The 144,179-nt window shown below is 34.1% G+C and overlaps 1 pseudogene across 1 annotated transcript; it reads left to right on the plus strand.

The window, feature by feature from the left end:
* The first annotated feature begins 63,549 nt into the window (after positions 1-63,549).
* Positions 63,550-64,908, plus strand: LOC308496632 (tubulin alpha-1A chain-like; annotated as a pseudogene). Its single transcript has one exon. The product of its transcript is annotated as a tubulin alpha-1A chain-like (transcript).
* The last annotated feature ends 79,271 nt before the right edge of the window (positions 64,909-144,179 follow it).

A 144,179-nucleotide genomic window follows, 5' to 3' on the forward strand; every position in this document is an offset into this window, starting at 1 on the left:
GAGAGAATATTACTGTCAGCTTTAGCCATGATCTTAATTTCCCCAGTATAATCATTATCAATAACTCCTGGGTAAATTTGGAGGCCTCTCATGGTAACACTGCTCCTTCCTAGAATTAATCCAAATGTTTCAGGTGGTAAGGGGCCATATACGCCTGTGTTTAAGGCTTGTGTTCCCATTTCGGGGGTTAATACTGTGTGGGAGGTGGAACAGAGGTCCAGTCCTGCACTCCCTGGGGTTGCTCTACTAAGTCCTGAAAAGGATTGTTGGGTGTTGCTGGAACAAAGCTGACTGCCCCATAAGCTTGTTTCGGGGCCTGAGGCTGGCCCCTCCTCCCGTTTCCCGACTGCTGTGGCAAAGGCTGACCTTGGGCGTTGGTCTTGGATTTACAATCTCGAGCCCAATGTTTTCCCCGCTTGCATCGGGGGCAGAGGCCAGGGAGCTTAGTGGGGGCTGTATCAGGGGAAGATTCATTGCTTGATGGGCATTCTTTAGAATAATGACCCAGTTTTCCACACTTGTAACAGCCTCTTTTAGTTTCTGTCTTATTTCTTATGTACTCTGTAACCGATTGGCCGCTAAATGCAGCTGCCATGGCAAGCCCTTGTTGGTAAGAAGGATCAATCTCAGAGCAAATACGAACAAACTCAGTTACATCAGTTGTTCTCTTTTTGAAAGGCCTGATAGCGGCTTGGCAAGCCGGGTTAGCATTTTCAAAAGCCAGCTCTCGGACCAAGTCCATGGCGGCAGCGGTGGTGCCGAGGGACCGCTCTGCCGCAGTCTGTAATCTATCAACAAAATCAGAGAAGGCCTCGTTGGATCCCTGTCTAATCTTAACAAGAGAAACTCCAGCGTTCTCCTTGGAGGGGAGTTTTCTCCAGGCCCTCGTGGCTGCAGATGAGATTTGTGCAAAAAGCCCTGGGTCAGCCTGAAGCTGGGCATTCATGGTGGCATAAATTCCAGTACCAGTGAGCATTTCAAAAGTCCAGGGGGTGCCTGCCCTAGCATTGGCTCGGGCTAAATCTCGGCAAAGGTCTTGGAACTCTGTTCTCCACAGGAGGTGATCACCTCCAGCGAGCACGGCCTTTACTAAGTTCTGCCAATCTTGGGGAGTCAGCCATTGTTCAGCAATAGAGTCTAAAATGGTAAGGGTAAAAGGGGCACTGGCACCGTACTGAGAGACGGCTGATTTTAATTCCTTCAGGTGCTGGTAGTTATGTGGTTGGTGGTAGCGTTGGGGCTGTCCCTGAGCATCTTGAGCTTCAACAACCGGGAAGGCGTCGACGCCTCCCAGTGTGCAGGACTGTCTCTCAAAGATGTTTGAGACAGGGGCATCGGGTGTAGGAGGTACAAAAGGAGGCAGGATGGTGATGGCCTGATTACAGGCTGTAACCTGTCTAGCATTGTTATGATCTTTTAGATTCATCCCTCTCAGTTGTGCCACTAAGGACTGGCGCCTGGCTTGGAGGCGGACCCTTTCTTCCAAGGCTATAATCTGGGTTTTTAAATCTCGATTAGGATCCATCGGGGCCGCAGGCGGGGCAGAAGCCTCATTGTAGGAGGGAGGGCGGAGCAGCCAGTCAAGGTCATTATTTTTTGCCGCTCTATCAGCCAATTCATCCCAATCTACATCAGAAGGGTCGGGATCTACCTCCCGTGCTAGGAATGTCTGAGGCGATTGCTTATCTCTCCTCTTCTCTTTATTTTGTTGTCTACGGATTTTTGTCTTATGGGAATGTCTCTTTTGTCTTTTTTCATCATCAGAAGAGGAGGAATCCTGTAAATTTGTTTTAGTCTTGTATGCCCCTGACCTCTTTACTTCCTCCTCTGAATCATTAGCGATAGTCTTTAAAGGGGGGTAAAGTTTGGGTCTAACATCCACTGGCGGGGTATCTTTACTAGGAGGAGGGTTGGCTTTTGCCCCCTCTGTATCACTTTCTAAGGAGATCAGGTCTTCCTCGGCTTTGACCGAGGTTTCACCTGGATCGTTTCTGGGGCCCTCCTTTAGCAATTTTTCAGTGTGATGAATAGCGTTTTCAACCTCCGGACAACCTTCCCTTTTTCCTATCATTTCACCAATTAAATTCCAATATGAGAAGGCGGTTACAGGAATTTTTTCAGGTCCAAAGACCTTATAATAATCATTGAGTGCATCCCCTACTCTCCTCTATCGTCTACAGTCAATGGTGCCTTCCTGAGGAAACCAAGGGCATGTCTCCTTAACAAAGTCAAAAAACTTAAAAAGATCCTGACTCTTAACCTTTACTCCTCGCGTCCTGAGCGCATCTTTTAACTGCTTAACATAGACCTCATGATGACTTAATTCCTGTCCCATTTCGGACGCTTATCCTCTTACCTTCTGTCTCGGCGCGGCAGGCTCCCGCGGCGGCAGAACGGTTTACTTTCGATTCGCCGGCCTTGATGAGGCGTCCTCTCCCTCTAGGGATTTTCTCGTACCCAGGCCCCACGTTGGGCGCCACATTGTCCCGACCTGCAGGATCGACAACGGAAGACCTGGGGGAGAAATAGGGGCTCGGGGGGACAGGGGTACGCGAGAAATGGAGACAAGACAGGAATCTGATCAAGTCTCCCTTTATTGAAGGTAACAGCTTGTATATATAGATTTAGGCACATCAAAGAAACACCTGGTCTCCCAATATGGGGACCGACCAATCAGAGGGTGCTTCGTCATGGCGGGCTGTTTGAGAAATCGAAACTTAAACTTAAACAATAGAATCGAAACTTAAGCTTGGCCCAGGGGCAACCAGGTGCAGACATGTCCGGGCATGTCTGGGCGGGTCCGGGCAGGCCGGCCCCGGACAATGTGTTCTCATGTAGAGTGTGCTATCCATTTACTGAAAGGTCAATTTCTTCATAGCAGAATGTTTTCAGACTGTTTCCTTTTCAAGTTGTCATCTTAACAAAGGTTTTCTGTTTTGCTTTGTTTTGTTTTTCTTGTCATAAGAATTTTCCAAATTGAGTGTTTTGTTGGACTTCAAGTGTTTTGTTAACATTTTCTTATTTCCACTCCCTGTTGTATTAATAAAAATATCTTCACATACGGGTTTTAAGGGAAAAGTGTAAAAAAAAATAGTAATAATTTTTACTATGTCCGTGAGGACTTAAGAGTTTGGGGGTACAATATAATAACACCGGACATTGCAGTTCAATGTACACTTCTCTTACTAACTAGGGCTTTAGTCCTAAATATTTTATGTGGTTGTCCCTAGTTATGTGGTTATAGAAAGGAAGTGATAATGGCTGTGAAGGACACAAAAGCAGTAATGTGACAACCAGTAAACATAAAGGGAAAGGGGCGGGAATGAGGGGTCTGGTCTTATCTGAGGTTGAGGTGCTGTGCAACTGTAGTGGCAACTTTTAACTGAAGATGTAACAGAGGGAAGACATCATCATCAGTGCAAGGACTCAAAGGCAGTATGGCGTTGCAAAGACAAAGTTCTAACGTATGTGCTTGCTGAAGTAATGTAAGTGATACAGGGGAGTATAATTAAATAATGAATGAAGGAGTGATGTGGTAGGAAATCAAAGAGGTTGTATATTAAGGTAAAGAGATTAGAATTAATGTTATTAATAATATTGTTAATAGTATTATTAATAATATTATTGTAATGGATAGTCATTTAAGAGTTTTAAACAGAGGAATGAACTTATCTCAGTTTTGAAAATATTAGTCTTGCTCCTGCATGGAAAATAATTCATAGGTGGGTAAAAGTAGATTCATGGGGGACAGGCAGAAGGTTATTGCAGTTACTGAATTAAAGAATGAATGCAGCCTGACTTAGATGGATGGTTGGGAAGACAGAAAAATGTGGATGGGTACTAGACATATTTCGGAGACAGAAACAAATAGACTTTGTAATTCACTGACTATGAGAGATAAGAGAAAGGGGAATTAAAAGTGACTCCTGAGTTTTTGCTTTGGGTTCATTTTCTTATGGGAAAGAGTATGGGAAGAACAAGTTTGAGAGGAATGATAAAGGGTTCTGTTTCAGATTTATTAGGGTTGAGGTCAGGTGTATGACAATAAGAGATTTTTGTGTTTGGAATTCCTCACACCATCCTCATTCACATACCTGTGCTTTTGCACATGTTTCCATTAACCCTTACAGTATCCTTTCACTCCATTCCTGCCTTGGTGTACCCCAAATGATCCTGCAAGTCTTTGTCCGGTTGCTACCATCTTCAGAAGGCCTTCCTGATGTCTGCCTAGATGTCCGGTTGTGCACTCTATTCATTCATCTGTTTGCCTCTATTTTCCCAATATAGTAAATTTACCCAGAGGAGACATTGCCTTTTTATCTTTTTTTTTTTTCCCAGACACTAACCCAGGTATCCAATAAACCTTTGTTTTATCCAAACACCTTTCCATTTTCTATTCTTAGAATGAAACCAATTGAGGATTATAAAGGGAGTGAGTGCCCCAGTGAGTGCTGGAGCCCCTTCCCCACACTGAGTAAAACAGGTCAGTCCACCAATAGGGATATACCAGGATTGTCATCTTTTACACAAACGAAACCATGGATTGTGGTAGTAGTGTGTGAAGTTGTGTTGATGTCTGTGTACTTTTATATTTCTAGAGGCAGGAAGAATAAGAATTTGGTTATTTTGACTTCCCTAATTTCAAAGCTAAATAATCTTGAAATAAAGAACTGATGAGTAAATACATATTTGGAAACCATGATAGACAATGCATTTTGAAAACACTTGAACATAATCCAGGCCTTTGTAAATTTTATGACCTTAATACACCAGGAGAAAGTCACAGAATCTAAGGAATTCTAAGTTCCAGGATTTGTTGACAATCTCAGACTCACTCAGAAGTGCTTTTCCAGGATACTTCTGTCTCCACTGCTATGTGGACTGGGCACAAATGTTTCAGAGTAGGTTATTTTCTTCCAAAGGAAATTTTTGCTCTGTCGATTGCAAAAGATTTACTAAGGAACTACTAAAAATAGAGGAATGATGTCCTACATGGGAAAAGGCAAATGGTTTATTTTATCAGAAGCATAATGACTAGGGAAACACATTCCATATTTAATCTGTAAAATCTGATTTTTGTTTTCTTTTAAATGCATCTTTCCATTCAAAATGTTTTAGGTATTTTTTTATGTCAACACTTTTTAAAAGCTAAAATCAAAAGCAGTGGTTTGTAGTTTACTTCTGTTATCACATTAATTAGGTTAAGTAAGGATGAGTTTATAATTTAATTCATGTGAGAATGAAACAGTTGCAGGAGTTAAATGCTTCAGCCACACAAAACAAGATCAACTGTGATGGATTAATCTTTGGAGTGTTTCTGTGATTAGAATGTACAACCTAAAAAGAAACTTAATCCTAAATGTAACTTAACCTCAACAGTTTATTGCATCTATTTTCTTTAATTTTTATTGTTATTATTATTATTTTTTTTTTTTGAGTAGAATGATTGTTTCCTGGAGCTCCTGGGTTGTGTTTTCATTCTTTTCTATTCCTGTATTTCTCATAACTTAGCTTTGTACTTTCTATTATCTACAAAAATTCAAAGGAATAATTTCCTCTTAACCTTTATTATTCCTCTTGAAAAAATTATATATAGCACAGTAAGTTTATGATGTTTACAGGACAATATTTCACCCACAGTTCACCTTTCTTTTTTAATTAAAATTTATTGGGGTGACAGTGGTTAGTAAAATTATATAAGTCTCAAGTGCTCAATTCCGTAACACATCATCTATATATCACATTGTGTGTTCACCATCCAGAGTCAGTTCTCCTTCCATCACCATAAATTTGACCCCCTTTATCCTCATCTACTATCCCTTCTTCCCCTTTACTTTCGGGCAACCACTAATCTATTGTCTGTGTCCTAATAACTTCACCTAAAGACTTGATACAGTATGAGAAAAATGGTAAAAATAGGATGTCTGTAACCCTAGGAAAATAGTATAGTACTTTAAGTATGTATACATATATATCTTCTGATATATATGGTCTTTGAGATGCAAATTAATCATCCATTAAATATTTATGAAATAAAAAATGTCATACAGAATTAATAAGATTACTATTTTTTGAAAACTATTCTAATCCGTTTGAATTTATTTTCTAATCATGGAAAGTCTTCAAAGATGAACTTATTGCAATTTATCTTTGTCACTCTTGGCAGCAGTGTTTTGCTCCTGGCAGTCTTTAATTCTAAGATCAATATATATTTTCTTTATGAAGACACTTAATTATAATGGATCTTTACTGTGTGTGTGTGTGTGTGTGTTCAATTAATGCCTTAGAATTAAATGTAGTGTACTCTATTATTAAAACATTGAAAACGTGGCCTTTTGGTTGGAGGACAATTCTGTTTTTAAAAGCTAACCTGTATTTTAATTACATTTTTAAATGATAAGATTAAACATAAACTTAAATTCATAATACAAAAACATACCAGATATAATTTATCATCTTTTTGAATTCATGTTTGTGTGGGGTAGGTGGGGAGGGCGATTATATTATGGTTAAATATATATCACCATTATTATTACTTGCTTTCCTTACTAATAAAACAAATCCTGTCTAGTTCTTTTCCTCTTTTTTCATTTTTTGTTTTTGCCAAACCTCTCAGACTGGTGATCTCAATTTTCTTGTTTTGCATTTTCATTTTTAAAATTCCTCTAATTCTAATTCTAATTCCACACAATGGTAATTAATAACTTTTCTTCCTTGACACTTCTGTGTCATTCAACACAGTTTGTTTCTTTTTTTTCTGTTAATGTTATCTCTCCCCTTCAATGCCATAACCATGCTCAACTTATTAATTTTTACATGGGTTGGTCTTGTAACCACCCTAAAATGTTCATGTTCATATTTTTGTACTACATTCTGCTGCACTCTGTTTTTGTAACTCAACATTTTATATACACCCTCAGATTTTATCCCCGCTCAAGACTTCCGCTATACACTGATAAGTCACAGATTTATATAACTCCTCCAATGCCTGTCTCTCGAATCCAAAATCCATTTTTATGTTTGACATTACTATGAACATTCACTTGGAATGTCCACACGTACACAAAAATCATTATGTTCAGCATGAAATTACCCCAAACTCCAGTATTTCAATCCTGATGTCTATCCCCTGTGAGTCTTGAATAAAGTCGATCCATTCAACCAAGCTCTAGAGTGAGAAATACGTAAGCATCTCAACCCTTTCTCATTTCCCATGACAAGATGAAGTATAACTCATGTCCCTTCTTTTACTTGCTCTTTGTCACTGATAATTCAGCTTTCATTATTAATCTACACTGTTATAGCTGTTTAAAGCTCTTATCTCTGCCACCAGGATTGAAAGCTTCCAATGCACTGTCCCTTTTGGTGTCACAGGCTTCTTCATAATTGAAAATCTGATCTTGTCACTTTAGCACTCAGACACTTTCACCGGCTCTGCTTTGCTTTCAGGGGGAAAGAAAAATCTGAGTTATGGTTAACAAGGCCCTTTATGATCTTGCCTCTGTATTTAATATAGTCTCAGGTACATTTTCTCTACTTGTCAATTTAAAAATATGTATAGGAGTCCCCCTTATCCATGGGGGATATGTTCCAAGACTTCCATTCAATGCCTGAAGCCATGGATAGTACCGACTGTTATAGAGGCATACCTCAGAGGTAAATACCTGTGTTCAGTTCCCAACAACTGCAATAAAGCAGATATTGTAATAAAGGAAGTCATATGGATTTTTGGCTTCGCAGTGCATATACAAGTCATTTTACACTATACTGTTATCTATGAAGTATGCAATAGCTATGTATATATGCATACATATATATGTGTATATATATATGTATGTATATTTATAGACAATTAAGTTTGCGAACTCATCCTAGAAAAAGTGCTACATACCTCGTTGCTGAATATCACTACAGTCACCTTCGAAGTACTCCCCTTGGGAAACTATGCACCGATGCCAATGCTCAGTCCACCTTTCAAAGCAATTTTGGAATGGCCATCAGAGCTGTCATCGTATTGGATTCCCTGGATGTCCTGAATGTCATCAAAAGGTCTTCCTTTCAATATTTCAATATTCCTTTATTTTCAAGTAAAGAAAGATGTCATTGGGGGCTAGATCAGGTGAGTAGGGAGGGTGCCCTAATACAGTTATTTGTTTACTGGCTAAAAACTCCCTCACAGAGTGCCATGTGAGCTGGTGCATTGTCGTGATGCAAGAGCCATAAATTGTTGTTGAAAGTTCAGTTCATCTAACTTTTCACACAACCTTTGTAGAACACTTCCAAATAGTAAACTTGGTTAACTGTCCAGTTGGTACAAATTCATAATGAATAATCCCTCTGATTATATATAAAGGTTACCAACATTGTTGCAAGAAGTTCGTGAACTTAATTATCAGACCTCATATATCTTAGTTAAAATAACCATTGCCTGAGCCTTCAGCAAGTCATACATTTTTGTTGGTGGAAGGTCTTATCTCAATGTTGATGGCTTTTGATTGATCAGGGTCTTGGTTGCTGAAGGCTGAGATGGCTTTGGCAATAAGACAACAATAAAGTTTGCCACATTGATTGATTCTTCTATTCAATGATATTCATATTGATTGATTCTTCTCTGTAGTATGCAACTCTGTTTGATAGCATTTTATCCAAAGTAGAGCTTCTTTAAATATTGGTGTCAACCTCTGATAACCTGCTGCTGCTTTGTCAACTAAGTTTATGTAATAATCTACATAATTTGTTCTTATTTCAACAGTCTTCATAATGTCTTCATTAGGAGTACTTTCCATCTCAAAAAATTGCTTTCTGTGCTCACCCATAAGAAGCAACTCCTCCTCCCTTAAATTTATCATGAGATTGCAGTAATTCAGTCACATCTTTAGGTTCCACTTCTGATTCTAGTTCTCTTGCTATTTTGACCGCATCTGCAGTTACTTCCTCCAAGGAAGGCTTGAACCCCGCAACGTCATCCAGGAGAGTTAGAACCAACTTCTTCCAAACTCCTGTTAATGTTGATATTTTGACCTCTTCCAATGAATCACAAATGTTCCTAATGACATCAAAAATGGTGAATCCTTTCTGGAAGGTTTTCAATTTACTTTTCCCAAATCCATCAGAGGAACTGCTATCTATGGCAGCCATAGCCTTACAAAATATATTTCTTAAATAATAAGATTTGAAAGTTGAAATTAATCCTGGACCCATGGACTGCAGAACGGATGCTAATGTCAGCAGGCTTGAAAACATCATTAATCGGATTGTCTGTCTCCAACAGTTTCTTGGGTGGCCAGGTGTATTGTCAATGTGCAGTAATATTTTTAAAGAATTATTATTATTTTTTTTTCTGAGTAGTAGGTCTCACCAGTGGGTTTAAAAAATTTAGTAAGTCATGTTGTAAATAGATGTGCTGTCATCCAGGCTTTGTTATTCCATTTGTAGACAAAGGCAAAGTAGATTTAGCTTAATTATTAAAGGTCCTAGGATTTGGGGGATGGTAAAGGAGCATTGGCTTCAGTTTAAATTCACCAGGTGCATTAGCTCCTAACTAGAGAGTTAGCCTGTCCTTTGAATCTTTGAAACGAGACGTTGACTTCTCCTCTCTAGCTATGAAAATCTTAAGTGGCATCTTCTTCCAATATAAGGTATTTAATTTACATTGAAAATCCGTTGTTTAGTGCAGGCTTCTTTGTCACCTACCTTGTGAGATCTTCTGGATAACTTGCTGCAGCTTCTATAGCAGCACTTTGTTCACTTCGTACTTTTATATCATGGAGAGGGCTCCTTTCCTTAAACCTCATGAACCAGTTCAAACTTTACTTCTGCAACTTCCTAACCTTTCCCAGACTTCATAGAGTTTGAGAGTTTAGGCCTTCCTTTGAATTAGGTTTGGATTAAGAGAATGGTGAGGCTGATTTGATCTTCTGTTCTGACCACCAAAACCTCCATATCAGCAGTAAACCCATTTCACTTTCTTATCATTTGTGTGCTTACTGGAGTAGCACTTTAATTTCCATTAAGAACTTTTCCTTTGCATTCATAACTTGGCTGTTTGGTATAAGAGACCTAGCTTTCAGCTTACCTCGGCTTTTTACATGTCTTCTTCACTGAGCCTAATTATTTCTAGCTTTTTATTTAAGATGAGAGACTTGTGATCCTTTCACTTGAACACTTAGAGGCCATTGTAGGATTATTAATGGGCCTAATTTCAATATTGTTGTGTCTCAGGAAATAGGAGAGCCTCCAGGAGAAGGAGAAAAATGGGCCAGTGGCCAGTCAGGGAGTAGTCAAAGGATACACAAAGTAAGTTTGCTGTGTTATATGGGCACAGTTTGTAGCACCCCCCCAAAAAAAAATTACAATAGTGACATCAAAGATCACTGACCACAGATAACCATAACAAATGTAATAATGAAAAAGTTTGAAATATTGCAAGAATTACCAAAATGTGACACATACACATGAAGTGAGCAAATGCTGTTGGAAAAATGGCACCAATAGACTTGCTCACCTCAGTGTTGCCACAAACCTTCAATTCGTAAGAAGCACAATGTCAGTGAAGAGCAATACAGCGAAGCAGAGTAGAAGGAGGTATGCCTGAATAGCCTGCACTGTTTCCTGGACATATGTGCTATGATAAAGTTTAATTTATAAATTAGACACAGTTAGAGATTAATAACAATAACTGGTAATAAAACTACAATTATAACAATACACTGCAATAAAAGTTATGTGAATGTGGTATCTCTCATTCTCTCAAAATATCTTATTGTACTATACGTACCTTTTCACTAAAGGAGGCCCTTTACACCTTCTATTTGGCAGATTGGCATTGCCAGCATCACTACTTTTGCACTTTGGGGCTATTATTAGTAAAATCAGGGTGACTTGCACACAAGCACTGCTACACCTTGACAATGGATCTGACAACCAAAGGGGCTACTAAGTGACTAATTGGTGGGTAGCATATATAGCATGACTACAGGGATAAAGGGGTGATTCCCATCCTGAGCAGGACTTAACTGGTTGGCAAGAGACTTATCATGCTACTTCGAGTGGCACACGACTTACATCTTAAGAATTATTTATTTCTGGAATTTTCCATTTCATATTTTTGGAACTTGATTGTCCAGAGATAACTGAAATCACGAAAATCTAAACTGGAGAAGAGGGGAGGCTACTATATTCTAACCACACCACAGTGCTTAAATGATATTTCCAACATTCATTAACTTTCTCTTTGTTATGTCCTTATACTTATTAATTTGACAGAATGCCTCCACAACATACCACCACTACATACCTCTTTACTACAAGTACGAATGCTTTAAAATATTTTTCCAGTCTTAACTCTTTCATTTACCAGTTGTCACAGATTGATTAATTCATTATCCCAATTCTGAGCCGCTACTAGGTGCCAGGAACTATATAGGATAAGCAGTAAGCCACACATATTGCCTCTGCTGTTAACCCTTCTCCAAATCTGAGCACAGCAAACATCCCCTCTACTGCAATAATATTTATTCCACTCCTCTCATTATATTTATAGCCATTGTTACTTGCAATGCAATTCTTGGTTTGATTTTTCATGGTTCCCATTATACTGTAAGCTCCTTGATGGCAGAGGTTTTTCTTACTCTTCTTTTTCTCTTTTTCAATCAATTCAAGTCTTATCACAAAGGCTGATATAGAATAGGCACTTGCTAATATTTATGAATTGAATGGTAATTAGCAATTTCCAGTGACTTAATGTTATGCAAAACAGCTTCTATTTAATACTGTTTTGATTTCCAAACAGATAGTGGGAAACTATATACATAGTAAGATACAGTGGAGGCGGTAAAATTCTATAATTCTAATCTGCCCATCTGGGATGTCCTTCCAGATTGCTCTAACTGCTGCCTTTTAATGTCTACCTCAAAATAATCCTATTTCAAGAAGTCTGTGCATGATGCTGTAGTTATCCCTAGTTTCACTCTTCTGAACTTGGAGGACTGTTTGCAGGCTCCACTCATTTCAGCAATTAATCTATGTTGCTTTTTGCTACTTAAAAGGATTGCTTTCAATTAATAATGCTGGCTGTTTCTTCCCCAGCAATCTGTAAAGTGTTAAGATCTGCTCATTTGGTTCTTTAAGCTACCATTTCTCTGCCAAATTAACAGCTAGGTCCAATCTGTTTTTTTGTTGTTCTGTTTTTGTTTTTTTTGTTTGTTTGTTTTGTCTTTTATGTGAACCTGTTCCCTCATGGAAGAATTTGTTTATGGTCTATATCTCCAGTTTCTCTGCATTATTGTTCTTCCTTTTTCACTGGAGCTGTGTGGCTTTCAACAAAGAGTCAGCATCCAGTGAACTGTCATATCCAGCAACCAAGGATGGTATCTCTTTGAATTACTCTTTCAATTTCAGTGGAGCTTTGTCCCTTTGAAGAGCCATCAGCACACTAAATATGTCTTTGGGATATTTCTTGTATTTTGTCCATTAAAAAATTATTTAACACACCACCTGGAGAAACGAGAAAATCCTAAACATCAGTGCTTAAATTCTAGCTTCTATTCACTTTTCTACTAGCATTTGCATCTTTTCTTCTTTGCATCTCTATTTTTGGTCATTTCTTCCTCTTCAGAACTGCCCATTTGTGTGTCATTCAGATATAAGTCAGTGTACGAATATACACTCATACATGTTCTCACACTTCACTTTTCACGTCTGCATTTTTATCACAATTTAGGTTTTAAGATGTTGCTTTCCCTTTTAATGTACAGAGTTTTCTGTTTGTTTGTTTCCTTTTTTCTTTCTTCATAGGTGTTAATTACTCATCATGATATATATATGTTACATACCCAGTACCTATTTGTCTCACAACTGGAAGTTTGTAACTTTTGACTACCTTCAACCAATTCCCTCACTGCCCCTACTCTATCCCTTTGCTAACACAAATCTGATCTCCTTTTCTATGAGTGTTTTGTTTTGTTTGTTTAGATTCTATATATAAGTGATACCATGCACCATTTGTGTTTGTTAGGCTTATTTCACTTAGCATAATGCTCTCAAATTCCATTGATGTTGTGTAGAATGACAAGATTTAATTCTTTTTTATAGCTGAATTATTGTTTACACACACACACACACACACACACACACACACTTTATTTATCCATCAGTAGACACTTAAATTGTTTCCATGTTACTGCAATTGAAAATAATGTTGCTATAAATATGGAGATGCAGATAACTCTTTGACATAGTGTTTTCATTTCCTTTGACTATAATCCCAGAATTGGAATTGCTGGGTAAGCTAGTTCTATTTTTAATTTTTTTGAGGAGCCTCCATATTGTTTTCCATAGTGGCTGCACCTATTTATATTTTCACCAACATTGCACAAGGGTTCCTTTTTCTTCACATCCTTTCCAGCAGTTGTTCTCTCTTGTCTTTTTTATGATATTCCTTCTAACAAGCCCGAGGTATATCTCATTGTAGTTTTGATTTTCAATTCCCTGATGGTTAGTGATGTTGAACACCTTTTCATGTACCTGTTTGCCATTTGTATATCTTTTTTAGAAAAATGTTTATTCCGGTCCTTTGCCTATTTTTTTAATTGAATTATTTGTTTTTTGTGTGTTTTGTTTTGGATTTTTTTTTCTTTTTCTTTTTTGTTATGGAGTTGCATGAGTTCTTTATATATTTTGAATACTAACCCCTTATCACATGTATGATTTGCAGATATTTTTTTTCCACTCTGTAGGTTGTCTTTTTCTTTTGTTGATCATTTTTTTATGCTGTGCAGCTTTCTAGTTTGATGTAGTCCCTCTTGTCTGTTTTAAATTTTGTTGCTTGTACTTTACATGTCATATCCAGAAAATTAATTGCCAAGACGTATGCTAAGCAGGTTTTTTTTCCAATTTTCTTCTGGGAATTTTATGGTTTCCGTTCTTACATTTAAGTGTTTACTTCATTTGGCATTAATTTTGGCGAGTAGTGTAAGACAGGGGTCTATAGTTTCTTTCTTTTACATGTGGATGTCCAATTTTCCCAGCATCATTTAGTGAAGAGCCTGTATTTTCACCATTGAGTACTCTTGTCTCCTTTGTCAAACATTAGTTGACTATATGGGTTTATTTCTAGGCTCTTGATTCTGTTCCATTGTGTCTGCTTTTATGTGTTTGTTTCTTTCTTGTACTTATGGTAGCCATGGTTGAACACAGGAATGGAAATGTAACAACAAATCCAAATTTTAATTAATTTTGTTTTGAAATATGTGTTTCAGGATGTTGTTTTTTTCATCACAATCATTGAGAACCACAAGAAAAAATTATAAAAGTTGGGAAGTACTTAAAGACCATTTATTATACAAGCTTAAACATATTTAATTTTATGTTCTCTTTCTGTTTTGAATATATATATATATATATATATATATATATATATATACACACACACACGTGTGTGTGTGTTTGTGTGTGTATGTGTGTGTGTGTGGAATACAGGGAGCTAAAAGATGTAATGTGAGCTGTCATGTTTATGGCAGATTAAAACTGGCTGCAAATTCATTAATACTCCTCCCACTGAAAGGGAGAGTTTCTGTCTCCTCCCTCTGATGTCTGCTGGCCTGTGACTCTCATTGTTAGTGTACAGTGAAAATGACACACTGCCAATTAGTGGCCTAACCTTTAAGAAAATTGGCATCTTCTGCTTCCATGCTTTTGAACCTCTGAGCCTTTATGTAAGGACGCTAACTGCCTTCTTGGAAAGAGCACTTGCAGAATCCCTGAGACAACTCGAAGAAGGAGAAAGACAGTTATCTCGACCTTGTAGTTGCTCTTCCACAGAAGCACATAGGGAGGAGAAGCCTTCTTGAACACTCCACACCAGCTCAGTTACAACTGATTACAACCAAGATAGACCCGTTGGCAGTGCTATACGGAACAGAATTCCCCAGTCAATCCCTGTCCAAATTCCTGAATCACAAATCTGTGAAAATAACACGATGCTGTTTTAAGTGACCATGTTTTAATCTGTTGTGAAGCAATCAATAAGGGAAATGATAGCCATCGTATTTTACATATTATTACATCAATATATATTATAGTTGCATTAGAGTGATAGTCAATATTCAAATACATTATTAATATGTTATATAACATTTTACTTTGAAAGTTTAGTCTTCTGTCTTCCAAACAATTTCATCATATGACCTATTGTTTCTCCTGCTTTTCAGTATTCTGTACTCAAAATAGTTTAGATATTGTCTTGAGTCAATATTGTGACACATTGGATAAAGAGGTAAATAGAACATTTTAGTGTGATTACTAAGTTGAATTTATTACATAAAAGTAGTTATCAGACAGTTAAAAAATATGCTTCTAGTAGCCTGTGTTTTAAAAAGGGAACAGATGCATGAACAATTCTATAAAAAAAGAAAAATAGAGTAACAAAGGGAAGTATGCCAACGGCGAACAGTACTTGCATAAAAATTTAAAATATGCAGTTTTATGAAGCAGTTTTTGTAAAATTATATATCCCAGTCCTTACATTTTGATAAAATATGTTTCTGTCTCAATTGCAGCAGAGCAAATCCAGCTTAATATCCCTAGTCTGCTACTTCCTTTAGTTACAAAAGCAGAAAGACATATTTACAAATACTCATTAAGGCTTGGCTACTTCACTAGATTTTTATTTTTCTGAGCTCCTTTCTTTGTGCATAATAATAAAATGGGGAAGTATTTCTTTCTAATTTAAAACGACAGGCACATTTTCCCCTCTAGGTGGAACAAAAACAGTGAATGTCACTTATAGGATTAAAAAACATTAAAAAAAAAAAAAAGAAGAAGAAATGAATGCATTTCCACATTTTTAAAGAATACATTTTCTTCAAATGTTGCATATGCTTCATGCCAAAGGTATAAATAACATTAATAATAGCCAGTCATATTAGTAACAGGTACTAGATTTTTTTTCCCTTAAGGGGAAATATCTGAGTTTTCTTTATTTTAAATAATAGTTGATGATTAATGTTTAAATACTTTATTAATATTATTTAATTATAACATAACAAAGCAATTATTGTTAATGCTTATAACAAGTTTGTCTAGATTCTTTAAGCCAGAATACAACATCAGTCAAATGCCTGTGCATAAGTTTGTTTGTTTGTTTGTTTTTTGGGTTTTTTTTAGGCATGCTACTTTTCCGGCAGAAATAATGAAGTTATATTTTTCTGGCAGTCTTTCTGATTTACCACCAGTCCCTCTTATTAATCATAGTATCCTCATACAGTTTGACATTTTCTTGATAAATCTTGATAATCCAGAGAGATTACATGAGCACTGTTTTCTGCGGAGTCTCAAAAAATATGCTGTCAGAATTGACGAATCATCTACCATGTAATTTCATGTCAGTCTTCATGTTTTAATGTATTCATTTTTAACAATGGCCTTGCCGATATTAATCAGCAAATATGACTTTTGAATAATAAAATCAAGAATAATGCATTCATATGATGTTTTACATTTTACAAAGTATTTTATGGGACACTAAAAATTTCAAGAGAGAAGTAGAAATTCTAATAAGATCATTAATCTCTTTGATATAAGTAACTCAAGCTACATTTAGAGAACAGAGAGCAAATATTGGGAAGAGACACATGAAAACTCACAATAGCTCCCTCTGTGTTTAGTAATTCACAGTGACACATAAGATTTCACTAGAGGAAGGTACAAGCCAGACAAGTATGAGGTGCTGAATAACAAGTCATACTATTTGCATGAAACAACAAATGGATATTCATTCCTCATTTGTTCCAAATATTTATTTACTTCTAATATAATGCAAATGCCACAATGTGATTTCCCATGCCTTGTAGCCATGGGAGTTTTATTAAATATGAGTAAGACATTATCCCTGGCCCTCAAGGAACTCATTGTCATGTCAAACAAATAAGATTAAATGTCATAAAGGCTATATTATTGTGAAGTAAAATACGTAACACTGGAAAAGGAAGGAGTTTCTGAACCTGGTTAGGGCAAAACCTCAGAAAGGAATATTTTAACCTGTGTTAGGCGGAGTGGATAGGAGTTAATCATGGTAATACAGTGAAGAACAAGCAACAGAAGAATGAAAATGCATGTCTAACTGGGAGAAACTGAAGAATAAAGAGGGGCCTAAGGAGGCCTTGAAGATGGGGCCAACGTAGAGGATTGAATTAAGAGCATAACTAGAGAAACACCGTTTAAACGACACCTATAAATTTGTCAGTTTGCTGCAGTTCCTTCAGCTTTGAGGTTACTCTGAGACAGAAACTGAACTCTGATCTATCAGGCAACTGAATCCTACTAACTGGAAATAGAGTACCCAGTTGTAATGTGCTAATGATCCTGGCTAACAAATTCATCATAACTTTCCATGTCTAGATTGCATGCTTACTAACAACCATCTGATTAAACATTCCCTTTCTAGTCCTTGTGACGGAACGTGCTCATCCCTTAACATTATCTTTCATCTTTACATTCTGAATTATCTTTTTAAAAAGAAGACAAATTGTGTAACTGCTCTGCTAACAACACCACCTTCCCCTAGTATAAGAGGGAAAAGCCGAAGTTCTGACAATGGCCCACGAGCTCCTACACCACCTCTTTTCCATTACACATTTCCTCGCTGGCCCCTTCCTTACCACTGTTCATCTCTTCTGCTGTTCTAGGTACCCTAGCCTTTGATGTCTTTCTGCTTTAGAACATTTGTCCAGACTGTTCCCTTTGCCTGAGAAATTCTGCCTTTTCTTTCATCCTGGACTGCCTAGATTTTTTTTTTTGAGGGGGTGGAGGGAGAACATTTTTTTAATGTTCTCTAATGCATCTTTTAAATTAAAGTTTATTGAGGGATAATTGTTAGTAAAGTTACATAGGTTTCAAGTGTACAATACTGTAAAACATCATCTATATATCACATTGTATGTTCAGCATGGATGGATTTTGAGAGAACTATGCTAAGCCAAGTAAGTCAGACAGAAAAAGTCGAGACCCATGTGATTTCACTGATATATGGGATATAAAACTGAAAACAACAAAGGAACAAGACAAACAAATAAAGAAACAAAAACTCATAGACACAGATAATAGTTTAGTGGTTACCAGAGGGTTAGAGGGTAGGCGGGTGGTAGATGAGGGTAAAATGGATTAAATATATGGTGATGACTAGATTTTGTTGTAATATTTCAACACTGTCTGCTGTTTTAATATTTGGTCTTAACATTGTACTAATTTCTAATAGATTACTTAGAATGGATATTAAGTAAAAGTGTATCACATCTTCCCTACTATGCTCTCATCTGTTTATTATCAGCCAGTGCCATGCAGGCTGCTGCTACATAATGCAGGTGTGCCTGAGTGAGTCTAGACAAGACTCCATATTTGTTTAGGGCCAGGAGAGTGAGGCTGAGAGAGTGTGTTGGATTATTTAGGTTACAATGAACAGAAATTAATCTAGCAATTTATGTTAATGTGACAATTAGAAAGTGCTGTAATAGAAAAAAAGTTACTGAGATATCTATTTATTTGTTCTGAGATTAAGCCTGTGAATTTATATCACAACTGTAATAAGACGAGAATTTTGATAAAGTGGACAGGATTCAGGGGAATCTGGAGGGGAAGAAAAAAAGGCTTAAGGTAAACCTTTATGGGAAATACAGGGGTCATAACAGTGCTGGGCCTCATGAAGACCAGAGTATAATTCAGAAATTTTCACTTGTCTAGAAACTCCTGTTATCCACCCTTCTCCATCCTTCCACCCCACATCCAGAAAAGATTTCCTTATAACCTAAGTAGTACTTTGGCAGCTCTCCGTTCTCTCTGGTTGTCCAATTGTCTAGATTTCCTATACTAGTGTGTCCCTGGGCTTGTGATTTTTTTCAGAGATTCTCCTATTGCTAATTGCTGAGGCTTCGTGAATTCTTTAGCCTGCTGTTTCCCTAGCTGTCAGCGTGTACTCTCATAATCAATTGGGATTCTGTGTCTTTACCTCTAATACTTCAATTCTCCAAGTGCAATATTCTCATCGGTTCTCTTAATCCCTGTGTGCTGCTGGGAAAACATTCAGCCCCTGACTGCTGAGAAGCCATTAACTAGCCTCCTTTTAACCAGCTATCCCCTATCAGTGGAACAACTTCAGTTGAAGCATTCTCTTGGATCAGGCAGAGGGATCCACGGCCAGCATCATGAGCAACACTTGGAAATTTGATAGAAATTCTTAGGTCCCACTCCAAACCTGCTGAATCAGACACTGCGGGAGTGAGGCCCAGCAATGTCAGTTAGCAAGCCTATCCATGCTAATATTTCAGAACATCTTACTTAGGAGGAGGTGAAGGATATAACCTCTCAGGGGTTTATTTAATATAAAATAATTATGTGCTTTGTTTAATATGAAATAATTCCAATGGAGAAATTGAAAATAGGGGGATCAGGTTTCAAAGTAAGAAAAAAAGTCAGTTTGGCGCATATTGATTTCAAGTTTCCTATGTTATTCCCAGATGGAGGTGTACAAGAGCCGGTTTGGTGGACTTATTTCTAATTTATCAACTTTCATGTATATATATATATATATATATATATATATATATATATATATATGTATATATACGTATATATATATATATATATATAACCATACATATAGCTTTAAAGCATCACTATATTAACAGATTCCAGTTCACATTAAACATATATAAATGATTTAAGCTGTGAGACAGTAGGCAGCTTTATATATTCATCTGGAGCCAGGCAGGTGAAGAATGAAGATAAAAGTGAAGGAGTTATTTCAGATACACTGGTTACCTCATTTTACTGCACTTCGCTTGATTACACTCCACAGATGTTGTGTTTTTCAAAAACTGAAGGCAAGACCCTTCATCAGCAGAAGGACTATGATTTGCTTTATTGTGATACCCACTGTCTTGCTGGTATCTAGCAACCGGTTTGCTTCATTTTAAAGGAGTTCTACACTATCTCTGAGGTATGGCTGTAATAAAGGTCCCAACTCAGCTGATTTGAGTTAATCAAAAAAGCTGATGACTCCCTATGGGCCTGTCTTCTTCTTCTTCTTTTTTTTTTTTTTTAATTAAAGTATATTGGGGTGACAATGGTTAATAAAGTTACATAGGTTTCAGGTGGACAATTCTGTAATTCTGACTCATTGACTAAAGCGACCATGTTGGAAAAGCCCCCTTGGCTGGGAACTCTGGGTAGGTTCTAGAAACTTCGAGTGGCTCTATGGATCTGAGGGCAGCCTCTTGCCAATATCTAGCAAAAAACCAGGGCCGTTAGTCATATACCTACAGGAAAAAAATCTGCCAACCACCGACATAAACTGGAAGGAGGATTCTTCCAGCCTCCACATGAGAATATAATCCAGTTGACATCAACAGAAGAGCCAGATATGCGGTGTCTAGATGTGACCCCATGTGAGGTAATAAATGTTTGTTATTTTAAGCTGTACACGTGTGGTAATTTATTATGCAGCAATATAAAAGTAATATATCAGCTTCTCACTGCATGTAAACATTTGCATATGTTTTTTAAGTGCAATCTACATGTATTTGCATGCAGGAATAAATGTTGATATCTGTAGTTTTATCTTTCCTCTTTCCCACACTTTTTCTCCTGTTTTCGTCACCATGGGGGCAGGGAAACCTTAGAAAATAACTCTAGTGGTATTTTAAATTTTATTAGGATACCAATTGGCTGAGGGGGCCAATAAAAAAAATCGAGTTGCAGGAAAACCTGTTTTCTTAAACCTTCATAACACTCAGAAAACCCTTAGGCCAAAACAAATACTTTTCTATTGCCACATAGAGGCCCTTATGAAAGGTGAATACATGGCTACCAGGCTAGAACTCACACCTAATCAGTTCTGTATTAGAGGAATAAACATAATCTCACAGCAAACAAAGCTGAGTGTGAAAGCAGATTGTGGAAAGAACATATACTATACTTTGGGATCCTTATTTCATCCTAGAGTCTAAAGGAACAAAAACAGAGAAACTACTTTTTTAAATATAATTTTTAAAATATTTGTTTTATCCTCAAATCTTTCTCACTTAAAAATTGTCTTTGGAGAATAAAAAAAATCTTTAAATATGTCACCCTTACCTTTCTAATGAGGCAGTAAATCAGCTTGAAATTATTTTTAAGAGTTTAACTGCTAAGGAAATAGACAGTTCATGGGGGAAAAAAATGCATATGCAAAAATAGTAAAATTTCCAGAACTTTAAAAATGCCATATAAGCCCCTGATCTATAATTTATTCTATGTGCTCTTTTAAAGATTGATATCATAGTCTCCCTACATCCTGGCCTGAAACCTAGGTCTATGCCATTTATTATTCCTTTTCCCTTATGCTGATTTTTTGTTTCTTTCTCTTTATAACTTGAATTGTATCATTCTGCCAGAATCCCACTGTGTAGATATGTCTGCATTTCACATTTGGAGATGTTAAAATTGAACCCACATCCCTCTTCTAGTTTCTGAGCACATAAATTGGGATAATTTTCCATAAATATTCTGTGATAAAGAGCCTTTGCCTGGTCTGGACAACCAGAGTGGTATCAGTTTTTGTCCAGTTAAAATATCCTGTAACTTATGTGTTGGTTAGCCTCATAATTACATTTTTCTTTTGTAATTTCCAAAATTTTCAGTTTTGTAGCTGCCAAACTACTTCCATTATATACAATAGCAGCAAAACATTCAAGATGTCTAAAACTGAAATCATCCTTCTCAGCTACATGTACTAGTAATCCACCTGCCCAAGCCAGAAACCTTATACTCACCCTGGAAGTCCTGTACGTCTCAGACCCCAGTCTCCCTTATTTTCATATTGAATCCATCACTGGCACGGTCCATTTACCTCTTGAGTAGTTCACAACTTTGCCCTCCTCTCTCAGTCTCTACTCCGTACTCTTACTAAGTTCAATGTTGGCAAAAGCCTGTTTGGTACCTTTTTCTAAGAGAATCCACAATAACAGGCAAAGGGACAGAATCAAGTCCTAATAATGAGGCAACTATGTTAACCACCTTTTACAATGTTAATGTCAGGTGTTTTAGAGATATTATATTAGCCTGAAGCCAAGAATATTTTAGCATGCTCATCATTAAAACAAAAATGTTTTGAATATTAGCAGTAATAATTCAGAATTCTAATTGCTGATAACAGAAAGAATGAGCAAGCCGATATTCATTGAGCAATTGCTACGTGCAACCTAGATGCATTATCTTATTTAATAATCCTGATAATCATACCACATCTTATTAAAAGGAAGTGTGCTTGTGGCTCAGAGCATCAAGTTTGGAGTCAAGTTGGGAGTGGTTGAGTCATTTGCTACTTAAAATCTGTGTAATCTTAGATGATTTTTAATTCTTTGGTGTCTCAGCTTCCTCATCTATAAAATGGGGATAATGATCACTGTACCTACTTGAAAGGGTCTTTTCTGGGATGTAGTATGCACTCAATGGCTATTAGATATTTTTATTACCTTTATTATATACTTCTTAGACATTCAGATTTTAAGGGACATGTCCAAGGTTATACAGTTCTTAAAGTGGTATAAACTAGATTAAACTATGAGTATGTTTTACTCTAGAATACATAATTATAATCTCATTGTTTACAGCCTATATACTGATATAAAGACTTGGAAATACAATATCAAACTCTTTTCCCATTTGCAGTAAAATATATTTTTTTTTCATGTTGTTGACTTTTTGTCACAAAATTAGACATGTTTGAGATACTCGAGCATTACATTAACATTTTAGAAAAGTAAAATAAAATGTTGACTGATACTTTTCTTTATTGTTGTCCCCTAGAAAAAGATAATTGTGTTGATTGTATTTACTTAGAACTTAGTTATCCTGTACACTAATAAAGTCCAAGAAAATTAATCATCTCTTAGGAAATTATGTACAGTCGGTATATTTAGACATTCCCATTTTATAAAGAAATGGTAAGTTCAGCATATTTAAAATATAATGTGAAGTCTTCACTTTTGATTAAATATGATGAACCTACGGCTAAAAGATGAACTTAAGGCTTAACAGATTATTTTATAGTATTTAAATTTCAAATAAACAAATGACATCTTGAATTTCCATCCTCTTTCCTGTTCGTTTTACTTTGAATATTCTTTATCAGTTCCTGTTGTTTGAAGTCATAATGGAAGCCAGTTAGGATTTATTTGTTGTTTCTTATAATGCTGGCAACCATGTAGGTATAAAATATGTAGTCTGTATTGATCTGAGTAAGAAGGCAGGGATGGCAATGCTAATGACACATAGTGCAGGTGTAAGGATGGTTTATGGGGGAAACTTAGAGTCAGGGAGTCAGATAAATCCATGCAGTTTCTTATGCTCTTATCGTCTCACAACGCTGTGCATTTGCATTAGGCGTATGGTCAGTGTTGCCACTCTGCCTTTTGTATATTTATAGGGAAGTTGGTAGGGGACAAGGAAGTAGCCATTCTATAGTAAAGAAGTGGTTATTCTTGGAGACAGGCTGGTTTCAGAAATTAATATTACATATATTATATATGTATATATATATATATATATATATGAAATATGAAATCCAATTTTGTTCAGTTACTGGCTTATTATGAGTTTCATGAGTCCTATTCCAATTCTTAGAATTGAATGTTGATTTGATTATCGATCATCAATCATCATTCCATTCTCTTTGCCAGTGAATTTTTCAGATTATGTTGAAGTTAAGCACTTCTGGCTAATACGGAGAAATGGAGATTGTGCTAGGGAAAAATTTCCTAAATAGCTGTAAAACAGCAACTCACCGTTTTTTCACTTTGGATAATATCAATTGAGGACAAGATACTTGGATCTGCTACAACCCCATTTGCTAATATGAAAACCGCAATATAACCATAGATAAACTTTTCTGGATCTCTGAATTTGTAATCAGCTACAATAATATTCCTGAGGCTATTCTGGCTGCAGACTCTTATGTGACATAAACAAGAAATAGCTTCATGTTTATGCCTATTTTTTTCTGTGGAATTTTACGTTTAACAGTATATCATTTCCTTGAAAGGAGAAGGGATTTGCTTGACCTCATCAACCTCTATTTTCCATTATATTATATCTTGACATTTTGGTGTTATTTTGTATATATTTTACATTGCACTTTGTTTTTGGTATTCATTTATTTGGATAGCAGTGGGATTCATTGTTATTTACTTAAACATGTCTCATATTTTATTAGCTTTTTGTGAATTTATTCCTCTTATCGATGCAGTATGTCTCTGAAAGTGTTTCTAGAGAGGTTCTTCTCTGCTATGCTACCTATGATTGCCTGAGGGTATGTTTATTTTTTCTGACATTTAAATGATATTTTAGCTGGCACTAAAATTATATGGTCTGAGTTATTTCCCTTCAACACCTTACACTATTACTCTATTATATTTATACATCCTGGCTTGCTCCTGAAAATGTGATACTGATATAGTTCTCATTACTTTGGAAGATATTGGAAGTTGGGTTTTGTTTATTTGTTTGTTTGTTTGTTTTTTCCAAGTTTTGGAAGACTTTGCATTTTGTTTGAGACTATCATTGACACTGATGTTCTTAAGTTGCATTTAATTGGGATAGGGTATTTTATCTACGAGGAGTTTTATGTTTGTGTGTGGTTTTGTGGTTGTCGCTCCATAAAACATTTCAAAGTATTTTATTTTCTAATAAAATTTTTACTTTCTAGTAAATTTTCTCAAGGGAAAATTCTTAATCATTAGTGCAAATACAACATTAATATATTTACATTTTTCTTTTCTTATGAGCCTCTAAATAAATACAATACAATCAGACTTCCAGTTTCTGGTTGGACATGTGAGGAACTTGAAGTTACGCCCTATCCACACAAGAAAAAAGATGAACAAACTGAAAATCAACAACTCTCAGGTACCTCAGAAAATTAAGGTCACAAGAAAAGCTGCTGCCTGAAAAATTGGAGACACAGACACATGGGTAGGAGAATTCAAACTGTAATTGACATCACTGGAGGCTCAGTGTGGACAAGCTGGAGAGTTAAAAATTCCAGGGTGAGGCTACTCTGTGAGCCCCCTCCCCCGACACACATACACACTTTTATGAATTTTACATCTATGAGACCTACTAGATTATAGGACTAAAATTTAGAGAAAAGTCCCTACTTCTTCTGGCAGGGGGAGGAGAAAAGTAACTATTTAAAATATACCCAGAGCATTCTGTTCTTTTTAAAAGGAACATCCTAAAGGAAATCTATTTTACCAGATCCAAACCTTCTGGGGTTTTAGATCTGGTGGGGAGAGAAGTATATAATTCTTGCCCCTTTTAGCTTTTCACAGGTAGGAAATACCCGCCCTCATCCCACATCTTTCATGCTACAACTAAGAGAGGAAAAACAAAACAATCAACTGATAAACTCTAGTGAAGGTCACAGAGCTTATACTCACTAAAGCACTATGACCTAATTACAGAACTAGAAAACATAATGTCTTCCTGGAGACCTTCCTACCACATCAGTAGGTCTCCTGCATAATAACAGGTAAATACAATGGAGAGAACTGCATGTCTCAGTCCTTGTTTACAAAGAAATCTTTCTGGAGAAACCCAAAGAAAACAGGTAAGCCAATTTAAGGACACAGAGGACAATTCAGTCTCTGTCACCTACAATTTCAGCAAATAGTAAATACAACCTAACTCCTAGCCAGACAACATAAAACCTCACAGTATAGGCCTGTTTACCCAGCACATCATGTCCAGCTTGATCAACAAAAATTACAAGGCATACTAGGCAGCAGAAAATACCATTGGAAGATAGAGAGCATGCTTTAGAACAGTCTCAGATATGGCAGAAATTTGGGGATTATCAGAGTTGGAATTTAAGAAAAATTATTATTAACAATTAACTAAGGGCTCTAATGAAAGCAGAGGACAAGATGCAAGAATAGATGACTAATGTAAGCATAGAGGTGGAAACTCTTAGAATCAAAAGGAAATGCTAGAAAAAAAAAATGCAGTGACAATGTTGAACTAGCCTTGTCTACCTGAAATAAATTCCACACAGTCATGGTGTATAATGTTTCTAATATTTTAATGAGGATTTTGTGCATATGTTAATGAGAGTTCTTGGTCTGTAAGTTTCCTTTCTTGTAATATATTAGTTTCATTTTGGTATCAAGATAATGCTGACCTCATAATATGAGTTAGGCGAGGAGTCAGACTATGTTTACTGATATCTCTAGATGTATGTGTTAGAGGCTGAAATCTCCAGAGTCCTTGTTTTGTTCTCTGCTGTTGTCTTGTGTTTCCCTAGAGACTCCTTCTTAAATAGTGTCTGAGCTCTTCAGTTCTTTCAGATGTAACCCCTGTTATTATATAGAACCTTGACTGATGTAGTGGTAGGGTGGGGGTCAGTGGGAAGTGATCTATAATTCTATGAATAGGTTTCAGTATTGGAGTGAATTTACGCCCCCGAGTTTTGACCTACGTAAGTGCATCTCAACTTCTCTATACACACTTCACACATACTTTTATGTGAGAAAGGAAGGTAGTAAGGGCTCAAGGTAGATATTTCCCTAACCCCACATGGATTAAGCTCTGGTAAAATCCAATTTGATTATACTCTAGTAAAATAATTGCACTTGGTAGCAGGATTGTTAAGGACAACAGCATGTCACCATTCTATTTTAAAACCATTGCTTTCCCCTTCCCTACCATAAGCAGGAGGACTTTTCTCAAATATTCTCCCAGAGAACCTGGTGGGGCTCCATGATATAAAATTCATGAAGGATTTGAGGACCTCTTTGTGACTGGGCACCATGGAGTTATTTTATCTCTCAAGCTCACCCATCATTAGACAATCAATTTACCCATTAATGTTTTCCATCAGTTGCTAACTGTAGGGGCAACAGCTTTGATTCCAGGTACTTTTGATGCTCTGCATTTACCTGTCTTTTCAGTTTTGGGTGTGGACATTTGATCTGTGACCTCAATTCTGATAGAGTTGTTGCTTTTCATTTTATTCAGCTTTTTTGTTGGCATTGTGAGGATGGAAGTGACAACTTTTAAACTTTTTACTATGCTGTACTGGAAACTGAAAGATTGTTATTGCTTTTAATTATGGTTGAACTTCTCATGTCTCATTGTATTTCCTCCTGGAAGTAATATTCCCCTGGGATTATTAACCATCTTGGATGGTGAATTCTATTTAGAGAGATACACTCCACCATGCATGACATCTAATAGGTTAGATGATGGTGAAGAGAGCCCCATGAGAATAGATAATTTGATATTAAAGTCTCAGTCTTACAGTTTATCAGGCATATTTGATTCATAACATGTTGTTCAAGAGCTACCTATTTCAACTCTTGTTCAAGAGCTACCTATTTCAACTCTAATAATCTAGTTCTCTGGATAGAGTAGGGTTGAGGAAAGAAAAAAATGGGCTAATCAATAATTTTTATGTGGCCAAACTTTCTCCTTCCTTGCAAGATGCTAGAGCCATCTTAAAACAATTCAACCAACTTGCTCCCAATTTTTTTTCTGTTTTGAAATAATGACATTGAGGACCATTATCTAAGAAAAGAGTACACCTAGCCATTTCTTCTCCACCCTAATTTCAATCCTTTGAAACCATGTCCCTCGTATTCCTTTTTATATCGGTTGACTAACAATCTCTGTTCTAGGTCATTTCTTTAGAGTGCTTATTTTTGTAAGTCAGAAATACAAATTTACTTCTTGGTTTTCTGACATCATGTGGGCTAGTATTTGAAAAGGGAAATTAGCAATGCATGATAATTTTTCACTCTTCAAGACCTAGAAGTGTCGTGAGATTTTACCTTCTTCTTATTGAGTTAGAGATAGTTTCTAGGTCTCGATACTTTTTTGTTTTAAGGTCTAATCCCTTGTATTCTGGAGCATATATTTTAGAAACTCCCTGAGAGATTGTACACGAGAGAGATGATTTCTGAATCACTGCAAGTCTGAAATGTAGTTTTTCTGTCCTGAAAGTTATTTTCTGTGTTTTTTGTTGTTGTTGTTGTTTGTTTGTTTGTTGTTTTGTGTGTGTGTGTGTGTCACAGATTTTTGAAGTCATAGAAATATCTTTTTTCTGACATCCAGTGATATTTTTGAGAAATACTACTCTTTTTTTTTTTTGAGAAATACTACTCTTGTGTTCACTCATTTATATTGACCAAGTAACTATACTTGATTTTAATTTTTTTTTTCTACCTGTACACTTTTAACATTTTACCTTCACCTCCATTGTTCTGGAATTTAATGATGAAAATATATTTTGTGGGTATTTTTGTATTTATTGTGGTTGGCTACATAAACACTTTCAATCTGGAGACTTGAGGTCTTCAGTTCTAGGAATTTACTTTGCTTTTTTCCTTCTGTCATATTTAGATTTTCTTCCTCTTCAATAGATATTGCAGGTCTTTTATTTTTAATATACTTTATGTCATATTTGTTGCTTTCATTTTCCTTCAAATTTTTTTTTAACTTTACCTTAAATAATATCTATTATTATTTTTATTATTTTAACTTCAAATATCTGTTGTTTTTCTTTTATTAATCTTGCCCTTATTTAATGGTTTCAATTCTCAGTCAATCAAGTGGAGTTCTTTAAAACTTTTCATCTAATCCTCTGTAGGAGAAATTTATAAGATAATGATTATAGGGACATGAGATAGTCTCTCTCCCTCATCTGGTCTCCACATCACAGCTGGTACTCAATGAAGTTCTTCCTCTATCATCTATTGTATTCTCCTATCACCCTTAACTAGAACCTCTGCTGAAATAGGTGACTTTTCTGGTCAGGTGACCCAGAACCTCTTCCCTCATCAATCTTAGCCTTGTACTCAATGTCTGACTCAGGCCATGATGTTGTTGTTCTTGTCAGTTTACTATGACAATTAGAATGAACAACTGGGGACATGGTAAGTGGATCTACTGGGTGTTACATTTATTCCCTGATCTTATTGAGTTACAGCAAGCCGACCTCATCTCAATGATCAGAATTAATTCTCCCTGATTGTTAGGTGACTTCTCTTCTGACTGCTGGTATCTTGGCCCAAAAAGGTTGATATGAATGGACAGGTACTAGTCTTAACTTGAGGATTAATGGGACTTTGCTCTGGCATATGGTAGAATAATTTTTTCAAGAGCCCAGAATCCCAGGTTTGTGAAAGTATAAATGTACCAAGTGGATCACTGAGCATTATTATAAGTGCAAATCATAGGTTGAGCTTCACAGAAATTAGACTCAGAGTTGGAGATTGGCATGCATGAAAAGTATACTTGGCATCAGTGACTATGGGAAACTTAAGAAATAGGATTCAGCTGAGGGAGAATTAGGTATGATACATTGACAATAAAGGTTTTATTTAATTCCATTGGGACTTCTAAAGTGTGAAATAAAGGCGGACGGTAGTGTATTAGGTTATGTGTTGTCTAGATTTGCCCTGTAGGACTCAAACTTTAGTTTCCCAGCTAATGGGGATGTTAGCAACCAGCATTCTCAGCTAAGTCCCTCTCCCTTTGTCTCAACTAAAAAATATCACATCTCAAGAAAAATATCACATCTCAAATCACTGGAGAATCAGCTGAGGCCTTTGTTGTAACTGAACTGCAGTTCAACATTTCTTCTCTGCTCAATACTGCTTTCTTCTTATACCCTAGGTATTGATCTTGAGAGAACTACCCAATAAACTTTACTCATGTAAATCTACATGTCAGATTCAGCTTCCCAGGGAACTTCTAGTGCCACTAAGTTTCACTGGCACAACTTCCCACACTTATTTCATGAAGCAAGTGGATCTGAATATGAAAGCAATATTTGACAATGATGCCTTTTTCCCCCTGAGGCCATTTAATTTTTTAAATGGATGAAACTCCAAGTCCATACTACCTTTCTCTCTGAGTAATAAATTCACTTAGTCTGCACATTGGATGGGAAAAACAAGATCAGTGCTCTATCATATGCAGATTTTCACTTCATTGTCTTATTTTGACTCTACTTTTTATCTTGCCTTCTACTGTAGTTTTCAGATTCCATTGATACTTGGGGGGGGGGGGGTTACCAGAGAGTAAATCTCTGATCCACTGGCAAATGCTTTCTGCTTTGTAGCATTTTCTCCTTGGACATAGGAAAAGGTATCACCTGTTCCTAGAGATAGATTTTAAAACAGTTTTAGCCACATCTTAACCAGGCTTGTGTTGCTTCCAAATTCTTATCCTCTTTGTAGTTCAACAGAGATAAGTGTTTCTCTTTGATTTCTTTCCTCTCTGAAGCCTGAATTCTTCTACTGTCTACGCAGATAAAACTGTAATGTAAATTCTAAATGAAAATAAGTGCTTTAAATGCTATAAATTCTAATTGAAATCTAATTCTAATTCATTTTTCTATCCATCAAATAATCCTTGGAGTGATATATGTTTATGAAAATAAATTTGAATATAGGATGTGGATTTTAACAAGGCTTCTGGAAATAGTAAGGAATGGGTGGGAGCTGAAGGCAGCAGAAAGTACTTCATGGACAAGTATTGTGGTAATTTTACTAAATATAAACAAAAATAGCATATAATAATTAAAATAAAATTAAATAAATCCAGTTCTAAACAATTTGATGCCTTGGAGACTGCTATTTCAACTATCTTGATAGTTTTTTTTAAAAAAACTTTCAAATCGATACTGACTTTTTTCAGATTTTTGAGATTCATTTCAGAATGAGTTTCTCCAAACAGTAACGACAGGATTCTTTTTTTTTTTTTTTTCTTTTTGGCTCACTTTTAAGTATTTGAGGTGGTTTACATCCAGCCATAGAAGCTTAATGTTCTGTTTTACAAAGACAGTTTCTCATATGAAGCATAAAGACCACACTAGGGACAGTACCAACTATTTTTGGAACTGTGATTTTTAATCCTGCTTAGAAGATATGAAAAATATTTTTAATCTACATTTATAATAATCCAAAATTTTTCATTTGGTACTAACAATTTTTCTAGCACAGATTTCTCAAATCCAGAAAACATTTATAGCCCCTTGTGTGTCTACTCACTTCAGATAGTGTGTATTTATAACTGTAAGCCTTTCCGAAGAAGAAATGCTATTCTAAAAGGGTTCTGTGTGTGTCTCTGTTTGCATGGGTGGGGGGGTTGACTATTTTAAATAACATTTGAATATGAGACGGTATGACAGTCATAAAATCTGATTTTCCTTAGATAGTCACAATGACTTAACTACAGAGATGACAACATTTAACAAGCAGAAAAATGACGGATCAATTGATTATTTTTAGATTCAATGTTGACTGGTCATTTTGCAAGGATGTCAATTATCAAGAAAAATCAGATTGCTCTTAGAAACTGATAGATTTGTTTTGAATACATAGTGTAGTGGATATACTGAGTGTCCTTTCAGTAGATATAATTTTTTTTTCTTATTTTCTCTGTTATTTGAATCCTTTTCTTCATCATAAATTCTGCCTATACAATATTTGAAGAGATTATAAAGAATGTAAACTATCATATTTCTCTAAAATCTTTGAACTCTTAAGGTTAAGAAATATGCTTTCTTATTGAATTATCAAAGTAAAAGTTCACTATAAATGTTCCAAAGATTCAAAGTTATAAAATGAGAAAACTATGCTAAAGGTGTTTCTTTAGTGTTTCATTCTTTAGCCATATTCAGATGTCTTAGACTTTGAGTTTTCTTTTTTTTCTTAACATTCATTATAACACATTATTTCCTAGTTATTTATCTATAATTTCCTCTTCCCATAAAGTCAGAGATTTTAGTCTACCTTTTGCAGTTTCATGAGTTGCTTTTTTAGAGTAGGGTTTTTTGTATGTTTGTTTGTTTGTTTTTAGTTGTTAGTTTAGTTTTGTACATGTGTACAAAACAATACTTAGACATTTATACCCCTCAGAAAGTGATAACCCCTCTTCCCCAATCTACTACCCTTCTGATATCGTATATTGTTGTTATAGTTCCATTGACTCTATTCCCTATGTTGTATTCCACCTCCCATGACAAACGAACGAACGAACAATAGATAGATAGATAGATAGATAGATAGATAGATAGATAGATAGATAGATAGATAGATAGATGATAGAGTTGATACACACACACACACACACACACACACACACACACACGTATTCATTTTAGTTGACATTCAATAGTATTCAACTTTAGCTTCAGGTGTATAGCACAGTGGTCAGAATAGAGAGCCCAGAAATAAATCCATGCTTAATGGTCATTTAATCTATGACATTGGAAGCAAGAATTTACATTGGGTTAAAGAATTTGCATTGGGTCTATTTAATAAATGGTGCTGGGAAAACTGGACAGACACATGCAAAAAAATGAAGTAAGGTTTTGTTTTTAAATTAAATTTACTCTCAGCTTGATTTTTTTTCAATAGTAAAGTATGCATTCTGATTCTTAATTCTGTCTTTAAAGAAAATATTCCCTGCACAATTTATTTCCTAGGAAATAACTAACAATTCTGGAAGTCCTTTGGACACCTGGAAACTTTTGTTAGTTTTATTATTTCTTATAATTTATATAATATCAAAATTAATTTGCAAAAGTCTATTATTTAATATATTTTATTTAGTTATGATTGTAAGTGGCAAAAATAAAGTTGAGAAATCATACCCATCATGTACATTTTATAAAATATACTCTCATTTCTTTTTTTGCCCATTAACAAAATATGTTCAAACATTAAATTGGTAATTATTCAGGAAATTCCAAAGACACATGTGTAAAGATAATATCACATTATTTACAGAACAAAGTTAGTACCATATTCCACCCATCCCATCAATATTTTGGAGCAAGGAACGTCCACGGGAGTTTCTTTTAAAACAAATGCAAAAAAACACTTAAGAATTACTGGGGGAAAAATGGACAGGTGTTTTTAAATGAAAAATTACAATTTAATTACAGATTAATCAGCTGCCATATTATCAAGAGGACAATTAGTTTTCATTTCAGATGTTGTATTCTGAAACTCAATTGAGATATCTTCTCTTCCTTCATTTCTATTCTCTAAGGATAGGTAATGAAGAACCAGAACCAATCTCCACATTAAAATGATTAACATAAAGGCATGCAATTTTAGAAGGAACAAGTGGGCATGCAAAGTCTGGAAGAGGAAGAGAAATACAATAATAAGACAAGAGATAGTGGGTGGGACCAATTAGAAATAGAGATTCTTCACAAATGAAAGTATAATTGGTACTTTATGAATTGTCTCCAGAGCTGAACAGAGAAGCTTTTTTGTTCAATATAGTCCCACTTATCTATTTTTGCCCTTTTTTGGCAGTGTTTTTGTTGTCATATCCATGAAATCATTGCCCAGACCCATGTCATGAATCTTTCCCTTATGTTTCCTTCAATTTTTTGTGTTTTGAGGGCTCATATCCAAGTTTAATTCATTTTAAGTTTATTTTTGTAAATGGTGTAAGATATGGGTTCAATTTTGTACTTTTTGTTTAAGAAATCCAGTTGTTGTTTTTGTTTTTTTTCTTTGTATGTTTTACCAAAACCCTTTCTTGAAGAGACTATTATTTTCCTGTCGTGTATTCTTGGCACCCTTGTTGAAGGTGAGTTGCCTATATATGTGTGGGTTTATTTCTCAGCTTTCCATTCTGTTCCAATGGTCTGTATGTTTGTCTTTATAAGAGTACCATACTGTTTTGATTACTATAGCTATGTACTATATTTTTAAATTAAAAAGTGTAATGCCTTAAACTTTGTTCTTCTTCTCTTTCAAGATTATTTTTGTTATCCTAGGTCTTTTGTTGTTTCATATGAAATTTAATTTTTTTCAATTTCTGTAAAAATTCCATTGGAATTTAGATAAGAACAGCATGGAATCGATAGATCACATTGAGCACTATGGATATTTTAACAGTATTGTTTTCTTGTTCATTAATATGAAATGTTTTTCCATTTGTTTACACCTTTAATTTCTTTTTCAGTGTATTCATTGCACAGAAAATTTTCACCTCTATGGTTAATTTTATTCCAGGTATTTTAATCTTATTGATGCTTTTGTAAGTGGGATATTTTTATTGATTTTCTTTACATATATTTTATTGTTAGTGCATGAAAATGCAACTAAATTTTGTATGTTGACTTTTGTGTCATGCAACCTCACTGAATTCATTTATTAGTTCCCAGAGGGTTTTTTCAGTTGTTGCTGTTTCCCCCACACCTTTGGTATCTTTAGGGTCTTCTCTTTATAATCTCAAGTCATCTGCAAAGACAACTTCTTCCTTTTTGACCTGAATTATGTTATTTAATTAAGTTATTCACTTTTCTTGCCTAATTGCTCTATCTAGGACTTCTGGTACTGTGTTCGATAGAAGTGAGGGTGTGCTTCCTTGTCTTGTTCTTTATATTAAGGGAAAATCTTTTAACTTTTTGCCTTTGAATAAGATGTTAGTTGTGGGCTTGTCATATATGATCTTTATTATGTTTAGGTCCATCCCTTCTACACCTAATTTGTTGAGCATTTTTATTATGCATATGTTGAACTATCCTTGTATCCCAGGGATAAATCTCACTTAATCATGGTATATGTCCCTCTTAATGTGTTGTTGAATTTGGATTTTGGTGTTCTAGAATTTTTCTGAGGACTTGCATCTATGTTAATCAAGGATATTGGCCTTTAATTTGCTTGTGGTATCCTTATCTGGTTTTAGTATAAGGGGAATGATGGCCTCATGAAATGAATCTGAGAGTGTTCCTTTCTCTTCATTTTTTTTTTCTGAAGAGTTTGAGACGAATTAATGTTATTTCTTCATTAATTGTTTGGTAGAGTTCACCATTGAAACCATCTGGTCCTGAAGTTTTCTTTGTTGGAATATTTTTGAATACTGATTCAGTCTCCTTACTTGTTATTGGTCTATTCATATTTTCTGTTTCTTATTTAGTCTTGGTAGATTTCATGTTTCTAGGAATTTATGCATTTCTTCTAGATTGTTCAATTTGTTGTCATATTTGTTCATAGTAGTCTCTATAATACTTTGTATTTTTTAATCAATTATCATGTCTCATCTTTCATTTGTAATGTTGAATCTTCTTTCATGGTTTGTCTGGCTAAAGGTGGTGTGAATTTTGTTTATCTTTCAAAAATCTAACTCGTACTTTCATTGATCTTTTCTATCATTTTTCTAGTCTCTATTGCATTTATTTCTACTGTAATCTTTATTACTTCATTTCTTCTGATAGCTTCTGACTCAGCTTATTCTTCTTTTTCTAGGTCCTTGAGGAATGAAATTCTGTTATTTATTTGGGATATTTATTCTTTCTTAATGTAGGTTTTTATCATTATAAACTTTTGTTTTAGAACTGCTTTTGCTGTATCTCATACATTTTGCTATATTGTATTTTCATTTCATTTGTCTCTGATAGTTTTTTAACTTCCCTTTTTCTTTCTTCCTTGACTCACTGGATGCTCATAAATGTCAGTTTAATCTTACAGAAGAGGGAACAACAGAATGATTAGGCAACCTAGGGATGGGAGAAAATATTGGCAAAAAAATACAGATAAGAAACTTCTATAACTGAAAATATATAAGGAATTCCTACAACTCAATAGCAAAAACAAAACAAAACAAAACCCAGTTAAGGAAAAGCAAAGGACTTGAATAGACATTTAAACAAAGAAGACATATACATGGTCAACAGATAGATAAAAAAGTGCTCAGTTGTTATTAATCATCAGAGAAATGCAAATGAAAACCACAGTGATATATTACCTCATACCAGGTAGAAAGGCTATTAAATAAAATAACAGGTGCTGGTGAGGATGTGAAAACATTATAACCCTGTCTAGTGTTGTATAAAATGGTGTATCCAATATGAAAAACAGTGTAGAGTTTCCTTAAAACATTAAAACATGGATCTCTACATGATTCGGCAATCTCATATTGGGGTATATATCCAAAAGAGTTTCAATCAGAATTTTGAAGTGATATCTGCATCCTCATGGCCATTGCAGCATTATTTGCAACAGCCAAGATAACAAAATGACTCAAAAGTCCATCGACAGATCAAAATGGTGTATATATAATACTTACAATGAACTATTACTCAACTTTTAAAAATGAAGAAATCCTACCATTTGGGACATCATGGATGGATCTGGAGGACATTATGTTAAGGAAATAACTCTATTATAGTAGAACAAATACTGCATGGTTCTACTTATTTGAAGTATCCATAGTATTCAAACTACACCGAAACAGAAACTAGAATAGCAGTTGCCAGGGGTAATTAAAAGGGGTTCTGAGGAGTTGTCTCTCAATGGGGATAAAGTCAAGGTTATAAAGATGAATCAGTTCTGGAAACCTGCTGGACAACATAGAGTCTAAATTTAGCAATATGGTATTGTGCACCTACAATTTTGTTAAGAAAGTAGATCTCATGCAAAGCATTAACACACCATACACATACACACACGGAACAAGAAATATTTTGGATGTGATGCATACCTTTATTAACTTGTTTGTGATGATGGTGTCATGGATTTATGCAATATCCAAAACCATCAAATGTATACATTAAATATATGCAACTTTTTGTATTAAATATACCTCAAAGTTTTAAAACAAAGACTTCTATGTATGAGGATTACCTGGAAATTAGACATTATGTCTAGTAATGATGGTCCTTTAACAATATTACAGATTCAAAGTACAGCTACAAAGTTATAAATTGGACACATAAATATTTAACATATCCTTTCTCTAATTTGTGCACTTTAGTAATGTATTTTTCAATAATTTTCAAACGGAATTTTAAGTTACCCAGAAAGTAAAAGCATCTCAACAACTTGAAAGTGCTGTATCGACACTTTCCTTTCTGTTAAACATTTTGCAAGTCGTTCTGAAGTCTAAAAGATTCAGCTAATGACTGAAAGTTAGATGCAGGTTTTCTATTGCTTTGTCACTTGGGGCTGCACTGGCCTGACACTCTTCACCTAGAGCTAGTGTCCTTTCAGTGGATGACTTCTGCAGTCTTTATTTTTGCTCTGAAAGAGCAGGCATGTAAATCAAGTATTGTTGTCTGTTTCCACTTCCACAGTGTGCTTTTAATTCATTGTGATGGAGTTTGTCTTTCAAGTCATGCTAGACCTACTGTAATTGATATGCTTTTCATCTGTCACTGTCTTTACACTGTTTCATTAAATTAGTTCTACTGCTTTCAGGGAAACAGGCTAAAAAGCCTAAGTGGCCATATCTAATGCAATTGTATAATTCAACTTTTTTACTATCCAAATTCTAGTGATTAGCCTGGGTTTGGAGGTAAAGGAATTACAGTAATCTGTAAATTTTTGCTCTAACACACTTTTTACAGACAAGAATTTTAAATAAAATGTCATAGTTTATATTCACAGTAGTTTTACACAGATTATGATAAATATATTTTTGAGAATAGATTTTCAATTTCATTATGTATTTTTTGAACAAGATCAGATCCCATATTAAAAATATTATAATTATAAACATACTTCAATAAGAGAAGTTAAAAAGTTGAATTGTTATTCTTTTTCCCTTGATATGCAACTGAAAATTACACTGACTTCATATAAAAATTATGACATTAATGTCATATTCTAAGTTAAGCTTTAAAATATGCAATAAGAGCCAGAGTTTTGTTTCTGATACTTAGAGCTAAGGCCAGACTCTGACTTTTCGTGCTTTACTGTTAGTCCATAAATGAGAGAGCTGAATTGAAAAGAAAAACTCTGATATTATTTTCACTGCCTCAAAATCTGTGTTCAGTTTTATGTGTTTGTGTGTGTTTGTATGTGTGCATGTTTCTAGATATTTTCCATAATGGACAGTTAGTTTGAATGGGGATAAAATTTTGAGTTACTTCCATAAAATACTCCAAAGATTTACATTGCTATTTCCTTTTTAAATGTACATGTGTTCTAAATTTTCAACTCTAATTCTCATTCTAGTATCTTGAAATTTTTACAAAACTCAGCTCAAATCCTTCTTTGCTATATGATCTTGAAACATTCTCTGTACATGTATGTGTGTGTATATATCTGTTTATATATAGTCCCATATATTAGTTTATGAAATTAGTCACTTTTGTACCTTACAGCATTGATGTATGTTACTTAGTGTGGTATGGGGGATACAGTAAATTGTCCAGTAGTTACATTAAAAATCATGGTTTGATATGTCACCTATAAATGACTTTTTAGTACTCCAAATTCTGAAGAAACTTAATGCTATACTATTTTTATCTTTATATACAACAACTGGTTCATGTAGTTTAAATTTTTCTTAGTGATAAAACAACATATTACTAGTTATGACAGAAAGAGGTTTCTGCTGACAGAAAATACTATGTATCACATTATTGTTAGGGTTGAATTAATTGGAATATGTAATGTGATGTTTTATATGGTCTCAAGTTTAGTGAGAGGAACTCTCCAGGGGTTATTTGGTATGTTTAATATATGATTTATTTTCTATTGCAGAGAGAAAAGGCTAGTTTCTGATTTCTACCTTAAAATTCTTAAAGCTTTTTTTGTTTGATTGACGAAACTCAACACATAGAGATAATTAAGAAAATTTATATTTGGAATACAAAATATTTTAACATGACATAAAAATACATCTAAACATTATCAGTAATACATAGTTTTATGTATATATAGTTATATCTTTAATCATGTGAATAATAATTCATATACTTCTATACATACATGAAACCACTTTAAACACACACAGTCTCCCACGTAAAATAAAAACATACTTATCTATGAAAAATTTCTTACATTTAAGACATAAATGTAATATGTATGGATATATACTTTTTATTCCCAGATGATGTTTGACTTAATTCAGCAAATATACTTTTAATAGTGGATATTAAGTGTATTCACATTAAAAGGATTTGTGTGATAATTACATACAGAATAAAGACAGGAATGTAACCTCTTTTTTGTGTTTGTTTCAAGGGGAAAATACTAGATATTTGGAATACTTCCAAAACCTTTCAAAATTATTATGATTAATTGATTTTAAAATGGTAAATTAAAATGGCTCTTATTTATATTAGGCCTATTAAACAATAAGACATAAAGTAGAGAAAGAAAGATCATATGGAAGTGAATTCAAGTATGAATCAAAAGGCAGTTGTGCTAAGGATAGAGAAGCTTTCTCTATGTAAGGTTACTAGTTGTATATAATCTGTATGCATGCTTTTTTCTTCATAATTTTCCTCTGGACACTCTGAGTTTAAAGCTAATAATAACTGGATAGATGATTATTAAAAATGTCTATATGCCTTAGGAAACTCATTAAAAAAGAAATAAATCCAAATGAAAAAATAAAGGAACAAGAATCCATTTCTCACCCAACTAAGAAACCACCACCACACAACTACCATGAATGCATAACTTGCATGTGTGGCTCACCAACTCAAGGAAAAATAGTTCTCTAACATTCTGGTATTTATCAAAATCTTATAGTATCTGATGTAAATGTTAGCTATATATTGTCTCATCAAAATCGCTTTAGGAACAATTTTCTACCTAGGAAACTCTCAGTAAAACAAAATCCCACAAATAGTGAACAATAATTGTAAGGGTATTATTTTAAAATTTTAGTGTTGTTATTTTAATTTATGAGGATCAATTTGAGAAACGTTATTACTTTACTGGCAATTTTGCTGGTTTTGTTTGAGACCTTTTTCAATCCTCAAAGTATATTTTTGATCCACCTAGTAAGATTAATGAACATGTCTTAAATGTAAGAAATTTTTCATAGATAAGTATGTTTTTATTTTATGTGGGAGACTGTGTGTGTTTAAAGTGGTTTCATGTATGTATAGAAGTATATGAATTATTATTCACATGATTAAAGATATAACTATATATATATATATAAAACTATGTGTTACTGATAATGTTTAGATGTATTTTTATGTCATGTTAAAATATTTTGCATTCCAAATATAAATTTTCTTAATTATCATTATGTGTTGAGTTTCGTCAATCAAACAAAAATTTTTTTTTCAGTATGTCATACTGGTATTATAACTCTGGGGCATTGTAAATATTTGCTACATAATTTATTGGTAGCATGTGGAAAACAGCAAGAAATAAAAACCAGTTATATAACCGCTATTAAATTAGTTTGTGTGAGCTTCTAAAACCTTGAAACTCACACAAAGAGTAAGATCTATAACTTGAAATAAGGAGCCTGCAATAAAAATTTGAATTGATTGGAATTTAATGTGTTTGCCCATTGAGATAAATGCATTGCTGTACTTGATGTTTGCTGTTTTCTTGCTGAGGCTTTTGAAATATTAATGACAAATATGAGTGGAATTCCATAAAGGAAGGGCATGCACGAAGTCGTAATGCCAATATTACGGTTTCCTACAGTTTAGTAATACTGTTTATCCTTGTACTTATTACTAATAAAACTCATTGTCAACTCTAATTATTTAGAGATTATATTACAGATAAAAGTGTGAAGTTTTGAGGCATTGGGCATAGGTCAGGTGGTTCTCCCTATATGTTTTTATTTATATAGATAATGTAGGGATAAATAAATTCAATAAATACAATTATTATCAGAGTGTCTACCACAGTCAGAATCCCATATATATATATATATATACATATATATATATATATATATATATGTGTATATATATATGTATATATATATGTATATATGTATATAAATTTTATTATATTCTTAAAATCAATAATGCATATAAATAATCCATTGTAGTGTCTGCCTCATGACACTCCTTAAATGCATTTTCTTTATTTTTCTTCATCTACATTTTGGATTGCAGATATACTTGCATAGAGAGAATTAAAAAAAGGAAATATTATGCACAAGCCTTTCCTCTTAAAATAATTGGTAATAGTAAAATAATATAGTTAATGTGAAGCTGGACCCAGATAGCCAGAATGAAAATTCTGGTTCCTCTACTTCTCAGTTGTGTGGCACCGAACAGTTTCTTCAAACACTCTGTGCCTAAGCTTCCTCATGTTTAAAATTAATCCAATAGTTACTTCCTCGGTTACTGCATTTTAATTACATTAACTGGTAAATAATAAGTTCTTAGTAAATGTTTTCTCTTACTATCAGTTAGGCTCCTTTTGTACAGGTAGGAATGTCATTTTACTCTTTATAATGTGGACAGAATTTCTTTGGAGCTGATGAATGAGATTCTTTTCCTTTAAGCCTTAAAAGATATTCTTGAATTACATATTTTATAACTAAGGGGCAAATAATAAATTGCTTGCATATTTTGTTTGGGTAGATATCTTTGATGGAAAAAACGCTTATCTCAATAAAGGGGGATTCTGTATCAAAACAATTCTGTATCCAAACAAGAATCCTTGACCCTAGTATAAAGGAAAAAAGTCCAATTTTTAAAAGCTAATATATTGCTGATTCCCCCTAAACAGGGTAGATACAAGGAATATACTCTTAGACTGAAGAGCATAATTTAATGATAAATTAAAGATTCAATAAATATTTCAAGAAGGGTAGAGTGAGTTTATTGTATTATTTATTTATTAGTGTTTGTGATTTTAGATTTGGGGGGAAGGCCAAAAAAGAAATTATAACTAAACATGATTGAGACAAAAGATTAAAAATATAGAGGACATTTGAAAGAGGCACATTTTTTGAGAAATTTGTTTTCATTGTAGAAGAAAGATAAGTCTAAGATACTGGAAAAGGCTGGAAAAGCATCACTAGGAAATATCACAGTAGCCAGGGTTTGTTCATTAACACCACACACACATCGTAGTTTAAGGCCTAAGATCTTTTTATATTGTATTGCCAATTGGTTTCTAGGAGTATAGTACTATTTTTTTTTAAGAGAGACATCTTTACAAACCTATATATCACTTAATTTCCATTAATTCTTGTTATATGTGACAGTGCTCTCCCATGACATACTTTAATCAAACTATGATGTGATATTTTATCTCATATAAATGGTATAAAAATATGAAAAATTTTGAGAACTACAAAAGGCAGGATAGTAAAGTTGTTAACAGCATCAATTCTAGAAACAGACTTTAAACTGTTGTTACTTGTGTGACTTTGAGCAAGCTTTAAAACATGGTTAAATTCAACATAGTTAAATTGGAGATAAAATGGTTACAACTCATACATTGGATATACATGTAAAGCACTTAAAAGAGGGTATTAGCTATTAGTATATTGTCTGGCTACAGGAAAACTTAGCTATTTTTTTGGTATTATATGTATAAGTAAATGTCTATACTTTCTTACAGAAACAAATTAAAGATTCATATTATTTTCCCAGAAGTTGTCTTCCCCTTTGAATGCAAACAAACAAACAACACACACACAAAACAACAACAACAACAACAAACAATAACAACAACAAAAAAACCACGAAAACCAGAACCCAATTCAGTGGCCTGTTCTTATTTTTCAGAAATCAATTCCTAGTTTTGGCATTTGTTTTTGTTGGAGTGTAAAAAACATAACATGAGCTCTAACTTCTTAACAACACTTTGGTATAAATCTAACAAAATATGTACAATATTTATTTTAGTGTAACTCTAGAACTCTGATAAATGAAATAAAAAAACCTAAATAAATGGAGAGAGAGTGCATGTTCATACACAAGAAGACTCAATATTGTCAAGATGTCAGTTCTTCCCAACTTGATGTATAGATTCTGTGCAATCCCAATCAAAATCCCAGCAAATTTTTTGTACTTATTGACAAAGTGATTCTACAGCTTACAATGAGAGACAAAAGACTCAGACTAGGGAACACAGTATTGAAGAAGAAAGACCAGACTGAGGACTAACACTACCCAAGTATATTTGGACTATAAAGAAATGAACTATCAAGCCACAAAAAGACATGAAATAATCTTAAATGCATATTAGTAAGTAAAAGAAGCAAATCTGAAAAGTCTGCATACTACATGATTCCAAATATATAACATTCAGGAAAAACCAAAACTATGGAGACAGTAAGTTCAGTGGTTCCCAGGGTTGTGGACTGGGGATTATTGATAATGGGGGAGGCTAAGCATGAGTGGTAGCAGAATGAGTATGTGAAATTTCTACACCTTCTTGTTAATTTTACTATGATTCTAAAACTGCTCTAAAAACATAGTCATAAAGAAAAGGATCTCCCTCTAGATGCTAGAAGCCCTGTTTGGGAATGGTAAAAGTTCACATTTTTAAATACAAGTCACATGTAATATGTCAGAAATAAAAGATTTCAGAGTGGATTCAGTTAAGATCACATAATTATTGGAATAGGTGTTTTTATGAAAACACATGAAAAATGTAGCATTTAGGCTGATTCTTAAGTGGTGGGTAGTATTTTCATAGCTGCATGTTTAAACCGTCCAGTTGATGAGAACAGTATATTCAGAAAAGGAGAGGCAACTCATTCATTTTGTTCGGAATCGAGGGCAAGTTGGATGTGCTTTGGTATGTAAGTCATGAATGTCATATTGCAATGGAAAAGAGGAAAAATAATGTGACCCATAACAGTTTTAACATACTATTATTTAGCATACTATGATGTAATAACATTAAAACAATAAATGTGTAAAACAATAAATCAGTAAAAAGGATACTTTAAACATATGTCATGTACCATTCTACTCATATATTGGACTATCTGGACCCCGGTGATATAAATTAAGTGCCTGTAATGGAAAAATGTGCCAATACTTTAATTTATTAAACTTTACTGAAGTTTCATTGCATGGGTACACTCATATCAGAACACACAAAGTTGTTTATTACAGGTGACTAGAAAATGCAATGAATGCATAAAATAGATTTGGGTTTTATGGCGATGCCCTGGAGAACATATTCCTCATTTAAAGAAGTCAGCTACAAAGCCGGACAGTTAATTATTTGCAATCATGTACTTTTGATAGATCATCTACTTCAAAGGAAAATATGGATATTGAAATATTTATATTAAACATTTTGTTATTGACATGTGGACAAGTTAATAGATTTTTAAACTCTATGTGTGAAAAACTCATTGTTTGGGAGATACAACTAGCTTCTGTGCTAGTTGGCATCTTCACCCTAAATACACATATGCTGGCTAAGGCAAGGCTACACCACTTCAAATATACAGGTGTAAATTATCACAAATGTCACTTCTATTCGTGATTATCTTGTGCCACCACAGAATTCCCTGATTCAATTATTGTCAATACAACACACACACACACACACACACACACACACACACACACAGCCACACAGACAAGCGTGTGTGGTGTGTGTGTGTATGTCACCCCTCCACACACACACTCATGTAGTTATAAATCCTGCAAATATTTTTCTGCAGGCCCATTTAAGATTCCATTTCAAAATCTTATCATCTTTATCGTGCATTCAGAATTCACTAACACATTCACAATTTATATTGAGTATAGAACACAGATCGATCTTGTTTGACATTTTTACAGCTTAATTCAAGTTTGTAAATGTTCTTAAGAAATCTTTTTTTTCTTTCATCAGAAGTTTTTCCTTTTCTGTAGAAAAATATGGGTTTTACTCCTAAAAGCAATGATAATATTTAAGTAATTGAAAGCATTGTGTAATGTATTACTGAACCTTTATTGAAATCATTTTTCAGAAGCCTTGAACTCTCTCTCCCAGTCACCCCCTAGTACCAGTGTAAAGGCAAGTGGAGCCGGTTATGTGAAGATACATATGTTGATATAATTACATTGGGGGAACTCACCTTTTACATCTTCCTTACCCGCTTTGCTTAAATACTCTATAGTCCAGAGAAGATTCACAACACAAAATCAGTTCTCCAGGGTCAAAGAATAGTCATATGACGTGGAAAATGTAATTATATGCAGCAGAATAAGAGATAATTGGGATATGCTTAGAGATATATAAATATTTCATCACTTTTTCTGCTGTTTACAGTTTTGTTATTACATTGTTTCCTGCAATGTGGGAGAAGTCACAATAACAGAATCCCTTTATGGCAATCCGAATAGCTATCCGTAAAGTACACCTGTGCTCCAGTTTGTTTACATCAGAATGGAACACAGACTCTGCAAATAAAATAGAATATAGGGTTCTGTCCAGCCCCCACAACTAAAAATGTACCTCATAATGTATATCCAGTTACTTTAGCAGAAAGGTCTTTGTCTAGGGAAAAAAATAAAAGGAAACTTAAAACATACTAGCAGAGAGTCTTCTGATTTCAGTTTCTTCATGTAGAGGTATTTTAATTATCACTCCTGTCCTCACAATAAGAAATGAATGAAAAAAACTGAAAACAGGTGGCTTGTACTCATTAGAAAACTGAGGTTGAGGGGCAAATAATCACCCCTGAATCTGAAATGCCTGGTAACTCCAGAGTCACAGCTGGGATCTGCTTACCTAGAGCATACACTTCTGGAGTTCTGTAGACACTCTTAAATTGCTGGAAGCTGAGGGTGAATAAGTAAGGGTGAGAAACGCCTGGGCACAGATTTAGCCCCTCCACTCTCAACATTTCCATGAGTTTTCTCTGTAAGACTGCTACATAGAATTCAGGGGTGATGACCTCATGGTCCTGGCAGGTGGAGGAAAGAGTGAACCCTAGGAAACACAGCCAGGGACTCAGACAAATGTCTACTTCCCGGGATAAAGAGCTTTGTCAGAAGATTTATCCCAGCAAGGGAAAGAGATTCCTTCCCGCTTGACCCTCTCCAGCCTTTCTGTCTCACCTACAGGGGTAAAACACTAGGATTCAAAGAAATACATTGGGAAAACTACAGCCAGGGACTGAAATTTATTCCGATTATAGAACGTTCTTCCTCGACATCTTATTACCACACCAACAAAGCTGCAGTGTAATACTAGTGCATTACAGGTGAAAGACAAGACATAAAATTGCTCTGAGGAGCGGTGTATATAGGGAACCCCAAAGAGGAAAGACAGAAATAAGTACACTAAAAGAATTGGAAGCTTCCGCACCCATATCTACAGCAAACATTAAAGTAGTCCAACTCCAATCTAACTTAACATAAAGTCTCCCACTAAAGACCTGTATATGTCAATTTCTTTATTACGTAATACATGTCTAGCAGTCAGCAAATTAAAGCCACGTCAAAAGGCAGAAAAAAAAAAACACACCACAAACAAAAACAGCCTTTACTCTTCTTGAAAATTTGCTCAAACTATCCTGTAACTACTCAGCAGACTCGAATCCCTCAAATTCCAGTCTGAATTTTGTGTGTTTATGCTGTGATATCACTAACTTTTAATGTGTATTTACATGACACTGCAGTTAAATGATCAGGAAACAGTCATAATTATCAGGGGATAAACTGATGAACAGGATACACATCAACCTCATTGTTACAGATTTAAAGACTAGTGCGGACAACTGATTTTGATGATGTGTAGCAGATCCTTGAATATCATTTTGTTCAAGGTTGTTTCATTGTAATGTTGATGAGGAAAAGAAAATTCATTCCAGGCAGAGGCTGCTGTCTGTGAAGACTACAAGTTCTCCCAGTATCTCCATGGCGTTTTTCCAGGTACTCCATCTGGTTTTCTTCCACACCACCAAAAAGTGCATGTGGGGAGAATTGGAGTGTCTAAGTCATTCCAGGCTGAGTGAGTGTGGGTGTGAGTGTGAGTGTGCCCTGCGGTGAAGTGTGGTGATGTTTTGGGGACCAGAAATATGCCACAGGAACTTAATTCTTGTTACATTAATTAGCCTATGGTAAAATTGGTTTGGTTATAGTCGTCTCACTTAAAGTCTGTTTCCAAGAACCTATCAGTGACGTTAAGTGAGGGTTTCCCATGTTTTCAAGGATCTGGAAGGATATGAAAAAAGAGCTATAAAGTTTTTTGAAAAGGTACGATGGGCTAATCAGATTAAAAAGATATCATTTAAGAAGTGGCATAATATTGTAATATGTTCCATTTTACTATTGTAATGTGTGGGTATTCAGTACATTTATTTGAATCATTGTTATAAATGTATTTTGACATCTTTTGGATTGCTAGTTAAATGGATCACTTTACTTGTCTAAGAACCATGGATACATGGAACTAGATGATTCAGGTTAAAAATAAAATCAGTCTCTCTCTCAGATAGACAGAGATAGTTATTGTTGCCAAACTACCGTGTTTCCCCGAAAATAAGACCTAGACAGACAATCAGCTCTAATGGGTCTTTTGGAGCAAAAATTAATATAAGACCTGGTCTTATTTTGCTATAAGACCCGGTATAATATAATATAATATAATATAATATAATATAATATAATATAATGCCAGGTCTTATATTAATTTTTGCTCCAAAAGACACATTAGAGCTGATTGTCCGGCTAGGTCTTATTTTCGGGGTAACAGGATACCATTGTAAGCAATTATCTGTTTTAGTCCCCCAGTTTTTCTGGAAAAAGTGATTGGTGTTTAGCAAATGAAATGATATTCATTTTAAAACATCTTTTTTCTGTTTTTATATCATCAAAATTACTTATTTGTTTTTTGTTGTTGTTGTGCTCTGTACTCTGTGGTGGTCTACAAAGATGATTGAGGCATGGTACCATTCACAAGAAAATTTTAACATCCATTTTGAGTACATAGTTATGAAATAAAAATATCTTATATTTTAAACACATGCCTTATTATGTCTTCACTTGCAAAATATGATTTGCTGCTAGATCTATTTTACATTATTACATCCTTATTTTGAGTTACAAAATTTATACTTAAAGCTTAACAGGTAAAGTCCTTAAATTTCACCAAGTAAACGAAAATCTATTGCAAGTGCTTAAGAGTTCTATACTAATAAGTTGAATAGATTGATTTCTAGTTTCAGTACATTTATTCCAAAATGAAAGACCCTTTTAAATTTGATGTTTTGTTTATTGTTGAGATTAAGAATTTAATAGTTTGAAAATGTTTTTCAGTCCTTTTAAAGTAAAAAAAAAAAAAATATTTTATGCTTTTCCAAAATTTATAGCACACGTATTTACTGTTGTATAGATCATTTAAATGGAAAAAGATGTTACTTAAAAACCCACTACAAAATTTTAGAACAAATATTTTAGTGCTTCTCCAAATGAAAAATAAGGTAATTTTGTTTGATTTGGCAAAATTAATCATCTTTTTGTTAAATGTTTGTCTGAAACTAAACGATGTAATTTGCACTGCCATTCAGTCCCTCTGGATATTATAATTGTAATTGTATATCTTATTCAAATATTTTGAATGTATTTTCTGCCTAATAACATTATTGTACCAGTTGGCTTATTTTAATGTCACATAATCATTACAAAGAAAAAAATAAGTTAATAATGTAAGCAGTCATTTTGAATTACTATAACTGTTGGTAAATTGATTAATATATTTTTCCATACATATGTAATGTATTTGGGAAAGCTGGGTCTCGAATTAATTAACATTCAATAAACCATATGGACATACACAGACCGTATTTTTTTCATAATTAACTTTCAGTGTTATAGGACAAATTATCCTTAGGTATGAAAAAACTGCATATATCATTTGAACTTTATTCAAAAAAAGCAGTTTGGCTTATTCAATAAGAATAAAGAGTATTATGGAAGTAGAAACTATAAATTATTTTAAAATTATGTGGTTAATGTTAGAATAAAATAATATTGATATAAAATAGATAATTGCATTCTTCTTAAAAGTCACACCAAGGCAAAATAAAATTATTTGAAGGTTGAGAATAAAAATTCTGATTTTTCTTCCTTATCAAAGATTCCTTAATAGATCCTAGTTATTTGCATAGGTGAAATCTCTCTTGCTTCCCTCTTCCATGCCGGATGCAAGTAGAGTGACAGAATGATGAAAATATCTAGCCACTAAACATTTTTCTTTGCCAGGCTTGTTTGACATCAGTTACCAAACTTCATCATTGGTCAGTTTTAAGATAAATAGCCTGTCTCAGTAGTTTAAAGGAAAAGAGAAAAAGATAATACTATGAAATATGTAGGAGAAAAGGCAGTTTCTGTATAAGAGCAAAAGAAACAGGATCTATAGGTGATTTTCAGATGTTCTGTAAAAATCTTATAAGAGCAAACAGGAACACATTTATTTTCTTTTTTCACTTGTTTCACTGTTAAATGTAAATTTTTGTTCTTGTAATCAGACTTAGGGAGGAGGAAGAAAAATGACAGTGTTGCAATTTTGTAGAAAAACAACTGTGTAATTTAGAAGAAAAATTATCTGTGTAATGTATATACACAAAGTGTGTGTGTGTGTGTGTGTGTGTGTGTGTGTGTATACATGTGTGTTCTCAAGCTTGTTTATTGTGCTTTTCTTGCCTGCTGCTATGACATGGATTGATATTTTAAAGGTCACAAGAAATTTCCAGTTGCTGGCTTGTTTGCTGATCCAAAGCAGAAAAAAAAAAAACACGCTAAGATTAATAGCTCTGTGGTGACTGAAGACATTTATTTTATTGACTACTCTCTAATAGGATAATAGGAAAGAATATATGTTATTGGATCTGTTTGAAATGAACTCTTTTATTTATTTGATAAATAGCTTCCAAATGATCAGCCAAATACACCCTGATAATTTTGATTTTGATAACATAATGAAATGTCATAAATTAACGTAAAAACTATGCTTGGATGGATAAAATATGCCAGGAATAATTTTCTTTGCCAATGGATATTTGTGCAGATCCAAGATTAGGGGAAAAAAATCTTTGCAATTCTTTAGTTTCCTTAATCTAAATTTTTCATCATTTGCTACATTCCTAGGAAATGAGTGGTTCTATGATCAGGCACCTACTTTGGATTACAGAAAATGCGAAGATAACTGCAGATCATCTCCTCCCAACATACAAGTGGGCATGTGCACAGATAAAGGGTGCATGTACTTAGAAAGATTTTTATAAACCCTTTGAAAATCACCTATAGGACCTGAGCTTCCAGCTGTAGACTATTTTCAAAACTACCAACAAATCTAGCTCTGAAACATCTATTCTTTTCTATTCTTCCTAATGCTTACTCTTTTAAGTTGAGAAAATTCCATTGGTTAGTGATGAACTATATATGTATATACTATAATCAGTCATTGTAATCAACTAGTTCATCAATTAAGTTGCCAGAAATGTGAGTTTTTGAAAGCAGATTCTGTAACTTTCTTCAAAGTCAAATTTCAATCCCCATTAGTTTTCCTCATGGGGAAATGCCTATATCTTCCTACTGACATGCAATTCACTTTTAGCTTTAGAACAAATTATCAGTAGTATTAGATTTACTAAGACACATTAGGAGGAAAGCAAAGAGAAACAACCTTTAACACTGAATTTTACTTTGTGGGAAGGTGGAAACAATTAAACAATGTTCTCTCAACCAGGCTTCAATCAGGCAGTTGCCTTATATTGGAATAAATACTATATGCCCCATTCTTCCTCCTTATTTTTTTTCTTCATCATTGCATTAGCTAGCTTCATCCACCCTATAACAGCTCCTTTTATAGTATGTCCTATCCTGTTTTAAAAAGAAGATGCAAACATGAATTAGTCACACACACACACACACAAACACACACACAGATGATTACAAAAAAGCGAGAAAAACACTTTTTCTGTTTTTCGATTAAAAAAATGCATGTGTTGAGTGTGCTAACATGATTGGCAAATATCAGAATAAAATGTTCCTTCACATACATGTGGTTGAAAAGTAATGAAGAAGCAATTCAGCTGCCTGTGGGTGTGTCTCTCACATCTGTAAAAAAAAATGCTGGTGTACAAAGCTCAAAATGACAGCTTCCTAATTTTCATTGCTCATTTAGCTTTTTTTTAAGGTTGCCAAATCCCCAATGGCTGACTTACACTGTGATTTATTTATTGTTAGAGCAGCCAAAATAGAACAATGGGGCACTGAATGAGAAATAGCACAAAAATAAGGAGATGAACAATCGCAAAACTGCATGGAAGGCAGTTTTGGATTAAAATATACCAATAATTGCATAATATTATTCGGATTAAAATATACCAATAATTACAACAACAACAACAACCCCCCAAAAAATTCCAGTTACTTTTGTGTAATGTTAAACACACAATTTTGAAGCATTATTGTTCAATCTTGCATTCAATTATTTGTTCTGTGTGCATTTGCTGAGCACTTGGTTTATTAGGCAGGGATGCTATATAAATCACACTAATTAAAGTGTAGGTAGATATTTTTATTCCTAATATTGCTACTTATATATTGTCAACAATAAATTTAAAATATGGACCTTTTATAACTTTATCTTAGCCCAAGTCCGTGTATTAATTTGTCAGAGAGTGTAATTATTTTCAAATGTTTAATGTTCACAAAGGTTTTTATCTGCATCACCAAGTTCACATTGCCCGCTCCCTCCCTCCCTCTTCCCGTTCTCTCTCACTTTTTCCTTCTTTCTGTGATCCCATATGACATCCCATAATATGACATCCCATAATATGTTAACTGATTTATGATTTTTAAAGGTTTTGTGGGTGGTTGATAGTTTCTTCTTACATTACTTGTAATATTGTCTTTACGTTAGTTCAATTTACTTTTGTTTTTCTTTTCTCTGGCTTTGTGAAATGGAGATCTAATTTTTTTCAGTATTTCTTTTGATTTAACATGAAGGTTATACATATGGCCCTAAGTAACACTTGGTTTGCATCTCAAAGATCTTGAAATTTGTGGAGTTATTGTCAATATTTACAAATCTATCACAGATTTCACTGTGCATCTTTCTGTAGCTCATGAATTACTTGAAAAGCATGATTTTTTTTCATACATACATTTTTTTTTAACTGTACATCACAGTACTTCCAAGAAGCGGGAGAAAATGAATAAACTATTGGTACATGAATGGATGACTCTCTCAATGTAATGTAGAACCAAAACGAAACTAATAGAAGAATATATTAGAATACCACTAACATAAGCCTGTGCTACCAGAACACAGAGACCAAAAATTACAGAGGCTTGAACTCTTGAAATTGATCTCCTTGTCACTACTAGTGCAGAGAGAGGAGCTATACATTGAGGTTACACATCGAAATTGTTATGCAACCCTAATATATGCTCTTTAGTCTTGCTTCATCCAGAAAAAGCAAAAGATAGTGAGTAGAGAGCAAGCAGTTTTCTCTTAAGTAGTGTTGTAAGTAGTGTTGTAACAATGTAGTCACTTTTTACCCATGAGAAAGTAGTTCCGTGGATCCTGGTAGCTGTAAGGGAGAATCACAAATGTGGTCTCTGTGTTCTCTTGGTACTCAAGGATGATTTGTGTGCATGTGGTGGTGAGGGCTTATTTCTAAAATAAAGAAGAGGACAGTTAGCAGTTTCTGGCACATCATTTAAAGAACATTAAAAATTACTTTAAGGATTCATATGTAAATGATAAAACCATAGTAAGTAGCAAGAGAATAGTAAAAAATAAATTAGAAGAGCCATTTTCATTTTCTATTACTTATATGGTTTATAGCAAATACATGGTTCTAAACATAAAATTATAAAAGGTATGCATGAAATATCCACCTCTTAAACTTTTCCCATTTACTCAAGTCATCTTTTAGAGAAAAATTTGTTTTTATATGCAAATATGTGCAAAGATATATTGTCTTTCTTAAGTTATTTTCTTTGTTATTATTTCACGTTATATATTTTATAGGTTATTCATATCAGAATATGAAGTTTTTTCATTTATTTTTCACAGCTGTTTGGTATTTATTATATAGATTGATACAATTTTGGGCATTTTTTTCTCTCTAAGCATCAGTTACCTCTTCTGTATAATGGGGACAAAAATACCACCAACTTAATAGAAACATAAAGGTGCTAATTCTTTGCAGTGGAATCAGTGTCTAATAGTTGTTAAATATCCAAAATGCATAACCTATTACCATGTTTCCCCGAAAATAAGACATAGATGGACAATCATCTCTAGTGCATCTTTTGGAGCAAACATTAATATAAGATCCGGTCTAATTTTACTATAAGACTAGGTATAATGTTATGATATGATATGGTCTATGATATAATATGATATATAATATGATATAATATGATATAACATGATATAATATAATATAATAATCTATACCAGGTCTTATATTAATGTTTGCTCCAAAAGACGCATTAGAGCTGATTGTCTAGCTAAGTCTTATTTGGGGGGAAACATGGTAGTAGTAGCAAAATTGCTTTATCAGGGTTTATACATTTGTTTTTGATACCCACTGCTAAATTCTCATGTATCCTATCATCTACTACATTAGACAAGCAATGTGTTTGTGCTCATTTTCACAAACATGCCAAACAAGTCATCTATTTTCCCATTTGATGAGTAAACCTTTTAATTGCAGTTTACATTTACATTTTCTTACTATAAATGAGGATGAGTATGTTTTCTTATAAAAATATGATTTCATTATTTGTATCCCTCATTTTTTTCTTTTTAATTTTAATGATTATATTTTTCTTTCCAAATTTTCCAATTGAATCTTATCAGAGATTGTTAGTGATACACTAGGATCACATTGGTGAGATTTTACCTGTTCTGTAGCTGCTACAGGTTCTGCAACCCAGACCCATGGTGCATCTACATGAAAGGATTTTGTTACCAGCTCATTTTAAGCAAATAACCCATGAGAGGAAAGAGGTACCAAAAATAGTAGTCTGAGCATATAAAAGTATTTTATTAAATATGCTTTGAATTATTTATATTTTATAATTGTTATTTATATTTATATTTTATAATTATATTTATATTTTATAATTCAAATATATATTTATTGCTATAAATGAAATGGCTTAGCTCACTTTAGGTTAAAACTATGCATATCAGAAGGATATTTTATGGGGGGAAGGGGGTTCACAGTGTGAGGGATATAAATGATGAATGTCTAAGTATTACCTTGTCTTGTACACCTGAAATTAATAAATTAAAAAAAATAATAAAGACTAAAGCCCCCCACCCCAAAAAAAAGAAAATTGGAAAAAAAAGGATATTTTATAAGGTTTATTAAATGTGACATCCTAATGTAACATATAAGAAGGTTTATGAGTAAAGGATCCAGTTGGTGGGATTAACTGAGCCTCTTAACTGTAGTATTCACCTCTGAAGGATGTCCAGGCACTGGTGTTATTGTTACTGAGCTCTATTTGTTTTTCCTGTGACGGTGAGGTTTATTTGGAATATAGTTGACCAAGATGTTTTATGGCTGTTGTTTTGGGGACTGTTGTTATTCCTGATTATAAAAAATAAATAATATTTGAAATTTTGCATGACATAATTTAATTTTATCACTGAATACAATACCTTCTGAGGATATCCATTTATCTGTTTTATTATCATTATTCCCTTCTTGGTCTGAACTTTATAAATCAATAGCTGTAAGATTTCAGATAATGACATCATGTGATGAGAACATGTCTACTTTCTAAGTATGCATACATAAAGATACAGCTTTGGTATTTTTTTTTTATTCAGTTTGTTTATATCTGAGTTATGAGAAGTGTGTTCATGGCTACATTTCTCAAGAGACTAAGAAGGTTGTAAGAGTTGGAGGGACTTTATTCTGGGCCCTGCTGTCGAAAAACCATGTGATGAAGTTTGTTTTAGTGGTGTTTTTGTTCACTATTCTGATTATCCTCAGCACTTCTGTGTGTCAGTGACCCCAAAGCGGGAAAGACCACCAGGATATAAAAAAGCAGCTGATCAGTTCCCTTCATTGCCTTCTTTATGTACCTGAATTCTTTTCTGCAAAAGTTTGCTTGGTTTCATAAAGGCGTATCCTATGATGACAGATTCTTAGAGCCTACATTTTATCAGCCCCCTCCACTTCATAATCTGATTTTCTTGAATTTCCCAAAATATCTGAGAATTTAGCATTCTGCTCTCAAAAATCACTGTGAAATTACCTGTAAATCTCTCTCTCTCTCTCTCTCTCTTTCTCTCTCTCTCTCTCCCTCCCTCCCTCCCTCATTCCCTACTTCCTTTCCTCCATCTTTTCCTCCTTCCCTCCCTACCTCCTTCCCTACCTCCCTACCTCCCCTCTTTTTTTCTCTCCCCCTTTTGCCCTCTTCCATCCCTCACGATTTATTAAGCTATGGTCCTTACTTCTGTATCTTATTACTTACCTCCTATTTTTTTCTCTTTTCTCTTTATGGCATCTCTCTGCCTGCCTTTGATGGCAAAAAACAAATATTATTTATTTCCATGAGAATAGAATTTTAAAAACACATTTAAGATTTTAAAAATTCAACTATTTATGGTAGAATTCTTAAATTAGTAGTTTCCCTACCTAGGGACCATAATTTCAAAACTACTACTCAATGTCCATAAGATTCTTATATATTACACCATTCAGGGGCTATATCTATAAAAAATCATGATATTATTTATTGATAAGACTGACCCTACATTCTGGACTGACAACCTTAAAGAGTTTGCCATGTTAGATAAACAATTACAGTGGGTATAAATTAAAACACATGCATATAAATTAAAATATGCAAAACTATTTGAATAACTAGATGCTGGGTATAATTTTCTATTAAGTACAAGGTGTGACAATTAAGTTGGTGAACTTGTTGCAATGATGTTGCGTACCTTTTCTGATATCAGAGGGATTATTCATTATGAATTTGTACCAACTGGACAAACTCAGTTTACTACTTGGAAGTGCTGAAAAGGCTGCCTGAAAAAGTTAGACGACTTGAACTTTTCACCAACAATTCATGGCTCTTGCATCACAAAAATGTACCAGCTCACACAGCACTGTATGTGAGGGAGTTTTTAGCCAGTAAACAAATAATTGTATTGGAACAACCTCCCTACTCACCTAATCTGGCCCCCAGTGACTTCTTTCTTTAACTTAAGATAAAGGAAACATTGAAAGGAAAACACTTTTATGGCATTCAAGACATCAAGGGTAATATGATGACCGCTCTGATGGCCATTCCAGAAAAAGAGATCCAAAATTGCTTTGAAGGACACAGGCATCAGTGCATAGCTTCCCAAGGGGAGTACCTTGAAGGTGATTGTAGTGATATTCAGCAATGAGGTATGCAGCACTTTTTCTACGAGTTCACGAACTTAATTGTCCAACTTAATTATATGGGATAGTCATCTTAGCATTATTCTTAATTGATTGTATGGCTATCTGAAAAATTCCAACTTTTATACTGGACTGTCTTGAATCATTAAAATGGTATCTGACTAAATATTATAGCATTTTTGTCTTCAGATTTTCCCCTTTTAATTGTATATTAATTTTAAAATTTCTCGTATATATGATCCTCATACCAAAAGAAAAGAATTCTAAAGTTTGTTTACTGAACTAAAATATTTTTTTTAAAGGAAGAGGATACTTCTTATCCCATCCACCACAATGGTGGCATGGCACAGGCCAAGATGAGCATTTTTCTAATCAATAATGTATCAAAGAGTGATGAGGAACAACTTCTGTCTCATAGCTTAAATACAAGGACACAACGGATTTTTTGCTATTTTTAGAAATATAATCAGTCATTTAATAAGGTGTTTGCAAATACAATTTTTAAAAAAAATTTCTTACAACTCAAATGTGATTTTAAATGTCCAGCTAATTTGATGAGCTATTTATTGCATCACTAAATTGAAATTTATTTCAATCAGTAGATTTTTTTAAGCTAAATTCAAATATTAGAATATTAATCCACTGCTCTGCCACTTGTGGATAAATACTCTTTTTCTCAGTATTTCCCTCACTCTTATTTCCTTCTTTGGTCTGGTAACATCTCTAGTAAAGCTGTATCACCCATTCTATTCCCAGGCATTGAGATCTACCATCACTTTGTCTGTTACCATTAAACTGATGGGAAGAGCCCTTCTGCACAATATGCTCGTGTTCCTATAGCCAGTAACTGTAGTTGTCTTTGGTTCCTTATACTTCCCTTCTAAGACTTTCTTAATTTGAAATTCCAGTGCTCCAAAGATTTTCGATAGCCTTTTTGTTTTTAACCTTAAATTGGAGATTCATGAGTCTGTCAGGCTACACTCTGGCTGATAATCCAGGCACTTCTTGTAGCATTCCATCTGTATTATTAATTTGCCACGTGCAGTCACACTGGGTGGTGCATGGAGTCCCATGTAGGAAGATGCACATACCCACTGTGCTCTTGTATTCTGACTCCCTATCAAGTAAATCAGGTTTTCTAATGTCTCACTTTCTCAAAGGATTTAGATAGTATTTTTTATTTAATGTAGTATATAAATATAACAATATTTTGATAATATAGCAACCTAAAAACTTGTCTTTTTATTTTGAAAAATGAAGACAATATAGATACAAATTATAGATTAGTTTGCTCTGCTTAAGACAAATTTATATATAAATATATACATGCATAAATTTATGTCTATGCATAAATTTATATATATTTATATATTATATATTATATATATTATATATGTCATATATTATATATACACATATATACCTATTTTGTTTTATATGGATGCTCTTTTTAGGTTCTGAATGAATTGCTAGATCTTGATTTTAAAAGGTAACTCTCTTTTGGGTCATGCCAAAACCCTTTCACATACTTTCAAACAGAATTTACAATAAAAAACAGATTTCATTAAAAATGCATGGATCCGGTAAGAGGAAAAAACTTGGGACAAGGCCATTAGTGTCTGTTCAGTTCCTTAGGGAAGGAGATAAAAGATATCTGTCATGTCAAGATATATCATATTTACTCTAAAACAGAGCTTGTTTTTTTTTCTTGAAATATATTGTATTTAATTGTTTTAGGTGCACTTAAGAAGCAAAATGATCGAGGGTAATTGCTATATAAATTTTCATGAATAAGAATCTAATTCGAGTGTATCATCATACCTCTGTTGAATGATTACTTCCACAGGTAAAATGATTGCTCATGAAATACAGTCCTACCTTGCACATTCCATCCAGGAATGGAAAGTTTAGGGACAAATATATGTATGTTATTTTATTTAAACATTAAAGTGCTTTTAAATTAAATTTCCTGATTCTATTATTCAGGAAAGCTCTTTTTAAATTAATGTGTTTGAATTAAATAATGTAACTTTATCAAGAGAAGCTAAACTAGATGAAACATTTTAAAATATGACAAAAATTAAATGTGCTTGTTAAAATAGATTTTGAGGTATCTAAGTACAATTTAAATATTGTGCACTTAGAGTAATAATTGAAAGATTATTTTTGACTACAATAGTTTCAAAGAAATTAAATTAAGAAATATCATTCAGAAATGTCAATTTAATTTGAAAATCTTTCCCAAGTCATTTGTGTTCCATGTTTATATAACATTGTCGAAATCTGTTAATAATACATGTCTTATCAGACTTCAACTTGTTGGTATATTTATAATTTACTATATAAATTATAAAATGCTGTTCATATGGTTAGGTTCCGTTTGAAGGTCAAATGATTATAATAACAGAAATCCAAAGAAAAATCATTTTAAACATTTTAGAGTAGAATAAGTGCCAGTATTAAGAAATATTAATAACAAATGCCCTGAAAAAGCAGTTTAAGTACAACGTAATATAATAGACATGAGATGTTTTTTTGTTTTATTTATTTTTTTAATTAAAAATTATTGGCGTGACAATGGTTGGTAAAATTATAGGTTTCAAGTGTACAATTCTGTAATACATCATCTAGTATATATCACACTGTGTGTTTACCCCCAGAATCAGTTCTCCTTCCATCACCATATATTTGACACTGTTTACTCTCATCTACCACCCTCTTCCCCCCTTACCCTCTGGTAACCACTAAACTATTGTCTGTGTCTCTGAGTTTTCGTTTCTTTGTTTGTCTTGTTCCTTTGTTGCTTTCAGTTTTATTTCCCACATATGAGTGAAATCATATGGTTCTTGACTTTTTCTGTGTGATTTCTTTGGCTTAGCATAATAATCTCAAGATTCATCCATTTTTTTGAAAATGGCACTATTTCATATTTTCTTATGGCGGAGTAGTATTCCATTGTGTATATGCACCACATCTTCCTTATCCATTCATCTATCAAAGGACACGGGTTGTTTCCATGTCTTGACCACCATAAATAAAGTTGCGACAAACATTGGAGCACACGGGTCTTTATGGACAAATGTTTTCAGATTTTGGGGCCTATACCCAGGAGAGGGATTGCTGGGTCATATGGTTTACAGGAGTAACAAACATTTCTTGTTTCCTCTGTCAGAGTAAGGAAAAGGTTGGGCTACATGTTAATATATGCAAATATAATGGTCTCTGAGTTACAATCCCACTGACAATGGGATCCTCATTTGCCCCTTTTTTCAGTTGACTTGTGTTGGATAATCAAGATAAGCTATAATTTATCCTGTCTCGTAAAGGAGCTCAAAAAATACTAAATTTAATACTATTATATATCACATATTAAACACTGTTTTGTTTTTCTTATGTCTTTCTTTTTTTGATAGTAAATAACATGGATAACATTTCCCTGCAAAGAAAACTAAACCTTATGCAAAACATAGAATAGACAAAAATATTTTTGCGGGAAATATAAGAAAGTTAAGATGTTAAGTTGCATTATACTTGGTCAGTTAGATTGGAAGCAGTTTTTGAAGGACACTGAGTGGCTTGGTGTTTTTGGGTATTTACCCTGAAGAGTAAAGCTCAAAAATAGAGTTCTAAGCAGAGGATTAACATGAATAAATTTGATTTTTTCTCCAAAAGTAAAGAGAATGGATAGAAGTTGAAAATAAACTGTTGGAAAAGAAGCAACATAAGCATGGTGTAATAAGATAGCAAAGGTCTGAATAACAAAGTCAAACACAGAAAGAAAACAGCCAGATTCTGGATATATTGCTGCTTAATCTTTGTACCAAGTAGGGTAAATATTTTGCTCACAAGATCTTTTGAAAAATCAAACATTGAATAATGCCCTTAATTTGGATATTTTTAAGTCTTCAGTAAAATATGCTTGAGCTCAAATTGTTTCATAGATCAATGTCACAAGGGTATCTAACAACCTATTGGATTGCACAGTGAAAATTCCATCGATAACAGGGAAAAGGAAAAGAAAAAAACTAGAGAGGGAAGAAAAAGGCCATCTAGTTTGGAACCGAAGAAAGTTCAGTGTGCATGTTTTTATTGTGTGTGTTTTTTGTTTTGTTTTTTTAAGAATACTACACTGACATTTTTTCACCTCCTTATTAATGACTAAGAAAAAATAGAACTACTTGACTATAAACAATTTTAAAAGCTTTATTAAGATATAATTGTTATGCAAAATACTGTACATATTTAACTTATACAATTTGATGAGTTTGGACAAATACAAATACCTGTGACCTGTCACTACAATATAGGTAATAGACATGTCCGACTCTTCCCAAAGAAGATTCCTTGTGTGGTCCGCCCCACCCCCAGTGTGTGTGTGTGTGTGTTTGTGTGTGTGTGTGTGTGTGTGTGTGTGTGTGTTAAGAACTGTGAACATGAGATTTACCCTCTCAACAGATTTGGAAGTGCACAACATTGTGTTGTTAACTAGAGATACTCTGCTATAGAGCAGACCTCTGGAACTCAATGTATGTAGTATAAATGAAACTTTACAACAACTGAATAACTAACTCACCATCACCACAATCAAGGTAATAAACATATTCATCATCTCCAGAATTCCTCATACCCCCCTTTTTGTTGATAAGAACACTTGATGTGAGACCTAACCTTTTAACTAAGTTTTAAAATGCACAATACAATATTGTTAACTATGCACTATGGCAGACAGTATATATCAAGAACTTAGTCATCTTGCACAACTGAAACTTGATGCCCATTGCACAACTCCCCATTTCTCCCATTTCCCTGCACTGGCAATCATTATTCTATTCTCTGCTTCTATGAGTTGACTATTTAAGATAACTCTTATAAGTGGAGTGATCCTGTATTTTTCCTCCTGTGACTGACTTTTTTCACTTAGCAGAATGTCCTCCAGGTTCGTTTGTCTTGTCATAAATGTTAGGACTTCCTTATTTTTTATGACTAAATACTATGCCATGGTAAGAATATATCACATTCTATTTATCCATTCATCTGTGGATGGACTACTTGGTTATTTCCATATTTTCACTATTCTGAGCAATGCAGTGAACATGGGAATGCAGATATCTCTGATATTCTGTTTTCAATTGGTTTCAATATAGATGAGAAGTACTGTGTTTCTACAAAAATAAGACCTAGCCGGATCATCAGATCTAATACCTCTTTTGGAGCAAAGATTGTTTTATTTTACTATAAGACTGGGTATAATATAATATAATATAATATAATATAATATAATTTTTGCTCCAAAAGATGCATTAGAGCTGATGGACTGGCTAGGTCTTATTTTCGGGAAAACATGGTAGATACAGAATGATTACTGGATCTCTGAAACTATTTTAATTTTTTGATCCATTAATGGACAATTATTTTGGCTCTATATCTTGGCTCTTGTGAATAATGCTGCAATGAACATGGAAGTGCAAATATGTAGAGATTCTGATTTCAATAATTTTGTCTCTATACCCAGAAGTGGAAATACTGGATTATATGGTATTCCTATTTTTTATTTTTTCAGCAACCTCCATACTGTTTTCCATACCAACATGTACAAAAGTTCTAATGTCTTCACAGCCTTGCCAACACGTTTTTTTTTATTTATTTATTTATTTATTTATTTATTTATTTATTTATTTACTTACTTACTTACTTATTTGTATTTTGATACTAGCCACCATAACAAGTGTGAGGTGCTATCTCATTTCAATTTTGATTTGCATTTCCCCCATAATTGATAATTTTAAGCATTTTTCCATATATCTACTGGTCATTTGTATGTCTTTGTTGGAGAAATGGCTGTTCAATTTTTTTTTGCTTATTTTTAAATCAGATTGTTTGTTTTTATGCTGTTGAATAGTAAGCATTTCTTACATATCATAAATATTGACCCCTAATCAAATGTATGGTTTGGAAATATTTTCTCCCACCCTATGAGTTGCCTTTTCTTTGTTTTTGAGGTCTCATTTGTCTTATCTGCCCCATTTGCTTTATTTTTGCTGTTCTTGTCTGTGCTTTTTATATCATGTCCAAGAGCTCATTGCCAAGACCAGTGTCAAGAAACTTTGCCCTTATGTTTTGTTCTAGGAAATTTACCGTTTTGTGTCTCGTTTAAGTGTTTTATCCATTTTTAATTGATTTTTATTTATGGTGTAAGGTAAGGTGGTCCAATTTCATCTTTTTGCATATGAATATTCTGTTTACCCAACACCATTGGTTAAAGAGACTGCTCTTTCCCCATTGTATATTCTTGGCACCCTAAATGAAACTTAATTGTACAGAGCATCTAAAAATAATTTAAAATAAAGCAAGAATGAAACAAGAGAACATTGATGGGTGCAATATTATGATTTACAAGAAAAAAATATGTATTTGTTTATTCAGGTGACCAAAATATGTTCCTCATTTGAATTTGTTTGTGGCCTAGGATTCCTACTCATAGCTCCCAAAGCCCTTGTAATTGAGAATGTCAAATGTGTCTCTCTTGCTATGTTAATGAGGTGACCTTTGCTATACCTAAGAATGGGGCCTGGTTGCTTGCCAACAGAACCAACTATCAATGAATAGAGTGATTGGAGGGTTGGCATTTTCAGCCCAATGCCCTGTCCCTTGTGGAGCGGAGAAGAGCTGAAGGTTTAATCAATCCCCAATGGCCAATAATTTAGTCAACCATACCTGTGTAATGAAACCTCCATAAAAACCCAAAAGGACAAGGTTCAGAGAACTAACAAGCTGAGGAACACCTGGGGATGTGAGGATTTTGTCTAAAAATATCATTAAGAGATGAAATTTAAATCATGGAGTGAAGGAAAATATCTTAAACATACAGTTGATGTCAATATGTATGGTATCCTAAAATCAATGGGGGAAAGTCAACAATCACTTTTAAGAAATGAACAAAAGTGTGGAATAGTCACCATATAAAAGAGACTAAATGATTAATAAATATGTGAAAAGATATTCCCTTCAACCATCATAAGGGAAATACAAAATAAAATATAAGATTAAAATACCCACGTAAAGGGCTAAGGATCAAAAACTGGAAATCTAATTTTTGGCTGGTGGAAGTATGAATTGATACCATGTTGGAAAACGACAAATAATTACTGAAACCAAACATATACATCCCATATGATTCAGAAATTCTATTCTGACATATGGTCAACAGAAATGCCTACAAGTGTGCCACAAAATATATGTAGAAAAATAGATAATAGAACATTTTGTGGTAGTCAAAACCAGAAAACATCTCAAATGTCCATCAAAAATAAGAATTGAATAAGTGAATTAAGATATAGTTATGCAGGTTCTCTTCCTTTGACTGCCTAAGAGTCACGCTGTAAGAAGCAAGAACCTCTTCTTCTCAGCCATCCTCCCGGCAGCTGCAAAGCAGCAACCATGTGTGAGTGCATCTCCATCCATGTTGGCCAGGCTGGCGTCCAGATCAGCAATGCCTGCTGGGAGCTCCACTGCCTGGAACATGGCTTCCAACCCAATGGTCAGATGCCAAGTGACAAGACCACTGGGGAAGGAGATGACTCCTTTAGCAATTTCTTCAGTGAGACAGGTGCTGCAAGCATGTACCCAGGGCAGTGTTTGTAGAGTTGGAACCCACGGTCATTGATGAAGTTCACACTGGCACCTACTGTCAGCTCTTCCACCCCAAGCAGCTCATCACAGGTAAGGAAGATAGGTGCTGCCAATAACCATGCTCATGGGTGCTACACCATTGGCAAGGAGATCTCTGACCTTGTCTTGGACCAAGCTTGGAAACTGGCCGGCCAGTACACAGTTCTTCAGGGCTTCCTGGTTTGCCACAGCTTTGGTTGGGTAACTCGTTCTGGATTCACCTCCCTGCTGATGGAATGCCTCTCTGTTGATTATGGCAAGAAATTCAAACTAGAGTTCTCCATTTACCCAGCCCCCGGGTTTCCACTGCTGTAGTTGAGCCCTAAAACTCCAACCTCACTACCCACACCACGCTGGAGCACTCTGATTATGCCTTCATTGTTGAAAATGAGGCCATCTATGATATCTGTCTTAGAAACCTCGATATTGAGCACCCAACCTATATTAACCTGAATAGGTTCATAGGTCAAACTGCAGCCTCCATCACTGCTTCCCTCAGATTTCATGGAGCCCTGAATGCTGACTCGACTGAATTCTAGACCAACCTGATACCCTTTCCCTGCATCCACTTTCCTCTGTCCACATAAGCCCCTTTCATCTCTGCTGAGAAAGCCTACCATGAACAGCTTTCTGCAGCAGAGATCACCAATGTGTGCTTTGAGCCAAGCAACCAGATGGGGAAATGGGAACGTTGCCACAGTAAATACGTGGCTTGCTTCATGTTGTACTGTGCTAATGTGGTTCCCAAAGATGTCAATGCACCATTGCCACCATCAAAACCAAGTGTGCCATCCAGTGTGGACTGGTGTCCCACTGGTTTCAAAGTTGGCATTAATTACCAGCCCCCCCGCCCCACTGTGGTACCTGGTGGAGACCTGCCCAAAGTACAGCAAGCTGTGTGCCTGTGAGCAACACCACAGCTGTTGCTGAGGCCTGGACACACTTGGACCACGAGTCTGACCTGATGGATGCCAAGCGTGCCTTTGTTTACTGGTACGTGGGTAAGGGCTTGGAAGAAGGAGAGTTTTCTGAGGACCATGAAGATATGGCTGTCCTTAAAGGAGACTATGAGGAGGTTGGTTGGATTCTGTTGAAGGAGAGCGTGAGGAAGAAGGAGAGGAATACTAAAGTTATTATGTCACAAAGGTGCTCCTTTTACACAGAAGCTCATTTTGTTTTAAACATTGAAAAGCTGTGGTCTCAAGATTGCCATAGGGATACGACAGCCAGTTGGGGGACTGTAATCAATAACGTTCTAAAGATTTTGTGGGGGGTCAGATGGACAATTGTCTTCTTAGGGAGACAACTTCATAGACTGTGTAGATGCCTGACCCACTGCACTGTATAGCTGAAGCTGAAGCTGAATAATATTGAATGTCAACTAAAACTTAACGTATACATAGTCACAGGATATGGAGTACAGCATAAGGAATAGAGTCAGTGGAACTGGAACAGCTATATACGATGTCAGAGGGGCAGTAGATTGGTGTAGAGGGGTTATCACTTTGTTAGGGGTATAAATGTCTACCTATTACATTGTTACACCTGAAACTAATAGAACTATAAAAAAAGAAAAGCCGTGGCCTGACCAGTTGATGTATATGGAACAGTGTGTATTCTCGTATATAATTACTGGCCTATGCTTTAAAACAGGATGCTTTGTTACCAACCCAACCTGTCCATTTCTCTGATGGGTTTGAATGAAGTATTCCCTGTCTTAAATGACAAAAAAAAAGATATAGTTATACAATGTATTACTCAACAGCAATCAGCAATGCAAATGATAAACTGCTGTCATACATAGCAACAGAGGAACCGCACACGAGGTTAAAAGAAGGAGGGCACAAAACAGTACTTACTCTATGTTGCTGTTTCTATAAAGATTTTTTAAAAGTTCTCCCAATCTATGGATCTGAAAATTAAAAGTATTTACCATTGAGCTGATGTGTAAGTGACAAAGAAGGGCATGAGTAAAGTCTCTGGGATGCAAGTTCTATTTATCAATCTGTGAGTTGGTTATATGTACATGGATGGTGATTCTTTGTGAAAAGCCATTGAGCTCTAGTTTTACTGCTGATGACTTTTTGGAAATATATGAAATTGTGTGACACTGCAAATCTACTTTTATATTTGTATCACCTGAACAAGATTCCATTACCACCCCCTTTCCTAGGCAAACATTAATCTTTGTCTTTAAAATTTGCCTTTTCTGGAAATTCCATATAAACTGGATCATAAAATATGTAATAATTTGTGTTTGACTTCTTTCACTTAGTATAATATTTTTGCAAATTATCCGTTTTGTAGCATGGATCAGTACTTTATTTTAAATTGTTGAACAGTATTCTGTTGCATGGTTATAACATGTTTTATTTATCCATGCAGTAGCTGATGGACATTTGGATTTTTCATTTTTTTAAATGAAGAATAGTGCTGCTATAAATTGAGTAGATGTGCCTTTTTGTGAACACTGCTTGCATTACTTTTGGAGTAGAATTGGTACATTGTATTTCAAGTTTATATTTAACATTGCAAGAAACTGTGAAACTGTTTTTCAAAGTGGCTACATCATTTTACATTTCTGCAAGCATTGTCTGAGGGCTTCAGTTTCTCCACAGCTTCATAAACACTCTTAATGATCTTTTTGATTATAGACATTCTGGTGGTTGTGTAGTGGCATCTTACTTATTTAGAGCTGGTGATGATATTGTTGCTTTGTTATCCATGTTGAATTTTGTTGAATTTGTGTTGAATTTTGTCTAATTGTTTTGCTACATCTATCATAATATTGTTTTTCCCTTCTGATCTGTGAATATTGTGAAATTATATTTCCTAATATTAACATATCATACATTTCCAAGCTAAACAGTGTTGTCAAAAATGTAAGATTTGGTTGATAAATATTTTATTTAGTAATTTTTATCACTATTTAAATAATATTGGGCTATGATTTTTTATATACTGCGCGATCATTTTTAATCAAGGTTACATCATAATATGAATGGTAATGAGTCAATTTACTTTATTATTTCTCCGTGAAGCAATTTAAGTAAATGTTTTTTGTTATTGTTGTTACAATGTTGTCTAATTTATCTACAGTCCCAAATGAATTTATATAAATTACATTTAATAGTCTGTTATCATTATTATTAAATCATTTTGATGCTTCTCCCATTCTTACTCCTTACTCTAAGGATCTTAGAAAAATGTGTTTCCTGATACCCTGATATTATACATGTTATTTATCCAGTAATTTTATGCCAACTTATTTTGCTATTTACCAAAATTATCCATTATTTTGATTCTTGTTTGTGCCATTATTCAATGATAAAGTCAAATCTTCTGTCACCATATATTTGACTCCTTTATTCTCATCTACCACCCTCTACCCCCTTACCATCTGGTAACAACAAATTGTTGTCTGTGTCTGAGAGTTTTTGTTTATTTGTCTTGTTCATTCGTTGCTTTTTGTTTTATATCACACATATTACTGAAATCATATGGTTCTGGACTTTTTTTGTTGTTTATTTCTAAAAATCATTCTTTAGACTTTTGTTTCCTGAGAACTTAACCATCTGATGGTGGAAAGTTTTAAGGGTTTATTATTTGTTGATTGGTTTTTAACTTTTTGCCCTTCACTTTGACTTGTCATTTATTTTCCTGTTTTCTTTTTGGTTGTATGACTAATTGAATTCCCTGAAGCATAGTGTGAGATCACGATTTCAGTTCATGGCGTTTTTAGTGGGAACATGGAGGAAGAGAAGGAAGCTACATCATGCAAAGGAACAGGTTAGGGTTTCAAATAAGGCCTCCATCAAACCCATGGAGCTCTGAAGATGGGAAGGCCTTTCATAAGTATTCTGAGTTGAGGCGAGGAATTGGAGCCTTCTTGCTCTTCAAGGATCAGTGTTTGGACGTTGGCTGTCCTGGGAAGGGGCAGTGATTTTGGTGGAGGCAGCTGTCCTCCAGAGGGGTATTCCTGAGGAAGGCTGATAGCTGCAAGCTGTCTGCTGGCAGCACTTGTAATGGGTGGTGTAAAAAACCATTCCTTATTAAAGAGGGATCCAGATAGAATACCACAGTGTTGACTACAGAGTAACAGTTACTTTAAAAAGCTTGAGAGTGTCTTTTTTATTGTCTTCTGGTTTTAATATTTTTGTAGAATGAGCTATCAACCTGTCATAACTTAAAGTACAGTAGCCCCCACTTATTCACGATTTTGCTGTGCTCAATTTCAGTTACCTACACTTGACCACAATCCAAAAATAGCATGTGGGAAACTCCAGAAATAAACAATTTGTGCACTTTAAATTGTTTGCCATTCTGAGTAGTGTGATGACATCTTGCACTGACGGTCCTGCTCTGTCTGGCCTGGACATGACTCAGCCCTTGTCCAGTGTATTTACACTGTCCATTAGTCATGTCGCAGCTTCTCTGTTACCAGATCTACTGCGTGGTCTGGCAGTGTTGGTGCTCCAGGAATCCTTCTTTCACTTAATAATGCCACGTGCACATAACTTGTATTATAGCATATTGTTGTAATTGTTCTGTTGTATTATCGCCTATTGTTGTTAATGTCTTACTGTGACTAACTTACAAATTAAACTGCATCCTAGGTGTGTATGTATTGGAAAAAAACAGTATATGTAGGGTTCAGTACTCTCCGTGGTTTCAGGAATCCACTGGGGGTTTTGAAGCGTGTCCTCCACGAGTAGAGGGGCCCTTCTGTAGCAGGGCCTTTCTTTTCTGTTTAACGCAGTTATATTTTTCTGTTCTACATGTCCTTCCTTCTTCCCCGCTTCACACATATCTTTCCTTCTTCCTTCTTTTCTTTCTTCCTTCCTTCCTTTCTTCCTTGCACTTCTTTTTAATTCTACTTGCTATTAGTTTTGTTCCTGAATCCAAGGAAAAATGCTTTTAGTTGTCTTTTTTTCTTTTTTTTTTTTTTTTAAGTCTTACACACTACCACTTACTCTGGCATTTACTCTGTTCTTCTGATAATTCTATTAGATTTATGTTGGGTTTACTAATTTCACCCCTGGACATCTTAGACTTCTTCTGATACTTTCCTTATTTTTTTCTCCATGTACTATCAATATTCTTCTTGATTAATCAATTTATGTATCTTCCACTTAACTAGTATTTTCTTCAGCGGAATTTAAATCCTTACTTAATCCATACTGTTGAATTGTTGTTTCAGTCTTTATATATTATTTCTAGAAATTCTGTTTTTATAGAAACCTATCTACTAGTATTTTTAATAAAATCTTATTCCTTTCTAATATTTGCCATTAAAAAATTATTTGACCATTTATAGTTATATCTTAGTGATCTTATCTTGGCTTCAGGAGCCCTAAAACCGCAGATCATTTTTCCTGCTGATTCTCACTTAAGTTGTCTTATTTTTCTATATAATTTATAAATTTGGTGAGGTTATGATTAGTATTATCTGTGCTATCTGTGAAAATGCAATTTGATTGGATTTAGGGTGTAATTTTTGTTTCTTGTTTGGGCCACATCAGGGTTATTATTACCCAGAACATGATGTTAACTTTCATAGCTTGTGTTTTCCTGTGCCATTCAAGAATTTTAAACTCAAGAGTTTTTTAAAATGGGCCTATGCTTATAAATCACCTATATAGAAGCTACATCTCCAGAACTTGCCCCAAGCCTGAGAAACTTCCTATTCCTTTCTCTGTCAGTGAGGAGATTTGTTTCTGGTTACTCAGTCCCAGAGTTATAGCTCTTTATGTTCTGGTTTTCTGTGTGTAATGGGGATGGGAGGAGTGTCTAGGCCTCAGTTCTCCACATGGAGACCTGGCCCAAGGCCTTGTTTTCCATCCCGATGTCCCAATAAAATAAAAGTTTCTTGGTTCTGAAGACAGGTGAGACAGATGTAGTGTCCCTCAGGACACTACAGTTAGTTGTTACCTTTTTGCCATTCTGGTTTTCAGCTTCTTTTCAGTGTGGTTTCCTGAGGATATTTTCATAAGTTCAGCTATATATTTTAGTCAGTGTTTGTAGCTGATTTTTTTTGCAGGTTTTTTGTATATCTACTTCATTATTTATAATTCCAGAAATAGAAGTCCAGATATTTTGTAACTGGCAATGCTTAATGCTCCTGAGGTTATGAGATGACAGACACCTTCATTTTCAGCTAAAGGAATCATTTGATATTTTCTCCTGGAGAGATATTTCCATCAATAATCTTAAAAGTTTTATGAATTTTACCAGAAATATCTTTTCAGAAATTATATTCTGAGCAACTAATTTTATGGTAATATACTTAACCACTAAGAATAATAATTTTGCAGTTTTATTAAAGGGATTATTATATGCTACCAATATTTTAAGTGGAAAATAATACATACTATTTTTATTCATCTCATATAATAATTATTTTTATTGTTATTTTCTGTTAGTTTTCTGGAATGATCAGTTTCTAAAACTGGTTATTCCAGAACTCAAATATCACATTAAATCACTACAGACTACTCTAACCACTAGTGTAGGAGCTCAAGATTTCCTGACTCTCTGGAGATAATAATCATGGAAGCCCTGCTTATAAAGGGGTGTGTGTGTGTGTGTGTGTGTGTGTGTGTGTGTGTTCATCCGGGAAAAGAAGCTTTGAGACATTTTGTATCCTGAGAATCAAAGAGAAAAACTGTTTGAATTGATGCCAGTTGGGGAAAAGGAGAATGTTAAGGGGATTAAAATAATTTGTGTATTGTCAAAGAGAAATTGCATTGGAGGGTATTAAATAGGCAAGGAACATTTTATTCAAGACTATTGCAATAGGAGGAGATAGATTGATAGATTGAACTCAGTGCTGTTGAAACAGGGCAGGGGATTTTTAAAGCACTAGGCCCAGCTAGTAGAAAAGTACTTGATGACATTGGGGGAGGTTGGTAGATTATTTACTAGTTGCAAACACTGGAAAAATCATATACTTACTCAAAAGATAAAATTGAAATGTCTGCATAAATAATAATCAGAAAGATGTTAGGGAGCATATAGACTTTTATTGTAATTAATTTGATTGATATAAAAATATGAATTATTAAAAAAATATACCATAAAGCACATCAGCCCTGAGGAAGGTGACTTTTCTCTTCCTCATGGATGCTGGGACAACCTGCTCTTCTGCTTCAACTCCTCCCACTCTGGACATTCCTCAGTTTATCTTGTTAAATCTTTTTAAATTCATGCCTTTGAATATTTGAGTAACTCAGAACTCTGTTGTGAGGTTTTCTCTCTTTTCTTGCAGTCCCATGTTGTAAACACTCACAGTGATGGCTATCCCATTCACATCTTTGGCTCCTAATTCTCAGTGAATCTTCTATTTATCCACTGCTCTTACAACACCAACAGCCTAATAGGAACAAGGTCAAAGTAAAACTCTTGATTATCCTTCACAAGCCCCTTTCTTCTCTCTTATTGCTGATCACAATAAGTACTGTAATCCAAAATACATTTTGTTGCTTCAAAATACTTGCGGTAATACTTAGATGAGTCTCTGTTTCTCTGTCTCTGTCTCTGTCTCTCTCTGTCTCTCCTGTTCTCTCTCTCTCTGTCTCTCTCTCTTACACACGCACACACACACACACACACACACAACACACACACACACACACACACACACACACAGAGGCATATCCACTTTATCATTTGTTGACAAACTGAAATAAAATATCTGATTCTCCTACAGGATTTTCCTTTAGACACCTAACCCTTGTCAGTTTTCACCCTGTTTTCTTCATTCTTTCAATCTAACCAACATCTTTTTCTTTTCCTTTTGCCAGCAAACACCCAGTTTAGATATTTTCTACTTGCTACTTCCTAAGGCTGACGTAATTCTCTCAGATATTTTATGAAACAGCTGTTAACACTATTCAGGTCTCTGATCCTTAGTCAACTCCATAGAGATGTCTTCTCCGCCTGTTTTATCCAAAATAACCCTCTTGTCATAATTTTAATTTTATTTGTTGTCACCGTTAGTGTTACCAGTGTAAGTGCTATGCAGCACTGATAAGTCTGACATTTTATTGTATTTTTCTTTTTTCATCTGTCAGTTTTGTTTTTATTTCTCCTCTTAGAATGTAAGCTCTGAGAGCAGGAAATGTGATTTGTGTACTGCAGTGTTTTCAGTTGCTAGAAGAGTGTCTGTTGCATTTAAGTGTTCCATTAATGTTTGTTGAATGAATAATTGAAGAAATAGTAGCAAAAACAGTGGTATAATATGAAAAAGGAATATATAAACTTACGAGTAATATGTAAAACTGAATATATCTACTGTAATTGGATATAGGTAAAGATATACAAGAAAGAAGAAATTTTTATTTGTTCTTAATGAATAAGTTGCGACTTTTTCCACAGTCTGTATTTAACCAGGTCGGTACCCAATTATTCATTGTTCTCTTTCATTTCTCTTTTGCTTACTCATTTGTAGAACTTTTTATATGTATGAAAGAAATAGTTTTACACTAGTCACATGCATTGTGAATACATTTATCAGTTTGTCTTTTGCATTTTTATTTTGTATATGAATTTTCTTGTATTTGTAAAAATGTAATATAGTTAAATGCATCATTTTTTTTCTTTTGTGGCTTATAGTTTTTATGACTAGTTTTCAAAGTCTCTTTCAACCCAAAGATTATTATTATTTTTAATCTCCATATTTTGCTAGTATTTTTTTTTTGGTTACTTATGTTAAAGCTTTGATCCATTTTGTTTTATTTTTAATATAAGCAATGGAATAGGGCTCCTTGTTTCTCGAGTTGCCTAGCCACCTTTCCCCTTATTCTTTATCTTTACTTATTTTTTTTGTTTCTATTCTTAACCCTGGAACGACTTCTATTAATATCTGACCATTGTACTAGAAATAAGGATAGTAACATTAAATAGAATTGGAGTTAAAAAAAAAAAAAGTAGAATTTGAAGTAGATTATCAGAATTCATTTTAGGATGCAAAGAAAAAAAGAAAAAAACTATAAAGTATGTACTTATATTCATTAACCCCATAAAATTAGCCAAGCATTTAATATTTGCAGCTAAAAATGGGAGAAAACATATTGTAATACCTTTACCAGCAGAATTTATTGCTTTGTGTCATCTGTTTGAATTGTAGAAGTATGGAGTGAAAACATTTGCATATTATTGTACAGAAAGGTGTATTTATGGTCCTCTGTGGGTTCCAAATCTACCATCAAATGTTTGAACAATTGATTTCCCTGTTTTCTAAATTTCTTCCTTCCTCTCCTCACTCCATAGGTATTTACTGAGGACTGCTTAGTAGTTTTGAATTTGATGTCAGTTATAAAAGTATGAGAACTGTTATTGGAGGATGTAAGAGAATCCACTCAGTTCTACAACATGGATTGCAATTAAGATCACTGAAAACAACTTCTCCAGTGGCCTTATTTTAGGTGATTTGCCTTGTTTTGTACAGATGCTCCTCAGTTTACAATGGTAAACTGAGGATTACGTTCTGGTAAACCCATTGTAAATTGAAAATATCATAAGTTAAAGCTACATTTAATACATCTAACCTACCTAACATCATAGTTTATTGTAGCCTTCCTTAAAAGTGCTCAGAACACTTACATTAGCCTAAAGTTGGGCAGTATCATTTAACACAAAGCCTATTTCATAATGAAGAGTATCTCATGCAATTTATTATGCATATCACTTTTGCACCATTGTAAAGTTAAAAAATCATAAGTTGAACCATTGTAAGTCAGTGACTATCTCTATCAGAATGTATTTGGGGGACAAAGAAGCCAGAATCTCAGGAGTTATTGTAATAGAACCAAATAAATAAATGTCCAGTGAAACCAGCTGCTTATCGTACAAAAAGACTATGAAATTCTGACCAAAATATAGAACATATAACATTTATTGAAAAGCTTGCCATTTTTATATATTTCATGTTGAAATGTATTTAGCACTTTTTGATAGGAATAGAAATTTCCACAGGTATTCTCCAGAAAATATTTTTTAAAATACATTTTAGAATAAACACATTTCATCAAATTCAATGTGTAATTTGTTTTTACAAAGATGCATTTACTCATGCATTATTTCAGTGTGAAGCACTGTCTTCATGTGTCTTGAAATTATTCATGTTGCTTGAAATTATCATTACTATTGACTTTTTGAAAATAACAGTGATATAATAATGAATCAGTTGTCAATGGCTTTGTGTTGCTGGTGCTTTAATTGCTGATGCCCATAGTGTTAGTAAGTAAGGAGAATTATTTTATTTATTTCCTTTGCTTTTATTATCCCCTTTTCTTGAGATGGGTCAAAAATGTCTACATTTTTTTTTCTAAGAAGGTATTCTGTGTGGCTATATCCAGTCTCTACACTTCAACATTCAAATCAAGTCAGAAAGTCAAGCCACATTTCAAATATTAATGTATAATAAATGAATATGCACATGGATGGCTGAATGTATATTATAACCTTTATAATAACCTAGAAATTAATAATACATTATTATTAATAAATCATGCATACTAGTAGTATTTTGAGTACACCAGAACAGATGAAAAAGAGAGAGCAAGTGATGATAAAATAAACTACACAAATTAATATGGATGGTTTTATATCTTGGTTTCAATAGTGCTTTTTCAATATATTCATGAGGAACTATCATTTTTAAAAATGTCAACAAGAAGAGTAAACGTCCACCTGCTTGCTTATCAGTGTCACCATTAGTCAAATAAACAGCAGTTCCCTAGGCTGGAAAACTTATTTAAAATCTTTCTGAGGCAAATATCTTTTCATGATTATAAATCACTTGGTTTTGAACTCTATCTGAACTCAAATTACAATGAAAATATTGAGATAAGCACCATTTTATAACTCTCGTGCATGAATCCCTTTATGTAGATATTTTAATCTTAATTTCCTATATAGAATACTTGCACCTTAATAGCATTTCACGTGATTTTAATCAACAAAAGCATCAGCATGCTTTTCTTACTTGGTTTTTGGCGTGTGATCAGTTGGTATTTTGTGTTTTTTTTTTATTTTCTCTTCCTTATAGAAAATAAAACCCTTATATGTATAAGGGTGGCTTTTCTGAAGTTCTTAAAATTTTTGTTCTCAATATCGTAGTATTTCTTACATTTTTTCAGTGTTATTGATTTCTTGTAAAATACAATAACTATGTAATTATTACTATATTGTTTGATCCAACACTTTATAATAGATTGCAACATGTACATGAAAAATAATGAAAATTGCAAAGTTCGGGTTTCTGATACTTTAGAGGGTCATTTAAATAGAAACTGAAAGAAGAAAAATATTTTTATTTCAATTTTATAAAACAGCAATTTATTTAAAATACTAATATTGTAATAATGTTATTCTTGTGTTTTTTGAAATTATATTAATAAGATAAATAGCTTGACACCACACACACACACACACACACAAACCTGCACACATACAGACATACAGACATGCATACATGTAATAGCTGACCTAAAGTAACCATGATCAATGTTATAACAATACAAAACACGGAATTTCCTATAAAAATAACATATTTTTCAGCATCTGTATGTATGTATGAATACACACACAAACACACACACATACAGAAGATACCAAAAAATGTACACACAATTTGAGAAAGGAAAGAACTATTTAAATTGTAATACTCAATCTATACTGATAACAAAAGATGAATATAAGTCACATTTGACTTCTGTAATTACAAGAGGTGCTCAAAGTGGTTACCATCAGCATCAGACACTTCTGATTATGGTGAATTACTGCTTGAACAACATTGACCATCTCTTGAAATGTGTGTACATTTTTTTGGTACCCCTGGTGTTTATTAAAGTGGTACCAGGATTGGCTTAATTGCAGAAACTTGTGTTACATCACTTTTTCTCTGAAACCGGAGTGAGCAGTAAAGGGCTGTTATGGTACTTCATTCCTGGGGTTCATCCACATATTTTAGTGGTCGCAGTATTAGCACTTAAAGAAAACTGGCTCAGCTGCTTAATCTTCATCTGTTTAAATGGTCATGCCATAGTCAATTTTCAAATCAAGATAAATTAAGCATAGCTGTTGTTGAAAATCCATTTCTTTTTCATTCTCAGCTGTCAAAGTTACTCATTTTATATGAAATTTTAAATTAATCCATGTACAAAAATTTGTGTATTTACCTTAATAAAAATGAATTATGTTATCCAAAGTCATGATGACTAGAACTTAATGGAAACTTAAATGAAAGAACTTAATATAGTCAGACAATATGTATTATATTATTTACGTTTGTAAATTATAAGATTAATAGACTTTCTTTTGGCATTTAATAGTATTATCAACTGCTGTACATATCAGAAACATATTTAAAAATATAATCATAAATGTACAATGTTTTCTTATTTGGTGGGCAGGGGATGCTGAAATTAAATTAGTACCTTGAAAACATAAGTTTTATTTCTGATATATTTATAAGATTTATACTTTAAAATGTCTTTATTTATCTCTGTTACACCCCCAACACTCACATACGCACACACATAACTACACCATATAACACACACATTTTATTTTTCAAAATATGGTAATCACTTTTTCTACAAAATAGAATCATATTCTAGACATTAGTCTGAAATTCATGTGCTTACCTGACAATATATACTTATAACTCAGTGTCACATCCCTAGCAATGAGGGTTATGGGGAACGAGTAGGGCGACACAGGGTTAAGAAAAGACAGTAGTCGTGAATAGAGTTTAAGTGCAGAGGCCAAGGGACGCCCAGTCTCAAGGCTTAGGCACCTAATTGGGCCTAGCATTAGCTTTTATTAGCTAGGTGGGGGAAGTAAAGGAGATAAAGCTGGTCAATCTCAAGACCTGTGAATCCTATACATTATAATAGGAAATGTATAAGTATGTATAAATGTATAAATTATTCAAGCCAATCACCCTTGCCTGCAGGCAGCTGAACCATAAGTCTCAGGATGTATGTATTTCCCCAAGGGACAAAACCTTTATGCATATGAAGAGATGGAGAGCACTTCACTGATTCACTTCCCCTGCAGGTTGTGGGAAGGAATGCAGCCACAGAGGCAGAGGCTCTCTTTAGCCTGTGGAAGGTGGGGGGCTGTACCCACCTCTATGAACCTCATGGGTTCTTCTGTTGGTCCCCACTCAACTGCGCCTTGCTTGAGTTGTCCCCTCAACCCCCGTGGGGAATCTTACTCGTCATTGGCTGATCACCCATCTTTCTGGGGCCAAACAGGGAGACATAAGGTGCAAGCACAAATGTGAAACAAAGTCCCTGAAAGGATCCGTCTCACAGACTCTCCTTGCTTTAGGGGCAGGTACATGGAGACAAACAGGTAGGCTGCTGTGTGGCAACAACTCAGTCTAACCATTATTTAAAAATTCATATTATGCATCACTGTACGTACATACATGCATCTTTATCTTTTGACTTCTATATTGATAGATATCAATAATGGATACCTGGTATATAGGTATATGGGGGTTGTTTTTTGTGTTTTGCTTTTTGTATTTTAGTAGATATTGCCAGGTTGTATTTGCAAAGGTATAAAAATTTAAGTGTTTACCAGCAATAGATAAGAGTGTTCATGGTCCTTCATTCCCACATTCACTAATAGCTATCTTTTACTATTTTATTATTTTACTATTTTACTATTTTAACTTTTCCTAGTCTAACAAATGTGACTGATATTTCACCTTCATTTTATTTATCTGATTAATTGTGACTGCATGTACTTTCATGTTGATTAGCAATTTGAATATGTTGTTCAATTAATTTTCTATATATTTTCTTATTTTTTCCTTAGCAGTTTTTCTTTCTGGTGAATATTGAAGTACATTGGTATAGTTTACATCTAGTCATTCATCTGCCACTGGCATTACATTTTTTATTTAAATTGTTTGCTCATTGGTTTTTGTGATCTTGTGATTTAGAAAATATATACTATATAGTCAAAAAAATTTTTTTTTCTCTTCTAGTTCTGAATTGTCATGATTTAGATCCTCACTGACCTAAGGTTGCGTAAGTAGTCCATTTAAGCTTTTCAGTGTTTAATTTTATAAATGCTTGTGCCTTGCAGTTATATCTTTTGGAAAGTATAAGTATGAATTTAATACCACAATAGTATTGAAATAATGTATGGTCTAAAGACTAGATTTGTAAAATGCTGTTCCTGGGATGACTTCATAGAAACCCATAGATCTCAGCAATTCATATACAGAATTAGATGGTATGCTGCTTCTTGTAATCATGAACATAAACATTGCTAAGGGCTGCAGAGGAGCACACACTTCTTCTGTTAGATGAACCGTATACCAAAATCACTTAATACAAGGGCGTATGTGATGAAATTCATGGATAAAAATCAGTATAGAGGAAAGTAATGGATACATCTCTAACTAGGGAGATTAGGGAAAGTTTCATGTCCGGTTTTACTTAAAATGGCATTAAATTATATATATGAAAGTAGGCAGAGGAACAAGAGTCCAGTGTGGTTTTAGATAACAATGAGAACTCAATTGTTGTAGGCGATTATTAAAAAACTTCAACTTTCAATGGAGATTTCCTAGTAGAATATTACTATCTGCCAAATAAATTTCTCTGGCCTCCATGTCCTCCCTGAAGAGTATTTTATACTAAAACTATTTTTTTCATCTTTAAAATTGATATAACTAATGACCCTAAATTTCAAATAATTTGGAAAATAATTGCTTTTAGAAACAATTCTGAACTCAATTTTATTTAAATATTGAATAATTAAGGTTGAAAGAGTATTAGTTTTATTGATGCAACAAAAGTAGACAGTTCTTTGTATTTGTTTTAAAATATGTTATTTAATCATAATTTCAAGTATAAAAATTGTTCTCATATGTGCATCATTATAAATTTGAGCAGGAAAACTATTAAATTGCATATTGGCACTAGAGAAAATAATTTACATATGTGTTTTCAAAATATACAATGAAGTTATAAAATATGTGTTTTCAATGTGATTTAAATATACATATATTTACCATTCAGGTATTATATTTAGGATTAAGTTTATGATTGCTTTTCCATTGGAATTCACTTAATTGTTTTCTAATAAGATTTAATGTTAACTTAGAATTTAGGCTAACATTTATAGAAAAGTTACTGGTGAATAGACTACTCTAATTAGCTGTCTTCTAGTTCTTAATCTTTTTAGGTAAAAGAAGAAGCAAAGTATTGTGAGGATATGTTGCTAAAATTAAAAGTTAAAAGGAAAGTTCTGCAAATTAGTTTTAATTTAAAAAGGTTTCAAGAACTGTGCACTGAAAATGAGCACAGAGTAATTAAAACACTACCATTCCGTATTATAAAAAAATAACAGTGGAATAAAATAGTCATGTTACTTGAAAGAGGTTGATTAGTCAGTTTTGTTCCATTATTAATTATTTGAACACCAAGTGGGGACATAGACCCTGGACACAAAACTAAGTTCAACCTGTCTTTTCTGTTGATTGTGAAAGGTTAAGAACTTGTAGAAGAAAGTAGTTTTTTGTCAATGATATGAAAAAAGATATGAATTTCATATATTTCTAATAGAACATTTCTCTTGACTATGTTCCCTAATGTGGTTGCCCCTCTTTTTCCATTTTAATATACAGAAAATTATAAATGTTACTCTGTACCATTGTGTACTGTTAATTCCTGTATGTCATGTTATTACATAAAAGTTAGATTAGCATTTTGCAAATTAAATTTAGGTACTTTAAAAGTTTTATTAATAGAAACATAGTATAAGAAATGTGTACATTTATTGAAGACCTACTGAAGAAATGGTCTTTTCCCTCTAATAACTTCAGTTGTAACCATATTTTTACTTAGTATGTTAAAAAATGACTATAAAAATCTTCACCAATTGTTAAGAGTCAAAGTTCATACTTAACAGCAACAGACAATATTCTAACCAGCTTAACAAGAAAAAAGCATTTATTAAAGGATATTAAGTAAAGTGAAAAGACTTTGGAAGTACAGAGAATCGGGTTTGTAGAATGCATAGCCAGAAATTATGTGTAAATCATACCCTGGCTGCTTTCTGTTAAGATCTTACAGAACCAGTTTTTTCATGGCTGTGCATGCAGCATCTCTCCCTCCTCTGCCTCTGTAAGTTGATGTCTCTCTGATCTCCCTCTCTCAATTGATGCCTGGTATACCTCCTTCTTCATGCTTCTCCCTTTCATATCTCTAGTGTAGGCCTGTGATTGGCTGAACACAGGTCACATGCCTATGTCAGAAGTGTACAGTATTCTGTGAAAACAGATGTGTAGCTTCGGTTTTGAGGTGATACTCATAAGGTAGAAAACATTGTAAATATGTAAAGGACATTCAAATGGTGATAGATTGAAAAATATTCACTGATATTGAAAAAGTAAAACTGCACCCTTAATTAGGTAACCTATAGTATTTTATTTGATGTAATATACATGAACTAGCAGACTAGAAAAGTACCCAGATTCTTAACTTTTTTTTTTTTTTTTTTTTTTTTTTTTGTGATAGTACTTGAGCCTATGAAATCCATGAGCAGAGAATACCTCATGACAAATGCAGGTTGACATAGCCATTCAAAACATGGTAAAAACATATTGAACTTTTGACCATGCATTTTATTTGGTATAAAAACGTTGATATAAAAGGGCACTGAAAGATTTTTCTTATTTCTTTGGCACAATTGCAGTTCATCATAATACGTATGCAAATGAAACCTGAATTCAATTGGTCTGTCCTCCAAACCTGGTTTGCTATTTACTAGCTCTGGGACTTTGGACAAGATAGTCAACAACACTGAGGCTTAGTTTTTTGATTTAAAGGTTACAATAATAAAACTAACTCTGCTATTGTTTATACTTAAAGACATGACAGAGAAAACAATTTAGCATAATGCCTTGCTTATTAGACATTCAATAAATCATGACTAGCTGAAAAAGCAAAGAAACTAAAGGAGCGAAAAAATAATAAGTTTGTTATGGGAGTGGAGGGGGGAGGGTGAGGCAAAGTAATTAGCAAGTTGGAGATACGCTTGACTGATCCCTTCTGCAAGATGCCAAAGGCCAGTAAGAGCTACTCTCATTCCTCATCTGGAAAATAGCTCTTAGTTAATGCAAAGAACTTCTGCAAAATATGAACATGACTGTTTCAATTGACACACTGTGGTTTTACAGTCACAATTTTCCTTTATCTGTAAGGAATGCAAAATTATCCAATATGACAGTGTGCATTGAATTCACCGCTGGATGGTTTATGCAAATAATCTCAGGACCTATAGTGCAGAAGTTGTAGGTATTAGATGGGTGCCCCATTACAAATTTTTATTAGACATACGGACAAGTTAATGACAATTTTATGGAAAACAAAGTACAAGAAAAACATGAAAAAGATGCCTTATATCAGTAATATAAGGCAGTCAATGACACGCCTATGTAGAAAGTACCTAAGACTAGTTTAATATTAGAAGAAAATAGTATATTACAAAGATTTTTTTAAAGATACGATTGAGACATTATGTAGATATACAGGAACATCTAAAGTACAGCTAAAATATATGTTAAAAAGACTAAAATTATAGAAAATTTTGGAAGGATGACATACAATGGTGAGAAGGGTATGTTTAGTCAAGCTATTATATAATAAAGTGATACTTGAGTACAGTTTAGCAAAACTACAATGTTATGAAGATAGAAAAATACTGGAGGGATGCAGAGGTAAAAAGAGTTCAGAAGTAGGAGACCTTTGTAGTTTTGTCTCTAAAACAAATTTGTTCTTTGACTCTGATAAAATCCATTAACTACTTTAAGCATGTTTCTTACCCGATAAAGGTTTCGAGCAAGGTTATTTCTCATCCTGATCTTAAATAAATTTACTATTTCATATAATCATTAATTCATTGACTTGTTCTTGGATCCTAAATTATAATAGAACAAAACAAAGCAATAAACATGCAAATAAATACAGAAACAACATAAATGCAAATTGTGGTAAGTTTTATGAGGAGAATAAATGAAGTGATGTGACATTCACTAGTGAGGAGGGAATTGAAGAGATTGAATTACATTAGGTATGTTTTTAGATGGGCTTTCTGAAACAGAAATATTTGAGGTGAGAATTGAAGGAGAAAAAGGAGGTAGCAATGTTAACAAGAAAGAAACACTATTTCAAGAATCAAAAGATTAAAGGCAAATGTGCTGAAGTGGCAAAGAACCTCCCCGTTTGAAGAGTGAGAAGGATGACATATACTGGTATACTGGTTAAGAAAGGAAATTTTGAGAAGAGTAAGCAGCCCTTGTAGTTGATTTTTTTCCAGGTTCAAAGATTAACACAAAGTTGTGACAAGTTGGATTTATATTTTAAAATTATTCTTAGGCTAAAATGTGGAAATGATTTATAGTATAGGCAAAAAATGAATGAAGACAGGTCAGAGAGACTTGCTATTAATAATTGTACAATTGGGATGGAAGGAAATGTGGATGGAATTGAGATAAATTCACTTTTTCATTCTTTCAATAGTTTGTTGAACATCTACTCTGTGCCAGACACATTTCTCAGTGTTGTGAATAGACAGTGATTGCTTTGGGGGATTGTGATGGACATAGAGGTGAACCACACAGACTCCCTCCACCTATCTTAAAGAAAGACTTGTTGCCCCAGCTGCTGAGAGTGCTGTTAGCAGACTGATTTCCGCTTTATCCTCTTCCTGGATTGTCTCAGCTGCAAAGAGCCACCTCCTCCAAGACCGTACTCTTTTAGTGATGGTTTTCATTTAATGATGGATTAAGTCAGAGGTATAAAGACTTAGCTTCCCATGAGTTTGTTGAAAATGTCAGGGCTTCATTATAGCTGAACTTCTCTCTTTGCCCAGACCCGCTATCCCCACACCTCCACAGATGTTGATCTCAATGGCATTCCCTAATAAACATCCTGGATGTTAAATCCTGTCTCAGTCTGTTTCAGAAAATCTAAACTGTGAAAATAGTACAGGAGTCAGAGATAATGAAAGAAAGAAGGAATGGAAGGTGTTTTGTAGGTATTTTACTTAAATTCTGCTTTGTGGGTCAGCATGCCATTTACTGAAATGGAGACTGGAGGAAAATATATTTGGTAAATTCTAACTCAAATAATCTGTTTTACACATGTTGAATTTGAGGTGGCTATGTGGCACACAGGTATAAAAATTAATTTGGGAGTCAGATCTATGATTTTACATCATATGATACATATTATGATGGAGTTACACATTTGGGAATTCCAAGGATCTAGATAGCATTTATAATGTAGATGTAGTGTAGATGGGATCACCCAGGAAGTGTGTGTAAGTAAAAATGAGAAAGAGAAAAAATACACCTTACTTCAAACCAAAATTTAAAGATGAAGGAACTACTTACAGTATCAACTTGAATATATAAAACGCTTAGAAATTGTTACCCTGTCTTTACGATAAAAGAACACCAAGAAGGATAAATAAATCTACATGTATGCAAACTGGATCATATTTATATAATATATCCATATAGATATCATGATGGATATCATATTCATGATAGTCATATCATATTCAAACTATGGAAACCAAAGACAGTCTCTTGAAAGAAGACAGAATAAATAATATCTTACCTGTAGAGGAACAAGAATAAGAATTATAGTGGACTTCTTACCAGAAACATGCAAGTAAAATGAGAGAGAAATGAAATAGTTAAAATTTTGGGTGGAGGAAAACTCTAATCTAGAATTCTCTATCAGGGGGTAGTATCCTTAAGATCCTACAGGCATTTACCAGGGTGACTGTGAATTGGGAAAGGGAAGTCATTAATGTATTGGGCGATTTTCATACACAGGCTCTGGATTGGTACCAATTCCAGGAGACCCAACAAACATGCTACTGTGTTCTAGCACTGAGAGTAGGGCCTTATCGAGGTCAGGTGATCAACAAACTTTTAGCTCACTTTCTTCTCACTGTTGGCCCAGTGGGTCCCCAAACTTATCTTGTGGTTATTTCCCCAGTTCTGAAGTGGAAATCTATGATAATATGTTATAATCTAATCTAGGCCAGAGAATTTAGGCATATTACCTCTATCATTAAAGGGACAAAAATATCAAAGGCATGGCTCACAGTCAAATGATAAATCCTCAACCAGTAAATTAGAGTTCATAACTTTAGCTAGATTTCTTAGCTGAGACTAGATTTTATACATTTGAAGTTTTGCTGAAATGTTAAGGTCTGGACACCAAAGTTCCCAACTACCAATACTGTTGATTTGAACAGAAATAGCCTCTTTCTTCATTTAACTTTGATTATATGTTTCTTAATAAAATGAAGTGTACTCATGCAATTTTAAACCATGATTCATTAATGATTCCTGCATTAAATGATATTTGGATTTAATGTGTGCCCACAAATAGAGAATCTCTAGGTTTAGAGCAGGTTGAGTACTGATTATCACTAATGAATATTAAATTCCATGAGGGACTGGCAAACCATACTTGCTACATTGCTGCTGGGAACTTTTATGAGAAGATTAAGTAGACACAATATTCACAATTATCCCAAATAAAATAACAAAACATGATTAAACATGTTAGTAAGTAGAAGTAAATATCTTAAAAGGGGTTAAAATTACCGTAATATGTTACTAATTGACATTCATTCATGCAACATTTCTATCATTCACACACATATGTATGTAAGGCTTACACAGGTATTTCTATGGCTTAATGGAAAATACTTCTATAAAAACTTAAGAAATTTTTGACAGCCAAAGCAGAAGTCTTATAATGAATATTTTATAAAGCTTTGACAGTCTCATAATTTTCTACAGTTATAAAAATTAAAATGAACATTTCCACATAGACTAGGTCAGAAAATAGCTATTCAGTCAATGGGCAAATTTCTTGGAGATATTAACAGAGAAGAATCTTTTCTTCTCTGAAATATATCATTAAGATTTATTTAAAATGGAATATTCACTTCAGATTTAATTTGCTTCATGAGACAGATAAGGAGCCTCATTAGTTTTTCATATCTAATATGATTTTGAACTAAGCCATTATCTTTCAAGGGTCATAATACAAGAAGGTGTTTAAGGAGGAGGGAGTGTTTCTTATAACAATTCTGCAGAGTAACCACTTCCTATATGCTAGACACTATTATCGCCATGTGTTTTAATTCCTTTAATCCTGACAAAGGCTTTATGAAATAATTATACATTTGTAGACTCAAACACCCAAAGCAGTGATGGAACTGGGATTCCATATTTGACTCTCTGACTCCAGAGACTCTTTTTAACTCTCCCGAGTCCAGTAATAACCCCGACTTTCCAAGTTCTTAGTATACATCTAACAGTATGAGACCAAAATTCATTTAGGAATTTAATATTGATTATTATTCAACAAATATACTAGACATTAGGAGTGCATATTTCTCCTTCTGAATGACAAAAATAGTATGCAGATTTTTAAATGTGTGTTAATTCCTTTTTAATCGGCGTATTTGCTTACTATTTCATTTGGTATACATTTCATGCTGTTTTCAAATTATAGAATGAGTCATGTGTGGCAGAAACACTTTGCTCAGTGTCATGAAAAGTCATATTCATTATTCCTAGTGCTAGTAAAACCTAAAGTTAAAAAGATTATCTTAGCCAAAACTTCATAGAAAAAGTGTGAAACAAATTTCCAGTTAATACTTAAGAGGTCAACCTAGCTGTCAGGTTAAACATGATAGAGAAATAAATGAATCTTTGAAATTAGTTTAAATATATCATTCCAATTTACTTTATTTCTCTTTACAGACTGAGGTCATATTCTGACAATGTCATTAAATCTTATTTTTAAAAACTGCATTTTACTTATCAGTTAAAATTAATAGATGGAAAATGGTATTTTTAAAACATGACAGTTTTAAAATATCAATGGATAAATTGATTTTTGATAGTGAACCATATCTAAGTATAAATTAATAAGATTACTTTTAAATGATTATGAGATTTTTGAATCATAATTTTATTATTTTCAGGTGTACAAAACAATGTAATAGACATTTATCATTTATATCCCTCACACAGTGATAACTCCCTCCCCCAATCTACTACCCTTCTGACATTGCATACAGCCGTTACATTTCCGCTGTCTCTATTCCTAATGCTGTAGTCCACTTCTTGTAAATATATATATATATATATATATATATATATATATATATACACATAATTGTAGTTGGCATTTTTTATTGTTTAGCTTCAGCTTCAGGTGTACAGTGCAGTGATCAGGCATCTACATCATCCGTGAGGTGATCTCCCTAATGGGACAAATGTCCATCGGATACCCTACAAAATCTTTACAACATTATTTATTACATTCCCCAAATTGACTTTTGTATCCCCGTGGCAATCTTGTGGTTACCGATTGTGCTTTCTAATCCCCTCACCTATCCCATATCCCCACCCCACATCCCATCTAGCTCATTTTTAAAAGTCATTTCCCTTGACAACTTTTCAAAAAGCAATTGGGGCCAGTCTGTGTGCCACACACAATGTGATATAAAGATGATGTATTATAGAATTGTACACTTGAAACCTATGTAACTTTATTAACCATTGTAACTCCAATAAACTTTAAGTAAAAAAAAAAAAAAAAGTTTGGGACCCATAGTAAAGTTATGCTAAGCCTAATCAAAGGTATTTTGCTCTGTATAGTCAGATGAATCAATTAACGGTTTGAAAATCAAGTTTTCCTATGACTCTCCTAATACCATTTGACAGGCTCTGTATTCTGAGAATCAAAAGACCAGGAAACAGAAACAAGGGAGCACGCTGATAAAATTTCTGTCATTCAAACCAACTCATCAATGCCAGCAACAGCAGAGAATGACTTCTACCATATCCAGGACTAGAGTTATCTTCCAAGGAGCAAAATCCAGCAGGTGGAATAGGTATAGAAATCTGGATACAAACTTCAAGTTTACTCCCTTAGACTGTGTTTACATCCCCCTAAGATACAGCAGTTTCCAAGAAATCCTCGAACAGTTAATCTCTACTATTTATAACCTAAAATACTCCCTTGTACATTTCACTTTCTGACAACTAGACAAACTTTTCCAAGCTTCCAGCTTGTTTTTTTCCCGAAATAGAGGTATCTAACTCATGTTTGCTTTCTCCCTGAGGGCCATTTACTCTTTTTGAATGAATTTTAATATTTTCATTTTAATGAAATCATATTTTGAGGGGTCTTGTAACCAACACAAAGAGAAATGACACTTATATATTCTAATCTTTATTAAAATATTTTCCTTTTAATCTGCTTCAGCTGTATTCTAAACCAATTTTATTCTAACCTGTATCATCTATATCTTTCAGATAGCATCTTTGTGACCTCTGCACGTTTCCCCAAATTAACTGACTTAATACATATTAAAGATCATGTAATTTATTCTTCCGTAAAGTAGACTTCTCGTATGATAAAAAATATCCAAATACTTCTAGCTTTCACATACATTCTCTGGTTTCCACAAAAATCACAACCTTAGAATAGTTCAATCTTGTTACACAATGTGGCACACAGTAGAGCACACAAACACAAAACACATTTGTGGGACTCCTTCTAGGAGCATACCCTTGTCCTTATTTCTCCTCAACTGGGAACTTCTGCCACAAGTGAGAGTTTCTGCTTGATCAATGCCAGCTTATTTCTAGAAATCTAACCACTGAAAAGTACATTTTAAAAGACATTAAGACATATTTATCCTTTATAAGCATTGTGATATACTTATTTAGTGGAAACAATTTAATATATTTTATTTTGAGGTATCTTATTTAATTGATCCCATAATTTTAACTGTTTTGTTATAATTTCTAAATCTTGTTCATTTTTTAATCATGTTATCTTCATAATTTTTCTAAAAGGCAGTCTTTTCCATTGTATACGCTTGTGAATGTAGGGATTATCAGCAATTTTTCTCATACATTAAGGAAGATTTATAGACAACAGAGCTTTCTGTATTGTAATAAGTCATAGGCTTAACTGAAATATTAAATAAACTGTATTTTAAATCTTTTTCTAGTTAATACTGAATGTATATTTTGACCTGAGTATGACAACCACACACACACACACACACACACACACACACACACACACACATTTATTTCAAAAACTGATGGTTCTTTTACTGGTTTGCACCACTATAGAAGAGTCTAGAAATTCAGTGTGACCTTTATCCCAGTCCATGTAGACCAAATTTCCATCTACTATTTACGCTGGAAATTAAATATTCCTGTCCTCTCTGCTGGTATCAATCTTTTTGGAGAGCCACAGAATATCCAGAATGTCTTTGTAAGTATCTTGTAAATAATTTAGTTATGAATTCAATTAATTTCATGGGTATAAGATTATAGGTTTTATCAATTTATTTTTGGTTTGTGAGCTTTGTAATTTGAGACTTTCAAGCAATGTTTTCATGCCATCTGAGTTGCCCAATTTATTGCCATGCAGTGTTTTATAGCATTCTCTAAGCATCCTTAAATGTCTGTAGGCTGTGTAATTATATTTTCACTTTTTACGAGTATTTTAATATAAATATTCAAAGCTATAATTTTACCTCCTTTTACCCCTAATTTATACATCAACATTTTTGAGAAATTGATTTTTCATTATCATTTAATTTAAAATACTTTAATTTTCTTTTTATTTTGTAGAAGTATTTTGTTTAATATCCAAATATGTAGTGATTGTCCAGATATAACTGTTATGTAATTCTAGTTTAATTATATGATGTCAAAGAACATGATTTTTAAATTTAAAAAAAAATTATTAAAACTTGCTCTAAAGCAGGAATATAATCTAAGTGAATGTTCGGATGCACTTGAAAATAATGTTTATTTTGCTAATATTTGATGAAATGTCCTATAAATTTCAATTATGTCAACTGATAGTGTGGTTCAAGGGAATCAAGAAACACTTATCTTTAAAAAGCTCCCTAAGTGATTCTACTGTACTGCGAATTTTGAAAACTAAACCAGAAAAAAAGAAAAGGCAAATACAAAATAGTTTAAATAGAAAGGAATTTCAAATTATCACTGCCACTTTTGCTAACTACATAATGATAGATACAGAAATCTAAAGGCCTAAGAGAATAATGGAAAATAAATATTATGTCAAACAGCTTCAACTTTAGGCCCATTTAGCTTAAGTGGGCATCATGAGTACACCCTTATTCTGATTAAACACCATGCTCATCACCCCCAGTATTTCCTACGTGCCCATTCCATATTACAATATGAAATCCTACATTTTTTCAAAATTTCTTGTCTCAAATTTCTTGTTATTCATTTAAATGACTGGGCTGAAAAATCAATAACAATTTTTGGGAACTGGCAACCTAAGGGTGGGGTATGGCCCTTGGATAAATTTTGTTGGTCTATCTTAGATGGCTTTTATTTTAATTCCCTTCAGTTCACCAAAATCTTTACCACTTACAAACTGTGTAAATATGAACTGATACCTTTTTTGTGACACTAATGTTCGTTAGCATCTTGAATATTGAAGTAATTTGATTTGTGATTTTTCATTCTCTTAATTTTATTGTTTACTTATTTATAGTTTACTCTTACGTATTAGTTAATAAGTAATAACAATTAGCAATGTGTCACAACCACACACTGATGGTACTTCACACTTATTTACCATTTACTTGTGGGCAATTTACTTAGCTTTCTGAGATTAATTTTCTTCATCTGTACTATGAGGATAAAAATAATATATATCACATTGTATTGTGAAGAGTAAATGTAGATGAATACAAGAAGCATAATTTTGGGAAAATCAGTTGACTAAAGCAGCATCAGTGACATTTCTAGAATTGAAACATGGATCTAGCTAACTTAAGAATCCTATTTTTAAGCAGCGTGATGTACTCAAATCTGAAATACAGGTTCAGTGTAAGAGTCAAGTAAACCAACCCCTTCAACTAAATCCACACTCACATTGAATTTTTTTTAGCAGATATGTATTAGAAGTTTTAGAAGCCCTATTTTATGTTTTGCATTAAAATAAAACATCTGGAAACCTACACTCAATTTCACTATTCAATATTAATTTTAAAAATAGTTTTGCATAAATCTTACAGATGACACCTTTTAGCCTTTGTCCTAAATACTTAATTTATACTATTAATATGTAATCTTTTAGATATAATTTTCTAATTTTTAGGCTTTTTGTCTTATATTTTAGTACACATTGACATTATTCAGCTTGCCAAGTAGTCTCTCATAGAAGCAGTAAATACTAATACTTGCACACCCCCAGAAGAGCCAGATACCTTTATTTGCTATCATATGTGAAGGAGGATATTATTTGAATATTTTGGTTCCTAATCATATTGCTTTCTTTATGTACTGATGCCAAATGAAATATGAGCAATGTAATATCAATGTTTTTATTACATATATTTTCATAAGTGAAAAGTTCATCCAAAAATAGCCATGTAATTTCACATGAATGAATAGAATAACTGTTAAATAGTGGATGTCCTTGAAAAACCTGAGAGTCACTATTCAAATATGCTAAACTATTTTACTTCCTAGTTTGTTGCTTTGATAATTATATCTTAGCACTTTATAGTAATTTAAACCATTGAAATAAAATATCAGCCAGTAAAATCCCTCTTTAAAAAAATAAAAATAAAAATCATAATAATAATCGTAGAAAAGCATTTGATAAAATCCACTACTCATTCACAATATAAAATACTATTAAGAAAAAAACACTAGGAATTAAACAAAACTTTTGCATCTATGAGTATCTGTGAAGACCTTAGATCCTACATCAAACATACTAGTCAAAGACTGATAGCGTTTAAAATTAATAAACAAAAATTAAAAAAACAAACAAAAAAAACACACATCAATTTAAGGGAAATGAAGCAAGGGCAACATGATCCTATGAAAAGTGGGGTGATACATGGTTGAAAGATAGGCGAAATATTTGAAAATCTTTTTTTTTGAAAATTCTCTTCTGAAAATGGATATGTATATATGGCAAGCAGAGAGTTAAAGGGGTTAACCAACTTTTTAAAGCATTTTTTGGAAGGACTAAATTTAAATTAGTTCTATTGGTGTTTATTTCAATGTTTATTGGGGCTGCCACACCTGAAACTGGATATCTAGAGCTATCCCTAACTTTCTTAGGTACAGTTTTGAACAACCTATCTTGGATACTTGCTGCCTTTGGGATTTATTTAGAGTCTAAGAATGGCTTCCTGTTAATGTTTTGTAGCACCTTCTCTAATTGGTAGATACGTTACATTAGCAGGATATAATCCCAACTTCATTGTAAATCCAGGAAGCATCAGTAATTGCCATCCACTTCTCACCAGAAGCAGGAGATGCAGATAAGTGTTTTGCAAATGTGATGGGATGTGGAAACAAAACACAATATCCAAAAAATACTCGCAACACAGTAGACTGTAGACTGTAGAGTATCGGTCGTTTACTGTCATGGTTGTGTGGTTGACTGGAAGCTGGGGCCCAAAGCCACTGCCCAGCATCATGAAACTTCTGTACCACATATCACCAGTCTAGGAATTGTTCAAAATCCAAGATTCAAAGTATGGTTTCTGTTGAATGTGTATCTCTTTCACACTATTGTAAAATTGAAAAATCATGTCCTGAGATTGCATTTGAAAAGAATAAGGATTAACCATGACCATATTCTCTTTTGATTATAATTTTTACACTTTTTTTCAAACTGATAAAATGTCAACAGGCTCTTCTCATTAGATCAGCAATTAGTTCCCTAACGTTTTAAAATTGCTGCTAAGGAGTAATTTGGATCTTTTAAAAAGCAGTCCTTAGATTCTCCCCCAAACCTCCCTTCCCACCTTTTATAAAACAAACCAATTTAGAGAGGAACATTGTAACATTCTTCTGCTAACTCATCAAATTTCACAATAAAAATTTATTCTTGGGCTTTATATGTATTATAATTTATATAACCATTACCATGACAGTTGTTGTAAGACATTCAAAGTGCTCTAGACAATTTACTTATTCAAAAAAAGTCAGTCTGTTTTTGTTTTTTTTTTTAATAATATTGGGCAAATCCCTGAGAGCTATAAATTTTTTTTCACAGAACCTCACACAATGAGGGCATACCTTACACAGGATACTTACGAGACACCAGGCACTAAAAAACAGATAAACAGGTCTTTTCTACAGCTCAGGCTGTAGCTCACTTTGCCCTTAGGCACTACAGCCAGCAAGCTGAAGGGAAGGTTAACTACCGTGTTTCCCTGAAAATAAGACCTAGCTGGACAAGCAGCTCTAATGCATCTTTTGGAGCAAAAATTAATATAAGACCTGGTCTTATATCATAAATACACACACACACACACACACATATGCATATATGTGTATATACATGTGTGTGTGTATGTGTGTATATATATATATATATATATATATATATATATAATTATATTACTTATATACTATAAGTAAAATAAGACCAGGTCTTATATTAATTTTTGCTCCAAAAGATTAGAGCTGCTTGTCCAGCTAGGTCTTATTTTACTTATAAGTAAAGGCAGAATCAAATGCAATATACAGAGGATGTTTTATAGGATTGTACAGTTGAAACCTATGTAGTTTTGTTGACCATTGTCACACCAATAAATTTTAATTAAAATGTGTATATAAATTATATATATATATATAAATATATATATATATAATAAAATTTTAATTATTAAAAAAATATATTCTTTCAGCAGGACAAGCCATACTTCTTGGCTGGTAACTAATGCCAGCCCCTTAAAACAAAGGACCAAAAGAACAATAAATATTAAAGCTATTAGCCTGTCTTATTTGCTATAAAGTCTTTCTAACCACTTACCTATCTTGAGTAGTCCTCAGTACACCATTGGTGGTGGTGGTGTGGGAAAAAATATTTTTTAACATGTTCATACTTATTCAAAACACTCTGTGATACATTTCAGTGACTACATTTGAAATGTAAAGTAATTTTTCTTGCAGTATTATTTCTGATTAGAGTTTTTCAAGTATTAACTAATGTTTCCTAGTGGGTAAAGATAATTTATATATACATACATATCATACTACTGATACTAAAGTATTTTCAAATTAACTACCACATAGTCAGTTTAAAAAAAAAAAAAAAGACTTGTGCAGAGGTTTATTCATTCATCCATTCATTTATTCAACAAACATGCTGGGAGCTATTCTAAATACTGGGTATACAGATTGAAAAAAAAAATGAAAATTTGATTGCTAAAGAAGAAAGATATAGTACAATGAGATAAAAATGGAAGAAAATATGTAGTTTTAGTGGCAAAATCAAAGAAGTCTTAGTGAAAAGGGAACATTTTAACTGTAGGGGAAGTAATATAACTGAGAAAGTCAAATAGTCTTACAAAAGCCTTTTTGTTTAAAATCCAGTATTATAAATAAATCGCTATCTGGGTTCTTCCTTTCCTTAACAAGGAATATTCTTTGGGGCAATCTTATTAATAACCCATTATTCCATGATTGATCCCCACTAATAAATTTTTAGTTTATGCTTACTCTGGAATGTTTATCAATAACTTCTTTAACTTCTACTCAGGAATTACAACTAACCTTAACTTCTAACAGAGTATTTTTTTTTAAATGCTGTCCTGACCAAGTTTTTGAGTCCCTGTCAGGGGGCTGGTAAATATCACTTCTTCAGCAGTTGATTAAGTTTACAGCTCAGCAACTTTCTTTATCAGGCTCTGGGTCTCTCAGGACCAGGTACCAGACAATAGAAGATAGCCCCCGTGCCCTGGGGCCTGAAAGATCTCAAATTAGCCAACCTTCAGAGGACCTGGCAAACCTAGGTAACCCCACCCTAATTGCCAGGAATAAACTACCTCCTGCAGCCCCAGCTGCTGTTACTCTGTATGCGTGAGCAATCCCCTGTGTGGCCCTGCCTGGCCAATTTCTCTCATTGGAAGCTAAACGTATCAAAGAGTTAGATCTTTCATCTAAGTGTCAGTGTGCTGTGTTTCACCATCAAAAGAATCTTTAAATCTTATAAAAATAATTAGCACTGGGAGCAGGATGATTGACTCTTGGTGGGGAGACTGCTCTTGGCTGATTGGTTTCAAACCACTGCAAGAGTGATTTGGACTTGCTGTGTCTGCCAAGCGATAGCCACTTTTCTCTTTACCCAAATTCCCTAGCTATGGGAATAATCAAAGCAAACAGTGCTAATTAGCTGCACTCCAGGGGCTAGATGCTAGCCAGGTGTGGGCCCACCTTAGCACAATAGGAGAGACAGCCCCTAGAGCTACTACCTGATGGGGCTTTCCTGTGTGCTTTTTGTCACAGCCTGCATTTACTAGAGGCCTATTCCAGGCCTGTCACTTCTTTAGCTGTGTTTGTTATTATCTGGAGCAGAACTCTGATTTGCCTGTGTGTTTCATGTAGTCCCTGTGGAAGGAGGGGTTGGTTGGGCTCCTCCAGGTTAGAGATATTGTGTTCTGGTCTCCTTATCCATGCTGCTCAGGTGGAGATAAGGGCCAGTCTGTCTTCTTTGCTGATACATACTTTGCTGCTGTCACCAGTGATCTCCATGTTCCCCAGACACTCAGAGGTATTGGACTCCAGTAGTCCAATATTTAATCCAAAGAAGGCAAGAGGACAGGTATCTCATCCCTGCATCCTCTCCTAAGAACACTTTCCCAAGTTACCCAATTGTTTAAATAATGTGGTACCACCTAGCCAGTGTGCTTGGGACTTAGTAATCCCCCCTTCATGTCAACTTGCAAACGGACTAATGCTTTGAACAGGCAGCTTACTGCACTGATCCCAAGAGAAGCTGCTGTAGCTCTAAGTGCAAATGCAATCCCAGGGGTGGGGACTGAGAAGCTTGGAACAAAACTGCTGCCTCTGTGGCAATTCCAGCAACCTGGAGGCTACCGATGGTAATGGAGCTGATTTATCTCCCCTATGTTAATAGTTGATGCTATGGAGGGGAGATGGGGAATGGAAGATGCAATGTGGGATAGAGGTAACATCTATCCCTCTATCCTTCTAAATTCTTCATTATACACTTCCTATCTTAGAGTCAGAACTTGATTCACATTTCAGAAATTCGTTCACTGATGCAAATTTGTGGAAGCTGCTTGGCCAAATTTCATGTTTTAAATTGCCCAAAGGTAAAAGCCAAGGTAGAGAACATCCAATTGATATCCAAATGATAGAATAAATCACTAAAACAGAGAAAGTATAAATTTGCAAATTTGCCCAAAGATTATGATTAGGCATATCAGGCTATGTTTATGAACCTTTAGAGTTTAGTGAGAGGAAACTTATTAAAAACCTAATAAAAATTTAAGGCACTTGTATTATCATTCAAACACAGAACTTATGAAAGCATTAGGATAAGTCTTAAGCACACAAAAAAATCCCAGGTATCACAAAGTGAGCTAGTAAAGATTTACTGTTTCCAGAATTGGCATTCTGCTCAATGTACAACTCAGATGTCATTTTGGAAATTGAAAACAAAGGTTATCCCAATAAGAACAGAAATCAGAGACACAGAACTCACCATTGTATTTGTCTGTGTTTTCCAGTTTCCAGTTTCTTATAATATCGTTTGTTGTTCCAGCTAGCAATCTTCACCATTATACATGGTGGGGGGGGGGGGAGGTTGTTTGTTTTTTTGGTTTTTTGTTTGTTTTCTTAATTGTTGTGAATTTTTTAAACGTACCTCTTACTATTGATCACTGACTCACGATAAGCTATTCCCAGATCTGCCTCAGCAAGTTGCACACTCCAGCTGAATCCTCTTTCATGTACCCTTTTTTTTGGCACCAATTTCTGATTTTCATTTGGTGCTACCTCTCTGCCCATTTTTAGTGTATTTGCCTCAGAAAACCATTAGGATTTCCTCTTGCATGCAGATTTCCTACAAAAGAGAATAATGATGTACAAGGTCTGATAATTAAGTTCACGAACTCATCCTAGATAAAGTGCTACATACCTCATCGCTGAATATCACCATGGTCACCCTTGAAGTGCTCCCCTTGGGAAGCTATGCACTGATGCCAGCGCCTAGGCCATTCTTCAAAGCAATTTTAGAACTCTTTTTCTGGAATGGCCATCAGAGCTGTCATCGTATTACCCTTGATGTGCTGAATGTCATCAAAATGTCTTCCTTGAAATATTTTCTTTATTTTCCAGTAAAGAAAGGAGTCATGGGGGACCAGATCAGGTGAAAAGGGAGGATTTTCCATTACAGTCATTTGTTTACTGGCTAAAAACTCCCTCACAGACAGTGCCATGTGAGCTTGTGCATTGTCGTGATGCAAGAATCATGACTTGTTGGCAAAAAGTTCAGGTTGTCTTTTTCACACAGCCTTTTCAGCACTTCCAAATAGTAAACTTGGTTAATTACTTGTCCAGTTGGTACACATTTATAATGAATAATCCCTCTGATTAAAAAAAAAATGTTAGCAACATTGCTGCTTCAAGTTCACAAACTTAATTGTCAGACCTTGTAGATACACGTAAGGTGACCTCAGATAGCTCTGATTCACATCTGTTGTTTTTGTTGTATTATTCTTCATGCTGTTGTACTCTAAAGCATCGTTGTTTGGATAATATGTTATACACTTGACGTAATCCAGAAGTATATCCCACCCACCTTGTCACAGCAAGTGGTTCAGTCATTGTCGTGGAGATATGAGATGTTTGCTGGGGATGCCCAAGAGGGTTTCATGTGGACAGGCAGCAATACAGGCACAAGGAGGGGAAAACTCACATCATTGAATCTACCACTCAGTGCTCGTGCTTGACAATGCAGTCATCATCATTGAGTTCGGGGATAGAAAATCTAGATCTTTGTGATCAGTTTTAATCTTTGATATCCAGGTGATCCTGATTTTACGTCTGTACCTATTTTCTCAGATTCAGGAGCCAATGAATTTTTCCCCTCAGCTTTCTGGACCATAATTTTTTGCTACATTCCATAACAATAAATAAAACTTGTAAATGAAATGAAGTGGTGGTGGTAGGGTGTTAATTTCTGATGTGTCTGGTAGAACATGAAATAGCTTAAATTCTTTTACAGATGTAGATCTTAAAGTCTGTACCAACTATTGAAGTGCCTTATTCTGAACAATAAATGTTTCTTTACTGTATGAATGAGCCCATATTTCCCTTTCGAATTCTGCTTAAAATGTACTGAATTTTTGAACAACAAGTACATCAAACTAGAGTTGAGCTTACATTAAGTCAGTTACTTTAAGGCAACTATTTATGTTAACTTATAGAACTAGATATATGTGTTTGATGGTGAGTGTGGCTGCAGATATGGAGTTCTAGATTGATACACGTATATGTCTGTCTGCCAACAGAGTCATATAGGAAACTCTTGATTGTGATTTCTTATTAATGAAGAATATCATATTCATTGTGTGCTAAGTTTAGTTTCCCATTACTTGATTTGTAGAGTATATTTTAAGTTTTCCCCGCAGAGAGGGCATGTATTCTTTGACTTAATAATGCTGCTACTTTGTAGTATTCTTTTCAAATAAGCCCATTTCTGTGTACCTGGGAAAAATTCACCAATGCTCAGGACACTATATTTTTTCATCTTTACAACACAAGATCTCCATTATCACTGCTCTGAGCAGAGTTGCTAAAGGTTTATCACAAAAATTATCTGTAGTTTCCTTTCCTACACAATTTCAATAGTAGTTTTTATTATGTAGTTATACTAACCTTCAAAAAACTTCAGAAATAGTTTTCAGCTGTTATAAAAATAACATAAAATGAATACTTTGGATATAATCTTATTTTTAAAAATATGTTTTTCTAAAGAAAACAATATACCTGCTGCAGGTTGAACTACAGCAATTCTGGAAATGCATTCACATTTTGAGTTTCAGGAAGTGCTGTAAAATGTATTTAAGTAATTCATCTTTTATATAGAAGCAGTTTCACTGTCAAACTATTTTTTAAGAGATGAAAATATCTCAAGTATTAAGGATTTCACTAAAGAACAAGCTCTTATGTGGATAATCTAGTCTACATTCATTCAAAATGGTGTTTGTCAACTGAAAACTTCACAGCCATATGAATCTGCCTGTACTGTAAATGCGGGCCTTTATGAGTTAGAGAAAAAAAGCAAAGTGAAAATTGTGCTTAGATAGACTATTCATTTAAATATGGATCTGAATTAAATCTGCAAATTCAGAGGGAAAAAGTGATCTTGAAACTGAAACAGAACATTGTATTTTATTTATGTGCTGGAATAAGAAACGAAGAGGTAAAATTAGAAGGTCTTACACTTTCACACTGCTGATTACTTTTCTTACTTAAAAATAATATTTAAAATTGGTGTAGAAGAATTGGAAGCATAAATTATTAATATATTCTAGATTTTAAGTTGAAAGTGATTTTTCCCAAAATCTGAACATGTAAAAAAATAGTGTGATTAAAGCTATGAAATAAATATTATTTTATATCATTTCATATTCTATAAATTGCCATATCTGTGAATAAAATTGTTTACTAAATTCTTATCAAATAACATCTTTGCAAAATTTTCTATACAGCTTATATTTACTCCAACGTAAGGCATAAATTATATTATACATTTATCTAATTTTACTTTGAGTATCTATTATTCTTTTAAAAACTTGAAGGAAAAGAAAGTTAAGAGAATTAACAGCATCCCAGAATTTGCCCATGTGTCTATTTCTACTCACTTCTCCCTAAGATAACTGCCATTGTGACTTCTAACATCATATATTTATTTTGTTCGTATTTAAACTTTAGAAAAGTAGTAACATACAGTATGTGATCTTTTATACCTGGTTTCTTTTACTTAACAGTATATTTGTGAGATTCTTACATATTTATTGCTTGTAGTGCTAGTTTGTTCTTTCTCATTGCTGACCAGTATTCCTTTGTGTGGCTACACCATAGTTTTTCACCCTTTCTATTACTGATAAACATTAATTTTAAAATTTTTGATTATTAAGTATAACATTGCTATATACATAGTTGTGCATTTCTCTTTGGAAATATATGTTTGCCTTTCTGGTAGAAATATACTTAGAAGTGTTTATTAATAGATTCAGCTCCAGTAGATGCAGCAAAAAACATATTCACAGAAGTTTTCACCAATTTTAACTTTCACTCACAGTAACTGAAAATTCTACTTGTTGCACATCCTCACTAAGATTTGATATAATCTGTCTTTTAGGCCTATCTTAAATGTTTTAAAATATTTTTTGTTTAACCTTCTTAGAAAAAAAATTGGTTACATTTTGAGAACTGTGTATACATTAGTTTTGTTTTTTGTGGAGAGGGTTTTAATAAAAAAAATAGTTAAAAATTAGTCCTCACAAGATAGATTTATGGTGCTTTGGTATTTATTTCATAGATAGGTAGAGATGACGGATAGATACATAGATACATAGACAGATAGATAGACAGATAGACAGATAGACAGATAGACAGATAGATAGATAGATCATAAGCAGAGAATCAGATTTGTAATTGTCTTAAGATATACAGGAAGTATTGTTTAAAAATGTTCCTAATTTCTATTTGAGAATATTGTCAACGCAAATACTTTATAGTGCTGTGTGACCTTTTCCTGTTTAGGATTCTGTTGTTTTTCTCATGTGTGTTGCAGAGAGTTTAAGAATATTTTCAACATCCTTACATTTATTATGCATTTTTTTATTATGACGATGTTCTTCATTTCATATTTATTTTGTAGGAGAATACTTACGTTTTTCTTCTTTTTAAAATATTTTATTAAAATATAGCTAACATACAATATTAAACTATTTTAAAGTGTATACCATAGTTATTCAACATTTATATATCTAAAGTAATCACCGTAAGTTTAGCAACCGTCTGACACTCTACAACGCTATCACAATGTTATTCACTATATGACCTATGTTATACATTACATTCCCATGACTTATTTTTTTTATATTAGTTTCAGGTATACAGGGCACTGGTTAAGCATTTATATAATCTATGAAGTGATCCCTTCAAAAAGTCCAGTACCCATCTGACACCCTATATAATCTTTACAACATTACTAATTATATTCTCCATACTGTATTTCATATCCCTGTGACTATTTAGTGGTTACCAAATTGTACATCCTACTCCATTCATCTTTCTCACCCAACCCGACCCCTCTCCCATCTAGCAACTATCAGTTTGTTCTTTGTATCTATGTGTCTATCTACTTTTTGTTTGCTCATTTATTCTGTTCTGTAGATTCCACATATAAGCGAGGTCATATGGTATTTGTCTTTCTCATTCTGACTTATTTCACTTAGTATAATATCCTCTAGGTCCATCCATGTTGTTGCAAATGGTAAGATTTCATTTTTTTTATGGCAGACTAATACTCCGTATTAGTATCACAATTTTGTAATCCAATCTTCTATTGATGGGCAGTTTTTGTTGTTTTCATATCTTGGTTATTCTGAATAGCGCTGCAATAAACATAGAGGTGCATATAATTTTGGAATTAGGTTTTTCATTTCTTTGGATAGATACCCAGGAGTGGAATTTCTGGGTCGTAATGCCATTCTATTTTTAATTTTGGGGGGAACCTCCATACTGTTTCCATAGTGACTGCCCCAATCTGCAATCCCACCAGCAGTTCACACGTGTATTCTTTTCTCCACATCCTCACCAGCACTTGTTGTTCATTAATTTATTGATGATAGTCATTCTGACCAGAGTGAGGTGGCATTTCATTGTGGTTTTAATTTGCATTTATCTGATGATTAGTGACACTGAGTATTTTTTACTATGTCTGTTTGCCATCTGTATGTTCTGTTTTGAGACATGTTTATTAAGGTCCTCTGCCCATTTTTTTTTTAACTTAGTGTATCTGGTGTTGTGTTGTATGAGGTTTTTTGTTATGAATTTTGGATATTAACCCCTTTTCAGATGTATCATTGGCAAATATCTTTACCTATTCAGTAAGATGTATTTTTGTTTTGTTGATGGTTTCCTTTACTCTGAAAAAACTTTTTAGTTTGATGTACTACTATTTTGTTTATTTTTTCTTTTGTTTCCTTTGCCTGAGGAGATATATTAGTAAAAATATTACTAAGGGTAATATCTGAGAGTTTATTTTCTATGTTTTTTTTTTCTGGGAGTGTTATTGTTTTGGTTCTTACTTTTAAGTCTTTAATCCATTTTGACTTTATTCTTGTATGTGGTATAAGAAGGTGATCCAGCTTAATTTTTTCTTTTTGCATGTGTCTGTGCATGTGTCTGTGCAGTTTTTCCAGTACCATTTATTGAATAGATTGTCTTTACCCCAATGTAAATTATTGCTTACTTTGTCATACACTAACTGACATTATATCATCATGGATTTATTTCTGGGCTCTCTGTTCCGTGTTTATGCCAAATCCATGCTGTTTTGATTACTATAGCCTTGTAGTATAATTTAATATTAGGTAGCATGATACCTCTAGCGTTGTTCTTCTTTCTCAAGATAGCCGTGGCCATTTCGGATCCTTTGTGGTTCCATATAAATTTTATGATTATTTGTTCTAGTTCTGTGAAAAATGCCATTGGTGTTCATTGGAGTTTGGATAGGGATTGTGTTGAATATCTATCACTTTCAGTAGTATGGACATTTTAATTACATTAACTCTTCTTATCCATGAGCATGATGTACGTTTCTATTACTATTTATTTGTATCCATTCAGATTTATTTGTATCTTCTTCAATGTCTCTCGTCAATGTCATATAATTTTCTGAGTACAGGTATTTTACTGCCATGGTCAAATTTATTAATAAGTATTTTTTGATGCAATTGTAAATGGGATTGTTTTCTTAATTTATATTTCTGATAGTTCATTATTGGTGTATAAAAATGCAAACAATATCTGTATATTAATTTTATATCCTGCTAATTTACTAAATTAATTTATCAGTTCTTATATATTTTGGTCAATATTTAGGGTTCGTATATATATTATCATGTCTTCTGTAAATGATGACAATTTTACTTTTTCCTTTCCCATTTGGGTGACTTTTATTTATTTATTCTTCTCCAATTGCTGTGGCTACAACTTCCAGTACTATATTGAATAAAAGTGGTGAAAGTGGGCATCCTTGTCTTGTTCTAGATTTTAAGGGGAATGGTTTTAGCTTTTCCCCATTGAGTATGACATTGACTGTGGGTTTATCACATATGGCCTTTATTTAGCTGAGATACGTTCCCTCTGTTCCCACGTTGTTGAGAGATTTTATCATAAGGTAATGCTGGATTTTGCAAATTTTTTTGCATCTATTGATATGACCATATCATTTTTATTTTTTCATTTTGTTTATGTGGCATATCATGTTAATTGATTGGTGGATATTGAAACAACGTTGCATAGCAGGAATGAATCCCACTTGATCATGGTGTATGATCTTTTTAACGTGTTGCTGAATCTGATTTGCCAATATTTTGTTGAGGATTTTTGCATCTATTTTCATTAGATATATAAATCTATAGTTTTCTTTTTGTGTGTGTGATGTCTTTGCCTGATTTTTGAATCAGAAAATAGTGACCTCATAAAATGAGCTTGGGAGCTTTCCCTCCTCCTGGATTTTTTGGAATAATTTAAGGACAATAGGTGTGTTTTTTGTGTTTTTGTGTGTTTGGTTGGTTGGTTTTTGTTGTTGTTGTTTTTTGAGTGTGTGGTAAAAATGCACCTGTGAAGCCATCTGGTCCAGGACTTTTGTTTGTTGGGAGCTTGTTGATTATTGATTCAATTTGTTGGTAGTAATTGGTCTATTCAGATTTTCTGTTTCTTCTTGATTCAGCCTTGAAAGTTTATATCCTTCTAGGAATGTTTCCATTTCTTCCAGATTGTCGAATTTATTGGCATATAGTTGCTCATAGTATTTTGTTAATTTTTTTGTGTATTTCTCTGGTATCAGTTGTCACTTTGCCTCTTTTCATTTCTGATTTTATATTTTGGATGATCTGTCCTTTTTCCCTGATGAGTCTGATTAAAGTTTTGGCAATTTTGTTTATCTTTTCAAAAAACTAACTCTTGGGTTCATTGATTTTTTTTTTTGTCCCTATTTTATTTATTTCCACCGTGGTCTTTATTGTTTCTTTTCTTGTACTCACTTTGGGTTTTGTTTGCTATTGTTTTTCCAGTTCTCTTAGGTGTAAAGATAAACTGTTGATTTGAGATTTTTCTTCTTTCTTTAGTAGGCCTGTGTTGCTATGAATTTCCCTCTTAGGACTGCTTTTGTTGTGTCCCATGGATTTTGGGTTGTTCTCATTTCATTTGTCTCAGGGTGTCTTTTGATTTCTTCCTTGATATCATTGTTGACCCATTCATTATTTAGTAGCATGTTGTTTAACCTCCTTGCGTTCGTGTATTTTTCAGCTTTTGTTTTGTTTTGTTTTTGTTTTTGTTGCAATTGATTTCTAGTTTCATAGCACTGTGGTCAGAGAAGACTTTTGATATGATCTCAGTCTTCTTAAATTTATTGAGACTTCTTTTGTGGCCTAACATGATGTCTATCTTGGAAAATATTCCGTGTGCACTTGAAAGTAATGTATATTCTGCTGCTATGGGGTGAAAGTTCTAAAAATATCAATTAAACCTATGTGGTCTAGTTTGTCATTTAAGACCACTGTTTCTGTGTTCATTTTCTATCTGGAAGATCTGTCCATTGGTGTCAGTGGGGTTGTAAAGTCCCCTACTATGACTGTTTACTATTGATCTCTGCCTTATGTCAGTCAATATTTATTATATATGTATTTATGTGTTCCTATATTAGGAACACAAAAGTTTACTAGGGTGATATCATCTTGTTGGATTGATTCCTTTATTGTTTTGTGATGGCCTTTGTCTCTTATTATAGTCTTCATTTTAAAGTTTATTTTGCCATTATAAGTATTGCTTCCCAGCTTTCTTCTCATTTCCATTTGCATGCAGTATATTTTACCATCCTTTTACTTTCAACCTGGGTGTATCTTTCCATATGAGGTGAGTCTCTTGAAGACAGCATATGCATGGGTCTTGTTTTTGTATCCATTCAGCTACTCTATGTCTTTTGATTGGGACATTTAATCAATTCCATTTAAAGTGATTATCGATAGGTACATGGTTATTGCCAATTTATTATTCATACTTTTGATCTTTATTTGTTTTCTACTTTCTTCTGTTTAAAGAAGTCATTTTAATATTTCTTATAATACTGGGTGATGGTAATGAGTTTCTTTAGCTTTTCCTTCTTTGGTAAGCTCTTTATCTCTCCTTCAATTTTAAATGGTCGCTTTGCTGTGTAAAGTAGCCTTGGTTTTAGGCCCTTGTTTTTCGTTTTTGTTTTTCTTTTTATCTTTGAATATTTCCTGCCACTGCCTTCTGGCCTGTAAAGTTTCTGTTGAGAAATCACCTGATAGTATTATGAGAGTTCCCTTATAAGTAACTAGTTGTCTTTCTCTTGCTGCTTTCAGGATTCTCTCTTTGTCTTTAACCTTTTGCAGTTTAATTATGATATATTTTGGTATGGGCCTTTTTGGATTCATCTTACTTGGGACCCTCTGTACTTCTTGGGCTTGTATGTCTATTTCCTTCACCAGGTTAGGGAAGTTTTCAGTCATTATTTCTTCAAATAGGTTTTTTATCCCTTACTCTCTCTATTCTCCTTGTGGTACTACTATGATGAAAATGTTATTATGCTTGATGTTGTCCCACAGGTCACTTAAACTATCTTTTGTTTTCGTTTCATTGTATTTTTCTTATTGTCATTGCAATTGATTGTTTTATGCTGCCTTGTCTTCTAAATCGCTAATTTAATCCTCTGCTTCATCTAATCTGTTGTTGATTCCTTCTAGTGTATTCTTCGTTTCAGTTATTTTATTCTTTATTTTTGACTAGTTCTTTTTTATGGTTCGGTGTCCTTCTTTATGTTTTCTATCTCTCATTGAAATTCTCACTCAGTTTCTTAAGCATTTGTATAATCACTATTTTAAACTTGGTCTCTGGTAGGTTGGTCCTATTTTTGGAGTTTTCTCCTATTCTTTTATTTGAGACACATTTCTTTGTTTCCTCATTCTGACTACCTCTCTGTTTGCTTCTATGTATTAGTAGATCTCCTATGTCTCTCGGTTTTTTCTGGGAGCCCTTTATGTAGTATGTATCCTGTGTGGTCTAGTGGTGCAGTCTCCCTGATCTCCTGTGCATGTATTCCATGAGTGTCCCTTGAGTGTGTTCTGCATGTCCTCCTGTTGTAGTTGAGCCAGGATTCCTTTTGAGAGTTAGTGGGTAGGATTGACCTTTAGGACTGTGAGGATTGCTTATGCCCACTTGAATAAACTGCTGTTTGGGGGCTGACCCCTCAGAAGTGGACTCACCCCTGCAGGCTCTTGTGCCTGTTGAGACCACCCTTTGGGTGTGCCACTTGAGGGGGTAGCCAGGTAGTGCTCTGTTGTGGCCTGAAGTTGGCCTCTGAGTGTATTGTTTCTGGTGTCATGGTGAGGGCCTCCCATGCAGGCCAATATCATCCTCACCTGTTACCGGGCATGGCTACCTGGTAGGAGCCACCAAGCTATATGTGGTTGGCTGCTGCTTGTGTGGAACCTGGAGGCATGTGGGGGTAACCTCACTATAAACCGAGGCCAGCTGTTACCAGTAGTGGGCCTGAGGCAACTTAGCAAAAGGCTTGGGGCCTCCTAGCCTATTGCCACCCACGAGCTGCTCATAAGGCCTAGCCATTGAAAGAGCTTTTGGGTCAGTGTCCACAACCAAAATCTTCCTAGGCTGTTGTGTGCCCCCCACTGCTGCAGAAGGCTTCCACAGCTTGTGGGGCATGACCCAACACCTAGGTGTTCAGAATGACCCTGACAATGCAGTCTAGGTGTGTGGGCAGGGCTGGTTGACCCAGTGCTGAGAGTGCCTTTGGCAATGCAGTACTAGCTGGGTAGGCTGGGCTCCCAGGGAGGTCATGAGACACGGCTCGTGGTTTTTAGAGTTAATGCGGATTCATTTCTAACACCAGTACCTGTCCTGTGATCACTTTGTACTGCCCCCCCCCCCCAAGAACATCACATCCAACCAACCACCATTCACCTCAGGGCAGTGCCCTTAGAACACTGCAACCAGCCACCATTTGCCTCAGGCTCGCAAATCCCTAAGAGTGGCTGCAGCACATGTTTTGGGTCAGTGTCCACAACCAAAATCTTCCCAGTTTGTCGTGGGCCCTCCACTGCTACAAAAGGCTTCCACAGCTTGTGGAGCAGGGCCTGCCACCCAGGTGCCCAGAGTGACCCTGACAGTGCAACTCTAGGTGGATGGGGTGGAGTGCCTGGAAGCTAAGGGATGTGGTCAGTGGTTTCCACAAAGTCAGTGCAGCCTTGGCTCCCTCATGGGTACTGGGTCTGTGACCACCCCACAAAAGAACACTCTGAGAACACCACAGCCAGCCACAGCTCATCTCAGGCCTACAGTTTCCTAAGAGCTGCCCAAGAAATGCTGCAGCACAGGTCTTGGGTTACCTCCCACCGCCATTGGCAGTCCCCCCCAATGCAGAAAAGCTTCTACGTATTAGTAGATCTTCTGGGGAGGGGCCATAATGTCCTGAAGTTAAAGCACCAGCTGTGCAGGGGATGGGGACCCAGGGAGTCACCAAGGTAATGTGCATGTGCAGATTACACCAGACTAATGTGGTCCCAGATTTGGCCCTTAGGAAGAAGGCTTGTCACTAAAAAGATGGCACCCTCCTGTGGGCCACACATTTGTCAAATTCCATACAGGCACAACAATGGCTCCTGTCCCTCTAGCTCCCTCACTGAAGCCACACAACTCAATCTTTCCCCACATGTGCCTGGGCTTCCTGAGCTGCTGCCTCTCCACCAGAGACCATGTGAGCGAGTACGCATGCTGGCTGTCCAAGAAAGCATCTAAGATTCCAGCTGCTCTTCACCCCACTAGTAAGAGCAGATAGATTCCTTGCTAATCTTCACTGCCAGATGCCATGGAAACTCCTCTTCCTGGCCCAGGATCCCTGGGCTGGGGAGCCCAGAGTGGGGCTGGGACCCCTCCCTCTGCATTCAACCACTGCCACCTCTGTGATCCTCTGCCACAGAGGTGACCCTGCCAGCATTCAACGACTATCTGTGAGCCTGGGATCAGACAGCCTTGCACCTCCCCCCTCCTACAAGTCTCTATATGGCCTCTTCTTTTTACGTATATCCTTAGTTGTAGGGGTTCTGTTCAGCTAGCCTTCAGATAATTCTTGCGGTTGATTGTTCTTTAAATTATTTGTAATTTTAGTGTGATCCTGAGATGTGATAGGCATAGTGTTTACCTAATCCATCATCTTGGACCCAATCTAATATTTACTTTTTTAAATGTCACAATCTTAACATTAAAGTAAACATTAACATTAAAATGAAACCATTTCATTTATGAAGTGAAAAATCCTTATAATAGGATTCAAAAGGAATCACTCACTTTGTAAGAATATTGAGGAAGACATGTACCAACATTAAATATCAATGTCTTAGTGTGAATATTAATGTTTATATTTTCAATCCAGTGCTCTGCACTTTTAATCATTGGTATATGTTTTATAAGAGAATACATGAGACTTTAGTGTAAAACAAATTCAAAGGATAAGAAACATACATTAAAAACTTTCTCGTGTTCCATGAACTTCAAAGACTGAAAATATTGCAACTGTCTTACTTATCAGAAATGCTCCTAAATATCGAGATTGAATTTCCTTGGAAGTAGTTGCAATCAATTTTCCATTTGATACATTCAGCTACTCAATGAGATTAGATGTTAGGATTTATAGTATAACTTGTTGAAATTATAGCTCTCTTGCAAGGGTGAAGACACGGAAGGAGTATGCAGTATATTTCCCATACTTGGTGTTCCGTTTTTAACTGGGTACATAAACTAGTAGTGATCTGATCAAAAGGAAAGTAAAACAACATTTCAATTTGAAAGGAAGCTTTAATGATCTGAAATATTGTTCTTGTAGTTCATTGTAGTTCACTTGGATTCTGCTAAAGCTATAGAAGTGAAAAATCTAAAGGGGAAAGAAACATTTTTAGGGCAGCAAATTTCTCCATTGGAAACTGAAGCCCATTTCTGTTATATGATGGCAGGGACACCATTTACATCTTATCTATGAGAGCACTGGTGTTGGGGAATAGAAGAACTTTGACATAATTTAAGAAATAGTCACTGGTAAAAAAACACAGAGGTAAAAATAATATTTACATATATATATATATATATATATATGTATTAAAAAGAGAAATTAAACATTAACTAAAAATGAAAACATTAAAATGTAGAATATAAAATTTAGTTCAAGCATTTCTTTCTATAACTTACATTATTAAAATTAGACTCTGGAAATTTTAAACCCAAACCACTGCTTATCTGTTATATTACATGATTAACAATCACTCAATATAATTTCAATGTCAGAATAATAGGTCAAATATAAATTAGTTTCCTGATTGTATTAAAGTAGAATCCCTATCCATTTTCTAACCTCCTACTTCTTCAATGATGATATGCTATATAAGTATTGTAAATCCAATTTCCAAATAATTTAATTTCTTTCTCTAACAGTTAAGGTCACAGTAGACTAATTTGAGACTACAAAATTATATATGTTTACTGAAAGCCCCACCTAAAGGTCAATGGGAAAATTAAATCAAGACTTTTCAGTAATGTAAATATTAACATTTTAGTATGGCTAAAAAAGTTGTGATATTCTCAGAATTCCTTGTTACATTTTGTAGCTTTTTTTTAAAAGATTGTTCATTAAATTGATGAGGAGGCTAGTTTGATACAGAAAAAAGAAAAAAAAATACATTTCCCACCAAAAATATATATTTACCTTCATGCCAACATTATAAAAACATTATTATAAGTGTTATTTTATCATCATTTGTATCAGCAGCAGCATTTAATTACATGGTATTAACTCTTTCAAATTCTTCTAAGTATTCAACCTGCATTAGCTATTATAATCCTACAGCAACATGTTTAGATGAATACTGTTATTTTTCCTACGTTAGAAAATTAAATAAAACTTAGATTAAGGTAGTTACTAAAAATTCCACAAAGGTGATAAACTATGAGAAGAATATTAGATAAGAAATTAAGAATCCTGTATGTTATGTTTTTCTTCCTACTTCAAAAATCAGATAGGAAGATACACGATTTAGGTATTATGTATTTAATGAATAGAGAAATATTGAATCACTGTCCACATTGTTTTGCAATAGATACTTTATTTAATAATTCTACCCTGCATTGTTAATATTTTACCTTTTATATAGCTCAGCAAACTGAGGTTTGAGAGGCTGGAGATATATATATATATATATATATGTATATATAATATATCATATTACACACATAATATATAACGTATTACACACATATAATATATAACGTATTACACACACATAATATATAACGTATTACACACATATAATATATAACATATTACACACATAGAGGGTGCCAAAAAATGTATACACATTCTAAGAAAGAAAAAATCTGTATTAAAATTATGCTGATGGTAACCACTTTGAGCAGCTCTTATAACGGCAGAGTCAAACAGGACTCGTGTTCATATTTTGTTATTGTATATATTGAGTATTACAATTTTAATAGCAGTTTTTTCTTAAAATGTGTAGACTCTTTTGGGCATATGATATACGAATTAAACCCAGGCCTATTCCAAAACTAAAAGATTAAGTTCATTCCATTATCCTAATTGTTATACCCACAGTTTTATATCATAAAGTGATTATATGCTATATTCTTTAAAAATTTTGTTCAGTGTCAAAATGTCTCCATAGACACGGAGTAGCTTTAATGGTTCCGATACGTGACTTGTGTTCCAAATAAACATATTCAATGCAATTTATAGTTTATTTCTCTGCTTGACTTCTCATCAATGGTGGATGCTGTAGGTCAGCCTTCTCCTAGAAATGCTCTGCTTTACTGCTTCCAGTAAAGCGTGCTGCTGGTTATTTTCAACTTCTGGCCATTCCTCAAGCTTTTTTATCAACTCTTTAAAGGGTGATGCTGCCATACGTTCAATCATTACAGTGCCTAAATTTGCCAAGTAATAATAGACCTGGAATCTATTTGATTTTTATGAAAAATTTTAGAATGTGTATTACTTACTATTTCTGTTAATATTTTTATTAAGGCTAAAGCCATTCTTTTATTCAAAACTTCTTCAAGTGCCTGGCTCACTTATCTGGCAATAATGCCATCTACAAATGATGTGGACATAAACTTTTAATGGACAGACATTCTATTTATATTGAAATATAAGGCTTACTTGGGCAATTAAGAAACATTCAGTTGTGTGTCACTCTTTATAGAAGTGTCATTTATGAGGGATTGTGATTCATAAGATTTCTGTATTATTGGTAATGAAGTAGTCCAGAGAGTAAATCTAGGGTCACGTTCTTATAAATGTCGTACAGAAACTGAATGTGATTTGAGGCTGGCAAAAATACTTAAACTGCCAATATGTTTCTTGCTTAGGAACTTAGTTTGTTTTGTTTTTGTTTTTGTTTATCATTATAGAAATATTACAATGTGTTTTCGTATCCTGTGACTAGATGGGGTTCTGTGAATCTAGTAAACAAAAACACTACCATTAAATTGAATTGCATTGTATAGTTACAAAGTTTCTACTATAGGAAAGGGATTCAATAATTTTTTCTTCAGTAAGGTAATTTTCTATCAATAATACACACAAAAAAGAATTTAAGTATGAGGCAGTATGAAATAGCATTAGGTTTGGGCAATGGAAGCATAACTCTTAAGCTAATACCCTAGCTCTACTGTTTATTAGAAGTATTTCCTTGGTCAGGCTGCTTAATATTTTTGCATCTTATTTCCTCATTTGTAAATTGGACAGAATACTCATTTTATTTATGTCTGTACATAAAGTGCATGCATATCTTTGTAAATAAAATGTAAGGGGAAAATGGCAGTGCTATATAAATATTTAGTAATTATCATTTGTCTTACACATTACGGATTAGAAAATTTAGCCTCATGCCATGTAGAAAACAAATGACTGCATCATCCAATATCTGCCACTTACCCTTGCTTCTTTTCATCTTCTAAACCAAATTTTATATGTTGACCTGCTCAAAAAAGTGCAGCACAGGCTAATGAAAAGCCTAAATCAAAAATTTAAAAATTAAGGTCATTAATCTAACAAAGATTTACTATAAACATGAATTTAAATGCTACTTATTTATACCTATCTGGTATTTTCAAATATGTATGCACTTGAGAGATACGTAAAAATTATTGTATAGAGATTATGGTAAACTAGTATAATGAAAGGTGAGTCTCATAGTAAATATCCACTTACAGAATTTTTTTTCTAACTCTGTATAACTGACTATAAAGCAAGTTTTTTTTTGCATCTTCTACTATAATTATCTTGTCAGATATAAAATCCATAGCTGGCATGCTAATATTTTTTAAGGAACTATTTCTAGGTATGTCATGCTTCACCCAACACTATTGAGAATCAGATCAGTCAAATGAGAAAAGAAGGTGACAGTTTTGATGTTAACATATTGAAACATTTGGTCTTCTTTCACTGTTCTTAATATGCAGTGCTGAATGAAATGTAAGGATTAGAAGTGTAAGGAGTATAGTTTTAGTGGAAGTGGCATTTATATGAGAGTAACCTAGACACTTAGGTTTTGAGATGAATAGTACTTATATAGGTTGAGACTTCAGAGTACCTTAATAGAAGTTCATGAGTTTGTATGGGACATTGGCCAAAAGACAGCAGTAGGAAAGTGTATGTGGTGTCATAAACATTGTGTGGAGGAAGGGTTGTATTTGGAGGGACCACAGGACAATATAACAGTTCACATCTTTGGAAAGTAGGGGAATAGATACGATTCACTGGACTTGAAGATCACACTACGCCCAATTTTTCTCTAAACTAGAGGCTAAAAGCATTTGGTGTAGACCTCTAAGAAACCATCTCTATAGAACATAGAGATGGTTATAGCTCTAAGGCTATCCAATTTAACAGGGTTTATATTACATGTGTGGAATTGGGGGCTCTATGAGGTGTTACACTAGACCATGGGCCTTTAAGAAACCATTATATTAACCTATATGTTACAGAACAAATGATCTTCATCTTTATACAGAGGGGTAGGGTTAGAGGGCATACGAGCTCTGACAATTCAGTTCGTGAACTTGTTGCAACGATGTTGCTAACATTTTCTGATATCAGAGGAACTATTCACTGTGAATTTGTATGACCGGAGAGTTAATCAAGTTAATTCTTTGGAAGTGCTGAAAAGCCTGTGTGAAAAACTTAAATGATCTGAACTTTCACCAACAATTCATGGCTCTTGCATTAGGACAATGCACCAGCTCTCACGGCACTGTCTGTGAGGGAGTTTTTACCCCGTAAACAAACAACTGTTTTGGAACACCCTCCCTACTCACCTGAGCTGGCCCCCAGTGACTTCTTTCTTTACCTAAAGATAAAAAAAATGTTGAAAGGAAGACATTTTGATAACCTTCAGGGCACCAAAGGTAATATGATGACAGCTCTGATGGCCATTCCAGAAAAAGAGTTCCAAAATTGCTTTGAAGGTGGACTAGGCACTGGTACTGATGCAGAGCTTCCCAAAGGGAGGACTTCAAAAGGCATTGTAGTGATATTCAGCAATGAGATATGTAGCACTTTGTGTAGGATGAGTTTGCGAACTTAATGGTCAGACCTCGTATATTCATGATCTTTGTTGAAAAACCTCTAAACATTATCACTCAAATACCAAAAAAAATTAACAGAAACACAAATTGCTATTAATAACCTAACTACCAACTATGAAAAGATAAAATATATTTTAATTTTAATACTATGGAATTAAATCTCATCCATATATATATATGACAGAAGACCAAATGTATCAATATATCAGCAATTCAGAAATGTCATATATATGGAAATGCTTTATGTATGTGTGTGTATGTTTGTGTGTATATATATAGATATATGTATATATACACATAATATATATTATGCATATGTTATATATATGTATTATGTATATATTATACATTATATTAATATGTATATTATGTATATATTACATATATTATGTATATATATTATATATATATTATAATATATATACATTATATATACATAAAATATATATTATGTATATATACATAATATATATTATCTATCTATCTATAGATAGATAGATATATGAATGGGCTTTAATTCCACATTGAACTTTCCAATTAAGGAAACTATAAGTGAAAACATTCTGATTTGCATCACCTTGTTTACATTTTTTTTGGATCTTTTTTTCTGTCATCAAAGGGAATAGGATGGAGATTTAGAAACAGATGTGTGGCAAAAACACTTTCCTTCCATTCAAATACTAAGTACAGTGTTTCATTTCTCTTTGAAGTGTAAGGGCTAATTGTTAACAGACTCCTTCACTAGTAAATGTTTTCAAAGCTCAAATTGCCGTTTCAAGTTGCAGAAATAGGAGGAAACTCCTTAAGTCACCTGTACTAAAGGAACAACGGTACATTGTAAGCTGTAAGACAATGTTGCTGGCAATAGAATGTACTAAATTTAATTTGAACTATAAAGCTCAGAGGAAACACTTAAGATTAAATGTCCACATTCTTGAAATCTTGTTTAATTTACCTACACAGAAGCAATATTTTTTTTTATTGTGTAATGTCACTTGTGTAGTTGCCTTATTTTTGTATACATTCTTAGCACATAGTAATTAATTATAGCTCATATAGTGGCATTCAGTTACCTGCAATTGATAATATTTCTGAAAAGGAAAATGACAATCTCTTTTCTTCATTAGGAAAATATCTATGTTTCTCTTTAGGTATGTAGCATTGTGAATTGAAAATAAAGTTATAATGTATACTCAGAAACTACAAGTAAAGAATGATGTTATTAGGTTGGTGCAAAGGTAATTGTGGTTTAAAAGGTTAAAAATGATTCCAAAAAAAAAGGAAATTACTTTTACACCAACCTAATAGCATCAAAATAATTTCCATTAATTCAAAAAGCTTAATAGTGTATGATTTAAAATGAGGTGATCATGTTAGGAACCTTGTAGACTTTTGAATGCTTCTTTGTCAGTGTGCTTCTGAAATCTTCCCAATGCGATCGAATATTACAATTTATATTCTACACTTGAAAGTGTTGTCATTAGAGTAATTGTTAGTAAATGTCAAGGATGCCGATTACTTATTCTATTTCCAAAAATTTGCAATATTCTATTTGTATATTTAATTTTGGTATTTTGAGTGATATTGGCAATGACACTGCTGGTAATTCTGATCCCTTTAGGAAACAGGTTAAAATACTCTATCATATCTCAATAATCAAGGACAGAACATCAGATTTTAATATTTAAAAACATATACATGTTGTTCATAGTAATACAAAAGCAAAGGTTTCATAATTATTATCAACCTCTGGAAAAGATTTTCTGGATATTATTTCCTGCAATTGTGGGGGCAATATATGAGTCAAAACTAAAACCAACCTTCATCCATAAATGTGTGTGTGTGTGTGTGTGTGTGTGTGTGTGTGTGTGTGTGTATGTTTTGTGTGTGTATCAAATGAAGGGGCACTGGTCATTCATTCAGTTCAGGATTTATTTATTGTTAAACTTGAATTGGTTCACAATTATATTGCTATGATTAGAATACATGGGCAACGCCACCTAGTTATTACAACTTAAATTGCCAAACATGGCATATTTCAAAGATGCTCAAGTGTCAGGGGAAGTAAAGAAATTTGACCCAGTCATTTTAGAGGCAAGATTATACTGTGTTTGTGCAAGTATGAGGTTGGCCAACATTGCTCTAAACATAGATTAGAGGATGTGAGGAATCTGCCCCAGGCATTCTTTTTGGAATCATTCTATTTTACTCCTCTAGTTTATGTGTTAGGGCCTCAAAACATTGTTCCTATTAGGTAAGGGAAGGTGCTGTTCCTTTTTGCTTGCTTTGTATTTTTATCTCTTATCCCCATTTCTAGCTCATGCCTTCTTCAATTAGAGATAACTTATCTTTAGAAAGTGTATATGGCTTCTTGTCCTTCTCTATGTATTTTTTTTCTCCAAGCTCTAAATATGGAATTTATTTTACTCTCCATTTGCTAACTCTTAAGCTTCTACAGGCTACTTTACATGCTGTGATTCAATCTCCTCATCTCAAAATGGAAACAATAATGATGATTATAATGCCAAGTTTGTATTTTCTTAGTGCTTACTGTATACTGCTCCTTCTTCAAGGCGATTTTCACATGTAATTTATTTATTCTACGTAGCAACCTTGTGATGGATTCAGAAGAGAAAACTGAGACTGAAAGTTTGGTAACAAGTTTACACCACTACAAAATGGTAAATTGAAATAGTTTGTCTTAAAAGTTCCCTTGCTCTTAACCAAAATAACAAACTCATAGGAATGGACTTTTATTTTTAAGTACTATATGAACAGATACGTACATTTTGCTTAGAATAGCTCCTGGCACACCGTAAAGCTACTATAGTCATTATTATTTACATATCTCTTATGTAAATGAAATAGATGATGCCTGCTTGTTATTTATTTTTCTATCTGAAGCAAATTTTACAAGATATATTTCTGAATTCTTAACATCAATTGTATATTCATTTCTTTCCTTTATGGGGTGTTCTCTACACAGTTATTTTTTTTCTTTTTTCTTTTCTTTTTTTTTTTTTTCGGTACTTCATTTTAGGAAGCTGTCCTTATATCTTTTATATTTTTCATTGATATTTTTACTTTACTAATTTGGAGTTTCAAGATTTGGATAAATTATCATTCTTGAACAAATCAATTTTTCAATCATATGACTGTAAATTTTGGCAAAAGGAGCATGGGATTAGAGTTTGAATTCTAATTCTGTTCTATAACTTTAGAGACGTGTTCTAAAAATTGCAGTCATTAGTTTTTTATAACTGTTGATATTGACCCCATAAAGTTGGGGTAAATAAAAAATAAACATAATAAAATGGATATAGTTCTGACTCAGTAATGGCTAATTGACTCTAACTCAGTAAATTTTATTGCATGGAAATCAGAAAAGTTTTAGATTTAGTGTTGGTTTCTTTAAGTATATCATATATGTTTTGTGAGAAATACCACTTTTTATACCTACTAGCTAATGATACAGTATTGTATGTGATAGTGGTAGGGTTAATGAATAGCTGTAAACATTTTGTTTCCTCTGCTCTCGCAGTCGTATAAAGGAAGTTAATGCATAAATCTTAGCACTTAAAAGGTACTTTTGAAAAGAGTTCATGAAAGCATTTCAGCGGGTGCAAAGGGATGATAATAACGAGAGTTGAATGTAAATGTAGTAAGACTGTGCTAGAATGTAGTCTTTTGAAATGCTATGTTCAGGAATTGAACTTTTATTTCGCCTACTTTCCGAATTTTGTATGTGCATACATTACACTAAAACACATCTCATTATGGTTGAAACAAAAATGCTTTTTCCATTTATGAACAGTTGTTTTCAAGCAACCTGTAATTCTATTTATCATTTAGATTCATTTTAAAGGCACATAATTTGCATTAGTAGTCAAGAGAACATTTTATTCCTTTGGATTGTAATGCATTAAAATAACACAATTTTTAGTACATAAAAATAATGTTTTTGTATGTACATTTTATTGCAAAAATAGCTATAAATGCAAAGATAATGAAGTATTATTTAGATATTTTTCTAAGGATAAATTGTTTACACTAAACACAGCTAAGGCAGTTTTGGTTAATGGAAACAATTTGTCATTTTTCTCACCTTATAGAACACAAAGATAAAACATAATATTCATTCAATTTAATATACTTAGATGACATGTCACCCATTTTAATAAGCCTTGTGATTGATAGAACACAAAGACTTGTTATTTGTGGGAGTTTTTTATGTCTACCCAAATTATTTGTTTTGCTACCAGTATGCATAAACCCATTAAGATACACTGCAATGGAAATATAACATATTAATTCATAGTTTCATTAATTTATTTTTTTGGACCAGAGGAATGTATTCAGTGACATAAGCATCATTCAGAAGTGGTTATTTAGAAAGATTTACTTTTTTCTTGTGAAGAGTTAAGACAAGATTGAATGCCAAGAAATGAATGAGGAGACTATTGCAATGGTGACTTAGAGGAAGAAGGAAAGGAAGGAGGGATACAGACATATTAAGTTGGAATAATAATGTGATTGCATAGTCCAGTTGCATATAGTGGATTTGGGAAAGTGAAAAAAAATGTGTTTATATTTCTAAGTATATTCATAGAAAATGACAAATAGTCACCATTTTGTAATTATCCCCTGTCCAATCTAGACTTGTTTTACTTCCCTGGTTTTCCCTTATACCTCATTTTCTCGTTCTCTTTGAATTTGCAATTTGTACCAGTCAGTTCTGTAAAAACAGAGAATCTACTTCATTAATTTGAAAATATATATAGTAAAAGGATAGTCAGAGACTTGGACATCAGACTTCAAAGAACAGTGCTGAAAATGCACAGGGAAAGCTCCTGGGAGGCTCCTCTGCTTCAGTAATCTGACATAGGGGCTGCAATTTGTGATCTTCAAACTATTTCCACCATTGCTCTTAAAAGCCGAGGCCGCCATTGCCAGATACCTGGATTCCCAGATGTCTCCATGCAGTCATGCTGGATGTCTCAAGCAGGGGTAAACTGTTGCTACATGAGATAATGAGTCCTCAAATTCTGTCTTGGGATGCTGGATCCAATGTGGTAAATCCCTCTTTTTTATAGTGGGTATCTGACTGTACAAAAAACTGCCAGCAGCCAGAAGGCATGGAAATAACAGCTCAACACTTCACTTTACTCATTCTTGATCAATTGCTACTTACCCTTACTTTTTCAAAATATGTTATGTTTTTCCCAAATTGTGAAATACTGATACTGACAATCAACTAAGAAAAATATTGATTTACATGACTAGACACAATGATAACTGTATGAATTAGCTTGTACTTATCACTGGAAGTTCCATTTACATTCTAAGTTGAATACCTCAGTCTGAACGTAGGAAAACTTCTGAAATTGACTCTGAAAAAAAATTGACTCTGAAATTAAATTACTTTTAATAGGTAATTTTCTTTGTGTGTGTGTGTGGCGGGGGGGTTGAAGAAGTCTATAGCTGCTCTTAAATAAATTGGCAAGGCTATTACAGGTAGGGAAGTTGATTTCTATTTATTTTACATTTTCTTGTAGTACTAGTGTAAGTTTCCTAGAGTTGCCAAACATGTCACCACAAAGTTGGCCACTTAAATCAACAGAACTTCACTTTTCCACAGTTTTTGAGGCCAGATGTCTAAAATCAAGTGTCAGTAAGGCAGCACTCTCCATGGAGGCTCTAGTAGAGGATACTTCCTTTCCTTTTTCAGCTGCATGTGTCTGTCGACTTTTCTTGGTTCCCTTGGCTTATAGCTGTATCATTCCAATCTCTGCTTAGCCTTCACATCGCCTTTTTCTCTAGGTATCTCATCTCCTTTTCTGTCTCTTATAAGAACATTTGTCTTTGGATATAAGGCCTACCAGCTGTCCATGATGATCTCATTTCAAGATCCCCAATTATATCTGCAAATATCCATTTCCAAGTAAAGGTTTACAGGTTCGCAGGTGTTTGGACATGGATATATCTTGTTGGTAGCCACATTTAAACCACTAGAATATTGTATGGGGTAATTTAAAATATCAATAAATGACAAATTACAGTTTCATTACTTGTTTATTATTAATCCCATCAATCTCTCAGAAAATATGACAGAATATCCACCATGTATTTTCTAACCTTCAGAGAAGGTACTGGTGAAACAAAAATGATTATGTAAAAATCCCATCTCTAAAGAGCTCAGAATATGCTGATGTGAAAAATACATATTGTATTTTTAAAAACAAAATGTTTATCTAATAGAAATGCATGAAGGTACATCAATGGATATAGGAAGTAGCATCAATTTTCCTTCTTAAAAATGAAGGAAATTTATAGGAAGAAGTATGAGAGCAAATGGCACCTGAGTTAAGATTGAAAGGTGAGTAGGGAAGGTATCTGGAATACAAACATAAAAATACTTACTTAGCTACAGTTCATACAGTTCATATTTTTAAGCATGTTTATATATTTTGTTATAATATTTAAATCCAGTACATTTGAGTATAGCAGTAATTATGCTAACTTTAATAAATGACTTGTAGATTATTATTTGCTGCCAATATATCCAATTAATTAATTAATTTATTTATTTTTAAGATTTTTTTTTTTATTGGGGAAGGGGAACAGGATTTTATGGGGGAACAGTGTGTACTTCCAGGCCTTTTTTCCGAGTCAAGTTGTTGTCCTTTCAATCTTAGTTGTGGAGGGTGCAGCTCAGTTCCAGGTCCAGTTGCCATTTCTAGTTGCAGGGGGCACAGCCCACCATCCCTTGCGGGAGTCAAACCGGCAACCTTGTGGTTGAGAGGACGCACTCCAACCAACTGAGCCATCCGGGAGCTCAGCAGCAGTTCAGCTCAAGGTGCCGTGCTCAGTCTTAGTTGCAGGGGGTGCTGCCCACCATCCCTTGCGGGATTCAAGGAGTTGAACCGACAACCTTGTGGTTGAGAGCCCACTGGCCCATGTGGGAATCGAACCGGCAGCCTTCTGGGTTAGGAGCATGGAGCTCTAAATGCCTGAGCCACCGGGCTGGTCCCCAATCCAATTTATTTTTAATTAAGTAGAAGTTAGTAAGTCAATGAGTACAAATATACATCAAAACTCATTATACAAAATATACTCATTTTCAAAAGAGTAATTGGAAAAAATGACCCAAATATATTTAAATGTATTATTAATTTAAAAAATTATATCATTATAACGATATATATCTTATGTAGATTACATGTTATTGGCACTATCGTTCAACAGATATTATTCATATTGGAAATAATTTTCCTGAGCTAGCCAAGATATTCAATTAATGTAGGGAATCACACTCTCATAATTATATGTAGCATTATTTGCCTAAGAAGAAAGATTTTATAGTTCTCTAATACATTATCTTTTGCTTAGATGACACAATATCCTCCTAAACATTCAGAATTAAAATGTAAATGGCAAAATGATTGTATAGCAGTTACTTAATGGAAAGTCATTATTTTATTAATAAGTTTATATATCACTTAATATGTGATATTATTGGCATCAGAGTGATCGATTCCATTCCTGAAAGGAGGCCACTACTGCAGAAATCCATGCAGCTTCTGGAATCTAGATTCTCTCCTGAAAGGAAAAGGAAATAAAAGGAAGGCAGCTCTGCAGACACCTTGATTTTAGCCCTATGAAATCTATTTTAGACTTCTGATTTCCTGAACTGTACGACAGTACATTCACATGAATTTTAAGCAACACATTTTGTGGTATTTTATTTTATTTTGTGGTATTTTATTTTATTTTATTTTATTTTATTTTATTTTATTTTATTTTTTTACTGTAGCAATAGGAAACCATACAGATTTTCATTACTATGGGCTAGGTACTCTTGCCACGGGTTGTTTACCTATAGAATTAGAAGACTGAGCTAATTATTAGCAACTGTCAAGTGATTATTATACATTTTTTGTTTAGTTCAGGGTAGATAATCCCTATGTTACCAGTCGAAAAACATGTGGGAATTATGTCTCAGTGTTTGTAATCCAAATAGTTATAACCATACATCATTCCTCTTTACTGGATTCTTCTCTATGATAAACAAGAACACATTTGAGTACAGCACTACAGTGGATTGTTTCTCTAAATCTAGTCCCCAACATCAATTTAAAAATATTTGCTCCTTCCTATTATTATTATTATTTATTTTACTATGGCATGGCAATGTGAAATAGCTCAGATATGATATTGTCAAATTAAAATGATAGAAACTAAACATTACATTATACTGGTTATAGCAATATTCTTATTTGTGACTTGCAATCCCTACTCTTGTCAGTGAAATCATAACTGTTTATTTCGAGCAAGTAGCCTATGTGTTCTGCACATTATGGATTAGCTCAGTGTTTAGTTGTCTGTTACAAGTGGTCACAATGTCCACTTATGATAATTAAATGTTAATTTAATAGCAGCATTTTGAATATAATAAGTAGAATATGGCAAGCCATGAAAAGTATTTGGACTATATAGCATTAGTGAATGTTTTAAAACGTTCTTTTATCCCCACTGAAATAAGAATTTAGTTTTACACACTGGTGGTTAGGGGCTTGATGCTGTAAGAGCTCTGCCTAATATAAATTTTATAAATCACACAAACTATCCCAGAACATCACGCTCCATAGCTGATGAGAACTGTATTGTTTTACATTTTTCAAAAAGAAATTCAGCCCCAGCTATTTAGTCAAAAAACATAGCCAACAATCCCTTCCTATCAACTGTTGTCACATGTATTATAGCTGATGCTGTCTTTGGTAAGTTATCTTTTGCTGTAACGCACTTTAAATTTCATTTGACCTTGATATGACAAAGGTATTTTTCTTATTGAAATTAACATGCTGCTCACAGCACATTTCATCTTGCATTAAAAAGTACTTGACAACACCTGATTGTGCTTTGAACAAACCTATGTTTTTAAATAGCCAGTGTCCTGTATGTTGCTCTTGGGCAATGATAAAGTAGAGACTCAATACCCATTTGTTAAGACAATTTTCCATTCAAGAGTTTCTTGTAAAAAATAATTTGTTCTTTATGTGTTCTCTTTCTTCAAACTTATCAGGGATCCATTTTTCACCCTAATCTACTCAATTCTCCCTTCTCTATAAAAAGGAGTGGAACTGCTACTGCTCCATAAATTTACTTTGTTGGGCTCAACATCTAATGAATTCTTGAAGAAAACCACTTTCCATTAAGTAATGGCCTGTATGTGTCCAGCATATTTGTAGACCTTCCTGCAGGGAAAAGGAAATGGTAAAAATAAGTTCCAGAGGACTTGCACTGATTTCACAGGCGCCCTGACAGAGGCCTGAGGCAAAAGCTGTGGCCTCCTGCACTGGGTGAGGAACAAGATGTCCCTTTCCATATTCTCACCTCAAGTAAATAGTTTAGGAGAATCTTTGATATAGAACAGATCTCCTTGCAATGTATTATGAAAAGTGAAACAATTTGTTATACTTAATGAGTTCCACAGTAATGTTTTCCTAAATATAATGTCATGCAGTGCCTGAGATCCCAGATAATGTCTTTCTTCAATAGGAATTCCTACCGAATGAGAAACAATCGATAAAACATGAAAAATAAAAAGATGTAAATGACATATTTAATGGCAGTTCCCCACTCTCCTATCTTTAACTCTTTATTACTACCCTCTGGACTTGGAGACTGTTTTCCACATTTATTCAATTTCTGTAACTTATCTCAAAATAAAACCAGGATATTTTATATAATTTTCAAAATAATTTCAAATGTCCTATTTTGTGACTACCTTTAAAATGTGGTAGCGTAAGTAAGGGATAAGGAAACTTTTAGTAGATAAAAATACATGCTCACAAAATTAATGCATAATTTATAAATATGTTTGATAGTAATTTGTGGGCTTTTTGAAAATCAAGTTTATTTAGCAGTTTTAGGTTTAGAACAAAATCAGGTGGAAAGTACAGTGTTCCCACATCTCTCCTATCCCTTACCCCACAGCTTCCCCCACTATCAACATCCCTCACCAGAATGCGACATTTGTTAAAAAATGATGGACTTACATTGACACGTTATAATCCAAAGTTTTTAGTATCCATGAGAGTTCACTCTGGATGATATACATTCTGTGTGTTTTGGCAAATGTACGATGACATTATTCTTCCCAGTAATTCACTTTTTTGCTAAAGTTAATAAGTGTTCCTTTTTATTTGTTTGCAAACAGCCTAAATAGCTAGAGCTAGACAAATAATATGGTAATGTTAGAGACGGGATTAGAATTCAGATCTTTTGGCATCACCTCCGTTCTGCTGAGACAACTTATGAGAATGTTTAGCAGAAATCTTGGACTGTATTGGATGCTCAATGAACTGTAATCCTTTAAATACTCACACACACTAAATACACATCAATATTGCGATAAATAGTAAAATAAAATAGAATCTAGATTTTAAAATGTGGCTTTTTTATTTCAGAATATCTACAAACTCCTGACAAAAAAAGTACATAGACATCTCAAAGGATGTTGTGAAAAAACTTTTATGAAAAGTAGTCTGTCAGACAATATATGTGTATGCCACATGGTGCCAACCAGCCCCAGGTTTTGTCCCAGTTTCATGTGATTTTAAGCAAGCTACTTAATATATTTAAGCTTCAATTAACTCTGTCTACAATGGGATTAATGATTACACTTATTGTGTATGGTCAGTTTAGTATTAAATATGTGTCCTAAGGTCAGGATGTGTATTGTCTTATTCAATGTTCATAGCTTTTATGAACATCAGGTTAAGTGATATAATGAATGTGAAATACTTGCAAAATACCTGGAAATTAGGAATTATGCAAAAAATTATTACTACCAATATTACGGGGGCCATTGTGTTCATGAGTAAAATATCCATCAAATTATGCACAAAAATAAATTACATAATGATCTATAAAATGAATGAGTGATCTAGTGCCTGGTAGGCATTCTCTACTTGTGGATTTAATAAAAAGTGATATTTACATTTATATTTTCATTTCAAAATTTTATCGTAAAGCAAATTCCATTTAAGAAAGAACAACCATTTTAGCTTGTGTAAATATCAACTCACCTCTTCAGCTTTTTATCTTTAATGGCAAAAGAACATTTTAAACATTTTAAAATTTGCCCAAAGAAACCATCAGTGCCAGACAACACAGTTCATTTGCAAACATTTCACTGATAGTTCAGGCAGTTTAGGGAAGTTGTGGATGGGAACTAACATAAGTGAGCATTCATTTCAAAGCAAGACCCTTACAGACAGCTCTTCTGGTTTTAAAACCCCATTCCATAGTATCTCAGTTCATTAACTCTGTCAGCTTGAGAAACTTGCTTATCCTTTCTTAACCTTCGTTGCCAGAACGCTATTTTTCTTTTTCGCTGACATAAACTCTCCAGATACCACCTATATCTCTTAAAGTTTATTCTCAGTATCTTTTGCTTACTGATTGGTTCCTTGCAAACTTGAAATGAGAGGAATCCACATCCATAGACTTTAGATCTTTTTCATTTTTAATCAGTATTCTCTCCTTAATTAACCAAATCCATATATGTCTCTTATAGATCCATAAACATGTGCTCAGTTGTCATGTATACATTCTTAAATCTCAGGTGTATGTTTTCTGTCCATACCTTATCTCTGAGGTTCACATGCCACTATCTGATTGCTGACCACATGTAATTGAAATATAATCCAATGGTGTGCCCAGGAAAAAGAGCAAGTGAGTAATCAGTGTCTGAACATTACAACCATTATTAGCCAAATTCTGGTACTTAAATGCCTGCTAAATACTAGGCATTCTGCTCTGAGGTTTGCATGTGAAATAGTGTTAAATTTGTTTGTTTTTGGTAGGAGAAGCATCAGAATAGAAACCTTTGTGGTTTTAGGAAGTCCAGTCATGCTAAAGTCTGGGAACAGTGATGTTTAAGAATTAATGAAGATCCATCATGTTGTCACAAATGTTCCTATATCATCTTTTCTTACGCCAAATAGTATTCCATTGTGTATATATACCACAACTTCTTTATCCATTCATTTATAGAAGGACATTTTGGTTGTTTCCATGTCTTGGTCACTGCAAACAAAGCTGCAATGAACATTGGAGCACACGTGTCTTTATGGAGAAAAGTTTTCAGATTTTTTGGGTAGATACCCAGGAGAGGGATTGCTGGGTCATATGGTAATTCTATTCCTCATTTTTTGAGGAACCTCCACACTACTTTCCATAACAGCTGTACCAGTCTGCATTCCCACCAACAGTGTATGAGGGTTCCTTTTTCTCCACAGCCTCTCCAACACTTGTTACTATTTGTCTTGTTGATGATAGCCATTCTGACTGGGGTGAGGTGACATCTCATTGAGGTTTTTATTTGCATTTCTCTGATGATTAGTGATGTTAAGCATTTTTTCATATGTCTATTTGTCATTTGTATGTCCTCTTTGGAGAAATGTCTCTTCAGATCCTCTGTCCATTTTTCATTTGGGTTGTTTTGTTGTTGTTGAGTTTCATGAGTTCCTTGTATATTTTGGATATTAGCCCCTTATCGGAGGCACTGTTTGCAAAAATCTTCTCCCATTCAGTTGGTTGCCTCTTTGTTTTGTTGATGGTTTCTTTTGCTGTGCAGAAACTTTTAAGTTTCATATAGTCCCATTCATTTATTTTACCTTTTACTGCCATTGCCTTTGGAGTCAAATTCATAAAATGCTCTTTGAACCCAAGGTCCATAAGTTTAGTACCTATGTTTTCTTCTATGCAGTTTATTGTGTCAGGTCTTATGCTTAAGTCTTTGATCCATTTTGAATTAATTTTGGTACATGGTGACAGATAGCAGTCCAGTTTCATTCTTTTGCACATGGCTATCCAATTCTCCCAGCACCATTTATTGAAGAGGCTGTCTTTCCTCCATTGTATGTTTTTAGCTTCTTTGTCAAAAATTGTCTGTCCATATTTATGTGGTTTTATTTCTGGGTTCTCAATTCTATTTCATTGGTCTATGTGTATATTTTTCTGCCAATACCATGCTGTTTTGATTATTGTAGCCCTGTAATACAAGCTAAAGTCAGGGAGTGTGATACCGCCAGTATTGTTCTTTTTTCTTAAGATTGCTTTGGCTATTCGGAGTCTTTTGTGGTTCCAAACAAATCTGATGATTTTTTGTTCTATTTCTTTAAAAAATGCCATTGGGATTTTGATGGAGATTGCATTAAATCTGTATATTGCTTTAGTAATATGATCATTTTAACAATGTTGATTCTTCCAATCCATGAGCATGGAATGTTTTTCCATTTCTTTGTGTCTTCTTCAATTTCTTTCAAAAATGTCTTATAGTTTTCAGCATATAGGTCCTTCACATCCTTGGTTAAGTTTATTCCTAGGTATTTTATTCTTTTTGCTGCAATTGCAAAAGGAGTTGTTTTCTGTATGTTTTTTTCTGAAATTTCATTGTTAGTATATAGGAATGCAATGGACTTACAAAAGAACAAGACAAACAAATGAGAAATAAAAACTCATAGACACAGACAATAGTTTAGTGGTTACCAGAGGGTAAAGTGGGTGGGGGATGGGAGATGAGGGTAAGGAGGATCAAATATGGTGATGGAAGGAGAACTGACTCTGGGTGGTGAACACAAAATGGGATTTATAGATGATGTAATACAGAATTGTACACCTGAAATCTATGTAATTTTACTAACAATTGTCACTCCAATAAATTTTAAAAAAAAAAAGAATTCATGAAGGTAGTGAGAGCTTGCTTATCCACTGAGGTGAACCAACCAGAAGTTCTGTGTTGGGGCAAATTTAAGAAAAAGTGTCTCAAACGTTGGGATATGGAAGCCATCTAGGCGGTAGGTGAGGGGGATCTTAGATCAAGTAGGAAAAGACAAGCATGGTTGACTATTTTACAGTTATCACATTATGTTGCACCATTGATCATTCAGATTTTGATAGTTAAAACAGTGTTTCCTTTTAGGAGAATAATACTCAGTTTGCCTAAACTCATTCTGACATCATAATAGTTCTGCAGACAGATCTGAATAACAGTATATTATAAATCCATGATAATACATTAGGATTACTGTTGTTTTCACTATTTGTCTTTTAAGATCATGCCTATGGTTTATCAGTACTCTGGGGTCAAGGATAAATGGCTACATATTAAAAAATTAAACAGTACAGTAAGAGCTTCAATCTAGGAAATTATGATGAAGATGTTGATAATGATTATAAAGCCATCCAATTATAACATATTTTCTGCAGTATCTCCTTCATTTTGTTATTCTTCAAAGGTTAGCCCAGAAATTAGCAGTTGGCTGTTTCAATCTATTACAATGAGACTTCCATCTCCCCAATACTACCTTCATATCAGTAAAACCTGTCTTGTCAAGGTCATCAATAGGCTCCATATATTCCTCCATGGCAGCAGATTTCCATGGCTGGGATGACTTCCTCCTGAAACTGGTGTCTATCATTAGATGCCCTTGGTTTTCTTCATACTTGTGATGTATCCTTTTCAGCTTTCCTCTTCAGGCTCTTTTTCTCTTCTATTCAGTGTCTAAAGGTTGAAAATACAAATACTTGTCTTTGTCCCTTGGGCTTTGCTTGCTCATCACATACATATATATATATATATATATATATATATATATATATATATATATACACACACACACATACATACATACATACAACATATATATATGTATACATACATATATGTATGTATATATACATATATATAATATACACATACATATATATAACATATCTAATTTATAGTAAATATGAAAAAAAATGGGTTAATATATCTAGAGCATATAGAATGTTTTTGGCAGATGGTAGGTGATCACGAAATACGTGGCTCTCTTTATTTTGAAAAATCAATAGATTGTTTCTTCTACTAACTTACAGTCTGTTATAAGTATGTACAGACATGGTTATCTAACATAAAATTTACCTGATTTATTTTGTATTTACTTAGGTGAAAATATTATGTATATTATGTAACATATATATGTATATTAGGTTTTAGATGATCTATTTGTAATAATTGCTATTTTACAGTGTTATAAAGGTGAATTGAACCATATCGGTTCCTGAATCATTCAATGTTTTTTTTTGTTTTTTATTTGTTGAAACAGTATCACCTACTAGAAAAAAATGCTCAATTTTGCCTGAATTTATTGTCTTCACAGTTCTTCTACAGGTAGATCTGAGTTGGTAACAAAATATTATGAATTCATGTTACTGTTTTGGTACTATTTTCTTTTAATATTCGTAATTTTTAAATTGGCCCATGGCCTATCTTTATCTCTCTCTACTGATTTTTTTAAGCTAGTCAGTATAGGAAGCTATTGAGTTTCTTTTTACTTTATATACCAAATGTAAATCCTCTATTCTAAGCCTTATTATGAAATGCTAGCTTTACTACAATAATTCACCGAAGTACTCCTAGAATGGAAACAATAATCTGTATTGTTTCCATTTAAAAATATTTTCACTGCATATGCACTTTATAAATATAAGTGTTAGAAAAAAATTTTAAAGTCTGAGATGTCAAAAATCCTTAATGTCATTCCTCAACCCCATAGATAAGCATCCTCACCTATTTGTTTTCTGTTTGGAAGTCCTTTAAAATGTATTTTCATATTTCTGTATGTAAATGTATTGTTTTGTTCACAATAATGGAGTCATTGAGTATGCTTTGTTTTACAACTTGATTTTTTAATTATTTGATATTCTATTTTGTAACAGATATTTCACAATTTTAAAATATATGTTTTTAATTTTCCAGCTATTTTATTTTAATACTTTTATAATTCTTTAACATTGCTGTATCTAACATCTAATGAAGCCCCATCAAATCATTTTGAGTCTATGTGATTCATCACTAACTTAAACAATTAACAAGATTTAGTGGCCTGTACTGCTGGATATTTCTAGAGGGATGAGACCTGATCCTATAGGAACCCCAGCTTTATTTCTTTGAAGAACTTTGCAATTATCTGCTTTGACATCATCGGTGTGACAGCTTTATTCTCAAGCTAACAACAGGATGCTTTCAGCTATTCCATGGATTACTCATCTATATGACAAGATCCAAGGATGCAAATCTTTCTTCTGTGGCTTTCAGTTAAGGTTAATGAATATTCTTTACCAGAAGGCACTGGCAAAATTTATTTCCTGTCTTGTGGGGCTGAATTGAGAACACGTCTATTTGTGATCCATTTATTATGTCTAGGTGACGCTATGTGCTAAATGGTTAGAGTCCAGACCCAGGGATATTACCTGGCACAGCGGATGTACTCACATGTAGAGGAATTAGGCTCACCCCTGGAGCTCGAGTTGTGCCAGCTTTTATGTGCCAATAGGCTGCATGTGAGATAAATGGTTAACAAAACACAGTTAAATTACTCTTAGAATAAAGAAAGTAGGTCCTGGGTTGGAAACTTGTAGTCTGTGTCCATTATAAATAGGTTTTAAGTACAAAATGAATAAGCACAAATGATGTGCACTTGGAATTAAAAAGAAACAGAATATCATTTCCCTTGAAACACTAAATTTTTATTAATTAGTGTAATCAATTAAAACTTCCTCATTGGTTTTACATTTAACTTTTGTAGAATTGTCTCCCTCATATTCTAAATGGGTTTGGGGCAGAAGTAGCATTGCAAGTGGAAGTGTTTTATTTACTGTGGTTAAAACACTTCTTCTGATTGAGTCTGGGTAATGAACACACAATGCAATGTATGGATGATATATTACAGAATTGTACACTTGAAACCTATATAATTTTACTAACCAATGCCACCCTAATAAATTTAATAATATTTTTAAAAAAACTTTTTCCTGTAACACTAGATAAATACAGAGTAATTGAATGAACTTTAGACTTCATGATTTCTCATTTTACCTTCCAATTTTCAAGATATTTTCACAACTTTGTGACATCTTTTGACAAATATTTGTGACAAATATTTGAAAAGCTTTATCTTTGTCATTATTCAAAGTTCTTGTACAAAGCCAGAATAGGTTAATACAATATGTCTCCATCTGTCTTAAAATCTGTTCATTAACCAATATGTTTTCAGTACAATTGCTGAACTAGATAAAAAGATTGTGTTATTGTAAAACCGAAAGCCATCTTTTCTTATAATAAATGTTTACTGAGAACTTTGCATACAGGTGACACTGTACTGGGCTTCTGAAATAAAAAGTTCTTCACCTTTGTCATTGGGAAACTCACAATCTAATGTCAAAGGCATTTGATTAAAACATCATTAGAATTTAGTATGATTAGTATTTTAAAAATTGTATGAATACATTGCACAGTATAGAAGAAAGGTATAAATCCTGTCAGGAATGAAGTAGAACAAATGAATTTTTAATACAAATAAACATTTGACAACAGAGAAGAAAAGGCAATACAGTAATAAAAAATATAAATAAATAAATAAAAACACTTGTAAAAAATGCGGACTTGTCAGAGAGACTGGAAATTGAAGAAAATTTCAATATATCACTTTGATTGGAGGATGCGTAACTTAACAGGACAGAGGATAATGATAAAGGAAGATTCTGAGCATATGAAGGAGCTCAACAATGAATTAGAAATCTAAGGGAGAGAAAGAAGTGTTGCATTTGCATTACCTGAAGGGAAGCATAAAGCACACAAAAAGAGAATAATATAATCAGATGTGTGCCTAAAATGATATTACCGGAATTAGTGTAAAGAATGAGCTTGAGTGAGGAGAATGCTGATAGGAAGACAAGTTAGGAGGTTAAGAAAATGTGTAAAATATTGATGGTTAGGGTCTGAACAAAAAAAGAATCCATGGTGTTGGAAAGACAGGCGGTATTCAGGAGATACTCCTAATTTTATTCAAAAATCCAGTAAATCAACAGGTATTTGTTGAGAACAATATATAATAGGAACTCTTCTAAATTTGGCATTATAAATCTTTCCAAGTACATTGAACTTGCATTTTGTTTTAAGTTCCAGTCCAAGATAGTGATATAGGAGGCTCCTGAAGTCACTTCCTGAAAGTCCAGGTGTGAATTAATTGGTGGTGTTAGAAAATACCACAGACCTTATAAAAGGAGAGAGAAAAAGATAAACAGCAAACAGGACTCTGCTAGACTTAGTGGTGCTGTGGTCACTGTGGTGGGACAGGGTTTTATCAATTTTTGGAACTGTTAATAGATGAAGATGTTGTCCAAAGGGGATCATTCAGAGGAATCTTTTGTCAGAAAATGGGGAGGAAAACCCTGAACTGTGGTTAGCTTATCTCACTGACATGATCCAGCTGTGGTAAGGATCCAGGCACAGAAATGTCATCTAGTCAGAGCAGTGCTGAGGAACGAGAATGGGGTGGGTATGCCTTGACCTCCTAAAACTAGATTCTAACAAGCAAGATTCAAGAGATGGGCAACAATGGGTCCCAAAGTCCAAATAAGAAACTCCTCAGAGCCATCTGCACTTTGAGAATAGTCTGCCACACCAAATGCTTTTATGTTGCCAACACATGTCCCAAGTTTGCTGTAACAACTCAGAAACAACCCTGTGGTGCTACATAGAGAATATGTTTTGAAGAGTTATTCCCTAAAATCCCTTTGCACCCAGAAGTCTTCTTTACTTTTGATATGGGACATGTCCACTTCAGTTAGGAGACAAAGTGATTGTACATCTGTGAATCAGGATAGGAAAAGTTACGGGGCAGTAACAATTCTAATCATCACAAACAAACAAAAACAAATCTCCGTAGCTGAAAACAATGGTTTATGTGTTGCTTATTATATATACAGGCAGGATTATTGGCCACTCTATTCCAGTTTGCCATCCTCACTCTGAGACCTGGGGTGAGAAAAGAGAGAACTCTGGTAGTTTTTCTCATCAGCAATTAACTCTACCAACCTGGAAGTGAAACATTTTACTTTTATTCACAGACAGTTGGCCAGAATTAGTAAAAAATGCCAACCACTCACACATAATTAAATTCTTCCACAAACAGAAGAGGAGGGAACATTTCCACACTCATTTTACAAGGCCAGTATTACCCTATGCACAAAACCAGACAAGGACACCACGAGAAAAGAAAGTTACAGTCCAATATCTCTGATGAACATAGATGAAAAAAAATCTCAACAAAATATTAGCAAAGTCAATTCAACAATGAATTAAAAGGATCATACACCATGATCAAGTGATATTCATTTCATGGTTCAACATCCAGACAATCAATGTGATATTACACATTAACAAAATGAAGGATTAATAGCATATGATCATTTCAATAGATGCAGAAAAAGCATTTGGCAAAATTCAAGATCCATTTATGATAACAATTCTGAACAAAGTAGGGGATGGAAGGAATATACCTCAATATTATGAAAGACATGTATAACAGGCCCACAGCTAACATACTTACCAGTGGAAAGCTAAATTCTTTTCCTCTAAAATCAACACAAGGATGCCCATTCTCACCATTTTTATTCAACATAGTATTGGAAGTTCAAGCCAGAGCAATTAGCCAAATTGAAAAGGAAGTGGTAGCAATATTTCTATTTGCAGATTGTTTGATATTACATATAGAACATGCTTGAGTCCATCAAAACTGTTAGAACTAACAAATGAATTCTGTAAAATTTCAAGATACAAAATCAATATACAAGAATCACTTGCATTTCTGTACAATAACAACATACTATTGGAGAAATAAATTAAGAAAACAACCAAGTACCATATGATCTCACTTATATGCGGAATCTAAAGAAAAGAATATGTGAATGAACTAATCAGAAACAGTTTTGGGGACACAAAGAAAAAACCGAGAGTTGTTAGATGGGCGGGTGCGGATAAGGGGAAGGGTGGGGTGAAGGGATTAGGAAGCAGCTGGTAACCACAAGATGGCCTCAGGGTTTTTTGAAAATTAATTTGGGGAACGTATTCAATAATGTTGTAAAGATTTTGTTGGGTATCCAATGGACATGCGTCCTATTTGGGAGACCACCTCAGGGATACTGTGGATGCCTGATCATGGCATTGTACACCAGAAGCTAAACAATAATGAATGCCAAATATAATTTTATATATATAATGTGATGGCTCAGTGCGAGGTCAGAGGGATAGTGGATGGGGGTAGGGGAGTTCACAGTGTGAGGGATATAAATGATGAATGTCTAAGTATTACCTTGTCTTGTACACCTGAAACTAATAAATTAAAAAAAAAGGACTACATCAAACTGAAAAGTTTCTGATTAGTAAAGAAAACCACCAACAAAAGAAAAGGCAACCTACAAAATTGGAAAAAAATGTTTGTTGATTATATGCATATATCTGATAAAGCTTTAATTTCCAAAAATTATAAAATAAAAAAAAACTGATAGAACTGAACAGCAAAACAAAAAAAGAAAAAATGTATGATTAAAAATGGACAGAGGAATTGAATAGATATTCTTCCAAAAAACAAAAACAAATGGTCAACAGGTACATGAAATGGTGCTCAACATAACTAATTGTCAGAGAAATGCAAATCAAAATCACAAAGATATATCACTTTATAACTGTGGGAATGATATGAAAGGTATCACCAAAAAGATAAGAGTTAAGTGTTGGCAAGGATTTGGAGAAAAGGGATCCTTCTGCACTATTGTTGGGAATGTAAATTGCTGTGACCACTGTAGAAAACAGTATGGAAGCTTCACAAAATATGAAAAATAGAACTACAATATGCTCCAACAATACCACTTCTCAGTATATATCCATCCAAAGATAATAAAAATAGGACATTAAAGAGATACCTGCATTCCTATATTTTTGCAGCATTATTCACAGTAGCCAATATATGGAGACAATATAAATGTCCATCAACATATAAATACCGGTATCAAAGGAAGATGTGTGTGTACGTGTGTGTGCATGTGCATATACACAAACGTGCACACATACTCACAAGCAGAGAGAGAGAGTCTGAGAGAGGAGGAGGGAGAGGGAATGAAATATTATTCTGATACAAAAAAGAAGGAAATATTTTGCAACAACACGGATGAATTCTGAGGCATTATGATAAGTGAAATAAGCCATACAAAGACAAAGCCTTCATGATATCACTTATATGTGCAGTCTAAGAAATAGTCAAACTCATAGAAACAAGGTGGAAAAGTGATTGCCAGGGGATGGGGACTGGGGGAAATATAAAGAGGTCTGTGAAAGATACAAACTTGCAACTATAGGATGAATAAGGTCTGAAGATTTAATGTATAACTTGGTGCCTAAAGTTGAGAACACTGTATTGTTAAATTGAAATTTGCTAGGAGTATAGAACTTAAATGTTCTCAAATGAAAAAGAAATGTTAGGTGATGAATGTGCCAAGCAATTAGATGTGGGTTTCTTTTCACAATGTATAGGGATGTGAATTCATCACAATGTGCACAATATACAAAGATATTTGTAAATACCTTACACATGTACTTATTATCCCTCAAAAAGCTGCAAAAATGTAAATTAATAAGTAAATTATATTATAAATACTTTGAATAAAACATGCAATAATTCCAAAGGTCATGGAAAGTCAGAAATCTTTAATATATGAGTTTTTTATAAGCAAAAATAAGAAAACCTAAGCAGAGTAAGAGGATAGAGAGGTGGGAGTGTCAGGGTGTTTTCAGCAGAGTGGTTACAGAAAACTCATGTAAAGGTGACATTTTTGTAGAGATCTGAAAGATGTAAAAGGATGAACCACCTGCATATCTGGGAGGAAGAACATTCCATTCTATGAAAAGCAAAGTGCAAATGTCTGAGGCAGGTGTACCTAATGATAATGAAATCGCCGGGAAAGGCAGTTATGTGCAGTCTGCCAACTCCTTCACCGTGGTCTTAGAGTAGGCCTCAAGTCTGGAATGCTTTTTAGTTTGTTTGTTTTATTTTTTTTTTTGTTTTTCTGGGAGAGAAAGAGCTCTCATAGTCTGTGCTGGGGAAATCATCTTGTTTGGGAATATCATTTCCTGTTCCAGGCTTGATGTGTACTTTTTTTCCCTTTTCCTACTTAAGCATGTATTTCATGTGGCACCTGGCCAACCCCACTGCTCTATCTGTTCCTGGTGGGGAGGGAATGAGGTGCTTCACCTGCAGTGTCCCGACCCGCGGGACACTACACGAGGGACCCCGAAGCACCTAGAAGGGAGGAAAATGGGAGACACAAAGACCGGAGACAAGACAGGAGTTCTGATCAAGTCTCTCTTTATTGCCGCTCAATCAGGGGTTATATACATTCTTTTGCTGGGTGGAGGGGCATTAACATAAGAAGGGTTGCCGCAGGCTAGCATCTTAAGCCATCCAGACACCCCCTACAGAAATGTGGGTGTTATCTAAAGACCCAAGTAACTTCCTCTATCTCATGCTTCTCAGTTATGTGATGGTGCCTTATAGGCACCCGCCCCCTACAGGTCCCCCTTTTCTGTTTTATAAAAAAAGAGCTCTAAGCCCCTAGGGAACTGCGCCTGTCTTAGGTTGGGACAGTCCATCTCTGTGAAACCTGGGACAGTGACAGGTTTTTGATTTTTTATGTTACTTAGAGAGCTGTCCTCTTACCCGTCATTGGCTATCCAGTTCATCTCACAGGAGAGGAGTCCTGTTTTATGACTCCTGTCATTGGAGATAGGGATCTCCTTGCTCTTGCATCTTCAGTCGGGTGTAATGGACCTGTATGGGCTTGGCCTGCAAGGCCTCTATTTGTTGTCTGAGAAAGCGCATGAGTTTATTGAGAAGGATGGGTCCCAGTGATAGTAAGATAAAGCACCCATGGGGCCAAGCAGGGGTAGTAAGTAGGGAAAAAGTCCATTGAATCCAGAGAGGGTTGGAAAGGAGGTCTCTTCTTCTTTTTTCAAGGTCTTCTTGTAATTTTTGACTCTGTCACGAACAATTCCAGATTTGTTAGCATAAAAACAACATTTTTCTTCCGAGGGCCAGGCAGATGCCCCCTTTTTCTGCAGTAAGTAAATCTAATCCCCTCCTGTTTTGGAGGACAACTTCTGCTAGGGAATCAACCTGATCTTGAAGATCTTGGATAGTTTCTGAGAGTACCTGGACATCTGATATGAGTTGCCCAGATAATTTATGGTATTGTACTAGGGAATGTCCTATCCCCGCGGACCCGGTGGCAAGTGCGGTGGTGATGCCTAGATCCGCTAATAAGGGAATAAAATGGACTGCATGTTTAGTGCGTCCTGCAATATGTTCAAAAGTCGGGATAGGGACTGGCTCATCTCCTGGAATGATGGATACATCTGGGAGGAGGGAGCCTAGGGCACAAACTCCTGTCCAGTTTTGTGGTAAATAGGTGTAGGCATAATTATTTTCACAGATATATATTGATCCATTGGGTACACGCATAGGAGAATACATTAATGAAGGAGGAGCAATTTGTAAAGGAGAGGCTTCTAAAAATAACCTCTGTAGTATATTGTTAAAGCCAAGGGGTTGGACTCAAAAAAGGAGAGCTATGTTGCATGAATTAGCAGTCATTTTTGTGCCTGTTGTGAAAGATGGCTTCTCAGGGAGCGGGGCTGTCCCTGGAATGGGGGTTAACATCTATTTGTTTTATAAGTCTCTCGGGAAGCCACCTGGCAGCTTGGGTTTTATTATCGAAAATGCAGACTGATCCTCGTCCCCAAATGAGGACAGGATCTGGGCCTGACCATAGATTTGTTATGGGGTCTCGCCACAAAACGGAGGCAAAATTATCAACTGTGGATGGATGCCAGAGGCGGTCAGCGGCAGTTTTTGAGTTTTGGTCGAGTTGCAGGAAGTTTAGAATAAAAAGCGCATGAGCAACAACATTTTTTGGGGAATTTTTTATAGTGTACAGTTCTCCACTTTTTAACTTTTGGGGATTATAGGGAGGGGGCATTTGATTAGAGGCCAGAGACTGCCAGTCAGGATTAGCGGCAGCTTCCTCTAAATCAGCCTCGTCCTCAGAGCTTAACTGATCGTCCTCAGGTGGGCTCGAATTTACATTAAAATCAGGACAATTAGGTGAGGACTCTTTTAGTCCTGAGATAAACTTGTCATGAACACTAACCTCTTGTCCCATTATGAGAAGGAATAAAGACTCTCCTCACGTAGGCAGTCGGTTGGTACAATCCGCCAACACGGACCCAAACGAGACGGCTCGGATGGTAACGACCCGCAGACGAATGTCTTTTGGGACTCACCCGGCCGGAGCGACGGGGGTGTTGGGATGAGAGGAGAAAAAGCCCTTACGTGAGCAATCGGTTGGTATAATCCGCCAACACGGACCCCAAGAGGCGACACGGCTGGTAACGACCCTCAGGCGAAAGCCAGTCGGGACTCAACCGGTCGGGAAATCCTCTGGGTGGACGATTGGAGCTCAAAGTAAGCAGGCAAAATCTCGCTCAAACGGTCCCAAACACCTAGAAAACTGTCTCGTTGGTGAACGACTAAAACCCAAAGTGAGCTGAGAGCAGATAAAAAGGGAGACTGGGACAACAGGTTAGGGGAAAGGGGAACCCTAGTCTAAGTGTCTGAGGGGAAGCCTGTAGACTATACATAAGTCTAGAACACAAATATATGTCCCATTTTTTGAAGGAGTCGTCCGCTTACCTGTACAGATCTCCCACAAGTTGGGTAGTCTTATGGTGATCAAAGAAGAAATATGCTGCAGCTCCTTAGACCGGACGAACTCAGACGTCTCGTCTTCTAGGAGACTTCAGGCCCCACGTTGGGCGCCAGTTGTCCCGACCCGCAGGACACTACACGAGGGACCCCGAAGCACCTAGACGGGAGGAAAATGGGAGACACAAAGACCGGAGACAAGACAGGAGTTCTGATCAAGTCTCTCTTTATTGCCGCTCAATCAGGGGTTATATACATTCTTTTGCTGGGTGGAGGGGCATTAACATAAGAAGGGTTGCCGCAGGCTAGCATCTTAAGCCATCCAGACACCCCCTACAGAAATGTGGGTGTTATCTAAAGACCCAAGTAACTTCCTCTATCTCATGCTTCTCAGTTATGTGATGGTGCCTTATAGGCACCCGCCCCCTACACTGCAGCACAAGAGGGGTGCCTGCTGGCTCGTTGGCTGTAGGTGACCATCACTCACTATTAAAACTGATCTTTCTGTCTCTTCTCTATGAGGTTAAAGTGTTGTTTCATCTAGAGCCTCTGTGCATTTTGTGTTTCTTGGTGACTGTGACACCTGCCAACCATGCAGTGAGTTGCTATCCTGGGATTGTTGCTTTTGATGTTAGGCTTTGCTATGTTCTTTGCTACCCTCCTTGCATTGGGACTTGTCCCCTGGAGATGGTGGAGGGTAGCTCTTGCTTGGCAGAAATGACTGTTTGTGGAGGAGAAGGCGAATGATGGGTGCAAAGTTTTAGTGGACATTGTTCCTTTAGTATTTTATAATCCATACAGGTATAATGTGTCTTATTCTGAGTTATAGAGAAAGAAAAGAAAGTTTTGACCAGTATGTAAATTCATCTTCTGACTTAACCTTTTAGGAAGATTAAACTGATAACTATCTGGAAAATACAATGTAAGGTGACAAGAATAAACTTAGAGACAAGTTAATAAGGCACTGCAAAAGTCTGAGACATGATCATAGTTAGAACTAAGAAGGTAAAGAAATGGGATTGACTTCCATGTATGAAATAAAGGTAGTCCAATAAATTAGATGTTGATAAAGGTTGATGTGGAGGAAAATTAGGAGACTGATGATAGATTTGTGAATAAATAACGGGATAGGGAAATCAGGATAAGGAACAGGTTTGGGAAGGTAAACCGTATGTTTGGTTTGGAACATATGCTGTAGTTTGAAACAGTAGCTAGGTGTCTTAGTGAGAAAATCTGTTGTCAGTTGATTATTTTAGCATAGAATTCATGGAAAAAGTCTGTTGGAACTGGTAATATATATCTTGGAATCACTAGTACATAGATGCTTTTTAAGCCATGTGGTTGAATAAGATCACCTAGAAGACTGTCTGTAGAAAGTAGGCAAGTTTAATGTTAGGCGATGTGTGGAGTACGGGATGATTTAATCATGACTAAAGGTTTTAAGTTTTTGAGATTCAGAGTTTAGCATCAATAATATTCTTCTGAGAGGTTTTTGAAAATCATAGTGAAGAGACACTGAGCTCTAGCATAGGTTTATAAAACTTAAGGCAATACTGTACAAGGTCCAATAAATGAAGCATTAATTTCAGTGATGTATTTTGTACATCAGTTTTCAAGGTAAGCATACAAGTAATATATATCAGGAATACAAAATAAAAATTATTAATAAAATTATATTAACAAATAAATTTAATCAATTAATACATATATAATATTTTATTACACATAATGATATATACAAAAGATATAAATATAATATATTTATATTAATACATATTAATAAAATTAATATTATATTTTAAATAAGTTAAAAAATTTTCCCAGCCCTATTTTTTTCTGAAACTTGACAACAAAATTTAATTTAGAAGGTTTGTTTTGGTTTTTTTTTTTGTAATTTAGAATTTTGTTATCCAGTATATTATTTCTAGAGGCAATTTAATAGTAAAATTACATGTACCACTGTCATGGAAAAGCTTTTGACCTTATGTTTTCTATTTGTATTTCACCCCTAACTAATTAAGCACAGGATTTGGTGCAGAAAGTTCATGGAATGTGTTCTTCAGATGTTTTCCCAAAAGTAACTAAATACAGTTTACACATATGAATTTTACTTAACCAACTTGGTGTCAGTTTTAGGATTATGAAAATCAACATAGCAATGAATGAGAATCTAGATGACTGAAATATTTTAAAATGAACACATTATCAACTTCAACAACATTTCTTTTCTAGTGTATAACAGAACTTAAGTCATAAAACACTCATCATTTTACCTACCTGCTTTGACTTTCTCTGCTACACATCTCACTGTCATTCCACTGAATTAGACAGATGACACAAAAGCACTAATCCCCTATACTTGATGTTTTACTGTCCATGACAAAAGCAGCCATATATATGCTGATATATCTTAAGGCAATTGGCCACCATGACTAATTTCGCAGACTCTAAATAAATTGTGAAACATGAAGGACCTACCCCAGGGTACTTAGTAGTTGGCTGCTGTGCTAAATTGTGCGTAAGCTTCAGTGCAGTTCTTCCATGACCAACACTTTCCTTGGTAAAGCAGTGCTCCTGCAGTGTTCATTATATTTTCTGATCTCATTCAGTGACTCATTATGCTACACCTCAACTGGAATAAAGACCTATGGGAAAGAACTGGGCAAATAATTTCAGTATCATAATGAGTCAGTCAAACATTTCTTAGCATGATTCAGCTCATTTCCTTAATATTTCAACTTTAAGAAAATGAAGGCCTTTTGTTGTTACAGATATAGGGTCCATATGCTGTCAGCATCACCATATGCCTAAGCACCAAAGCAAAATGAATAATCTATATTTTCCCTTATGTCACTCTTGTTTTCTTTTCTAACAGCTAATAGTATACTACTATTAAGTAGTAGATATTTATTTGAGAATTTACTGCTGTATTGTACACATGTTCAAAAAGAAAATTTGTTAAAATATATATTATTAATATAAGTTTTGAATACTGAAGTTACATGGACTTTATGTAGAATATTGTTTTCAAAATTAGGAAACACAAAAGTGGACAAGGAAAATAGATACTTATTTTACTTACTTTTAAGAATACATAATACACCCGAATACTTCTAGATTAAAACAACTTGCTCCCTGTAGGTTTATGAGCGTGTGTATGTGTGTGTATGTGTGTTATATACATTTAAAGGGGAAGAAATAAGAAAGTACTGTAGTTGTTTTTACCAAACAAAGGGCTACTTTGAGTATAAACAATTTATTTTACAAAAAAAAAATAGTCTTTATAGAAAATCAAAAGATATTTGAAGTATAAAATTTTATTTAGAAGGAGCAAAATTTAGGTGTTCGCAATCTTATTATTATGACAACAGTATTTTTTAGGTTGCTTTTTAGTCTTGATACACCATATAAACCATGGTGTCATAAACCAAAAACAACAAAAGAACAAGACAAACAAATGAGAAACAAAAACTCACAGACACAGACAATAGTTTAGTGGTTACCAGAGGGTAAGTGGGGTGGGCTGTGGGAGATGAGGGTAAGGGGGATCAAATATATGGTGATGGAAGGAGAACTGACTCTTGGTGGTGGACACACAATGGGATTTATAGATGATGTAATACAGAATTGTACACCTGAAGTCTATGTAATTTTACTAACAATTGTCACCCCAATAAATTAAAAAAAGAAAAAGAGAAAAAAAGACCACGGTGTCACTGACTTTGTTAGACCTTTTAGAGAACTTGTATGTTCTATAGTTAAATGTAAATCAATAATTATATTTAATGTTAATTGAAAGTATTGTTTTACAAGTTTGAAGCCACATACTTCACTATACATTATTATCATGACATATACCTGAAAAGATGAAGGGTGAAAATGATATGTATGAACAAAAGTTAGAGGTCTGATATTTCTTGACATTTTAATTTTAATTTAATTGAGATAAATTAAATGAAGTAATAGCTATACATTTTAAGTGTACTGGCCATTGACTTTTGTTGTAAGTTCATTAAGATAAAATTTACAAATAAACTGTATATACTAAACATGCAACATTTACTATGCTTTAATATATGCATACATCTATCAAACCATAACCACATAATTAACGTATCTGTCACTCCCTGGATTTTTGTGTCTGTTTGTAATCTGAATTTTTGTGGGTTATCATAATAAAAACAGTGACAATGTTTCAAGCACATACTTAAATTATGACTAATTTACTTTTGTCTATGCGTTATTTAGAAAAGCTGTTATAAAATCTCTAGTTATGATACAAGTTTATTAAAGAGAAACTATCTCCCATTATTTGTCCAAATTAAATCATAAGATTCAAGACTTTGTAAATAATGTTTAAGTAATTAAAATACTGCTTAAATAAGTAAATACTGTTTAAGTAATAAAATACTTCTTTAATCAAGGTTATGAAGAATTAATTCTTCACAAGTAATTTTGACAGGTGCCAGGAAAATACTGCACAAAGAGTGGTAGAGAAAAAAAAAAGTAATGTGCATGAAACTTCGATGAAACATCAATGTATTTAATGGTATTTTAATGAGTATTTTAAAATGTAGAGAATTTTATAATTGTATTAGAAATAGAGAAAATGAATTTAAAAGCTAAAGTATCAATTACATCTAAATAGTTTCATACTTATTTTTCTGACATTTTTACTATTGAGTGCAAAGAATTGTGATTAAAATTCCATGCCAATGTTTTAACAGATATAATTTTATTAAGTTTATCCCATGCCTAATTCAAAGGTCTAGAACTGGTAAAGGAAAATTGTAGTTCATGATGCAAATGGAACTACATGGAAGTAAATGTAGCTTTAAAAAGACTGATACCTACTTGTGTGTATTCATTTGTATTTCTGACTGAGTTTTATTTGCATTCCTGACTAAGCTACTTAGAGCTCAGGGGAGATATTCTTTCTTTAGAAAAATAAGCATATCAATTTCGCTTTTTAAACTAATGTTATAGCATACTAAATTTTGCTGTACTGACCAAAAAGTTTAGAACTACATTAAAAACATTTAATATTTTACCAGAGAATCATTCCTACACTAATCAATATTTTAATTTGTTTCCTGAACAAAGATTGGCCCAGTTAAAAATAAATAAATGAGTGAATAAATAAATGATTAGCAATGTGTAGCACTGAGGAAACATACTAGCAATGTCTCATTTTTCAGAGGTACTTTTTCTCACCATACACTCTCGTAAGAACTGGCTAATACATAACATAATTTACCTCACTGGATTTCAATAATTTGAAATGTATATTGTTATTAATGATAAAATAAAAGTAACAAAACATATAAATGACAGAAATTTCCTGCTTTGAGTCTTAAATTACTTTGCATATGGTTTCAGAATCTCACGTACTTTTCGCATTTAACTATTATATGTGCAATAAAGAAATTGGGCTAGTTCAATGTTTAAAACTTTAAGTGACTGCAGCATTTATACTTCCCATAATTTCTTGTGTGTGTGTGTGTGTGTGTGTGTGTGAGTGTGTGTATGTAAATTTTAATCCTTTTTATGTCTAAGATCAAAGATCCTCTCATCTGTATTTTGACTCTAGACTCCTGTTTATATTTTCTTATAGATTCCCTTCCTTATTACATCTTTTATCTTTCTACCATTTCTCAACATTGGACACATATATCCATCTTAAATCATAAAGTGCATTAATTTCACCACAATTAATCTAATTTCATGACTCAGAAAATTTACTTTTGCTAATGAGAAAATTTATTTTCTGTGAGTTCAGTTTGAAATTAATTTTAGTAAGTTTTTCATGATGAATAATCAATTATAAATGCATTCCAATGATGTTTCATTCAATTTTAGCATACTCACTAGACATCTACTTCATATCCGGTTTACTCCTTTTCAGCTTGTAATTCAGTAATTGCTTGGGTGGTAACCTTGGGTGATCAAAGCTGCATATTAGTACAGGACAAAAATGTAGCCTAAAATTAGGTTAGATATTAAGTGGGTAATTTAGAAATAGAAATACTCTGGCAGTATAGGAATTCTTCTTGATAGAGAAGAACAACAGAAGTATCATTATACCTTACCCTTCCCATGTACCAGAGCTACTTACAGCCCTCTGTTAGATGGAGCATTCTTTGTCATAACTTGCATTCGAAGTATGCTTATTGCTTGAGCCACAGTCTCTGCCAATGAATCCTGATTGTCTGCAGACTCTAAAGGAAATTGAATCTTTAGTTTCCAAAAAGTTTTACTTTTAAGACTAGTAATCAAAGAAGGAAAAAAAAAGATGCTTTTATAAAATATTGTTTAAACCTTCAATGTTCTTTTGTCATGTAAAAGTTCCGTAGGAATTTCCATTACAAACACAATTTTTGAAGGCTTTAGATCTTGGTAGCTGAAATTTGGAGCAAAGATCTTCAGTGTCAGAAGTTGTTATGTTCTAAGCAAGAAGTCTGTATCATTGTTTAGTGGCAACGACAGAAAAAAGTATATAAAGAAACGGGATTTTAAATAGAGAGCACAAAATCTAAAACACATTATTTAATATGAATACTGGAAAACACAAAATAACAGACATTACAATGTCTTGTGAAAGTCAGGTGTAATACAAAATTCTCATTATTGTCATTTATCTTCCAGTTTTTGTTCATTTTTACTTAAACTTTGAAGATTTGCCTATTTATTAAAGTCCTAAAATGCACTGCAGTAGCCAGAATATACCACAGATTTATTTGTAATAATGTGTTTAAATCACGTTAAAATCTGAGAGTATTACCTGAGATTTGAAGTCTTATGGGGCCTAAATATTTTATTACAAGACCTAGTTCTAAATCCATGTATGTAGTTCCATTATCTGGAGTGAACAGATGAATAAGTGATGTCTGAGTAGTATT

Source organism: Rhinolophus hipposideros (assembly GCF_964194185.1).
Source record: "Rhinolophus hipposideros genome assembly, chromosome: 4".
NCBI lineage: Eukaryota > Metazoa > Chordata > Mammalia > Chiroptera > Rhinolophidae > Rhinolophus > Rhinolophus hipposideros.